The sequence below is a fragment of the Pseudochaenichthys georgianus genome, chromosome 19 (genome assembly GCF_902827115.2).
Source record: "Pseudochaenichthys georgianus chromosome 19, fPseGeo1.2, whole genome shotgun sequence".
NCBI lineage: Eukaryota > Metazoa > Chordata > Actinopteri > Perciformes > Channichthyidae > Pseudochaenichthys > Pseudochaenichthys georgianus.
In genome coordinates this window covers 690,878-809,002 of record NC_047521.1, presented here as the reverse complement: position 1 = coordinate 809,002, position 118,125 = coordinate 690,878, and the positions used below count along the sequence as shown (strand labels likewise).

The window sequence follows — 118,125 nt, the reverse complement described above, 5'->3', positions numbered from 1 at the left end:
AGAAACTACTTTGTGTTATAAGGCAAACAAATAACCAATTTGGCATGTGAGGTGATGTACATACTGTAAGAAATCACAATGTTTTTGTCATTATTTTAAATGTAATGTTGAATCTATTTCATGACAGTAATGCATACAAAATACACAGAATACTCACTGTGTTGTTGAGTAGTGATGTAATGATTGCATATCCTATAAATACTCACTCTCAAGTTATCATGCATTATATATCTGTATATATATATTTGTAACTATTTTAATTATAATGCTGGTGACGACAAATGGATATAAATATATAATATACATTTATATAAAATGAGATATTCAATATACAATTCAATATACCCTCAATATGTTGTGTTATAAATATATAATAAATGAAATATGTTGTGCATGAAGACAGATAATGTGCAGAAGTGTGCCCAGAGGGAGGGGGGTGCAGCAGAGACGTGTGCAGAACATTTACAATAATCAGGTATGAGTCATGGCATGAAGAGCGAGATGCAGAGTGTGTATCTGTGTGTGTAGCACGCAGAGCGAGATGCAGAGTGTGTATCTGTGTGTGTAGCACATAGCACGTCCTGTCGGCAGGTGCAGGCAGTAGGCCAGGTCTGCAGGCTGCTGTACGGCTTCAAAATAGGTCATGTTCACATCAGGGACGTCTGCATCATCTTTCTTACTCCTCTGCTGCTGGAGTGGTTCAGGCCAGTGGCCCGTGGCTGTGGAGGAGAGCAGGGGGTGGGGGAGGGGATGGATGGATGGAGAAGACCTCCACTTGAAGCATTATCATCGCCAGAGAGGCTGAGACACTCTTCTCTATCAGTCCCATTGTTGAAAGTAAAGTTCCTTCCTTTGTTTCCTTTAGCCACTGAGAACCATTCCAAACAAACATTTCTAACGCATTATCTTTTCCTTTATTAGTTTTACTTACAGATGTGATGACCTGCCTGCCTTCTGGTAATGTCTTGATGTTATGCGACTCATAGTTAATCAAAACAAAAAATAGTCAAACAAATTAAAACAATCAAAAGTCAAACTGAATAATCAACAAACTTGGATAATCATTCTTTCTCTTATGTTGCACGTAATATAATCTAAATAAAATAAAGTGAAATACTGTCTCGGCAGCAGCTCTGATAAAAGTGATAATAGGCCATTGATTGTAAATATACAACGTTGAATCTTTAGTCACATAATGTCATTGAGTGATTGTGAGTGGGTCAACATGAAGAACATATAAAGGCTGAACTCGTCTCATACACTGTATGTTGTACACAGATGGAGCCTGGTGATCTGTGAGAACATATTTCCCTAGGCCTTTACCCAGTTATCGCTCTACTCCTAAAGTCAGCGTTCAAGCTGTGAATAGTTTTGTTTAGAACTTAATAAATACTTGGGTTTTGGAGGAGATCTTCAGAATCGTTAAGGCAGGAGCTGTGGCACCTTGTGGCTGCAGCAAATGTCTTTGTCAATTCACCGGCCGTAACTCCCAATAATTCATACAGTGTCTGACAACAAGTTGAGCTCCCCCTTGTTCTCATTGTGTTATGAGTCCTTGCTCTAGAAGTTTCCTTTTCAGTCTAGATAACAGGGGGGGTCATCGACACAAGCTAGTGAGGAAGGCTAGCTCTGTAAGAGGTGGCAGAGCGGAGGACGAGGAGAAAGCTAGACCCTATCGTGGAGAACCCCTCCCACCCCCCATGTAGAACTTGTTCGGACAAAGACTCTTCCCTACTCAGCACCACAAAGTGCCTGGGCCAGTCCTGCACAACCTTAGCTCGACCCACATGGAAATAAAACTTAAGTAACCTGCACAAGGGCATATATGGCGAATTTCCACTGCAGCGGGTAGCCCCGTTTAAGAGTCCTTAATCGTCCTCAAGCGGCCAGGCCAGTTTTTGGTGGCCTTTCCATATAGCGTAGCACCGGCTAGCGGGTACTTTTTCCCTCTTTTTCCAGCCCCATAAAATCGTGGTTCGATCAGGCCAGGGCCAGGGCTGAACTCGTGACGTCAACACTCTCGACTGCTGATTGGTCAGAGAGAATCGCCACAAGCTCGCGCGAGATCATCCCTAGCGTCGCATATATTTCAATCAGGAGAGACGTGATGTATGAAATACATGTTTATTACCGGGACACATAATATGAAGGAATAGTGATTGACAGATAATAACAAGTGAATGAAATGATGTTTGGCGATTAGGCCCCGGTTTGCAGGATGATCATTCAGGAGGGGAAAAACCGCTCCGATGAACCCCCAAAATAAGTGAAGTATGAAGTACTGAGATGTGATGCATTTCTTACCTTACCTTACCTAGATCTTATAGATCTTATAGATCTTATACCTTATAGATCTTACCTGCGGAGATCTATGGATGAAATGAGAGATGAACACGGGAACATGATGAGAATGCTGGAATCACTGCCGGGCTTAAGTACTATTACATCGTAGGATGCAGACCCTGCGGTCGACTACCGAATCAGTGCCGGGCTTACATGAATGCCAACCATGGGTCAACGCCTGGCATTGCGGAGTTAAACATGACGCAGACCCACTGGCCGCAACCTGCACACGCAGGGTTAAACCTAACGCAGACCCGGAGGTCACAACCTGACGTGCAGGGTTAAACATGAACACGGACCCGGAGGTCACGACCTGACGTGCAGGGTTAAACATGAACACGGAGGTCACAACCTGACGTGCGGGGTTAAACACAACGCAGACCCGGAGGTCACAGCCTGACGTGCGGTTAAACAGGAACACAGTGACACGTATACATGCTGACGTGCTATGAAACCACCACCAGTTATAGGCATAATTACCATGTTTTAGTGTTTGAGAGACCTTGGATAGCCAGCACACGCTGATGTCCGGGCGAATGTGGGATATGAAGGCGGAGGAGGACCGCCGTCCGAGTTGCAGGGATGAGGGAGAAATGCCTTGAATGGCAGCACCTGTCTGAACGAAAGCCCTGATATGCTATTAAGACACCACCACCAGTTATATGCATATTTACCAGAGGTAAACTGAAGAGATCTTGGATTGGCAGCACGAGCCGATGTCCGGGCGAAGAGGGAGATGTAGACAAGTAATGCACGAGAGCTGTTAGCTGGAGTACAGTGATGCATGAATATCATAACCTGGATTAACACGAGCCAGGTGAGCATGAACCAGAGAATATGAATGAAGTGTAGGATGCACGCAGAAAAACATACACTTAGTTAAATACTGAGACATGACCCGTGATATAATCTAGCTTAATTAGCAGTTAAGTGCGCCAGGATGAGTCATAGATGCTGATAAGCTGATTGAGTGATTAAAACTGTCTTCTATCATCTGAAATGAGGATGATGGAGGGACGCTAGTGTTAGATCCAGCGAGTGTGATGATAAATGCGTAAGCAATAGTGTAAATCTGAGCGTGCCGCTATGGCGGAAGATCATGCAGATATTCCCCCTAAAACGGAGGAAGTGCAGTGCACGTCCTTAAAGTCGGGAAAAACGCGGTCGTCGTGAGGCCGGCGGATGCCACGTCCAGGAAACGGGAGATGATGGCGTGCCGAAGATTATCCACATGCGAAGTACGGTTGCCCGGTCAGGAAGAGCAACTGCCGTTGGAGATGTTTGCTGTATACGCCTTGACGTTTATGTGGATGCACGCAGTTTGGTTAGGGGAACGTTAATACCATGAGCTTGATGTTATTACATTGCATTTAGCTGACGCTTTTATCCAAAGCGACTTACAATAAGTACATTCGACCAGGAAGACACAACCTTGAAGAAAACAGAATCATATAAGTACATCAGGTTTCATAAGCTTTCTGCTGTCCTGATGTCAATGGGGAGTACATTCCACCATTTTGGAGCCAGGATAGCAAACCCACGTGTTTTTGCTGATGAGAACTTGGGTCCCCCTCGCAGCGAGGGTGCAGCGAGTCGTTTGGCTGATGCAGAGCGTAGAGCACGCGCTGGGGTGTACAGTTTAACCATGTCCTGGATGTAGGAAGGGCCAGATCCATTCGCAGCATGGTACGCAAGTACCATTGTCTTGAAGTGGATTCTAGCAGTTACCGGAAGCCAGTGGAGGGAGCGGAGGAGCGGAGTGGTGTGGGAACATTTAGGAAGGTTGAAGACCAGACGAGCCGCTGCATTCTGGATGAGCTGCAGAGGTCGGATGGCACATGCAGGTAGACCAGCCAGGAGGGAGTTGCAGTAGTCTAGGCGTGAGGTGACGAGAGCCTGGACCAGAACCTGCGTGGCTTTCTGGGTCAGCTGGGGACATATCTTCCTGATGTTGTAAAGCGTGTATCTGCAGCAGCGGGTTGTAGCAGCGATGTTTGCAGTACAGGACAGGTTGTTATCCAGGGTCACACCCAGAGTCCTTGCAGTCTGAGTCGGGGAAACAACAGAGGTGCCGATGTTGATAGTCAGGTCAAGAGTGGGACAATCTTTTCCCGGAAGGAAAAGCAGTTCAGTCTTGTCAAGGTTGAGCTTGAGGTGATGAGCGGACATCCACTGAGAGATGTCAGCTAAACAAGCAGAGATGCGTGCGACGACCTTGGTCTCTGAGCGGGGAAAGGACAGAATTAATTGGGTGTCGTCAGCGTAGCAGTGGTATGAAAAACCATGCGGGCTAATGACAGATCCGAGCGAGTTTGTGTACAGGGAGAAGAGGAGGGGACCAAGAACAGAGCCCTGAGGGACCCCTGTAGTTAATTGACAAGGGTCGGACTCGGACCCTCTCCAAGTTACCCTGTAGGTACGGTCTTTGAGGTATGAGGTGAGGAGGGAAAGTGCAGAGCCTGAAACTCCAAGTTCTTGGAGAGTGCGAAGGAGGATCTGATGGTTCACCGTGGTTCAGCAGACAGGTCCAACAGGATGATGACAGAGGAGAGGGAGGCTGCTTTAGCAGTGTGCAGTTCCTCAGTGACAGCAATGAGAGCAGTTTCTGTGGAGTGACCTGGAAGAAGTCCCCCAAGGCGCCTGGTGGACGGTAGAGAACAACAATGGTTAATTGTATATGATGGGTTACTGTGACGGCATGGAATTCAAAGGTGGAAGGAGTGAAGGTAGGTAGCTTGAAGAGGGAAAAGCTCCATTTGGGAGAGAGCAGGAGACCAGTGCCCCCTTCTCTGCCAGTGGGTCTGGGTGTATGGGAGAAGGAATATGCTGTGGAGAGAGCTGCTGGGGTGGATGTGTTGGATGGAGTAATCCAGGTCTCAGAGAGAGCAAGGAAATCCAGGGTCTGCAGGGAGGCGTAGCCAGAGATGAAGTCAGCCTTAGGAACAGCTGACTGGCAGTTCCACAGGCCGCCTGAAACTAGATGTTGGATGTCAGTGGAGCACGTGGGATAGACGAGAGCAGGCCGGTTATATCGATTACGAGATACACGGGGCCAGTGATAATTGCGAGAAGACACATGAACAGGAATGGAGAAAATACACATGATTATAGCATGAGCGGCTAGAAAGCTAAAGAAAATAAAATAAGACACCAGCGATAGTTAGCTCAATCAGAGTAGCATTTGCCTCCTCTTTGCCACCCTCGTGACTCCCGCAGGACTCCAATGTCTTTGTCAGTCTTACACCCGCAGGACTCCAATGTCTTTGTCTGTCTGACGCTGAAGCTGACGCTCCAGGAAAGAGCTACCTAAAATGGACGCCTGATTGCTGAGTTCTCACAGCTGTGGGGCCACGCTCCTCTAATTAGTTAACTCTCTGCAGCTGACGGGCGACAGCTGAGTGGCCCTGCCTATTTTAATGCAGGCTAGAATGCCTACTGAGACCAGTGTAACAGGTTCACGTGAGCGGATCTGAGATTTAAAATCTCTCAAAAGCGCCGTTTTAGCTACAATAACTACAGAACAATTATACAGGGTAGAATAAATGAAATAGAGAAGTCTAATTAAACAAGAATATTACTTACAGTGGTTGCTGCGTCAATAGGTATTGTCGTCACCCGGTCAAGATGCACACTGAGTTCTTCAGTTTTTGAATGCGCTATTTGAATGCTTTTTTAGCTGGAAGATGACTACTTCACGCTGTTGTACACTTCACGCAATCAGCTAATGTGATGTCTAGGCACTCCGGGTGTGTGACTGGGCCGATAGTTCCTCATGATTAGGGACGCTGTGCTTCTGGAGGAGTCTCTTCTTACTTCTTCTCTTTTCCCAGTTGAGCTGAGTTAGGTTAGTAATGTTGTATTTGAACACTAGATGGCGTAAAGGCAACACATCAGTGGATCTCCCTGAACAGTGGGTGATGCACTGGGGAGAGACAACTATTAATAGTATTTACCCGAATAGCCGGTGCACGCGTAGTTTCTCCTTACTTGACTCCTGCTTGAGGCTGAAAGAGCTCCGCTGAACGGATGGGAACTTTAAAGCTCGTCGTTAATATCTGCTTTGAAGAGCCACCTTGCCCTGCACACTATTAAGATCACATTATCTCCATGCGTAGAAAGGGGGAACATTGAACGTTGTCATCGAGATTGCCCTGAGCAGTACCAGTCATGCTAGTAGCTTACGCTAAAGCGAATAGAGTTGTAACGAGCAGTAGGGCTTGAACAAAGTGACTAGAACGCGACCGCACCTTGAAACACTTATACGAGTCTAAGATTCTGTTATCGTGTAGGAAACGGTTTAACCTGTTAAACCCCGAGCCTGTTTTTCAGGTTTCAGGCTCGAAAATGACATTCCCAGAACAAATGACCATATCTTCTAAAAGGGTTAAATTAATAATCTTTTTTCTCAAAGTAATGATAAACCTGTGAGTTGGATGTAGAAAAGTCAGATTCAATATAGATGTTTTTTATTTTAAAGAAAATTCAGATTGAACATGGGGGGATGTCTCTGTCATCTCCAAGGGCAGAAGCAACACGCTTCGGGTTCAATACCCCACTTTATCGTAATGACTGGAGAGAGGCGAGCTCTTCTTGGGAGGTCGTTGCATTTACTTAGCTCTTCTGTTCCGCAAGATAGATTCGCAAGATCACAGACCTATCCTTTTTCTGCTGCCTCGTTTTACTTCTAGAAAACTTACATCCCGCTCGCTCGCTTTACCATACCCTCACACACATATGCACGCGCCACACCCCTCTCTTAAAGGGGTAGCGATCTCACTCTGCATGACCCTAATGTCATGATAATAACAAACATCTCGTGAATTTGTTGCAACTGCCTCTTGCCAGCGCTACCCTGACGCCTGTTTTAGAGGTGAGGCGCAGGAAAAGAGGCGAGAGCCTGGGCTGTGCAATGAACCTGCTGCCGCCTAGACGCACTTAGTGTCCAGTAGTGACTACTGAGCCGGGAGGAGAAGTAGCTTCAATGGGATGTAGCTTAAGCCCTGCCTGCCTGGTTGAAGCCAGAAATGGGTAAAGCTTTGCATTCGATGAGGGCCCGTTCCGTGTGAAGCGCCGCATTTGAGCGGCCCTGATGCCAGTGATGCCCTCTCGAGAGACTGAAAGTGTGCGTCAATTGTTTGCGTGAAGTAGGCGATTTCCATTAAGCCGGAGGAACTTCCGTGGAGCCCGATTTCCTTGTCTTTGCCTCCCGTGTCCGGGTTTGCGGGGCGACCGGCTGGAACCGCTAGCCGACTGGGGAACGCTGCCTGTAGCTTAATCCGCAAGACTGCGGAGCTGATGAATATATGCCAGGAGCTGGGACAAAGCCTTGCATGCGCGCATGGGCGGCGCCAGGATTTTTTTGCTGCAGTAGCTTAGCAGTTGCTATATGACAGCACGGCGTTGCTAGTTAATTTTCAAAATAAACAAACAATACCAGTGGGCCAAACACGAGCCTGTTCATATTGTACTGTTCACCGCTATTCAAGATCACTCAAGCCTTCAATGTCGAAAACGTTCTCTTTATTTACAGAACCAATCAATAGTGTAACACTCATGACTTTCACGTAACACACACCGGAAAACGCACACACATACACACCAGGGTTTCCGTTAGCCGGTAATTACCGGTTTTTAGCTGGTAACATTTATTAAAAACCGGTAAATTCAAAACCTGCCGGTCAAAATGTCTGGTAATAATTAGGGAGGCTCCGATCGATCGGCCGCCGGTCATTATCGGCCGATATTCACTCTTAATAGTTTGATCGGTGCTCTCTATAAAGGCCGATCAGGAGAGCTGGATCTGATCGATATGGACATAAACGCGAGTGAAGTGTAACCGGACGCGAGAGAGAGATCAGATCAGCTGCTGAGTCTGACCGAGACACGCAGCTCTGCATAATCACCTGAAGCCCCGCCCTCTGTTTAGCGAGCTGCAGAAGCTGCATGAGAAACTGACGGGCTGTCAGGAGAGAGAGAGGGGAAAAGAGAGGATCCGTTTCTCCCGTGTTATTATTCAAATGTAATGTAAACGTTTGAATAATGTACGTTATCTACTACAAGTAGTTTGTTTGAATGTAATAATTATGTTGTTTGTTGTTTGTGGAATCATTTATTGAAAAATGAATCTGAATTTTTCGATCTGTTACAATTATAAACTGAAGCAATATAAAAATGAGCCCCGTGAACTGAGTTTTAAACTGAAGCATATCTGCTCATAGTCCGGTAATTAAATGCTAACGGAAACTCTGCTACACAACTCTTATTATTATTGAAATATGACCGGTAAATTTCAAATTAGTCCGGTAAAATAAATTCTGCTCGGACATTTGACCGGCGAGGAAAAATCCTAGCGGAAACCCTGATACACACACCTGGAAGGGGCGGTCTCTCTCTCACCAACAACATTGCCTAAATAACGCACTTTTCCTCCTCTCTGGCCTCATTCTGTGACTCTCCTCCTCCTCTTCATTCTCAGTTCTCTTCTCCTCATTCACAATTCCCCGTGTTAGATCTCACTGTCAGCACGCCTCGAACAATGCGCCATGTCGGAAAATACAACACATTCTTGATTCATTTAAAATGACCATTTGTAACTGAGAGGAGTGACTGCTCATTTCTGCAGAGATGCTCAAAGGGTGAGACGCTGTGTCTGAGAATCACTGACTAGCAGAATTTGTATATTCTGGAGTGGAGCTCTGCAGAGAGCAGGGTGGAGGAAATGAGGGCAGTGGATCAAGAGGAGCAGCGCTAGTTCCACTGCAGCTCGTGGTAGCAGCTAGCTGGTCCTGCTGCTGCGGGTGCAGCGGGTCAGTTGGCGGGGGCACCTGTTCTTCGTGGTCCCAATCCTCCCGGTTTTCATAGTGAACATCGGGATCCTTGTGGATAGCAGGGTTGTCCGTCTGGACCGGCTCCGTTGGAGAACGCGGTCGTTTACGCTGACTTGTGACTGTGAGAAATGTTTCCATTTTCGATCTACTGAGAATTAACCAAGTAACAGTTCACGCAGTAAATTACAACGACCCGCCCCTGATAGATCCCGCGAAAATGTATCATATTTATACACATTCACACGGGCTGCGAGAATGTGTATAAATATGATACATTTTCATAGCAAAACAATGGGGTTGCTAAGCCGTTGCTATGCCAATTGTTGGAGTTGCTATAGCAACTCCTAGATACCCCCTGGCGCCGCCCCTGCATGCGCGTTGACACCTGAAATGACAACTGACAGAGAGGGAAGAGCAGATTTAAAGGGGTTAGCGGGTGCGATGATAGGCTTGTGAGAGATGGTGGGAAATGATTGGCTACCTTGGGAGTAACGCCCCAGATCACTTATTGAGAGAGGAGAGAGTATTTAAATGACGTGTCACAGCCAGAGGATATTGGTCTTCCTGATTGAACTTGCGCTGAGCTGAATATCTAGAAGCAAGCTTGCAGCATTTTTATACACAGCATTTTTGTAAACGGAGGAGCTACAAAAATGGCAACGTCAAAGAAAAGCACACCGTGGTCGACCGAGGAGGTGACGACGTTCCTACATCTCATTGGGGATGATCAAATCCAGCGGGAGCTCGACGGAACAACTTGAAATATGAAAAAAAAGGCGATCGCCCCGCCTACACTGCTTTGCTACCCCAAGTCCTAAACTGTAATGAAAATGCGCCACGGCCTCGGACGGCCAGCGAGGCAGCTCGAGGCCTGAGTGAGGACGCTTAAACGGGGCTACCCCGCTGCAGTGGAAATGTGCCAATAGAGAGGTGCGGGAATGAGCAATGGTTTTATTTTACGACATAAAACACATCAGTGAATACCCCACATCAGTGAATACCCCAATCACAAATGTATGAAGCTTCTATATGTCATGAAAAAAAACAACGGTCGAGAAGTGACTAAAATGCTTTTTACTTCCGGGGATGGCATTTGCACTTTAACAACTATAAAAGTGGTCTTAATATGTGGATAATATCCTGCTGAAGTATCATAAACGGAAAAATCCCATAGGTTTTTGTGTATGCAGCCCTTGCTATGCTAACTTTACAATACTAACTTTACACTACAAACATCTTTCATTAATCCATCCATCCATCCATCTTCTCCTGCTTATCCGTGGTCGGGTCGCGGGGGTAGCAGTTCCAGCAGAGAGCCCCAAACTTTCTTTTCCCTGGCGACATCAACCAGCTCTGACAGGGGGGTCCCAAGGCGCTCCCAGGCCAGCGAAGAGATATAATCCCTCCACCTGGTCATAGGTCTACCCCTTGGTCTCTTCCCAGCTGGACGTGCCTGGAACACCTCCCTAGGGAGGCGCCCAGGTGGCATCCTAACTAGGTGCCCGAACCACCTCAACTGGCTTCTTTCGACGCGAAGGAGGAGCGGCTCAACTCCGAGTCCCTCCCTGATGGCCGAACTTCTCACCTTATCCCTAAGGGAGACACCAGCCACCCGGCGGAGGAAACCCATCTCGGCCGCTTGTATCCGCGATCTCGTTCTTTCGGTCATGACCCATCCTTCATGACCATAGGTGAGGGTAGGAACGAAAATGGCCCGGTAGACAGAGAGCTTTGCCTTCTGGCTCAGCTCCCTTTTCGTCACAACGGTGCGGTAAAGCGACTGCAGTACCGCTCCCGCTGCTCCGATTCTCCGGCCCATCTCACGCTCCATTGTTCCGTCACTCGAGAACAAGACCCCGAGATACTTGAACTCCTTCACTTGGGGTAAGGACTCATTCCCTACTTGGAGTGGACAGTCCATCGGTTTCCTGCTGAGAACCATGGCCTCAGATTTGGAGGTGCTGATCCTCATCCCAGCCGCTTCACACTCGGTTGCGAACCGATCCAGTGAGTGCTGAAGGTCGCAGACCGATGAAGCCATCAGAACCACATCATCTGCAAAAAGCAGTGGTGCAATCCTTAGTCCACCGAACTGCAGACCCCCCCCCCCCACGACTACGCCTCGAAATCCGATCCATGTATATTACAAACAGGATTGGTGACAAAGCGCAGCCCTGGCGGAGGCCAACCCTCACCGGAAATGGGTCCGACTTACTGCCGAGGACCCGGACACAGCTCTCGCTTTGGGAGTACAGAGATTGGATGGCCCTGAGTAGAGACCCCCTCACCCCATACTCTTGCAGCACCTCCCACAGTAACTCCCTGGGAACTCGGTCATACGCCTTCTCCAAGTCTACAAAACACATGTAGACCGGATAAGCGTACTCCCAAGCCCCCTCCAGGATCCTTGCGAGAGTAAAAAGCTGATCCGTCGTTCCACGACCAGGACGGAATCCGCATTGTTCGTCCTCAATCTGAGGTTCGACAATCGGCTTGACCCTCCTTTCGAGTACCTTGGAGTAAACTTTCCCGGGGAGGCTGAGTAGTGTGATGCCTCTGTAATTGGCACACACCCCCTTTTTAAAAAGGAGAACCACCACCTCGGTCTGCCACTCCTTCAGTACTGTTTCCGACTTCCACGCAACGTTGATGAGACGTGTCAACCATGACAGTCCCTCAACACCCAGAGCCTTCAGCATTTCCGGGCGGATCTCATCCACCCCCGGGGCTTTGCCACTGTGGAGTTGTTTGACGACCTCAGTGACCTCCCCCCGGGAGATTGGTGTTGATCCCCCGTCATACTCCAGCTCTGCCTCTAACATAGAGGGCGGAGTTCTCGGGTTCAGGAGTTCCTCAAAGTCGCCCTAACACTCCATCAGTAGAGGTCAACAACGTCCCATCCTTACTGTACACAGCTTGGATGGTTCCCTGCTTCCCCCTCCTGAGGTGTCGGACAGTTTTCCAGAACAACTTTGGTGCCGCCCGAAAGTCCTTCTCCATGTCTTCTCCGAACTTCTCCCACACCCGCTGCTTTGCCTCGGCCACGGATGAGGCTGCTGCCCTTCGGGCCTGTCGGTACCTTGCAACTGCCTCGGGAGTCCCCCGGGATAACAAATCCCTGAAGGCCTCCTTCTTCAGTCGGACGGCTTCCCTGACCACTCTTTCATTAATGCACCACTTTATTTTATTTATATATATTGATCATATTCATAATTTAATTATATATCTACTACCATTTTACCTAATTCTATTGTTGACATTTTAATTAATACTGTTACTTACATTTTGTATTTCTTATTATCCCTTTGTAATAATAATAATAATAATAATAATACAGGGGATTTGTAAAGCACTTTTCCTAATGCTCAAAGACGCTTCACATAAAATCAGATCAGAAACAAAACATTATATTATTATATGATATATATATTGTATATGAAAACAAATATTGTACAACATGCTGTCTGAGAATATGATGCACAGTGTGTGTCATTGGAGGAATGCAGGCCTTATGTTGAACCTAGAGCAGTCTGACTTGTTTTCACAAACCACAAACCTTGAGCTGGGGGGTTGCAGCAGGGAGACTGGTGCCCTCAACTCAACATTGGTTTCAGTTCAATTCAGGAAACAAACAAACAGACAGAAATGTTATGTCATTTTTCATCAAGAAATCAGCAACACGGCAACCATCTTGGTTTCATTCCTCCTCATCTTTCGTGATCTGCCTTTAGGCTACAGTTTTAAATTGTTCACACAGATCTAAAACATACAATAATAGAGTTCCAATGCAGTGGAGGAAGAAGCCGAGGACTTCCCAACACAGTTAAATCAAGTCTAATCAGAAACATCTTCATAAGCCTTTTGACGCTGGGCAACTGATCCATACGACCGTGACAACTACAGTATGTGACGGTGACAATTTGCGTTAATCTGATGCTCCGTGTGTGTGTGTGTGTGTGTGTGCTGTTTGAGACATGCATGGCCGGTGCTGATGACCTGGATGACTCAACTTCCTCATCTGCCACATTATGTTAATATACCACTCTTGTGTTGTGCCATAAAACCATAAAAACTTGAATCATACTTTAGTTTCTAGTTTATATAAGAATATTGTAAGATAGCTAATGAAACATGTTGTCAGTTAACATTATGCCGACATGTTTGTTAAAAAAAGAAAAACAACATAACTGAGGTGGTATAATATTCCTCCCATAATAATTGCTGTTGAAAGTCAGCAGAATGTCAATAGAACTAAAGGGAGAGAAGGCTGTCAATGTAGAACATATACATTAATGTGTCAAAAATAATGCAATTTTATGATTATATTAACTTATGAAATGTAACATTCTGGTAGAAGCTTTTCTGTATTTTAGTTATTCAATTGTACTGTTTACTATTCAATTATACAATATGTTTTGACATTTATGAAGCTGCAAAAGAAATATGACTGATGCTGGTAGCTCGGCCCTGTACAGAAAGAGAACAATAACTCACGCTGTGTAGCACAGTACATCTTTATTTCTAGTGCAGACAACACACATTGCTCCAATTGTTACTCCCTTTGTCTCACAAGGTGTCACGTTGTTTTCTTTACACTGTTGAGAAAATCCACAATAGAAGTGAGGAATAAAAAATGGCACATTAAGATTCTGTGTCTGGACAGCATCCTTCAGTGTCAGGTACTCCTGCCTCGGGCCTGGAAGATGTTAAAGCTGTCGCAACACCGGGACACAACGACACGCCACATGTACACACTCATCAATGTCAGGCGGAGGTTAAGTGTCGTTTGATGATCACAGCTAAGCCTACATCAAACTGGGATATGCTGACACATTAGTGAACATCTGTGTTTAACCTACAACAGACTGAAATGACTCATCTCTCTAAATCAACACAAGCTCCAGGATGAAGGCCTGATTATGGCCTTAAAATAGAATAAAATGCAAAAATGAGTCAAATTCAACAGCCTGCACTTTCACTCCAAATGTGCGGCTAAATACCATGAACCAGAGAGGTGTTTCATGAAGACTTAGAAAAGGATGGCTTTCTTTGAAATGCCTGGTTTCAGTGATCCTAGCTCACTGAAACCAGGATTAACCTTGACAAATAATAAACCTATCTCTCACCGGCGTTGCATTTGTGTGTCGTTTCCGAAGGCATGACAAGACATCTTAAGCACAGGAAAACATCTTTAAAAGAGAAATTATATTTGCAGAAACAACATTATCACAGATATACATTTCACTGAGCATCCAAAGATAAATGTGTATCTCTGATAATAATTACTCTAAAAAATAAATTAATGAGCTCAGTTTAAAAAATGAATTTGTTAGTGAAGGTCATAATATGGGGTTAAAAACTATAGAAAAAGTTAATAATTAAGATGATATCGTCATTATTAGTAATGACCTCACACTAACAGCATCAGGATTTATTCTTTTTTTTTATGAACATAACTTTATATCTGAAAAGCAATAAGAAGAATATCGTAACTCATGTCTGTGCCTTTAAGTGTGGAGCCGGTGGGTGATTAGCTTAGCTTAGCAAAAAGCAGGAGAGCAGGCGCTAACAGTTAGCCTTGTTCTGTCCAAAGTCCAAAAACACACCTCTAAGGTCAATACTTAACACACTTTATCTAGTTTGTCTAATTTGTATGTGTTTTAAGGGTAAGTCACATGCTACAAATGTATGCTAGGCTAAGCTAATGCTACCTAGCCCCATAAAGCTCTACACACAGCCATCATCTCACAGATTTTTCAGGCTGAGGTGGGCCTGAAAATTAGCCTTACCTGAACTAGGCTAGTCTGGAAGGCTAGATTTCCAAAGTAATTTAGGTCAGTCACTGTGTGAGAACAGAAACTGAGCCTAGCTACGCTGTTAAATGACGGGTAAAGCGCTAAAACCTCTCTGGAGGAAGCATGGAAGTTTCTGGAATAACTTATGGCTGCTGATGATCTTCTGAAACCTGAGTTCAAGTTTGTATGATGCTACAAACTGTATGACCTCTCAACACTCATTGAGAATGAGTAGTGTGTATTTTCTCATCACAGTGAAATCTGGCACATCATTTTGGCACTATAAAAAGTTTGTGCTTTGTAGCACATTGCAGTATTTTTGGAATTATTATCTCACCGGGTGAATTACTATTGTACATACTAGTGCAACATTTGTCAGATAAGAGTCTAGTTGACTCTGTTTGGCAGCATACGTAAAGTATCTCCATAGAAATCTTAGGCTTCATATATTAATCTTTATCATTATTAATTAATTTAAAATTCTTCAAGGGTGATTCCATAATAATAAATACATATAGCACAAAAACACACCACAGTTGTATGTACCTGTTCATGCACTGTTGCACACATTAAAAACACACACATGCTCACACTGACTCAAAATTATTTTCACATGTGTAACCACTCACATTTAAAATGTCTTCAAAACTATCAATACAAGTATTTAAAGGTGCAATCAGTGACATTTGACTGAATGTTTGCATAACACTGTATATTAGCGGGGGGTTGCAGATGTTTATGTTCATTATAGTTAATCCTCCTCAATGTCTGATGAAACTATTCCAAATCCGTCAGCATAGTAAGGTACAGTGGCGACTGGCCATTAGGGGCACAGCCCCACCTAGTGTCAGCAGAAAGTATTAAAATAATGATTACAACAAAATGCAAAAAATAAATTAAAATATATATAAAATATATTTTAAGATCATGTTTAATCATCTGATTCCTCTGTACATTGCTGTTTTAGTATGTGTTCTTCTAATACAGTGTGTGCCTATTGAGCTGTTTAGAGCCATGTGGGACAAAACCCGATCCTGCCCCTCCCTCTCTCTGTCTAAGTGAACGGTGACTGTAAAAACTACACTGCGCATGCTCAGAGTATTTTCCTATTTAATGTGTGTGGCAAAAAATAATGACCATAGGGGCAAAGAGCTGCCATCCCCACCATACGTCATCTCACATAATTCAGAGCTGATTGGCTGTAAGTACGTGTGCCGCGAAAAATGTGGTGTGTGAAGAGCAGGTGAAGAGGAGGCGAGAGACGCGTCCTAAGACCAGGAAGTAAGCTGCGCATGGCTTCCCTCCACAAAAAAGCAATGAGATTTCTCCATAGGATTTTAGAAAATAGCTCAAAATAAGATCTGTGGGAAACGTAGCTGTTAGATAAATGTACGTTTTGTTCAGCCGGATAATATACACATGTCTACTCTACTTTTATCATTTTCGAATCATAAATCCATCATTTAGATTTATGATAGACTTTTGAAACTACAAGAAGATAAGGAGGACTTTTACAAAAAAGTAATAGAGATTTTTGTCCAGAGGGATAGGCAAATGGACTTCATCTTCAAGTCAAGGTAAGACCACAGTTTTATTGAAAATGGGATTTTACTAAGAGAGAACAATTCAATATTTAAATGATACAATTACATTTGTTGGGTATCCTTCTGTTGAACTGTCTGTTTAAAATTAATTGAAGCATCAGACTAAAGAGGCTTTTGAAAATAATATTATATTTTGATTTAGGTCAAAATATAATATTTGTAAACCTGAAGAGTCAGCCATGAACCTCACTGCAGAAGCTGTGAGGCATCTACGTTTTTTGTGCCACACCACTTTTGTACATATAGAAACGCCACTGGTAAGGTAGTTTCTCCAAAACCGCAGTGAACACAGCAGCTTTCCGTTCTGGTTGATGAGTTTGTGAGTGTTAAGTATGTCTAAAGAATATTACTGTATTTTTTAAATCATAATAGAAAATTACAAACAAAATATTATTTATCTCTGTCACGTTTAAATTCCTTTCCTGAAGTTAAAAGGAAAGCCTTGTCAGTTGGGACAAGAAGATAGAAGCCTGAGAGTACTTTTTTATTTTTGTTCTGCCATTGTTCTGCCTACCGTGTTCTAGGAGAAAAGGCAACACTTACACTTTGTCACATGGATAAGTGCGATCAGATGCAAGAAAGTGAGCAAATTGCACAGAGCTGCAAAACTGTATGGGTGTTTTTTTTGTGAATCTGACCTGGAGACAGCTATTAAAATGATGTGCAATTCATGATGCTACCAGCAGCCTCAATTCATTCTAGGTGAATGTGTCCCTGTGTTAACAAACAAGCCGCGAGTTTACATCCAGCTATGATGTATTTTATCTCAACCCGTACTTAGTCCTTTTTAAGAGTTTAGCCAATATTTTTGCTGCATTGTGGATGTATTTTTTGACAACCTTTTATCGCTCCTTACTTGTCACTTATTTTAAATCTCAATATAGTTGAACCAACAGCACTTGTTTGTTAATGACTGCCGGTCAACATAGCATTTATGAGCAAGATCAACTTTTATATTCGTTAGGTTTAAGAGGTCAACGCAACCTTTGGGTCTACTCTGCTTGGGTCTGACTGTCCTCGAGTTGGTTCTGGATCAAGTATCTTAGTTTAGAAAATTCATTTTTGAATCCAATTTGCATTTGTGGATGTATGAGTAATGTGGATCAACTGGGGCCTTCTTGCTGTGAACTTGCTAACTACAGAGCCACTGGGTCCCAAAGCCCCAAAAAGTCCCAAAAGCAATTTTAAATGGAGCAGAATAATAATTCCAAAATTATTCCAACCTTTCTTGTGTTTATCTTATCCCTTGTAAAATTAAAGATAACTTTGTCATAAAGGTTGGTAAAATATCAGGATATGAGGCCTCACTGAGAAAAGGGGTCAGCTGAAGGCATTGAGAACCAAACACTTAAGGAGTAATTCAATTACAGGGCAGCTGGAAGAAGGTCTTGCAAGTGAGTACAGATACAAGTATAAGAAGACTATACAGTGGTTTCATTCTTCCAAGGGCCAGTCCGTATGGTGCCTGGTCCGTCCGACCCAAACAGTCCTTCTTCCTGCAGGCTCCTGTTCCTGCCGATGGTTCCTCGCCGGCCCATAGTGCCGTGCCGAGGCAGAGTGTTTCTTGGCAAACCCTGTTCCTCTACGCAGAGATTATCCTTTTCTTTATCTCCTGTCTTTGACACACTGCTGTATGTGTCGGGGTCTTGCTGATATTGTAAGGTGAAGGGATCAGGCTTCTCACAGCAGCTTGTAGTAGAAGAGTGATCCGCTGAGCTGTACATGTGCCACTGGCAGGTGTGCACCCCGTGAGAAGGCATGAGGAGGCTGTGACAGGAAGTAATGCTGTCATGCATGTTGTGTGCATGGCTGTGACAGGAAGCTATTGAGTCTTGTACGCTGTGGCAGGAGTTTTGGCGTAACAAGCTTTGGCAGGAAGCCAGCTGCTTATCCAAGAGAGGGCTGGGGCAGGGCAGCTGCAGGTCTGGGTGGGGGCTTTGGCAAATCAATGGCGATCCAGCGAGGTGGTGTGGTGCGTGAGGGCTGTCTAGGTGGGGGCTGTGCACACTCCCATCCATGCTGGTGGAAGTCAGGTGGGAGCGGTAGTCCTGAAGGCATAGACGTGGACGGTTGAAGGAGCGGGATTTTGTCCTGTCGTTAAGGCAGCTCTGAAGAGGCAGGGTGGGGCGGGGGAGCTCCCCAGAGAGCGTTTGTGGACGAGGGGAGGGCAACTGCTCAGGGAGAGGTGAGAGGGGGGCAGTAACAGGACTCATGACAGCCACGCAGCACGGACCCGTGTGATTGGTTGGGGGACTATGTGAAGGTGGTGTGTGGTAGGAACTGGGCACAATATAAGGAGAGAGTAGAGGTTGCTTGCCGGAGCATGGGGAGCTCAGGTGGCAGTGAGGCTGATGGAGCTCCTGCCTCTGGTTCTGTCTGTCCCCATTCCTGTCCTCAGACTTGGACTTAGACGGGCAACATGCCCACCAGCGGTGCCACACATCATCACGTTTAGCACAGTGCTGAATTAGAAGGAAGAGTCCCAGAGTGACACAAAAAGCCCCATACAGACAGCTGAATATCATATCCAGAAAATGTCCAAGTGATACTGCTAACGCTCCTAAAGCCCAGGTGGACAGGAACAGGAAGAGGGTGAAGGCTGTGGCCCGCAGCTGAGATTTAAACGAGTGCTCATTGGCCAACACCGACACGCCTGTTGCAAATGGTGGACAATCCCCCGCAGAGACCCCCCCAGTGTCGGTGTGGCAGTGGTGGTTTGACTCGCTGGACGATAGCTGCTGCTGCTCCTCACTCAGGAGGCGCAGCTCATACTTCTTCTCTGGGTGCCGTTTGAGCTGGATGTATGAGCACAGTAAATACACACACACCACTAAGACCAGGAAACTCACAGGGGCATAGAAACCCCCCAAGCTTGGTTCCCATGCCATCCAGCAACTGAAAAGACACAGAGACATAAACATGTATCTTATTCTCTAAAGATTGAATGTAAACTGGATTGTTCAGAAATACTGAGCACTTACTACAAAGCGTCATCCCGACTGCCATAGTTGTCCATACCAAATGCTGCAGTAACTCCAACAATTATGAGAGGGATTCCATCACTTACAAGATAACATCTGCAAATAAATGATACGTTTAATCCAACACATATGTATTTGTATTTCCATTGATATGTATGGACAGCACCTAGTAGCCAAGTATCAATGTTAACTTCTGCACGTCTGCATGACACTCAATAGTTACATGAGGGCTGGTTGGCTTAACACACTGTTTAATTGTCTTATAGAAAACACATTCTGGATCCAATGACCTGTGCATCACTGCTATAATCCTTACAACAGAGTTTAACATCTTAAAGCTGCCTCACATCACACTATCATAAGGGTTTGAAAGGAAGGATGTTGTGCTCATAAACCAGTGCGTACTAGCTTACAGCTTACCTCAGGATGGTTGGTTTGGTACGAGTCTGGGCTGACCTGGTCCTTTTGTGGGCCTGGAGCGGGTCTTTGGACACATCTTTACAGATGTTCCTAGCAGTAAATGTCAGCCACAGCATGGTGGACAAAGAAGCATAGTGGAGTACAATGCCAACCTAAGACAGATCAAATTGACAAAGAATATTAAAAGCAATATGAGATCATTCTCCAAAATAACACCCATGGTGACTGTGCACACAGATGAAGCAGCCAGTGAACGTTGGTCTTTTTTTTGTGGTCCTTTTGCCTTTGTTACTTCGTATGGCAGATGATAAACAGTCATCAACATTTAAGAAGGAAGTGCAGTCATTAGATTAAGAACAGCAGACCTTGAACATAGTACCTCCCACGTCTTTAGGCATCTTCCTACTTGCCCAGCAAGACTCTGGGTTCTGATTAGCTGTTTAACTGTTAGCATGCTAACGAGCTGTTTTGTTTACCCTGTTCAGCTAACATTATTGTTCAGAAAGGCCAGCAACAGGCCTTTTTCACAGCAAGCAATTTTAATCGTCATAGAAGGAAATATCTTACTGATAATATTACATTAATAGGCATTGTTATAACTTGTGTTTGTTCATTTAGGTTAAGTGCCTGTCACTGTCTCCCCCTGCCAAAATCCTAATACTAAACCAAGCTTAACATATCTGATGACACTTGGAATGAGGAATGAACATAGCCTGTGCTCTGACTGGACATGCTGTAGCCGCTGTCATCCATTTACTGAGCTAATTTACTCAATTGCATTATAGTTAGTTAACATAACATCAGCATGTCAACAAAGCACCAGTGTGCCTCAGTGCAACCCCACAGAGCTAAGCATGGCTCCTGTTGGAAAGTGATTAATACAAACTTCATCATATTATCCTATCATTCTAATCCAATTGATAAAAGTATAGTGCTGCCTAGGGAATACATTAATAAAGGGTGACATGCAACTTAAACTGCGATGCCAAACACATTTGTGCTATTTGCACATATACATAAGGAATATGCATACATATGGCTGAAATCCTACCTCACCAACAGACATCAGTTTATCAACATCAACAACTGCACCTCCTCCACTGCTCCTCTGTCCCAAGGCGTCCCCCAGGGTTCGGTGCTTGGCCCCCTCCTCTTCATCCTCTATATGCTCCCCCTTGGCAAAATAATTTGTCGCCACAACCTTCAATTTCACTGCGACGCCGATGACATCCAACTTTATATCTCAACAAAAACCATAACCCCCACAACACACTCCACTCTCACCAACTGTCTCTCAGAAATAAAAGCATGCATGCAAACAAACTATCTCCAACTGAACAGTGCCAAATCAGACATCATCATCGGCCCCCCATCCCGTATCAAAGACATCCAGAATTTCAACTTCACCATTGACAGCCACACTCTATCCCCCCCCCCGCTCACATCCGCAACCTCGGAGTCATCTTCGACAGTCAGCTCAAATTCAACCACCACATCAATCACATCACCAGGACCGCCTTTTTCCACCTCAAAAACATTGCCCGTCTCCGCCCATCACTCTCCTCCTCCGCTGCTGAAACCCTGATTCATGCATTCATCACTTCACGACTCGACTACTGCAATAGCATCCTCTACTACGGCATACCATCCAACCTCCTCAATAAACTCCAACATATCCAGAACTCTGCTGCCCGCCTCCTCACCCACACCCGCTCCCGAGACCACATCACTCCCGTCCTCCAGAACCTCCACTGGCTCCCCGTCCATCAAAGAATCGACTTCAAAGTCCTGATTACTCACAAAGCCCTCAACAATCAGGCCCCCCCTACCTCACAGACCTGCTGCACCACCACACCCCCCTACCTCACAGACCTGCTGTACCACCACACCCCCCTACCTCACAGACCTGCTGCACCACCACACCCCCCTACCTCACAAACCTGCTGCACCACCACACCCCCCCTACCTCACAGACCTGCTGCACCACCACACCCCCCTACCTCACAAACCTGCTGCACCACCACACCCCCCTACCTCACAAACCTGCTGCACCACCACACCCCCCTACCTCACAAACCTGCTGCACCACCACACCCCCCTACCTCACAAACCTGCTGCACCACCACACCCCCCCTACCTCACAGACCTGCTGCACCACCACACCCCCCTACCTCACAAACCTGCTGCACCACCACACCCCCCTACCTCACAAACCTGCTGCACCACCACACCCCCCTACCTCACAGACCTGCTGCACCACCACACCCCCCCCCCCTACCTCACAGACCTGCTGCACCACCACACCCCTTCCCGCTGCCTCCGCTCATCAGAAGCCAACATCCTATCCATCCCCACCCACATCAATCACCGGACCTGGGGGGACAGAGCCTTCTCCGTCGCTGCCCCCTCCCTCTGGAACTCACTCCCCCAACCCATCAGAGACTGCTCTGACCTCACCTCCTTCAAAGCACTCACAAAAACTCACCTCTTCAATCTGGCTTTTAATGTGTGATTGTTTTTGTATTATTTGACTTTAACTTTAACGATATATTTATTTGTTGTTCCTTTCTTTTCTCTTCACTATATCTGTAAAGCGTCTTTGAGCACCTGTAAAAGCGCTAACTAAATAAATCTATTATTATTATCCATTATATTGCACCTAACTGTCCCCTTTCTCTGCAAATGCAAAGTCACAAAGATCAGGGCTGATAGCCGCACACAGTCACAGTGAAAATATTAACGTCTTCAGGGAGTTGGTGGGAACTAAAGCACCATAAGAGGCTTAAAGAGGCGTTTATTTTGTGATACAGTGACAAGCTGTTTATGAAACTGTCATGAAAAATAAATGAAAATACCTTACATGGTATTTTTTTTAAAGTACAACAAAGTCAATTTAGTTTTACAAAAGATACAAAAATGATTCCTTCCTTCTCCCCGCTCTTCTCAGTCCCGGCCCGGGTGAACATTTTTACTTCTCCTTTCTCTGAATTGCCTCCGGGACATTTTGGCAACCCCCTCCTGACAAGACTCTGGCTGACTTCCCCCCTCACAACGACTCATCGGCCTCAAGCGTGTTTAGGCTTTGCTACATGGATAATTGCAATCAAACATAAGAAAAAAGGGGAATTCTAGACTTTACAGGCATATTTGCAGTGTAGATGGCAGATTTGCAAATTGCAAGTGATGCGCAATTCATGGAGATATCAGTGGATGCAACCCATTCTGTGTGAATTTGCACCCCTCAGTGTTAAATAACATATGTCAGATGTGGGCTAATACCCTTTATAATCGCTTTTCTGTATATTTGAGCCTGAACACATTTTAGACATGAGCAGCCTGAAAGGAACCCAGAAAATATTATAAAGCAAGCCTCAAAAACTCTTGCTCATGATGATTTAAAGGGGACCTATCATGCAAAATGCACTTTTGTACATCTTTTATACATGAATATGTGTCCCCGGTGTGTCAGGGAACTCACCAAGTGTCAGAAAATACAACCCTCTCTCTTTTCCTCCATACCCAAATCTCTAAAAACGGGGCTGCAACGGAGCTGATACAGACTGATCCAGATTTGAAAATAGTCTGACGTCAGTGATGAGGAGCTCCGCCTATATGGCCAACTCTCCACCTATCAGGGGAATGAGAGACCGCTCGAATGCGCTGGAGACGCTGTAGTACATATGCCAGCCCTGTAAGTGGCGCTGTAGTCTGCCACAAAAGTAGAATCAGCCCTTGCAAAAACAGGGCTGGAAAAGAGGAAATAGAGCGAAATGAGGCATGGCTAAAATGCATGATCTGTTTGGTATTTTGAAAAAGAAACTTCACAGACATGTTTTATATAGGTAGGCCCTACAATATATGTTTCAAATATAGTATGTTAGGTCCACTTTAACTTCACACTCCCATGGACACTCCCTCATAGACAAGGCAGAATTTCAGAAAATGTGCTTAATTATGCTATACAACATTTCTAGGGGTAGTAAGGGGTGCTGAATCCAAATCTGCTGTATATGAAGCTCAAACATTTCCCAGAATGCCTACAAATTGAGAAATCCAACATGGCCACTACCGCCAGGCTGAAATCTTACTTTTTGACTAAACAAGGTACAAACTTGAATTAAATGTGTTTTCACACATGGGGAATGTGTCTGCGCCACGGTGACCCGGTGGAATACAGCCAGAGTAAGGGAGGACTGGCCATCTGTGTGTTCTGGAGAATCACAGAACGGCCGGTCGTCAGCGGGCCGTTGACGGCCGGCTCGGTACGATGACGGCCGGCACCGCCCTTCATTTTTTTAAACGGCATCATGTAAGTTGCGGCGACAGAGGTCCACAGTTTCCCCGCAGCGAGGCTCCCCCCACCCTCCCGTAGACAGTTCACGAGCTCAGTCACTTCATAACACCAAAGATGGATCGCGGTAAACGCTCTAAAGTGAGGCTCCACTACACTAAAAAATAAAAAGACAAGGCACAGTTTAATAGCTTGCCACAGGCATAGCTCAGTTAAAATAAAGCACAGCTATTGTGCAATACATTTGTATTAAATGTAAATGTCAGTTAAAGTTTAAAAGAATAAAGATATTTTTGTTATCTAAATGTTTTCTTTCTTTTACAATTTTGGAATCGAAACGGGGAATCGATAAGAACCGGAATCGATAAGCAGAACCAGAATCGGAATCGATACATTTCAAACGATACCCATCCCTAGTCATCAGTGATAAATAAGTTGTCAGACTCAACCAGGGCTTGCTTAGAAAGTGCATTAATAAACATTTTATTTGGCCACCAAACCATAACGTAAACATGACACGATTAGGCCAGTGGAGCAACAGTACCGTCAACAAAGCCCTATATATGCCTTTTCAATTAAATTCCAAACCTTTATTTATCCAGGTAAAATCCCATTGAGATCAATGATCTCTTTTTCAAGGGAGACCTGCAGCAGTAGGTCCCACAAGAAGACATAAAAACATAAACAACAGAACAGCAAAACAGGGATTACAATTTACATATCTAACCACATGTACAGGTACCAACATCATCTGATTTTGTAGCATCCAACCGAGCTTTAAAAACATGTAGTGGTACTAGCTTGGTAATTGTACATTCTTTTTGCAGACTGTTCCAAGTTAGTGGAGCTGCACATCTAAAAGCTTTCTTCCATAAAACAGTCCTAGCACTTGGCACATTTAATAAAACCACAGCATGCGATCTCAGGCAATAAGTACTTTCAATTCGCCGAGAGATCAGGGAGCAGATATAAGATGGTAGTTTATCCAACATGGCTTTGTAAATGAAAAAGTATCAGTGACTGAGCCTCCGTACAGTAGGTGATGGCAGACCTGCCTTGGTATACAGGGTACAGTGATGCGTAAGTGCTTTACAATTTGTCACAAATCTCAGTGCACTGTGATACGCAGCATCTAACTTGCTCAGGTAATTGGCAGGTGCATTCATATAGACCAGATCCCCATAGTCCAGCACAGGTCAAAGGTCACAGAGCCTTTTCCTGGCCTCAAGCGAGAAACAGGACTTGTTCCTGTAGAAGAAACCTAGCCTAACCCTCAGCTTTTTAAGCAGGTTATTCACATGAAATTTAAAAGTGAGACAATCATCAAGCCAGATACCAAGGTATTTGTAACAGGTAACCACTTCAAGTTGTATTCCTTGCGTAGTTACAATATCCAAAGCAGTCTCCGGTGTATTTTTAGCTTTAGAAAAGAGCATTACCTTGGTTTTATCCACATTTAAAAGAAGCTTAAGCTCAGAGAGCTGAGCCTGAATAATGTTGAAAACAGCCTGTAATTTAACAACAGCCTCGTTAATCGAGGGACCTGCACAGTACATAACGGTATCGTCAGCATAAAAATGTAAGGTTGCTCCTTCGACATTTTCACCTAAACTATTAATATAGATAGAGAATAATAGCGGACCTAAAACTGCACCTTGTGGTACACCATTAGTAATGTTTAACTACTCAGAAGACAGCCCATCAAACTGAACACATTGGGACCTTTCAGAGAGGTAGTTCACAAACCACCCACTGCATGGCTGGATATGCCAATACTGACCAGCCTCTGCTTCAAAATGCGATGATCGACGGTATCAAACGCTTTGGATAGGTCAACAAATAGAGCTGCACAACTCTGCTTATTATCTAAAATACTCGTAATATCATTCACCACTTTCATAGTGGCAGTGATGGTGCTGTGTTGCTTTCTGAAGCCTGACTGATGTTTAGACAGGATGTCATTTGTACATAAAAACTCCTTTACTTGTTCACTCACTAGGCGTTCAAGAACCTTAGCCAGAACTGACAATTTAGAGATGGGTCTATAATTGTTTAATAAGGTGGCCTCCCCTCCTTTTAGTAGAGGCAGGACATACGCTGACTTTCATACTTTTGGGATTTTGTTCGTGCTGAGGGAGAGGTTAAAAAGAGTAGTGAGAGGTGGAGCAATAAAATCTGCAGCTATCTTTAAAAAGAAAGGTTCTAAGTTGTCCGGACCAGCCGGCTTTTTAGGATCTAGCTTGGTTAAGGCTTCACGAACAACATCAACAGTAAAAGGAGTAAAACTGAAAGGGTTTTCCAGACCACATTGTTCTGAGTCACCGACTGTGGTGTTCACAGAAGCAGAGTTAGTGACAGAATGAAACAGAGGACACAAAATGCTCATTAAAACAATTTAACATGGTAGCCCTATCCGATATAGAGCCAGATGCTGTGGTGAGGCACGGAGGTAGCTCATTACGGATATCACCGGTGGATATCGATTTTATGGCTTTCCAGAATGTTCTAGGGTTGTTCAGGTTCTTTGTGGTAACTGACAGATAATACTTAGGGTGCGTTCACACCTGCCTTGTATAGTCCGGTTGAATCGAACCCTGGTGCGTTTAGCCGCTTGGTGCGGTTCATTTGGGTCGGTGTGAACGCAGTCCGAGACCTCTTAAGTGATCTAAACAACAGGACTCTGGTCCGCTAAAATAGGTGGTCTCGGAGCGCTTGCTTGCGAACTCTGGAGCAGTTCATTGCTGGTGTGAACGCAGTCCGCACCAAAACATAGGAAGCGCAGTATTTACGTGTCACAAGAACGTGGATATCTTCAAAAATCTTTAGCGAAAGAGTCTTTCAAGACATCCGCGGTTGTTTAGTTAAAGAGTAAAGCAGAATTAAGTGTTGAACAGTGTCGTGTAAAGTAAAAATTCTCCGTCAGCTACATAAAAGTAAGAACACCTGTCCTCGGTGAAACGCCCCTCCTCTGCAGAACGTCTCTCATGGATAATGTGCAGCAGCGCGGTCATTATGGGGAAAAGAACACCGACAGACTGATCAGGAGCCCGACGCGAAGCGGAGGGATCTAGATCCTGTCGGATTCCCCATAATGACCAAGTCGCTGCCCATATTATCCCGCTTATTACATGGCCACATTCTCAACAAAGTAACGACATGACTCCCAATATTAATTTAAATGCTTTTGTGGATTTAGAAATTGATTTTATTGATTTAAAAAATAGTTGTATTGATTTAAATTGACATGCATCCGCTAAGAAAAATAGTCCGTTGTTACTGTTTGAGTAGCAATGGCAGGAACTGCTTCGATAGCGTTTTTGAGGAGCTTTTTGATTACAGATTTGAAAACATCGTTGCTTGCTTTAAAAGTAGCACAATTAATTATGTCAAACCTTGGAAAGTATCTAGATATCCCTGCCTTAATGCCAAAGTAACTGGCAACTGAATATGTGTCGCCGTCTGATGTCTATGTCTGGACCGCTGCGTAAAAAGGAGGGTTTCTGCCAGTTACTTCTCCATTGTTCTCTTGTCGCTCTTGTCTTGTCAGTTTCAGCCAAACTGTATACAGTTAAATCGAACGGACTTCTTTGTACAGATGTGAGAGTCCTTAACAACGGTCAATAAATCCTTGACAGCGGTCTGTCTGTTCTGGATTAAAAACGTGTCACGTGTTTTGAATTGACCAATCAGAATCGAGTATTCAACAATGCCATGTAATAATGTTTTTTAACGGACGTTGTCTGATTATATAATCATATGCGCAGGCTGCCAATGTCTGTTGATCTCCAGACTAACAGCAGCATGAGAATAACCTGCCGAAAGTGCCGATGCTCCATGGCGGAGGCTCCGCTAGAAATTGCCAGGATTTGCGTTTTTACCCCCTTAATGTCTGACCAATGGTTGAACAGCATTTCCGAGCACATGACTTGTGTTTAAAGTTTATAGTCCGTTTGAGTTTTGCCCGTGTGAACGCAAACCGAACCTTCTGAAAAATGAAACAATGTAACAAACTGTGGTCTGGTGCGCACCAGAGAGCGGACTATTAGGTGTGAATGCACCCTTAGATTTAGCACTTTTGACATGTGAAGTGAATCTATTTCTTAGCTGCCTAAGATGCAGCCATTCTACCTCTGAGCCTGATTTCCTAGCCTTTGCCCAGGCCTCGTTTCTCTCATGCAGGAGACTAGACAGTTCAGCAGAAAACCAAGGATTGTCTCGTCCCTTCACTCTAAATGTACGCAGGGGTGCATGTCTATCAATGATCTCCATAAAACCAAGATAAAAATAAGACCATGCAGTCTCAACATCAGCACACAAATCGATTTTTCTCCAATCAAACCCAAACAGATCATGTACAAAACCCTGCTCCACAAAATGTTTTATGTCTCTCTTGATGATAATACGTGGTTTAACCTTTTGGACTTTTGTGTCCCTAATTGTGGCTACAACACAGTGATCATTCGCAAATACTACTAGTATTTATGGGGAACATTAGTTAGAATGAGATCAATTAGGGAGGATTTATTTGGGGATTTAATATTAGGGTGAGTAGGACTGTCAACAATCTGAGTAACATTTAAAGAGATACAAAGATTTTTAAAATCCTCTGACACTGCAGTTAACCAGTCCCAGTTAAAATCTCCAAGTAGCACTATTTCCTTGTAGTCTAGTTGCGATAAAAGATTTGCTAGCGAAGATAAGGAGTCTTTGACAGCTGAGGGGGGTCTGTAACAGCCCACGACCATGACCATGACCATGACCATGACCCTTTTCCACTTCTATATTTAACACTAAAAATTCAAATTGCTTACTGATCGCTTTGGAAACTAATGTGGTTACACTGAACTTATTCTTAACATAAATGGCAACGCCACCACCTTTATTAGGCCGGTCGGTACAATACACATTAAAACCATTTAAGGCAATGTTAGAGGCCAAAATAGATTTATTTAGCCATTTTTCTGATAAAACAATGACGTCAGCGTCAGTGGAGCTCGCCCAAATATGGACAAAATCTAGTTTACCTAACAGACTGCGCACATTCAAGTGGATGAAACCCAACCCAGATCTAGCTTTAAAATCAGCAGGAGTAGCGATCTGACTACTACTACTGGGCGGACCAGGGTTAGGTTGTACATTTCCTGATAGTAATAACAACAACAAAAACAGGCATCTTTTCCTCTTAAGCGACAGACATACATTGTCATCTAATTTAGAATCACCGGAAAAGTCTGCGAGAGTGTGATTAGAGCTTAAGAAGCAGTCCTGAAGAACCATCATCGCAGGAAAACAAAAAAGACAAACATATTTTGTCGAGCAGATTGACTGTGACAAGGCAACCGGTAATTGTTTGTGTAACACATCCGAACCTTTGCAGGGGATGCCCACTGCGGGTGGCAGAACAGACCTGAATCCAGTAGACTCCTCAGAATGACTAGAGATCTTCTCATAGTCCAAAATAGTTAACAGGCACAGCAGAATCCCGATATGGGCCATTTTCCCAGACCAGCACACAGAATCCGCGACGTTCCCGGAGCAAAATCAGCACAGCAGCAAAGGACAGACGAAAGCAGCAGCGTGGTATCCCCGGGGTGAAAGCAGGCCTCTGCAACAGCAGAACCAGGACAGGTGGAAAGCAGGCCCAGATCGCAGATCGCAGGCAGCAAACAGGTGGAGCCGCTCCGTCTCTTCGCGACGAGCAGGCCTCGGTAGATCGCAGATCGCAGGCAGCAACAGGTAGAGCCGCTCCGTCTCTCCGCGACGACTCCGGGGTAAAAACCTCTCCAGTACAGCCGTATTCTACAGGTGGGAGCTGGCCTCCGTAGATCGCAGATCGCAGGCAGCAAACAGGTGGAGCCGCTCCGTCTCTTCGCGACGAGCAGGCCTCCGTAGATGGCAGATCTCAGGCAGCAACAGGTGGAGCCGCTCCGTCTCTTCGCGACGTCTCCGGAGGAAAAACACCTCAGTACAGCCGTACTCGACAGGTGGGAGTTGGCCTCCGCAGACAACTAAAACTACTACTTGTATAAGCAGGGATGGCTAAATGTTTGTGAGGAGGAGAGCTAGATGCTAACAGATGCTAACAGGCAGTGGGAGCCTGTAAACATTGCGACTGTTCTCTCTGACACGCATTGAGCAGTGACTACAAAAGACATTTCCATTTATTTGCTCCAATTGGCTAGTTGCTCCAATTGGCTAGTTGCACAAGATGGTGTATATCAACTTCCGGCAGCAGGGAGTGCGGTTGTAAACTTCCGGTCTACAGTAGAGCGGTATAGGGAAGAGCGGTAGAGGGAAGAGCGATAGATAGCGTATAGATAGCGAGAGAGATAGCGTATAGATATTATATAGGCACTATTTTACACTCGATGTCTCCAAGACCTACCGAAGGTTAACATCAGTGATGTACATCGGCTGGTACAAGCGGCAGGCTCAGCCCCGAGGAGCAAAAGAGAAAAGGGGTTCAAGATGTAGCTACATATCAAGCTACGTCGACAATTATGAAGGTAAGTGACAAACAAAGCTGTAGTTACTGGCTAACTTTCACAAATTGACAGTCTTGATACAGTGTAAAGCGTTTTAATGATGTACTATTACGTTTTTTTGGATAACATGAATGATATCCAATTCCCCACAGTTTCAAACAAAGATCTACCTTCAGGGAGAGTGAGCGTCAGGACTAGCTGTTACAGGTCCACGAGAAAGCATGAACAGCCTCACGATCTCAGAGTAGGGAGGAATATAAAAAGTGTTCCTCGGTTCAAAGCCTCAGTCAGGTTCATGTTCTGGGGTTTTGATGTGGCAAGAGTAGGTAACCTGTGATTTAGGATTCAAATAAGCCCAGCTAGCTGACGTGTTGCAACAGATTACATAGTGACAATACATTTGCTCACATCAACTGGTAGCTAGCTATGTGTGTGTAGCATGAAGGGGCTACAGATTTATTTTCATTTTGTAACCCTCTCGTGTAAAATGATAAATACATTAGCTAAACCCAAACTTAGCTTTCATCAAAGATTCTTAACAGGGTTGCCAACTCTCACACATCTGGCGTGTGACACACGCTTTCACTCTCAATCTCACGCTCTCACGCTGCCCAAACTATTCTCACGCCAAAAACAAGAATACCGAAGACAAGAAACGGTTTTGAAAACTTTTGTCACGTAGTGATCGTCTTCTCAATAGAGCATCTTTGATAATGTCTTCTGACCAATCAGAATCACGATAACGGCGTGGTGTTGTTGCAGGAAGTCCCGATGGAGAATACTTTTGCTGTAGTACATCTCTATATAGGCTACATCGATACAATAATGAAATAAGACCCCACAGTTTGATGATTGATAGGTGTGTGGGCTGTCTTTCATTTTGACACACAGAACAATGGGGGCTATCCACCCTTATCCACCATGTAAAGTAATTCACACAGCCTCTTCCCTCTTCTCTCTATGAGGAGCAGCAGGTTCAGCTTTCAGAACAAAGTAACACAAAACTAAAATGGTATTCATTTTTTTTTTTAAATATGTCGTGTAGTAATAGATGTATTTATTTTCTTCTCACGAGACTACCAGAATGTGTATTTTATGTTAGTATTTAAAAAAATCTCCTGGGGGAGAATCTCCCCAGACCCCCCTGCAGGGGTTGGGTTTTCAGCATGTCAACTATTTCACTTGTGGGGAAATTGCAGGATTGGCTCCAGGTCGCCCTTTTTATTTACTACAAGACAAATGTGCCTTTTTATTTCATACAGTTCAACTTGGATTGAGACAGGGAAATAATCTAAACCTCACGCGTGGCGTCAAGGGGAGCGTGTATGTAATTGCATTGCAAATACTGACTTGAGCCCCACCACTGTATGGGTTAGTTAGGCCTACAATAGATTACCCAACACAAATACTCTGGAGTCGCCACTGCCGACCCGTATTGCGCATGCGCAGATCTAAGATCCAGTAGAAATGATAAAAAGTAAAAGTCTGCTGCTTATTGTTCTACTAGGCCAACATAGAGTCAAAGAGTATATGAGAGTGAGAGTGTGTTAATTAATATATTTGGCAGTTTGGAGTGAGTCTGTAGATTTGTTTGTGTGTGTGTGTTTCATGCATAGGCCTCTCACGATAATTAATTTTGTTGGATACATTCTCCCAGAAATTATTGCGATAAACGATAATATTGTCGGCACCGTTGTATGACCATTTTAGACCACTGACATAATGATAATATATAATAATAATTCAAGTACATCCTTTCATACGGCTAGTCACATCCTCATGTGAATGGAAATGTATCGAGTTCATTTTTATTTATCGATCCTGCTATTGTTTAACCTCTAAGTTATTACATTCAATATATTTTAGAATTGACAGGAATTATACAGATTATAATTAATTTCAATACATACATTTAAAAAATATGTGTATTTAAATAAAATCAAATAGATGTAAATGCTTAAAAATAAACTCTACCATGATTCATTTCTGTGAGTGTACGATGATTTAATTAATTGCTTATCGCGACAGGCACACAATAAAACAGTGGAAACAAACATGTGTTTGACTTTCATTAGTGAATGAAACTGAGTGTCCTTTATAGTCTGTGTCCAATATTGTGTATTTGCATATATTGTATATATATCCTATATATACTGTATGCTAAGGTCCCACTGCTGACACGATAGCAGTCATTTCGTGCGCATATGTGTATTTAAACCCATGATATCAAAATCTCACTCCAGCCAGGTGCCCAAAGTTGGCAACCCTGTTCTTAATGAGAGGTTGAAAACCGTCTCTGCTTTCATGGAAACCCCAGAAACGGGTTATTTGTATTGGAGGTTAGGTTATTGAAGTTAGGTAAGTGCTGGTTTTGTACCCTACATCTATGTTAAGCTGTTGAACGTTCTACTAACACTATTTTATGTAGTTATAATATAAGATAATACATGGAGAGAGCTGAGGCTATACAAGCGTATCTGTTTGAATGTCCTTAAATGACAGTATTCCAAACAGCAGAACTTCTGTGTATGTGATGTGACTGACAACCTGACATGGTTTAGCCTTTTCCCACACCTACTGCTACTGATCAGCCTGCTCTCAGCTTTCTCATTTGTCTGTGTTGTGTTGAAGCAGTGTCCTAAATGTAAAACGACTGACATTTTGTTTTAAGAACTGCTCACCTGTGGAGATTGCAGTGGCAAAGTGTTCCTGTGTAGCTGGAACAGCACTCTGCAACCACAATGTTGCACAGCTGTTCCAGACCACACACTACTCCACACTCAACCTGGCTGCTGTCCCCCTGTCCTCAGCGGCACTGAAACAGAGCAGCGATGGCACAAGCCAAGAACCTTGGTAAGTACCAACCCAGTCTCACGGCATTTCGTGTTCACCAACACGATTTTTAATCTATTGATTCGTGTTCACCAACACCATTTGCCCCTTTTTTTCGTGTTGCACAGCACGATTCTAAAAGCAATGTATTTTTAATGGTAACGTGTTTCGTGCCTGCAGCACGTCTTTTTCTCCGGTCGGGTCGTGGGAGACCGGAAGCTGTGTGGTTCATAAAAACATGTTCTTACTCAATATCAAGCCACAATTATTGCTTTTATTTTAAATCGTATAATTTCGGACTTTTGTTGCCGTCTGTGAGGAAAATAAATGGGGCTCAGAGCCTCAGGATACTGAAATCTGTATTTTTAAATATTTTTTCCTTCTAATTTGTTATTCTTTTCAAAATAACACACTGTTATTTACTCACCAATAACACACAATTATCCTTGCTTTTATTTATTGGTTTAATTCCATAATCTCGGGCTTTTTTGGCGTCCGTCAGGAACTGAATTTCAAAATAAATATAACCGGAAACAGACGTAGGCCTATAAGGGACATTTCGAGCATCATTGCGATTGTCAACGTTTCTGAGTTTAGGATGGCCGAAGACACTACACTACCCATAATCCCCAGCTATCGTTTAGGACTACAGTCCCCGTAAAGCAGAGCGTCAAACAGCTGTGTGAAATGGAACGAACTACACATGCTGGCTATTGTGTTTCACAAAATGTTCTATGGGACGTCTCTACTGAACGTTTTCGTTTTTCCCACAATTAGAAGTTGCCATTATTAAACACATTGGTGTTATCAAATGTAAAACATATAATTGATAAATGGGTGAAAATCGCTTGTGTCCATAATGCGCAGCATTAATATATACCCACATGACAGCTCATTGCTACTTTGTAATTCTACTCCACGACAATTCAGAGGTTAACCTGGTATTTTTACTCCACTGCATTTATTACTTTGCGGATTCTGATTAATGATGTGAAATATAAACAACCCTTAAATCAGACTTTAGTTACACCTGAGTAAAATTCAGGGAAGGTGATTGTCAAGTGCCAACAATCAGGAGAGATATTTGATAGTTGGTGCTTGAGAAGACTAAACATGTATCTGCAATTGACATGAATGGAAACGAGTAATAAAGTTTATTCATTACTCGTTATTCTCTACTAATAGTTAATTAAAGACTGTATATTATGGCTATTTTGCACATCCCTTTCAAGATTTTCAAAGGTTTATTGACATATCATACACAACTACGGTGTAGTTATGCAATGAATGAAAAACTTGGGTCACAGGTTCCTCAACAGTGCATTACAAGACATCTATCAATATGTGTGTACCTCCACCATTAAACTCATATTCTGCACATTACTTATTCTATCTACATACATAAGAGTATAATTCATATGTATAATATCAGTTAAAATAAGTGCTTCAACATAGTTAACATTGCAGGAAAGCAATATATTAGACGTTAAGTACTTTGTCAGGCTTAATATTTATCTGTAGATAGATACCCCCAAAGCTTTTTTCTTATTTAAAAGAAGACCTTAATCTGTTATTTAATATTTAAATAAAGGTTAATTCGTTTTTCTGTTTTGCACCTCCTCCTATTAATATCTTCTTGATTTTTTATATTCTATATTTCTATCACAGACCTTCTACTTTCCCTATTTACTTATTACTATTTCCCTATCTACTTCTACTTTCCCTATGTACTCTTCATATTTTTATTAAAATATTCAAATAATATTTGATGAAAAAAATATTAAGAGTACATTATGTGTTGTATTATAACTAGGGCTGTCAAGTTAACGCGTTAATAACGCGTTAACGCAAAAAAAAATTAACGCCACTAATTATTTTAACGCGATTAACGCATGTGTATTTTTTTTCCTCGGCCGCCCCGTAGTTTCAGAGCGCATCGAGTTTAAAATACCATCTACAAGCTGATGCTGCTGACAGCCCCGCTCCTGCCGCCCGCTTGTGGCAGACCACACTTCCACGCTCACCGGCAGGCACCGACTGGCCATCGGGAGGACCGGGAGGGTGTGTGTTTGTGTGTGGCCCGAGCGAGCGAGGGAGAGACCTTACGTGCATTACCGTACCGCAGTGTGAACGCGGCTATTGTTGTTGTTGTTAGCATCTGGTGCTAGCTAGCTGCGCTAACGGATATAAGGAGCTGTTTTAATGAAAACAGAGGAGCGCCCTATCCACACAACTGCGCCGAGCACTTGACTTTATGCAGGAAGCGGGACATTGTACGAGAAGTCAGCACACTCATGATTGCAGCAACATGATTGCAGCGTCCAGGCAGCTCCAGTTCGAGCATATGCCTTGAGTTGCACATAGCTCCAACGACCACACACACACACACACACACACACACACACACACACACACACACACACACACACACACACACACACACACACACACACACACACACACACACACACACACACACACACACACACACACACACACACACACACACACACACACACACACACACACACACACACACACACACACACACCATTTGTATTGTATGAGAGAGGTTCCAGGTTGTTGTGTTTAATATTCATGAGAATAGTTGTCATTGTTCAAATGATAATAAACATTAGCATAAAGCATATGTGTCCACTCATATGTTGATAAGAGTATTAAAAACTTGAAAAATATTCCTCTAAGGTACATTTAGAACAGATAAAAAATGTGCGATTAATTTGCGATTAATCGCGATTAACTATGGACAATCATGCGATTAATCGCGATTAAATATTTTAATCGACTGACAGCCCTAATTATAACACATATAAACAATAATTCAATAACGTGCTTTAACCACTAGGCGGTGCACACAAGGTACACACAGCCATAATAACTTTGTATTATTAGTGTAGGACACGTTTTATTCATGCTTTCACATAATTTTACAGCATATTGCTATACTATTTCAGACTCAGTATTTACATTCTTACATTCAAAGAAAATCAGTAATATCTTTAAAAACTAGTCCTTTTATATCAGCTGTGCACCGTTATGGTGTAAATATAACCTATCTGTGAATTAGATCAAATGTAAAAGTCAGCCGAATTAGTGTTGATACTGCAAGGAGACGTATTGTGTGAAGAGAAATTGAAGATGTTGTTTAATTGTTATGATCCACGTCAAGTATTCAGTTTCGGCGGCATTTTCTCAGTTTTTCCAAAGGTCTTCTCATCAGGGCTCTATAAATAAAGAACAACGGCAGATCTGTAATATACAATGCAGCCGAACCGTGTATTACAATGCCGTTATGTGATGACTTTCAAAGAGAAAATCAAGAACACTCGGAATTAAGTATTATTTTATTCTTTTAAAATGTTTTCCGGATTTCATATCATATAAACACTAAATCCCAGCATGCATTGCGGCTAAAACATCCAAGAAGCGAGCTTAAAACTATAGCTGAGGATCTTGGGTAATCGCTCGAAATGCCTACGTCTGTTTCCGGTTATTTTTATTTTGAAATTCAGTTCCTGACGGACGCCAAAAAAGTCTGAGATTATGGAATTAAACCAATAAATAAAAGCAAGGATAATTGAGTGTGATTGGTGAGTAAATAACAGTGTGTTATTTTGAAAAGAATAACAAATTAGAAGGAAAAAAAGATTTAAAAAATGTCAGTATCCTGAGGCTCTGAGCCCCATTTATTTTCCTCACAGACGGCAACAAAAGTCCGAAATTATACGATTTAAAATAACAGCAATAATTAATGGAGACTTATCTCCCGATTATAACATTGTGTAACTTGCTGCTGTTAAATACCGTCAAACTATGTGCAATATATACTTTATATACATATGCCATCTTTAATAACTAATATATATACCGGGCTGCTAAATCCTAAGAACCGCTACAGGATTTGATTTGTAGATTTGATTTGTTTTTTATCTTTTTTTTAGCATATTGTTCATTATATTATAACTTAGTACTTTTTTTAAGATATTCAACACTAAGCTGTCTGTGGCTCTTTCCTGCTTCAACGCTGCAAATGTCCCCTATGTGGGACTGATAAAGGTATTCTGACACAGCAATGTAGTGCCGACTTTCTTACACGCTGGAAGGCCAATCGCTTTTCTTTACCCCGAAATCCGCTTATTCTTGCTCTCGGTGTGACATTACAAACTGTCAAGCTGTCAAAACTCTGTACTCAAACCGGAAGTACTCAGCCGCACACCCAGCCGCCGGAAGTTGATAGACGCCATCTTGTGCACAGAGCCTATACAGTAAGAACATACTGTATGGGTAGCATTTGAATGTTCAAGTCAACAACAATACAAATCATACTGAAATGGTAAAAACCTGATTCAAGTATCTCATAAAACACCACCATATATCAATGATTAAAAAAATAATAATGTAAACATATATTAAAATAACAAATAAACCCAAATGATAGCTCTCAGGCCATCCAGTGTTACGGGAAATTGCCAAAAGGCAGGCACTTTTAAGCGTCATCTTCAGTGTTCAGGCAGGTGTTGTCATGTTTCCTGCAGTTGCATGCCTCTATACATTCCATGTGACTATTTCTGAATAGAAAAGAATCAAATAGGAATATTATGACCAGTGCAAGTACAGGTACATTGGAATACACGTTACAGTTATCCTTACACTTATTGTGTTCCTTTGTTACTTTTTTTCTCAGTTATAGGTTCACAATTATCCGGTTATGGTTTCAACAATCTGTTAACAACAAACAGGCAGCAGTATGCTGTCTGGCAGGCTGATATTCTCAACCAGTCTATCATATTTTTATGATCTTGTGCACATTGATCACCATCAGCTAATCCTCTATACACATACCTGCAGCTGCAGCGTTGGCTGAGGCATCTTCTGGCATAGGTGGCAAAGACAGTAGCCGTGGCACTAGCTGACCTTCCTTATGTATCCATCCCATTTCATCCAATGGAGGAAGATCAGGATGCAGAAACTTCACTGCATCTGAGGTTGGTGGCAGAGTCTCTTGTGGACGACCTTTGCAAAACAACTTCACTCTTGCTTTGTTGCATGTAGAAAACCTCTGGCACACCATACCAATCTGTTGATGTCACAATACCTTCTTGAGATTCCCAAGGCCAGTAAGATCGGTGTGATGTTGCTCAAACACCTGCCAGGCTGTTTTCTTTCCATGACCGCTGAAATGAGACACACTATCACAGCCAGTGATGGCATGGAAGGCAAGGAGTGTGTCCACTTGATCATCAGATAGTAACTTGCAAATGTCATGTACCGGAAAATACTTTTCCGGATCTGCAATGCCACATGGACCATGTTCAGGAACAGATTTTGATCTGCATGTTTGAATGTAGGAATGACTCTATGAATATTGGCGCTGTCGTCTTTCACCATTGCTGATACTGGAATATGCCAATAACTTGGTCTTGCAAGTCATGTGATATCTTCTATGGATGGAACCAAGACAGTGCGAGGTCCATTTCGAGGCTGATCATGCAGTACAACAACGTCGTATATGCCCTCAAGACGATCAACTATTTGTTCCTTGAAGGTGTTCCTTCGGCTTTGAAATCTAGCTGGTACATCTAGTTGAGCCTCATTAGCTAATGTACAGTACTGGTATGTACAAGATCCAGAATATCCGCTTGCTTTGCTGATTGTTCAAGTTCTTGGCAGATCCACTCTAACGGCATGCCTGTGCTCCGAAGTGACATCTTTGGTCCTACGTTCGGACTTGGTCTTGCAAGTCATGTGATATCCTCCATCTGCAGCTATTGGATCATTTACATGCATCATTTAGTGCTAGTCGCACTCTTAAGAAGGAGTCATACTTTTCTGCTTGTAGTATTTTGCTGCTGACTTTCGTTACTTGGATGAGATGTAGTTTTTCTTTCCGATCTTGTTGGCAAATGATATACTGCTTCCAATCTATTGGAGGTATTTTGCTCCGTAGACTAATATTTTGCGGAGTTGTTGCAGACAAACTTTGTTTGGTATTTTGTTTTGATTCTGCCTTAAATTTTCTTTCAATTTCACATTTATTCATGTATTTTGCTCGGCAGTCCTTATGCCATAAGAATTGTTGAGGCGAGTCTCCTTGAAGTATCTCAGTAAGTCGATTGGTTGCATCTTACAAATTCCCGGTTGGGTGCTTCGTTGTTGGAGTTTACCCCAGTGGACGAGGGGCGCCTCCCTACGCCTGCGGGTTATGGGGGGGAAAACTCTGACTGTTGTATGTGCTTATGCACCAAACAGCAGTTCAGAGTACACATCCTTCTTGGAGACCCTGGAAAGAGTCCTGTATGGGGCTCCTGAAGGGGACTCTTTAATCTTGCTGGGAGACTTCAACGCACATGTGGGCAATGATGGAGACACTTGGATGGGCGTGATTGGGAGGAACGGCCCCCCTGATCTGAACCGGAGTGGTGGTTTGTTACTGGACTTCTGTACTAGTCATGGATTGGCCATAACAAACACCATGTTCGAACATAAGGATGCTCATAAGTGTACGTGGTACCAGAGCACCCTAGGCAGAAGGTCCATGATCGATTTCGTTATCGTATCATCGGACCTGAGGCCGTATGTTTTGGACACTCGGGTAAAGAGAGGGGCGGAGTTGTCAACTGATCACCATCTGGTGGTGAGTTGGGTCGAGTGGCGGGGGAAGCCTCTGGATAGACCTGGTAAGCCCAAACGTGTAGTTCGGGTGAACTGGGAACGTCTGGAGGAGGCCCAAGTTCAGGAGGCCTTCAACTCACACCTCCGGCGGAGCTTTTCGGGCATTCCTGTGGAGGTTGGGGACATTGAACCAGAGTGGTCGGTGTTCAAAGCCTCTATTGCAGAAGCCGCGGCAGGGAGCTTTGGTCTCAAGGTCTTAGGTGCCTCAAGGGGCGGTAACCCTCGAACCTCCTGGTGGACACCAGTGGTCAGGGAAGCCGTCCGACTGAAGAAGGAGGCCTTCAGGGATTTGTTATCCAGGGGTGGATGAGATCCGCGCAGAAATGCTGAAGGCTCTGGGTGTTGAGGGACTGTCATTGTTGACACGTCTCATTAACGTTGCGTGGAAGTCGGAAACAGTACCGAAGGAGTGGCAGACCGGGGTGGTGGTTCCCCTTTTCAAAAAGGGGGATCAGAGGGTGTGTGCCAATTACAGAGGCATCACACTACTCAGCCTCCCCGGGAAAGTTTACTCTAAGGTACTCGAAAGGAGGGTTAGGCCGATTGTCGAACCTCAGATTGAGGAGGAACAATGCGGATTCCGTCCTGGTCGTGGAACACCGGATCAGCTTTTTACTCTCGCAAGGATCCTGGAGGGGGCCTGGGCGTACGCTTATCCGGTCTACATGTGTTTTGTAGACTTGGAGAAGGCGTATGACCGAGTTCCCAGGGAGTTACTGTGGGAGGTGCTGCGGGAGTATGGGGTGAGGGGGTCTCTACTCAGGGCCATCCAATCTCTGTACTCCCAAAGCGAGAGCTGTGTCCGGGTCCTCGGCAGTAAGTCGGACCCATTTCCGGTGAGGGTTGGCCTCCGCCAGGGCTGCACTTTGTCACCAATCCTGTTTGTAATATACATGGATCGGATTTCGAGGTGTAGTCGTGGGGGAGGGGGTCTGCAGTTCGGTGGACTAAGGATTGCACCACTGCTTTTTGCAGATGATGTGGTTCTGATGGCTTCATCGGTCTGCGACCTCCAGCACTCACTGGATTGGTTCGCAACCGAGTGTGAAGCGGCTGGGATGAGGATCAGCACCTCCAAATCTGAGGCCATGGTTCTCAGCAGGAAACCGATGGACTGTCCACTCCAAGTAGGGAATGAGTCCTTACCCCAAGTGAAGGAGTTCACATATCTCGGGGTCTTGTTCTCGAGTGAGGGAACAATGGAGCGTGAGATGGGCCGGAGAATCGGAGCAGCGGGAGCGGTACGGCAGTCGCTTTACCGCACCGTTGTGACGATAAGGGAGCTGAGCCAGAAGGCAAAGCTCTCTGTCTACCGGGCCATTTTTGTTCCTACCCTCACCTATGGTCATGAAGGATGGGTCATGACCGAAAGAACAAGATCGCGGATACAAGCGGCCGAGATGGGTTTTCTCCGCCGGGTGGCTGGTATCTCCCTTAGGGATAAGGTGAGAAGTTCGGTCATCCGGGAGGGACTCGGAGTTGAACCGCTCCTCCTTCGCGTCGAAAGAAGCCAGTTGAGGTGGTTCGTGCACCTAGTTAGGATTCCACCTGGGCGCCTCCCTAGGGAGGTGTTCCAGGCACGTCCAGCTGAGAAGAGACCAAGGGGTAGACCTAGGACCAGGCGGAGGGATTATATCTCTTCGCTGGCCTGGGAGCGCCTTGGGATCCCCCAGTCAGAGCTGGTTGATGTGGCCAGGGAAAAGAAAGTTTGGGGCTCTCTGCTGGAACTGCTACCCCCGCGACCCGACCACGGATAAGCGAGAGAAGATGGATGGATGGGTATGGTCTATTGCTTCAGCCATGGTTTCGGTCGCCAATTGACTAATTCAGACCTACAAGAAAGTGCCAGAATTAGTGGCATTATGAAATAAAAGTGCCATTATGTTAAGTCACATTATAAAATAAATGTGCAATTCGGGAAAGTAGCATTATGAAATAATATTTCATAATAATTGTAGAGTGTTTATTTAATTGATTCCGGCACCTTTGGTATTCCATAAACTCTAAGACATCGATATGTATTCATTTAGCTAGCTCATTGAGCCAGAAACTAGCTGGCTAACGTTAGCTAATTAGGCTTCTTTTAGTGATCAAAAACGTTAAATTATATAGAATGCAATAATTTGAAGTACATAAAACATGTCACATCATCACAATATACACTGGGCATGACTTTACCTGTTAGCTGCTTCATGTTTCCGATCAGCCGTTTCTGAGAAGTGTGATAATGGCTAACGTTACGCTTCTTTCATAGTCCAAATATGTTAAAATATATAAGCTGCAATTATTTACACATCACACATTACAATTATTTAAACAACATAACACATGTCACATTATCACATTAAACACATTACTTTACCTCTTATCTGTCATGTTGCAGATCAGTCATTCTGAAGTTTGAAAATGCGAATGGCGAAGAGTGCTTGTGCGGGGGTTGGAGGGTTTTGTGGGTGGGGGGTGCAACAGTGGGGAAGGCAAAGGTTCGATCACAGCACATTTGAAACATTTAACCTCAAAACAATATACAAAGTAAGTAAAAGTAGCCTGATAATAATGTGGGAATCTGAAGTCATTGTCACCTGACGGTGTCACCTGATGTGGTCACATGACCGGTGACCGGGTAAACAGGAAGCCATAAAAAGTTTGCCGTCAGTTCAAGAAAGTCTCTCTTGGCTGCCTGTCACTGGTCTTCTCCCTCTCACAAAGGTAGGACTAACAGTTTTAAGGTGGTTTTATGGTCTTTTAAATTAACTTATGCAAGTGGCTCATTTAGTTTGGTTTTATTAGGGCGAGTGCAAGACGAGATTTTACCATTGACGGAGGGAAACTCTCCCGACAGGCACAAGACCGGGTCTGTTATGAGTAATTTGCTTTTAAATGGCGTTTTTAAACCGACGTTTTTAATTGTGTTTTAAGCAACTTATGTATGTGTTTTACAGAGCTTAAAGGTGGGGTAGGTAAGTTTGAGAAACCGGCTCGAGATCGCTAGAATTTGAAAATACACAACCGGAGAAAATCTGCCACTTCCTTATAGAGCCCCTTCTCCAACACACACGAACGCGCACATGACCAATGAGGTTACGAGATAAGTTTGTGCCCCCGATGGAAGGCTGACAGGCAGGTAGTACAACGTAATACTGTAAAAAGTACAACCAATCCGTTTAGCCGGCCCGGCTAAACGGATTGGTTGTACTTTTTACAGTATTACGGCTTCAACAGATGACTTTTTTTTATGGATTTTTTGTCAAAGCACTTCAGATATTCATTGCTATCGGGATGTTAAGAGCATTCCATGGAATATAACAAAAAGTGTATCTCGAGCCGGTTTCTGAAACGTACCTACCCCACCTTTAATGTACACAACCGGCCCAGCTACCCGGGATATTAAGTGACCATTTCCACGGCAGGATTAAGCTGAGTTGGAAATCTACTCTGTGGAAGTATGCCTTGTTTTTAACTCTTTCATTTTATATTGAGTTGTTGAATGAGGCTGGCAACTAACATGTTATGTTGTTTCCTTTTCAAAAGGACCAGGCCAGCCACTGTCCTATAGTGTTTATTTTGTATTTTCTTGTTCATTTTCTTCATGTGCAGTGTATGGCAGTATAATCATTTTATTGTTTGTGTCGTAGGTTGCGCTCCTCTGCGGCGTAGGCCTGGGCCCGGGTGGAACGCTGCCTGCCTTCAGTGTAGGGACTGCACGGTGTGACACTTTCTTTTCTGTATGCTAAATATCTCACTGTTATTATTTTATAGAGATTGTGGTTTGAATATTGCATGCTTTTGGTGTGTGGCTTTTCTTGTTTTTGTCCCTCGCTATTAGCAGGCACTGCAACCCGGCGGACCGGGCCTGCCCAGCGGAGGAGGGTAACTTATATAGGTGTTGAATTGTATTTGCCATTTTTACACTTTACATGAATTGATATTTTAAACTATTTCCAACACTTGTTAATTAAAGCTGCGTATATTTTTGGAATTCATGCCTCTGTCATAATTGAACCTATTAAAGGGATAGTGGAAATCCGTGAATTTTGGGTTTAACTTATGTATTTTTATTAAAAATAAGCATAATAAACCATTTTTTTTAATTTCATGCGCCTAGTTTCATTTTATTTTCAATTTTACTACTGCTCCCGACCACGCCCTCTCAATGAAACGAAATTCTTCGGGTGATGACGAAAACAAAGGAAGACGGGCACACACATTGGACGAGGCACGAGTATTTTATTATGTTTTCTGGCTGATTTAATGCATCATTAGCCTGTACCATTGTGTACAACGCCATTTATTGCCTGTCGATTAGGCGACCGGAGGCCTCGTCATCCGATAATCCGGTACACAGTGTCGAATGTGTACACTCCAGTCATCATATAGACATGATAGACTAACAGTACTGTGAGTACAGCCTACACTTGACAGGCAGCCTGGCTAGCCTAGGATTAGGACCATACTACGTCAAAAGACTGATTGGCTCTAGCTGTATATCATGCTAGTATACAATTCATTTACATTTATTCATGTAATTAATGCCCATAAGGCTGTTACATATACAATAATAAATGTGACAAGATAATTTATGTGAACCTGACCCTGGTATGTTATGAAATGTACCCTACATGCAGTCATCCTCGCGCATAGCCATAGGCCTACAGTGCATGCATGCCAACTTTTGCAATATATAATATAGCGCCTAGCGTGAGCTATGCTTAGGGACCTACCAGTCAAGATTATTTGTGCGTAGGGGTGCATCATCTGGCGCCTGGTCCTGGTCATCCTCGCCATTGCCCATGCCATGAACTAACTCCATCACCTCGGGCTCGAACAAATAAGGACGTAATGGTCCATCGTCTGGCTCAATATTCTCACCATCGTCGCTTACTGAACCGGATTCAGATTCAGTTCCTAAAACTACATTTTCGCAGGAAAGCCGAGAGGATGTTTCTAACTCGCTATCATCACTGGATACCTAGTACAATCCTTCTTCTTTGTCTGGTATATTTGCCCTTCCACGTTCATTCTGCATAGACGCCATGGTTTGTTATTGTTTCGTCTTCCTGAGTTTTCCTCACTTCCGGTTTGGCTGAATCGATCATTTCGTTTCTAAAAAAGTTCGGGGAAGCTGCAATAAAGTGCTTCTAACATGCGTAAGGCAATTATTATATTTTTTTAATCAGGTGTGATTGTTTTGGTACGTAATTATGCTTGTATATAAGTTAAAACGAAACTATTTGGGGTTCAATTTCCACTATCCCTTTAAGGGAAGCTTTAAAATCGGTCCACGACTTACATTTAGGGTCCACGGGTTCCTCCTGCCCCTTAGCAGGAGGTGGCGTTGTCAGTGACTAGCTTTACATATGGTAACCTCAGTCACGGTTACCACAATAATAATAATAATAATAATAATAATAGCTGAGCAGAGGTTGCGCTAGAATTTTTCGCTGCCCGTCATTTTGACGGACAGGATCGTAACATTTCCCTCAAAATCCATTATTACCCGTCGGTCTGTACACAACTGACGGGGGGGGCGGAAGAGCACGCTCGTGAACAGTCAACGGGGGGGGGGGATTAGCGCCGGTGTTATGCGCCGTTGTTATGCAGTGTTGTGCATGCCCACTGCACCTCGCGGGAGCGCGCCACAGCGTAAAGCATAAACTCCCAGACATTTCAATGATTTGTACGGCATAGTTAGGCCTGGAAACGACATAAGGGCATAACACCGAAGCCCTGCTGCGGGGAAACTTTGGCTCTGTTCTGAGTTTGTTCTAATCCGTCAAAATGACGGACTGCTTTCAGATTTTTCCGTCATTGTCAAAAGAATTCCGTCATAGACGGAATATATTCAGTTAACGCGACCTCTGTAGCTGAGTAATTATTCATAGTTAAAAACTACTGTTTTTGCAATATATATGAGATCTAAGCAGTTTATTCACATTACATGTCAAATCTGAATATGGCATCAGTTTGCCCATGTAGGAGAACTTACAAAAGTACATTTAATTCAAGTTCGTACTTTGTTTAGTCAAAAATATATACTTCAAATAAATTTCAGGCTGGCGGTATATTTTGTTGGATTTCTCAATTTTGAGGCATTTTGACATTTTTGAGCCTCATATACAGCAGATTGGATTCTGATTTTATGAAAATTTACCCTGTCTATCAGTGACGCCTGTAGCCCCACAGAGAGCTCAAACTGCAGCTACTGTGCTGGGAAATAACACTATGCTGAGAAAGTAGAGAAACAACAACTTACGATTTGACACACAAAAGGTAAGTTGATCTGATTGATGCCCCCGGCAAAAACTCCAAATGTCAGCCCCGTATGAAAGAGGAAGTTGAGGAGTGTGTGCCAGCCATTCCTGCTGATGCGGATCACGCTGCAAACACAGAGCTCACAGTTAAAAGGATGGACTGCATGGGATGCAGTAATAAAATCAGTAATGTTGTTAACAAGAAAGCATAATTTAGCTGTGATTAAAATATAACATAGAATAGAATACAGCTAAAAAAGAGCAAACTTATTACTAATATTCTGAATCACAAAAACAAAACGTATGTGAATGTACGTAGGCCTATGTATGTATGGGTTTGGGTTGGAGAAAGCCCCCATGAAGTGCACCAGACTCTGAGGAAAATATTCGATGTGGCCAAACGGCGGTACTACACTTCCGTATCAGTCGCTGGGAACCAGAAAGACTTTTCCCCATCGACTAACATTGGGAAAGAGACGTCTGTAAATCGTTGGATTTTTTTTTTTTTACCAAATTAACTACCCAGTATGAACACTTGTATAGCCCTTATTAAAAACATTCGGTCCTCAAGTTGTAAAATGTGCTAACAATGTTATTCTGAGAGTTATTTTCCTCTGCATTATGAACGCGGATATAACCCACGGGACCGCGCCGCCCGGCACGTTCATGTGACGTGTTCAGTACTACATGAGTTTTACCTTTACCCATGGATGCACAATAAGAACGGATTATATGATTATATGAATACTTTCGTGACGTTTCGCTCTCTCAAAAGTTGGGCCATTTTGTCTTCATGCGCCAATGAGCAACTCTCATAGGAATGAACGAGGCCCCGCCTCCCACGCTGTATCCAGTTCCTATTAGACATCCATGGATTGAGTTATATGAAGGGCTAATATCAGACATTTAAGTAAAAATGTCATATAAAATCAAACTTATTTAAGAAACAAAATAAAAATCTAGAAAAACCTTAACACTAAGAACATTTAAAATGTTCATCTGTAACAGCCTATTATCAACCTGAACTTAAATAGGAAGGATATGCTCTTCTCAGATCAACCCAAATGCATCGCCTCAATGCCATATGTACTGAAGATTAATGGCTGGCTGTAATTGTTCTTCCTGTCTGCCCCTGCGAGACCCCTCCCTTATTTGACTTCACTGTAGGAGATGGAGATCACAATCCACTGTCCTGGTTCCATGCTTCTGTGCTTCACATGCACAGTCCAGCTGAAGCTAATGTGACATTTGAGCAGTCTTAGACACTGAGAGTGCAACACTGTGTCAAACTATTCATTGGGCTGTGTTGCTTCTTCTGTGCTGCTGAAATTATGAAATTACATTACATTACATTGCATTTAGCTGAGGCTTTTATCCAAAGTGCATTCGACCAACAAAATACAAACTTGAAGAAAACATATATATATAATCATATAAGTACATCAGGTTTCATAGAGCTAAAACATTTCAAGTGCTACTCAACTGGCTTTAGATAAGCCAGTCCTTTGTTAGTATATAAGTGCTTTGTTAGTAATTCTATCGCTCGAAGTGGTGTCGAAAGAGATGAGTTTTCAGTCTCCCCCGGAAGGTGTGTAAGCTTTCTGCTGTCCTGATGTCAATGGGAGCTCATTCCACCATCTTGGAGCCAGGATAGCAAACCCACGTGTTTTTGCTGATGAGAACTTGGGTCCCCCTCGCAGCGAGGGTGCATCGAGTCGTTTGGCTGATGCAGAGCGGAGTGCACACGCTGGGGTGTACGGTTTAACCATGTCCTGGATGTAGGAAGGGCCAGATCCATTCGCAGCATGGTACCAGTGTGCGAAAAAGTACACGTCCCACCGTCCGGGACGTGTTATTTACAATATCGGACAAGTAGATCTTTCAATTGACTTGTCCGGCGGACAAGTGACGTTTTTCGACCTGATTTATTGACAAATTATTGATAAATTCAGTTTACAAAAGGCAGAACTCATTCGCAAATTGTCCGTGTCCGCCATTGTTCGTTTAGAAATGTTAGTTTCGGTTCTGCTTGTCGATTCCTAAGGAAATGCATCTCGCCGCTTTCTGTACAGTTAGACGGGGGCGGGGCAGAGCGGGGCGGGAAGTGTAGCACAGTGGCAGGTTGGGAAGCAAAACTCGGTTCCGAGTAGGAACAAATAACAATTGTCCGGTCCCGGGATTAATAAGAGTTGTGAGGACAGGAGGCGAGGCCGAGCCCCGCGGACTGCAGCTCTCTCTATGCTCCGTATCAGCTGATCGCTGCATGGTGCAGCTCAGCGTCTCTCTCTCTCTACACACAGCGGATCCGCTGCCCGTTTAACAGCCTCATCTTTGTCAAACTTTCTTATGTTCTTTCTCTAACACGTAATGAAGGTTATTAAGCGTTTTAGCTCCTGTGTTGTTAATATTGATGCCATTTCCTTTATGAAGTGAAGCAGCCTCCCTGTCTGTGTCCTCGCGCTGTCCTCACATCCCCGGACCCCCAGACTCGGAGTAGCACAGGGATGTCAGTATTGTTTATGAAGCAGGGTATAGAAAGTACATTATTGAAATGCTATTTATACTATTTATTAACTTTTACAAACAGTGAGCAGCTGGGCAGCTGCAGCAGGTGTATTGCAGGACATGTGTAAGTGTGCAAGTGTCTTTGAGTTGTAGAAAAGCGCTAGGATAGGCTATAAATATAATAATAATAATAATAATAATAATAATAACTTTATTTGTATAGCACCTTTCATACAGGGGATTGCAGTTCAAAGTGCTTTACATCAGTAAAAAATAAGACATAAAATCAGTGTAAAACAAGCAGCAAGAGCAAAGCATAAAGTGGGATAAAATAATTAAAAATAAAACATGGAGAATAAAACATAGAGAAATAGTGCAATGTCAATCACAGAGAATAGTGCAGTATAATAGTGTAAAATCAGTAAAATGCTTTGGTAAAGAGATTAAGCCTTTTAAAAATGCCTAATGTATTGGCTTCCCTAATATTGTTGGGTAACATGTTCCACAGTTTTGGGGCGTAGTTTACAAAGGCTGCATCACCGATCTTCTTAGGACTCTTTCTGGTGACCTCTAATGGACCTGCATCTGATGATCGCAGTGTTCTGGCAGGTGTGTAGTTCATTAGAGAGTCAGCAATGTAGCTGGGTCCTTGTCCATTTAGAGCTTTGTATGTGAGGAGAAGAACCTTCAAATCAATTCTAAAAGTTACAGGAAGCCAGTGTAGAGTAGCTAAGACAGGACTAACGTGTTCCCTCCTTTTGGTATTCATCAGTAGTCTAGCTGCAGAGTTTTTAATGAGCTGGAGTCTTTGTACCTTCTCAAACTGCACCACTTAGAACTAACTAAACAATGCAGAGATTATTTTTATATAATTGTATTCAATAACCGTAAGAAATTAAACAGTATGAAGTGATTTGTAAATAGGAATACAGATTTGACTTAATGTTTTCATAAATATATTTTTCTCCCAGTTTGTCACGGGACTTATTTTTACCCTCTCAAAGAACCGGAATCGAGAACCAAAAATAACCGGAAATCGAAATCGAAAAGCAGAACCGGAATCGTTAAAATACAAACGATACCCAACCCTATGTGTGATGCCTATGTCAAATCTTACCGCTCACTTACGTTAGCGGTGTTGTAAAAAACGTGGGAAAATGTAAAAAATACGATGACGAAAAAGAAGATTCCAGTGGCCCCAACTTTTGTCAATTCTGGACAAGTGAAAAATGTATTCGGACAAGTACATTGCCAAACTCACTTGTCCATGGACAAGTACTCTCTAAAAACTTTTTCTCACACTGGGTACACAACTACCATTGTCTTGAAGTGGATTCTAGCAGTTATCGGAAGTGAAGGGAGCGGAGGAGCGGCGTGGTGTGGGAACATGTAGGAAGGTTGAAGACCAGACGAGCCGCTGCATTCTGGATGAGCTGCAGAGGTCGGATGTCACATGCAGGTAGACCAGCCAGGAGGGAGTTGCAGTAGTCTAGGCGTGAGATGACGTGAGCCTGGACCAGAACCTGCGTGGCTTTCTGGATCAGGAGGGGACGTATCTTCCTAATGTTGTATATAATCCAAACACGGCCCGTCATGCTTCATGTCTGATATCCTGCTACATCTCCTTACTTTCTTCTCAGGGTCCTGTGTTTTTACTCAGGAGTCTTTGTTTTGAACCACCGGCCGGCCACCCTGGGACCTTTGTGTAATGTAATGTAATGTGTTTATTTTCTCCTATGAATGATGAGTCAGCCTGTATTTCTGCAGTATGTTGAAGAGGAGGTCATGTGACTCAGATCTGTTGGGCAACGTTTAAATTGCTCAATATACCCCTATTATATATATATTATTCATATATGTTGGTCTATTCCTTAAACAGCATTTTTCATAATTTAGGAATATTTGGAGTTTTTCTGTGGGTCTCAGAACTGAGGTTGTTGAATGCTGTTCAGATTGTAGAGCACCTTAAGGCAAACCTGGAATTTTGTATATTAAAGTGGACCTATCATGCTATATTTGAATAATATATTGTAGGGCCACACCTATATAAAACATGTCTGTGAAGTTTTTTTTTTCAAAATACCAAACAGATCATGCATTTTAGCCATGCCTCATTTCGCTCTATTTGCTCTTTTTTAGCCCTGTTTTTGCAAGGGCTGAATCTGTGAGAAGTCTTCTTCGCTGCTTTTGTGGCAGACTACAGCGCCACCTATAGGCCTGGCATATGTACTACAGCGTCTCCAGTGCTTTTGAACAGCAATGACCTATCCTGATAGGTGGAGAGTTGCCCATATAGGCAGAGCTCCTCGTTCCTGACGTCAGAGATATTTCAAATCTGTATCAGTCTGTATCAGATCCGTTGCAGCCCCGTTTTTAGGAGATTTGGGTATGGAGGAAAAGAGAGAGGGTTGTGTTTTCTGACACTTGGTGAGTTCCCTGACACACCGGGGACACATATTCATGTATAAAAGACGTACAAAAGTGCATTTTGCATGATAGGTCCCCTTTAAGCTATATAAAGAAACATACTTGATTTAAAAGTCCAGTTTGAGTATTAGAACCATGTGTTTTATGGCTTTTTAAACAACATAACTATAACGGCCCGTCCACACCACAGCGTCGACAGCTTCAATCTGCCCATTCACTTTGAATGGGGTGACGTCACGTTGCCTTGCTTTTTCGCCGAACTGAATTAGCTGAAGTAGCCAGCGCCAGCCAATCAAATCCCGTTTCGGAAAATCTGACAGCTAAAGCCGTAGCCATCTGTGAGAGATATCCCGCCGTTCATTTCTATATTTCAAAAAAAGTTGGAGGAGAAACTAACTATCGCCGTAGCAAATCACCCGGTTTTGTATGACCAGACCCTCTTCACCTACCGGGATACAAACCGGAGGAACCAGGCATGGAGGGAGGTGGCAGAGGCAGTGGGTGAAACTGGTAGGTTTTCGCCTGTTTGGGGAGTTTATATATATATACATATATTGCTCCCATAATAATTTTTGCTTTGTATGTCGGGGGCGGGAGATTCATGTGATTGGTTGTTGGTCGCATTGCTTGAATAAAATCCCCAAGCTTCAGACACGCCCAGCTCCAAGCTTTTTTTGAAGCTGTAGTGTGGACGCTCCGTTAGACTGAAAATAAATATATCACAAATATGTTCTTGAACATACAGTATTGCTTTGGCAGTCAGTTTCAGGATGGTGTCATTGTGTTAAAATATTTTAATTTTAAAAAGACTTACTTTGGTCCCTTTTATCTAACATTGAAGTCATGATAAGAGGGGATCACTGCAGGGTCAGTATGGACATGATGAGACCGAAGTATGTCTCAAACTATGTGACTGAGCATGTCTAAAGGTACAGAGTTCAGAGTGCACAACAGACAATTCCCTCCTTAAATGCAGTCATGGCCTTGTGCTTGGTTGTTTGCAAATTGTGTGAAAATTGAAAAAACCGAGCTTTTAATAAATGTTCTTCTCACCTGTGGTGGACGATATAGGTCATGATGGAGACCAGCAGGCAGAGCAGCATGACTGCAGTGCAGGCGTACACCACCGGGTGCAGGTAGTCCCCGGGGTACGGGGGGAAGGACAGCACCCTCTTCAAATCCTGCAGCGGGACACAGGTCAACGGACACAACAGATGAATAGGATATACAGAGAGATACACGCCCTCGCTTAATAAAAACAACAATGACTGTGGCCAAAAGTTATTACCAAACAGCCCAGATGGTGTTGAGTTAAGCCAGGCACGACTTGGTCAGGAGGACGGTCATGCCTTTGTCTGCCTACGTTATTCGGTGCAAGGAAATAGTTTAACAATTTTGGAAAACAAATACACTACTTTTTCCAATGGATGGATTTATAGTTTGATTTCAAGCGCATATTTTAAGTGTCAAACTAATATCGGAATTAGTTAGCCTAGCTTAGCATTAAGACTAGAAGCAGGAGGGAAGGGGCTTGCATTTTCTGTTCAAATAAAAAATAAATACACCTACAAACTCCTCTGAAGCTCACCGATCCACATGCTGTGTCTGGTGTGGTTATTCTGTACACATTTTAAGGTGTTTACATGTATAGGTGTTTACATGTGTACAGAATACACAATGTTTGGTTTGTGTATTCTGTGTCTGGTTAGACCTAAAACTCACAGTATATGTTTTGTAATTTTGCTATTTGATTCCACTATTACTCAATGAAAAGGGTTACACAATTCTTCCTCATATCACTCTATTGGCAATGAAAGGGAGCATATTAGGAAAGAAAAAAAAGTTAAATGAACGTGTATTTTAGCCTCAGAAAACAATTTAAAAAAATGGTATAGGCCTGCATGTGTTATTAGAGGAATGTTATATAGTGAATGTCATGTGTTTCGATTAAAGTTAACAGCCATGCTGTTGTTTTGAGTTGTGACCGACTGTTTTGCTTAGCAAAATGCTTTTTTGCATTTTCACTGTTTAATACGTTTATCACCCAGGTAACGGCCCCTACACACGGCGGAGTGCGTTGCAGCTTCAACGCTTCTGCCCATTCACTTTGAATGGGGTAACGTCACGATTTGCCGAACTGCATTGTGGGAGCAAAGCGTAGCTTCTCTCGCGGTGCTCGATGGAGGCGTCAGCCAATCGAATCATATGCCAGTACATGCTCTAGCCAATCAAACCGCGTGCTTGTGTGTCTAGGGCGGGAGATTCATGTGATTGGTTGTTGGTCGAGTTTCAGCCCCCCCCCCCGCCGGCAAGCGACAACACACGCCGCCGTGTGTAGGGGCCGTAAAGGTGGACAGTGGAGTGCACATTCACATAGACAGTATTAACATTTGTGGGTGAAAATGTTTTCAGCGGGTATAATAACAAGTGCATCGCCCTTGTTTGTGTGCTCAAAACAAAATGTGTGTGCGTCCATCACTGTGACAATGGTATTGCAAAATCAATGTTGGTGACGATTACGGGATACCGCCCATACAAAAATGTAAAGGCCTGAAATCAAACAAGCATGATCACATAAAATCTGTCTCGAATGAACACTAAAGATGATTGATATAGAAAAACTATTTACAAACATAAATCTTTGTATCTTTACCATCCATTATACATGATATGAAAGCAACACAAGAAGATGCATGTGGTTACTTTAACAAGCTGTTGTTTACCAAGAGAGTGTTAGAGCACCTAACTGTTTTAGCATTTCTGCTGTACATGAAGCCATGTGTTCATCAGAGGTGTTAGGTGTATTTTTACCAGACTGTTTCACCCTTTGTGCTAAGCTAGGCTAACAAGGTCCCGATTATAGCTGGAGTTTAGCACACACACATGAATACATAGCAGTATAGCTGATAATGCTGATGCCAACATGCTGTTATATGCAAAGTGAAGCAAAGAATGCTTGTGAAATAAGCATGATTCCTTTATGCAAATGCTACCCTCCTTGCTAACAGCCAGCTCAGTGGTGCTCGTCAGAATGACTCTGGAGCCTGCAGACTTGCTGCTGGAGGTCGGGCTGAGCTGCATGTTTCCAAAGCGTTGCACAATCATTCATGCTCGTTCAGTATGAGTGCATTAATAAAGTGTCCTGACGTACCAGGATCTAGCAACATGTCACATCATTAAACATGTAAACCATGGTGAGAGGGATTACAGTGTCTCCTGAAACATGAAATTAAATTAACAAAAGGCAAATATCAGACCTTGTTCGGGAAGCTGTATTTGTTTTTATTGGATCAGCTTTTGTAGGAAAACCAAACCGCATAATGAATTAAGTTGAGACATTATAAAAGCCAGTCCTCTCATAATATAGTACTGCAACAAAGGACTACTTTCAATATTTATCACAAACAGATTATTTATTGTTAGACTCCCAATCCCGAGACAATGTAATTTCTCCAATAGTTTCTTTAAGTCCAATGATATGTCAAACAGAACACCAAGAAAACACACATTAACTCTTGAAAAATGTGTTCTGGGAATGATTGGCTTTAACATGGATTGAAAGGATTTCCTATAACACTGGATACACAGTATGTTAAGCTGCCTATCTGGCGCTGTATTCAACCTACCACGCTATAAAATAACAATGACATATTATTGTGACCAAACTTTAAAGAGTCCTCTCCTGCTCATGTTCAGGTTCATATCAGTATTTAGTGCCTCTACTGTGACATGTCTTCATGCTGTTCAAAAAGCTCTTTATTTCTCTCATTGCTCAAGTCTGAAACCAGAGCCCAGTCTGCTCTGACCGCTCAGAGACATCCCACCCCTTAGCCTATCACGTACTGTGTTGGAGCGCAAGCCAATAGAGTGTTACCTAGTGATGTCACTATGTTAGGGAAGTAAACAAAGGAGACTCCCTCTAGAGGGAAAATAGGGATTGAAGCCTTTGCAAATCATATTTACATGCACTAAAACCTAAAGCCCCAAAAAGCATCAAACGTCCTCTTTAAAGTTGGGTGCTCAGTTTTCTTTACCACTCTAGCCCACTATCACTTGCAAACAGCAATATGTTCTTCAGGGTTACTGCAACAATGTCCACCCCCTTCCTACTGTGAGTGGTGAACAAATGCCCTGAAGGGCCAAACACTGAAACTGGGCTTCTCCAAACCAAGCAGGCATGATGATGTACAGTAGCTCAGTCTGACCTGTCATAGAACTCAACTGTCATCCATTAACTAATATAAACATATAACGGAAACACTACTGTGTGTGTGAAACATCTCTTTAATCCCAGCGAGTGCAGCTTATAAACTGTTTACGATGGAGACTCTTCTGTATGTCCGTGACCTTCCCATCCACCAATGAAAATCATCCAACTGTCTATTTGCAGTACAGTGTACACCTTTGACACCTTTCTTCCATCAACAGTTTGTATGGGACACACATGATGTGTGATCAACTGCAGAGACTCCGAATAAAGATACACTATGTTCCTGGTTTTCTATAACCCACAACAATTTGCAAAAAGCCTACTTTGCAACATTTTAATTTATGTATAATCCTATGCCAATATGTGTCTTTAGTATATTTCTATATATTTCTGTAGCTTGATTAGATTGTATATTATAAAGTATTCAATTTCTTCAATATTTGTACATTGTGTATTATTTATCTAACGGTACGTCCACACAGCAGGTTTTCAAAAATCTTGAAAATCTTGGAGCTGGGCGTGTCTGACAGCTTGGGGATTTTTTGCGAGCAATGCGACCAACAACCAATCACATGAATCTCCCTCCCCCGACATACAAAGCAAAAAACCCCGGGGATTTTATGCGAGCAATATATATATATATATATATATTCACCCACTGTCTCTGCCACCTCTCTCCATGCCTGGTTCCTCCGGTTTGTATCCCGTTAATAGTTCTGGTCGTAAAGAACCGGGTGATTTTCTACCGTAATTTCTCGTTTGGAATATGAGGAAATGAACTGCGGTCTGGTTCTCCCTGCTTACACGCGGTTTGACTGGCTAGCGCTTCTACTGTCAGATTTGCATAAACGTGTTTGATTGGCTGATGCTTCCAGCTCAGTTTCAAAAGTTGAACATTGCTCAACTTTAGAATCCTGGATATCCTGGACATCCTGGAAATCTTCGCTTCGCTTCCCCACAGTGCAGTTCGGCGAAAAGCAAGGCAAAGTGACGTCATCCCCATTCAAAGTCAATGGGCAGAGAAGCGGTGGAAGATTCTCCTGAAGCTGCTGTGTGGACGTACCGTAAGTGATATATGTATGTATGTCCTTTCTATTGTGCATTTTTATTTTTATTATTTATACTTGCTAATGTTAATTGTGTTGTATTTATTATATTTGTATCTTACTGTATCTTTTAAATATGTTTAACTTTTGTAATGCTTGACAACACTGCTGCTGTGACAAAATAATAAAACAGAATTTAACCAATATTTTCAATTGAAAACTTGTATTGTAACTGTGCTTGGTTACTATTATGCGACAGAGTGACATGAACACAAAGCCACTGTCCCAAGCAAAAGTTTTCAACTGTGCTACAAATGTGGTGAAATCTTTGGTTGTCAATGTATATTGGGGGGACATAACATGAGGCTGATATTAATTTACAAATGTCTCTCTCTATGTACACTTTATGTCAAAAGAACCATTAAGTCAATAAACAAATCCATGAGAGTCTCAGTAAACACATCGGCTGAAACGTGAATCAGTGCGCTGCCTTGCTATCATTTATCCGATGACTTGTCTGTGGAGGCAGCAGTGTGTGGGAGGTTTAGAGAAAGTGATTCATGTACAGTAAGTGATGTGCTTCTCCTGGACAGCTCTAGCTTTCCCTCTGTGTTAAAAGGCAAAACGTGCCTTCAAACAACAGTTAGGCCTTCTTCCTCTCCCACTGAAGCACAGCCCTGCATGTGCATAATTCAAGCTGAACATTACTGTGGAGGAAGGAATAAAGAGCTAACTTGGCTTTAAGACAACGTCAACTCGCTTTTCCTTTGTGTTCCGAGGCCTTGTATTTTAGAGACACTGTCATGTCTTCCCCCTCTCATCTCTCTCTCTCTGGGACAGCATGCTCTCTCATCACGCTCCACTGAACAACCCATCTATTAGACAGAGCATGACTGATTAAATCCTTTGCAGATCCCATAAAATGAAAAAATACAGGCATGCACATGCAGCAGCAGAGATCTACGCTCCACTTCCTTCAGATGACCGACCTCGAGCTGTGTCACGAGCTAAGATTTAGTATTTAGGCTTCTTTTGTTCTGCCCTCCTAACATGCTCATAGTGACAATGTGAACAGCAGGTACAATGTTTACCTAATTGACCATCTTAGTTAAGCATGTTAGCAAACTAGCATTGCTACAGCAGAGGCTGACAGATATGTCAGTATTAGTTTTGGATGTATTTGGTCCACAGTCCACACTACTAAAATAATTGGATCTGTGATGGCGCTAGTGGAAAAATCTGAGGATCACTTAAGTTATAACAATTAATGGTAAAAGTACCATGAACGTCTATATGAACTTGTTTTACAATCCATACAGTGATTGTCAAATCATTAAAGTGACAGCAGTAAACGCTGAAATATCCTGACTTCCAGTTCATAGGCTTGGTTGAGCATTACATTACATTACATTGCATTTAGCTGACGCTTTTATCCAAAGCGACTTACAATAAGTACATTCGACCAGGAAGACACAACCTTGAAGAAAACAGAATCATATAAGTACATCAGGTTTCATAGAGCCAAGCATTTCAAGTGCTACTCAACTGGTTGTAGATAAGCCAGTCCTTTATTAGTATATAAGTGCTCTGTTAGCAGTTCTTTGTTAGTCATTCTATCGCTCGAAGTGGAGTCGAAAGAGATGAGTTTTCAGTCCGGAAGGTGTGTAAGCTTTCTGCTGTCCTGATGTCAATGGGGAGCTTATTCCACGATTTTGGAGCCAGGATAGCAAACCCACGTGTTTTTGCTGATGGGAACTTGGGTCCCCCTCGCAGCGAGGTGCAGAGTTTGGTTGATGCAGAGCGTAGTGCACGCGCTAGGGTGTACGGTTTAACCATGTCCTGGATGTAGGAAGGGCCAGATCCATTCGCAGCATGGTACGCAAGTACCAGTGTCTTGACGTGGATTCTAGTAGTTACTGGAAGCCAGTGGAGGGAGCGGAGGAGCGGCGTGGTGTGGCAACATTTAGGAAGGTTGAAGACCAGACGAGCCGCTGCATTCTGGATGAGCTGCAGAGGTCGGATGGCACATGTAGGTAGACCAGCCAGGAGGGAGTTGCAGTAGTCTAGGCGTGAGGTGACGAGAGCCTGGACCAGAACCTGCGTGGCTTTCTGGGTCAGCTGGGGACGTATCTTCCTGATGTTGTAAAGCGTGTATCTGCAGCAGCGGGTTGTAGCAGCGATGTTTGCAGTGAAGGACAGGTTGTTATCTAGGGTCACACCCAGATTCCTTGCAGTCTGAGTCGGGGAAACAACAGAGGTGCCGATGTTGATTGTCAGGTCAAGAGTGGGACAATCTTTTTCCGGAAGGAAAAGCAGTTCAGTCTTGTCAAAGTTGAGCTTGAGGTGATGATCAGACATCCACTGAGAGATGTCAGCTAGACAAGCAGAGATGCGTGCGACGACCTGGGTCTCTGAGCGGAGAAAGGACAGAATTAATTGGGTGTCTGTGTACAGGGAGAAGAGGAGGGGACCAAGAACAGAGCCCTGAGGGACCCCTGTAGTTAATTGACAAGGGTCGGTCTCGGACCCTCTCCAAGTTACCCTGTAGGTGCGGTCTTTGAGGTATGAGGTGAGGAGGGAAAGTACAGAGCCTGAAACTCCAAGTTCTTGGAGAGTGCGAAGGAGGATCTGATGGTTCACCGTGTCGAATGCAGCAGACAGGTCCAACAGGATGATGACAGAGGAGAGGGAGGCTGCTTTAGCAGTGTGCAGTTCCTCAGTGACAGCAATGAGAGCAGTTTCTGTGGAGTGACCTGCCTTGAAACCAGACTGGTGCGGATCCAGAAGGTTGTTCTGATGGAGATAACAGGAGAGTTGTTTAAAGACAGCGCGTTCAAGTGTTTTAGACAGGAACGGGAGGAGAGAGACAGGCCTGTAGTTTATAACATCAGACGGGTTGGGAGTGGGTTTCTTTAGGAAAGGGTTTACTCTTGCCTCCTTGAGACTGTTTGGAAAGTGACCAGAAGTTAGAGAAGTGTTGATGAAATGGGTGAGAAACGGTAGAATATCAGGAGCGATAGTCTGAAGGAGGTTTGAGGGGATAGGGTCCAGAGGACAGGTGGTAGGGCGGGCAGAGGTAATGAGGGTAAGAACCTCACTTGGAGAGAGAGGGGAAAAGGAGGTCAGTGTGCGGGTGGAAGGAGGGTCTGGTGACCCAGCGGTGAGTAGAGGTGAGTCAGAAAAAGAAGAGCGAATATCATCAACCTTTTTTTCAAAGTGGTTAACTTTAATCTGAGATTTAAAATCTCTCAAACGCGCTGTTTTAGCTACAATAACTACAGAACAATTATACAGAGTAGAATAAATGAATTGAGTCCTTACCCCAAGTGAAGGAGTTCAAGTATCTCGGGGTCTTGAGTGAGGGAACAATAGAGCGTGAGATGGGCCGGAGAATCGGAGCAGCGGGAGCGGTACTGCAGTCGCTTTACCGCACCGTTGTGATGAAAAGGGAGCTGAGCCAGAAGGCAAAGCTCTCTGTCTACCGGGCCATTTTCGTTCCTACCCTCACCTATGGTCATGAAGGATGGGTCATGACCGAAAGAACGAGATCGCGGATACAAGCGGCCGAGATGGGTTTCCTCCGCCGGGTGGCTGGTGTCTCCCTTAGAGATAAGGTGAGAAGTTCGGTCATCAGGGAGGGACTCGGAGTTGAGCCGCTCCTCCTTCGCGTCGAAAGAAGCCAGTTGAGGTGGTTCGGGCACCTAGTTAGGATGCCACCTGGGCGCCTCCCTAGGGAGGTGTTCCAGGCACGTCCAGCTGGGAAGAGACCAAGGGGTAGACCTAGGACCAGGTGGAGGGATTATATCTCTTCGCTGGCCTGGGAGCGCCTTGGGATCCCCCAGTCAGAGCTGGTTGATGTCGCCAGGGAAAAGAAAGTTTGGGGCTCTCTGCTGGAACTGCTACCCCCGCGACCCGACCACGGATAAGCGGGAGAAGATGGATGGATGGATGGAGAATAAATGAAACAGAGAAGTCTAATTAAACAAGAATATAACTTACAGTGGTTGCTGCATCAATAGGTAGTGTCGTCACCCGGTCTAGATGCACACTGAGTTCTTCAGATTTTAAATGCGGTATTTGAGCGCTTTTTAGCTGAAAGATGGCTAAGTCACGCTGTTGTACTTCACGCAATCAGCAGAGTGTCCCTGCCTATATTGTAATGCAGGGTTGAGTGACCCACTGAGACCTGTGTAACAGGTTCACGTGAGCAGATCTGAGATTTAAAATCTCTCAAAAGCGCCGTTTTAGCTACAATAACTACAGAACAATTATACAGAGTAGAATAAATGAAACAGAGAAGTCTAATTAAACAAGAATATAACTTACAGTTGTTGCTGCGTCAATAGGTAGTGTCGTCACCCGGTCTAGATGCACACTGAGCACCAAAACATTTCATTCTATACTTCTCATGATGCAACTCCAAAGTCTTTCAATAGACCCACCCTTCCTGCCATGAGTCAAAACATCTGTAATGCACGCTTTCCAATCAAAATGTCAAACTGTAATAAAAACATGTAAGTCTACAGGAGACACCATAGAAGGGTTTTGATTGATGAACACTTCTTTCGATTTCATTTCATTTCATTTCAAACCTTTATTTATATAGATAAAATCCCATTGAGATCATTGATCTCTTTTCCAAGGGAGACCTGTTCAAGTAGTTCCACATGAAACATAAAAACATAAATAGAACAACAAAAGGACATCATACAGCATCCTTTACATAATTATCCACATAAACAGGTACCAATAGCTTCCGATTGAGTAGCATCCAACCGAGCTTTAAAAACATTTAGTGGCACCAGATTGTTCAGTTTCCATTTAATTTGCAGACTATTCCAAGACAGAGGAGCTGCGCATCTAAAAGCTGTCTTCCCTAAGACAGTCCTAGCAGTTGGCACATTTAATAAAACCACTGCATTCGATCTCAGGCAGTAGCCACTTACAATTCTCTGTGAGATCAGGGAGCAGATATAGGATGGAAGTTTCCCTAACATGGCTTTGTATATAAAAATGTACCAGTGACTGAGCCTCCGTACAGTTAGCGAAGGCAAACCAGCCCTTGCATACAGGGTACAGTGATGGGTTAATGCTTTACAGTTTGTCACAAATCTCAGTGCGCTGTGAAACGCAGCATCTAACTTGATCAGGCAATGGGCAGGTGCATTCATATACACCAGATCCCCATAGTCCAGCACAGGTCAAAAGGTCACAGAGCCTTTTCCTGGCCTCAAGTGAGAAACAGGACTTGTTTCTGAAAAAGAACCCTAGCCTAACCCTCGATTTTTTTAGCAGGTTATTGACATGAAGTTTAAAAGAGAGACAATCATCAAGCCAGATACCAAGGTATTTGTAACAGGCAACAACTTCAAGTTTTGTTCCTTGCGTAGTTACAATATCTAAAACAGGTTCTGGTGTCTTTTTTGCTTTTGAAAAGAGCATTACCTTGGTTTTATCCACATTTAAAAGAAGCTTTAATTCAGATACGATACTTTATCTTGAGGCCGTGTGTTGTGTGTGGAGCCTGTTATATGCTATTTATTATAACACGTTTATAGTTACAATATACTAAACAGCAAAGACAGGGGCGTCAGTGTAGGCCCTTAGCTAATTTTTGCCTCTGGGCCCCCTTCTGGGTTAATCTAGTCCTCCTTAAAGACCTCTAATATGAAGCTGTGTAACACTTTGCCACTGAGCTAACATCATGCAACAGTTTCAAATAATATCCTTACGCTGCGTCCACGCGGCGGCGTACGTTGATGCTTGCATGCGTGTCTGAAACTCGACCAACAACCAATCACATGAATCTCCCACCCCGGACACAAGGGCACGCGGTTTGATTGGCTAGAGCTTGTAGGTACTGGCATATGATTTGATTGCCTGACGCTTCCGTCGAAGCTTCAAAAGTTTAACTTTTCTCAACTTTTGCAGCGAGCAACGCGAGCAATGCGTAGCGACGCTCCCACAATGCAGTTCTGCGAAGCGTGACGTCACCCCATTCAAAGTGAATGGGCAGAAGCGTTGAAGCTTCAACGCATGCCGGCGTGTGGACGGGCCGTCACTGACAAAGTGTTAGTGAGCCGAGCCGTCATTTCAACTCCAGTTTTGCCAAAAATAAAGAGTGCCGTTACCTTTTTTTTTTTTTTAATATTATTTAACTAATCTAGCAGCAGTTTGAGAATCAAGTGTCCCCATAGCTTGTGCCTTTAACCTCTTAAGCCCGAGGGTCCCCCGAGTGGACCCCTCCCACCGTTTTTTTTTACGAGACTATGTCTCAGGGCTTCTTAACATTTATGAAACTATTAATGTTCCATACCCTTTTAACGGTAAGAAACTCAGCTAACTGACAATGTGAACCATTTTTAGCTAAAATAAACACAAGAGTAATACCAAGCCTTTGAATTAGCATGGAGCGAAAAAATGCTAACTAATGCTAACGGACTTTTGCACAGCACTCACGGTAGAAATGCCCTTATTACTTATCGTAACTGCACAAACAAGATATCCGATTAAAGCTGAGACTCCACAGATTCCACACATGTAATGTCATCACTGTACGACCCTGAATTCCTGGAGCTATCAGCCAGAAAAGAGAAAGTAAACAACATCCGGTTTCAAAAATATTACAATAATTACATCTTACCTTTTTTGATTTGATCAAAAGTTGTGTTGAACGGAATAAAAACGGCGCTCGAGGTTAATCCAATGTCTTTGTGTCACGTAGAAATGTTTACTGATAATCCATCATCATATTTATGGCAATATACTGGGTATAAAGTTTTGCCGTCCAGGCTTGTACTTTCAGATATGCTTCGTTTGCTTCTCTATTACGTCCGCAATGGTAATGTTTACGTGGATTTGGGAACTGCCCATCGATTCTATTGGATGTAATGGTTAAGAAAAAGGTGTAAATCACCCAAATCGACCAATGGGTTACAGAGATATGGTCCTGCGTAAAGTATAAAAAATGCCAGCCAGTGTAAGTACATTACGTAGCAGACTTTACTTATTGTTTACTACGGAAGGAAGCAGGAATTGCAGGACCCAGAGCGTACGGAGCACAGAGCGGACAGCAGATAACGGAATTGCAGTTTTATTGCTTATAGATTATCAGAACATTTCAAAGGGGACACAGCCCCATTGGATATTAACCTATGGATTAACTACATCATCGTTTTTATCGTTTTAATGCCATTGAAGACCAGTTTAGACCAGACAAAGAGGAAGGTAAGTCATTGTTAGCCTAGCGCATGTTAGTACCTAGCGCCACTTGTTTTGATGTACGTTTTTGTTGATAACCTCGCGAGTTTGTATCTTTCAGTGTTGAGGTGGGCACCGTTAGATTCTGTGTCTTTACGATCATAAACAATGTGTTGGATGTGCAGCTAGGATAAGTAATAAGGGAGCTAGGAGTGATTTTCGGTGCAATAATAGGTTAGCATTTTTCGCTCTGGGCTAATTCAGAGGCTCACTGTTAGCATTGTGTGTTTTTTTTGAAAAAATAAATGAAAAAGATCAGTTAAATGAGTTTTTTCCCGTTATATGGATATAAAATATTCATAGTTTATTAAATATTAAGGTTCCTTAGACGTTGTTTCCTGCAAATGACGCGATTTCGAGTCCGTGGGGCCTAACGGCCCGTCTACACTACAGGCATTGAAAAATGCTTTCAATGCTTCGCCCATTCACTTGAATGGGGTGACGTAGTTGATTTTGAATCTTCGCCGAACTGCTTTATGGGGAGCGGAGCAGAGCGTGGCTTTGCAAGTATCGCGAGCATCAAAAGTTGAGCAATGTTCAACTTTTGAGGCTCGATGCTTGGCATCAGCCAATCAAATCATGCGTATGCAAATCTGACAGTACAAGCGCTAGCCAATCAAACCGCGTGTATGCTAGGAGAGAGTACGCAGGTCATTTCCTCATATTAAAAAAAATGGAGCGGTAGTGAATCACCCGGTGCTGTATGATCAGTCTCTGTTCATCTACCGGGATACAAACCGGAGGAGCGAGGCATGGAGGGAGGTGGCAGAGACAGTGGATGAAACTGGTAGGTTTTCGCCTGTTTGGGGATTTTATATCCAGTTTATTTCGTTTTAACATTGCTATTGCTTTGTATGCCGGGGGCGGGCGGGAGATTCCTGATTGGTTGTTGGTCGCCTTGGGCGCGAGAAATCGCCAAGCCTCAGACACGCTCAGCTTCAAGATTTGTTGATGCCTGTAGTGTAGACGGGCCGTAAGAGGATAAGTATGTTTTATTTTGTTTTATTTTATTATTTTTTTCACAACAGTTGTATTTGGATGGAATGAATACCTATAGTGATAATTCAAAGTAATAAAATGATTTTTACAGTGAAAAAGTTCAAATGGAACTGATGGTTCCCAAATTACCCAGAGGTGAGTCCGCCTGGACTTTATTTTTCTAAACCTCTCTAAAAAAGGTCAAATTTCACTTGTTTTGCATCAATCTTGATACAGGGTACTTATTATATGTTATAGTTTGGATTCCTAAAGCTTTTAGTCTACTAACCCATCATTCAAGGGTGGTTTTAACTATAAGTAATGGTTTTTTTTTAGGCGGACATTAGAATGTTTTTACTATGTTCCATCTGAATTTACTTTAAAATAAAAACATCTATATTGATTCTGACACTTCTACATCTAACTCACAGATGTAACCTTGCTTTGAGAGCAAAGATTATTAATTTACCCCTTTTAGAAGTGAAGATATAGTCTTTGTTGTGTTAGTGGCATTTTCGAGCCTGAAACCTGAAAAACAGGCTCAGGGCTTAATAACCTGTATATCTGTCCTAATCAGGGTTCCTGCAGCAACTCAACTAAAATGTAAGACTTTTAACACTAGAACCGCCAGAGGTCGCTGTATACCTATATCCGCCAACGGGTAAAGTTTACCCGCTATTGATTTCCAAGGTACAATGTACCATACAGAACGGTAAGTTTTGATCGCACAGGGATGACATGTATACCAATATAATCTGTGGACTCTCAGTTTTTCATATTATATGTGACCCGCTCTATCGAAATCAGTCGGAAGTCGCAACGGCTCATTTCAGAATAAACGTGGATTTACGTAAAAAACTATTTTCTCAGGGTTCGGGTGTTTTGTTTGATTTTAAACAAACAAAGTCTTGGCTTTCAGAATATGAAACTTTTATTTCCAAAATCACACGATAAATACATGTTTGAAGCTTGTAAAGGGACGAAGACAAGCACCTCTCACTCGCAATCTGCTCTTCCAGCAGCGCCGCCCCCCCTCCCTCCGGCTGAAATTATGAACGTAAGAGTATAGTAATCATAGATAACACGGCAGGGTCCGTTACACTTTGTTTTCATCTGATTTAAATTAAACAAAGTCTTGGCTTTCAGAATATTAAACTTGTTTCGGCAAATTCAGATGATAAATATAACTTTGAAGCTTGTAACGGCATAATTACAAGCGGAGAACGGAGTAATTTAACATCACAGCAGGCATAACAACAGCCGGTGTTTCTCGTGAGGGTTTTCTCTGGGAAACAAACACAATACACACAAACATACACAAACACACACACACACTTGCGAGCTTCCCCTCCAAACGAAAATATCTTCCCTCCGTAGTATTTTGATCATTTTGATCACGAAATCAATAGCACGAGGAGCGCTGCATTTCTATGAGGTAAATATTACCCGCTGGCGGAAATAGGTATAAATATCAATTTTTTTGGCGATTTTTTCAATCTGACTTCATATTGACAATTTTTAACAACACAGGGTGTTACATAACACACTTTCAGGAAAAGTCACGGACTGGGAGACGTTAATATTTTATTGAAAAAAAGTTACATACAATAAGAAAACAGCTGCGGGTAAAATTTACCCGTTGGCGGTTCTAGTGTTAAAGACCTTTTTAAGACCACTTTGAATAGAATTTAAGAAATATTTCACGGCAAGAAAGTATGAAGGAAAATTGCTATGAAAGAAGAAATCCGTACATGAAATGTATTCATGTTCAACATAAGAACGATGACTGAACTTAACAGCATAACAGTACACAGAACTGTGTTAGCGTGTTAGACAAAAAGTGTGTGTGTGTCTCCATGGCCGTCCCTGGCCCCAAGCGACATTGTGAGATGAGGCCCCCCTCAACCGACAGGAGTGAACATCTTTTTCGAAGTACTTTGCAAATATAATTCCTGTTTATTATTATTATTATCAACACAATTACTTTTTTACACAGTGAGGTAAATGGTAAATGTGCATGCATGTCGTTCAGTATGCGTTTACAGGTGAATATGTCTGCATTTCCTGCCAAATACTAGCCTCAAAAAGATTAAAATATAATTAATGCAAATAAACTACTTCTACTAATAATAATAATCATAATCAAAATCAATTCAATAATATAAATACTATATTATTTTATTATAATATAGTTGTAATATAGTCAAGACAAAACATGCTTATGACATGATCGTGCCTTATCTTTCTTACAGTGCAGACGCTTTTCTGCTTGCTCCTGCCTCTGCTTACTTTTTATGCTGATTTTCCTACTCTTATTCTCTGAAAACTTCGAGCAGCGGCTCCTGGACATTAACTTATCACTGGGACAGTTCATCTTCGTAAATAGACGGAGGGTTTCAGTCATATTTAAACATTTTTACTACGACCTCAGTCCTACAGTAGCGTGGCCTAGCAACAGCTAAAGCCTGATAGGCTACTGCATGCTATTTAGCTTAAGCTAGTTGGTAGCAAAATGCCTCCGTTCTTTACAGATGACTTCCACAAACTTATACAGAAGATAGCTGTGTTGGAAATGAAAATGCAACGGTTGGAAGTTAACATGGAAGTGAATGGACTATGTCTTGGGAATGACACCACTTTACCAGTGTTGCAAAATAATGGAGAAGGGTATGCTAACTCACAGCTAGTTAGCAGCTACAAGGATTACAAGGAACAGGAGGGCTGTGTACTGGGTAATAAATCTACAAGTGGTAGTCCTCCCTGGAACTCTCTGGGTGCAAGGCCGAAGAGTAAATCATTTCCATGGGATTTGGGAGGACGGATAACAGGCAGAGCCCAGCGCTCTGAAATCTGTGATGCGACCGGCTGGCCTGCATTGTTATCACTAGGGATGCACGATAATTATCGGCCCGATAATTATCGGCCCGATATTAGGAATTATGACGTCATCCCGATAAACCCGATACAAGTATTAATAGCCCCGATAATATACAATATATTTTTTGGGTAAAAAAAAGAAAAAAATACTGCGGTGTGGGTGGATTGGGATGAGGGGCGCTTGTTTTTCACTTGGCTCCTCCCGTTTTGCCAGTACTGTGGTATTAGTGGTTTAGGAAGAGGGGAGTTCTTCACAAATCCAGCGCTCCCTAATACTTCGAACCTGATCAGTCACCTGAAACATCGCCATCGCTACGATGGTGTGTTAAAAGCGTACGAAGACAATAAATACAATACAAAGTGTGTGTGTGTGTGTGTCTGCGTGCGTTGGAGCTATGTGCAACTCAAGGCATATGCTCGAACCGGAGCTGCCTGGACGCTGCAATCATGTTGCTGAGTGTGCTGACTTTTCGTACAATGTCCCACTGTCTGGCTTCCTGCATAAAGTCAAGTGCTCGGCGCAGTTGTGGCGAAATGTCGCTCCTCTGTTTTCATTTAAACAGCTCCTTATATCCGTTAGCGCAGCTAGCTAGCACCAGATGCTAACAACAACAATGCACGTAAGGTCTCTCTCTCGCTCGATCGGGCCACACATACACACACCCTCCCGGTCCTCCAGATGGCCAGTCGGTGCCTGCCGGTGAGCGTGGAAGTGTGGTCTGCTGCAAGCGGGCGCCAGGAGCGGGGCTGTCAGCATCAGCTTGTAGATGGTATTTTAAACTCGATGCGCTCTGAAACTACGGGGCGGCCAAGGTAAAACAAATACACATGCGTTAATCGCGTTAAAATAATTAGTGGCGTAATAATTTTTTTTATTATCGGTATCGGTCTTGAGAAGCAGGAAGTTATCGGTATCGGTATCGGTTTCAAAAAACCAATATCGTGCATCCCTAGTTATCACCCAGGAAGAGCGCCTCTTCAACCCCTATTCATACTTGGAAACAGCCGTGGACAGCTGCTAAAGAGAGAATTACAAACAATCCTCCTAAACCACCAAGTGTGCCAATCCAGAACAGATACGCTCCGCTGACCGAGAACCGGAGATCCCTTTCTGATGACCTGGATAACCTGTCCTCTTCACACAGCAGGGTAAGGACCAATAGCTACTCCAAAAGTAAAAGGCTAGAGGGAAAGCTAACGACTGGGCCTGAAACTCTGATTGTGGGTGACTCTGCTGTAAGAGATGTAAAAGGTATGTGTAATAAGAACAACACCAAAGTACTCTGTTTTCCCAAGGATGTGGTCTCTGACTTGGCTGAGAAGATCCTGCATATTGGGGCTGAACATCCAACTGTGAAGAATGTGGGACTGCACATTGGAACAAATGATGTTGTGAAACAAGAGTCAGCAGTGCTGAAAGAAGCCTTTAAATGTCTGTTGGAAACTGCCAGTTCTCTAAATGCAGAGGTGTTCATCAGTGGCCCTCTACCGCTAGTCAGAAGAGGAGTGGAGAGATTCAGCAGACTGTTTGCACTGAACACCTGGCTTTCAACTGCCTGTACTGACCATTCTGTCCATTTTATTGACAACTTTAACTTTTTCTGGGATCGCAGAGATCTTTTCAAGGCAAATGGAGTTTGCCTGAACAAGTCAGGAGTGAAATTGTTTATCTCTAACATATTCAACTGCCTGCGTCATCAATCTGTTCCCTCTGCCAAGGACAAGCGGCAAGAGGAATCAAAACAGGAGAAAGACACAACACATCGCGCAGAAAACCCTGAAGATTTATCACTGCACCCACCTGAGGAATGTTCTGATTATGGGAGACCTATGAGACACATGGAGGAGTCTCCACCGCCCGTCACCCCCCCCCCCCTGTCAACGCCTTTGAGGATACTCCGTTCACCCTTTCACCCTCGCCCACCATCCTGGAGATCGTTGAACGCATGAAGGAGATACAGAGGGTTGGCACCGATTCCTTCCTGGATTTCAAAGACCAAACTAAGGCGATACGCAGGGCTGGCAGCATGTCCTTTACCCCCGCTCCTCAACAACGCCCACCAAAATCACCAAAGCAGAGACGCGCACCATCTCCCCCGTCTTCATCACCGCGCCTATGTCAAGCACCTCCCCCCCCTGGCAGCATATCCTTTACCCCCGCACCATCTCCCCCGTCTCCTGATAAGGATATGTGTGTAGAAAACGCAACAAACTCTTTCTGATATGTGATGGGTCCAGGCTCAAGAGCGGTGAATCATTTTAGAAACAGGAAGCGCTCAAACGTTTGTGTGAGTTTATCTAATTTAGCATTGATTCCATGTCAGCCACAGCTTGTTACAAAAAATATGACTGATAGTGTGTTTAACAAACTTAAACTAGCTTTATTAAATGTCAGGTCTTTGGCAGGAAAAACATTTTTAATCAATTATTTGATCACTGAGCACAATCTCGATTTTATGTTTTTAACAGAAACTTGGATTGAACAAAATAACAGTGCAGCTGTTCTTATCGAATCAACCCCTCCCAACTTTAGTTGTATGAGTCAGGAAAGAATGCATAAGAAAGGAGGTGGAGTTGCTATTCTGTTCAGTGATTCCCTTCAATGCAGGAAGACATCGTATGGAAACTTTGATTATTTTGAATATGTGGCCCTTCAGCTGAAATGCTCCTCTCGAGCTCTGTTCCTAAATATCTATAGACCACCCAAATACTGTGCAAGCTTTTCTGATGACTTTACTGAACTGCTGTCTATAGTGTGTATTGACTTTGACCGTCTAGTCATTGTTGGTGATTTTAACATCCATGTTGACAACCTCCAGGACAGAGGGGCTAAAGAACTGTTTTGTGTTCTTGATAGCTATGGACTGACTCAGCATGTGACGGAGCCCACGCACAATAAGGGGCACACTCTGGACTTAATTATCGCAAAGGGTCTGAATATCTCTGAGGTTGTGGTGACTGATGTTGCACTCTCTGACCATTCCTGTGTTTTCTTTGAGAGCTCTATTTCTGTTCACAAAAATGTTCAAAAAGAGGTAACCACAAAGCGATGTTTAACTGAAAATACTAGGGAAATATTTACTCAGAATTTTTCTTCCACACTTGCCCCTGCTAACATCTCTGTAAATGAGCTAGTAGATCATTTTAATTCAAAAATTAAAAATGTTATAGATGCCATTGCTCCAACTAAGGTAAAGGAAGTGACTGGGAAGAAAATATCTCCATGGAGAAAGGCCATGACCGTGAAAACAGAAAAAAGAGAATGTCGAAAAGCTGAACGCAGGTGGCGAAAAACAAATCTCCAGGTTCACTTTGAAATCTATACAGAGAGACTTGGCCTTTATAATTTGGAATTGAAAAACGCACGACAATCGTTCTTCTCTGACATCATTACCAAAAACAAAAACAACGCACGTGCCTTGTTTGCTACCGTCGACAGACTAACTAACCCCCCAGTGTCAGTAGCCTCTGAATTTTTATCCACCAGGGCGTGCAATGATTTTGCCTCCTTTTTCACTGACAACAATAAGAAAATCAGACAAGCAGTCAGTGCCTCTGCATCAGGAACAGCAAATGTGTTGTCTCTGTGTCCACTTAACATCAATTCAGACATCATGCCACAATTCCATTAGATTAATGATAAAAACCTAGAGGACATTATTCAACTTCTGAAGTCCTCCTCCTGCTGCCTTGATATTATTCCAACAGGATTTTTCAAAGATGTTTTGCCCTGCATGGCCTCAGATCTACTTCATATAGTAAACAAGTCTCTTCATTCAGGTATTTTTCCACAGGCCCTGAAAACTGCAGTCATTAAACCGCTCTTAAAAATGAATAATCTAGATGCTTCAGTAATGAACAATTACAGGCCCATATCAAACCTGCCATTTCTAGGTAAAATCATTGAAAAAGTTGTTTTTCAACAGTTGAGTAATTTCTTGCATTTAAATAACTGTTTCGATGTGTTCCAGTCAGGCTTTCGTCCAAACTACAGCACTGAGACTGCTCTTGTAAAGGTCTTTAATGACATCCACTTAAACACAGACAGTTGCAGAACTTCAGTGTTAGTATTATTAGATCTCAGTGCTGCGTTTGACACTGTTGACCACAACATATTACTAGACCGACTGGAAAACTGGGTGGGACTTTCGGAAACAGTTCTAAATTGGTTTGAATCCTACTTAAAGGACAGAAACAACTTTGTTGAAAGAATATATCTAGGATTAAAAGACTAATGTCACAGCAGGATTTGGAAAAACTTGTCCATGCTTTTATCTTCAGTAGACTCGACTACTGTAATGGTGTCTTCACAGGTCTCACTAAAAAATCTATTAGGAAGCTGCAGCTGATTCAGAACGCCGCTGCTCGAGTCCTCACTAACTCTAAGAAAGTGGATCACATCACTCCTGCTCTGAAGTCTTTACACTGGCTTCCTGTGTGTCAAAGAATAGATTTCAAAATACTGCTGCTGGTTTATAAAGCACTGAATGGTTTAGGCCCAAAATACATTTCTGACCTCCTGCTAAATGATGAACCATCCAGATCTCTCAGGTCTTCAGGGACTGGTCAGCTTTCTGTCCCCAGAGTCAGAACTAAACATGGAGAAGCAGCGTTCAGTTATTATGCTCCAAACATCTGGAACAAACTCCCAGAAACCTGCAGGTCCGCTGCAACTCTGACTACTTTTAAATCCAGGCTGAAGACTTTTCTCTTTGTCGCTGCTTTTAATTGAACTATTCATATCTTAGACTGCATTGTAACTTTTATCCATGTATTTTTTCTTTAAATGTTTTAAATTTAAACGTAATTAATTTCTCCATGACATTTATGAGAGGGACTGCTCGAAAGTAGGATATTTGGGATATCCGTCGTAGCCAGGGTTTACGATCAGTTTTTAGGTGAGTTGTACTGAGGAACAAGTATCACAGCACCGACGGGTGAAAAATAGTGTTTTGGTAACACGGGGTGTTCAGGTAACACTTAAAGACTTTGTTATGGAACGCAAAGCAGAGTAGGGGGCTAGTACACCCTCCTGAGGGTCAGATTGTGGATGTCATGCGAGCATAACATGGTGAAAACAATCAGTTAACAATTGGGACGGAAATGTTCGGATTTCCAAAGGGAGGTTCTGTGAATAAATAAAAAATCAAGAACCGAAATAATTGAACTATTCATATCTTAGACTGCACTGTAACTTTTATCTTTTAATGTTTATTTTATTAGCTTTTCTTTTTAATGACTGATTTTAAATGCCTTTGTCTGAATGTCTTTCATTTTTGTAAAGCACCTTGAATTGCCAGGTGCTGAAAGGTGCTATATAAATAAACTTGCCTTGCCTTGCCTTGCTCAAAAACTGATATTTCTTAAATCTGTATTCTAATGTAGTTCCCTCTGTCAGCAATGCATCAACAACTACACACATTTCTATCAGTATTTCTCTGTGTTGTGGTTGTCATGATGATGACTGTTAGGAGTTAAGGGGAGAGGCTGAGCATCACCATGACGATGACTGTTAGGAGTTAAGGGGAGAGGCTGAGCATCACCATGATGACTGTTAGGAGTTAAGGGGAGAGGCTGAGCGTCACCATGATGATGACTGTTAGGAGTTAAGGGGAGAGGCTGAGCGTCACCATGACGATGACTGTTAGGAGTTAAGGGGAGAGGCTGAGCGTCACCATGATGACTGTTAGGAGTTAAGGGGAGAGGCTGAGCGTCACCATGACGATGACTGTTAGGAGTTAAGGGGAGAGGCTGAGCATCACCATGACGACTGTTAGGAGTTAAGGGGAGAGGCTGAGCGTCACCATGATGACTGTTAGGAGTTAAGGGGAGAGGCTGAGCGTCACCATGATGACTGTTAGGAGTTAAGGGGAGAGGCTGAGCGTCACCATGAAATGTGCAAATTGACATAAAAATGAATAAAAGGGGAAAAAATGCTCCATGTTTTTTAGGCTGTAAACTTTAACCGTTATGTAAGCCAACTAGACAGACAGTGTATCCTCTTCCTCCTGTACATCAGCAGATCAAAGGCATCACATACTTGAAGGAATGGTAAAGAATGCTGGAAATAACGGCATCTCCTTTAGCCTGTAGCCTATGCTCTGCAGAGACTGCCTTCTTCATGTCGTGAATTGCAGCTGATGTTTTAATATGGACATTTGACAATACAACATTTGCAAGTTGTACATTTGACTCATACAATAACCCACCTTCGAGTGATGCTCTAGTTTCTTCATGTTTGTTTTTTGCGCCGGACTGAAACTGTCTTTTCACCAACATCTCTTCACCTGCACTAGTGGCCGTATCAAAGCCGTGATTGGTCAGATGTCGATTCATTGCAATTGCGCGGAGAACTGCGCTGAGAACTGCGCACAAGCCGAACCCTGCTTTTCCATCTCCTGATTTATATAAACAGAGATTATGTTTACAGACAGAATGTAATCTTCTTTCTGCTAGACAGACTGAACATATGATTTTAAAATCAAAGGGATTGGTTTATGAGCAGGGCGAAAGAGCATCCAAAATTCTTGCTCACCAATTGCGGCACTCAGAGAGCGCACGACTAATAGCTCAAATCAGAAATGAATCTGGCCACCTGACCCTTGATTCTGGTGAAATCAACAAAACATTTAAGAACTTCTATAGTAGACTTTACGAATCTGAATCCTGTAGGAACGAAAAACTGCTGGATACATTTTTTGAAGGCATTTCTTTTCCCACTTTAGGCGATGATGCTAGGAAGCAGCTTGATGAACAAATTACTGCATCTGAAATTGAAGAGGCTATAAAAACAATGCAAGCGGGCAAATCTCCTGGGCCAGATGCTTCCCGGTTGAATTTTATAGAACCTTTAGCAAAAATCTTACTTCTGTTTTAAAAGAAATGTGAAATTGTGTTTATTTTGCTAATTTGTATTTTAAATATTAAATGTAAAGGAATGGAATACATATATATATATATATATATCTTTAACTATATATTTATTTGGTGTTCCTTTCTTTTCTTTTCACTATATCTGTAAAGCGTCTTTGAGCACCTGTAAAAGCGCTAACAAAATAAATCTATTATTATTATTAGCTCTTAACTTGACATGCTCGACGTTCGGTTAGCATATACTCGGTTTCCCTTGAAAGAGCCAAGGAAACGTATAAATGTGGACCCGAGTATGACTGGAGGTACGCTGGAAACATGAGGAGAATGCTAATACAATTTCCATTAAAGTGTACAACCCCTGATGCATGTGAATTTATAATATTACAAATATGACTTCTTTATACCATCTTGTCTTATCAGTGAGATGGAACTTTGTTCTCATGACCTCACCAAGAACATGAGTGAGGAAGGGCACCAAAGGCTGAAGGACTTCAGTGAAAGATTCCGAGGAGTTTTTAAATAGGCTTTAAACTCCTGCAGGTCAATATTTTTTTAACTTGACCAGCTCTGAATTTCCACATGATGTTCTGTTCAATAAATGTTCATTGAGGAAAACGGTATCAGTGTCTTATTTTATATACATCACAGTGAATGCTGAACTTGCCGGACCATATACTGTAGTTGAAAGTACACGATGAAACACTGTCTTGCTTGTATCAAATCAATACAATTCCCACATGCCCTACCTCGGAACCTGCGGTCTTCAGACTCTGGCCCCCCGCACCAACCTGCGATCCTTCGGGGACAGAGCCTTCAGTATGGCAGCCCCCACTCTCTGGAACGCTCTCCCTGCGGAGATCTGCAACATCCCCACGCCTGACGCCTTCAAAAGGGCCCTCAAGTCCCATCTGTCTGCCAAGGCCTTTGGCCCCAAATCTATTTGTTGTTTTGTCTGACTGCCTTTTGTTATGTTTGTTTCTACTCCTGTTCTTCTTTTTAAAGCGACCTTGGGTCTCATGAAAGGCGCTATATAAATCCAAGTTATTAATACATACATCCCATACATCATTGGAACGGTAAGAATCTCAGCTACAACACTGACTAAAGCCTTTCCATCTCCAGTATGCCTACATGACAAGCATTTTTATAATATACAGTAAACATATCTTTGACTTATTGCAAAATTATAAAATGAAATTCACCCCTGCTGTCATTCTGGCTTTGACTGTTCAAATGAGATGTCAACCATCAAAATGGGATAAGGGGTTCCAGAAATATCACACTGGCCAATTTAAACCAAAAATAGTATGGGAAGGGGGTATGACCGAGCGCAAGAGAAGGGTTACCTTGTGTGTTGAAAACCATTTTTAGGTCTTTGCAAATAGGACTTGTTATACAGAAGATGTTATAGGAATTATTTTATAAGATACAAATATTCTCCTTTAGCAAACATACTATAATTGTTAGTCTTATATTCATATTTCTAACATCAGATGTCATTTAATTTCAAACCTTTATTTAACCAGGTGAATCCCATTGAGATCATCGATCTATTTGTCAAGGGAGACCTGCAGCAAGTCGGTTGCACATGAAAACAGAAAACAAAAAGGCCATCATACAACATATTTACAGGGCTACATGTACATACCTTTCGACAATGACAGGTACCAACAGTATCAAATTGCATAGCATCTATCAGAGCTTTAAAATCATGCAGTGGAACCAAATTGCTCAGTTTCAAGTCCTTGCACTTGGCACATGTAACAAAAACACATGAGATCTCAGGCAATAGCTACTTGCATCTCTCCGTGTGATCAGAGAGCAGATATAAGACCCAACATGGCTTTGTAGATGAACATGTACCAGTGACTGAGCCTCCGTACAGTTAGAGAAGGCAGACCTGCCCTGGCATACAGGGTACAGTGATGAGTGAGTGCTTTACAGCTAGTAACACATCTCAGCGCACTGTGATGGGCAGTGGCGGCGCCAGAGTATTTGTGTTGGGTAATCTATTGTAGGCCTAACTAACCCATACAGTGGGGGGGCTCAAGTCAGTATTTGTAATGTAATTACATACACGCTCCCCTTGACAGTGAAACGCCACGCGTGAGGTTTAGATTATTCCCCTGTCTCAATCCAAATTGAACTGTATGAAATAAAAAGGCACATTTGTAGTAAATAAAAAGGGCGACCTGGAGCCAATCCTGCAACTTCCCCATAAGTGAAAGAGTTGACATGCTGAAAACCCAACCCCTGCATGGGGTGAGGGGATTCTCCTCCAGGAGATTTTTTGAAATACTAACATAAAATACACATTCTGGTACTCTCGTGAGAAGAAAAATAAATACATCTATTACTACACGACATATTTAAAAAAATGAATGCCATTTTAGTTTTGTGTTACTTTGTTCTGAAAGCTGAACCTGCTGCTCCTCACAGAGAGAAGAGGGAAGAGGCTGTGAATGACTTTACATTGTGGATAAGGGAGGATAGCCCCCATTGTTCTGTGTGTCAAAATGAAAGACAGCCCACACACCTATCAATCATCAAACCGTGGGCTCTTATTTCATTACGTGTTGATTTCTATCAACACGTAATGTTGTATCGATGTATATAGAGATGTACTACAGCAAAAGTATTCTCCGTCGGGACTTCCTGCAACAACACCACGCCGTTATCTTGATTCTGATTGGCCAGAAGACATTATCAAAGATGTTCTATTGAGAAGATGATCACTACCTGACAAAAGTTTTCAAAACCGTTTCTGTATTTCCAAATAAGTGGCTACTGAAATCAATCTTACTAACTGCCGTCTGTGCAATTTACTCCGCGCGAGTTGGCGGACTTTATTTTGCTTACTTTAACATCATTTTTCATGGTGGGGCTAAGGTGGGGCTAAGCCATTTCTTGGTATGGCTGTAGCCTACCCCAGCCATACCCTGGCGCCGCCACTGGTGATAGGCGGCATCTAACTTGTTCAGGTAATTGGCAGGTGCATTCATATAGATCAGATCCCCATAGTCCAGCACAGGTCAAAATGTCACAGAGCCTTTTCCTGGCCTCAAGCGAGAAACAGGACCTATTTCTGAAAAAGAAACCTAGCCTAACCCTCAGCTTTCTAAGCAGATTATTGACCTGAGGTTTAAAAGAGAGACAATCAACAAGCCATGATACCAAGGTATTTACAACAGGCAACCACTTCAAGTACTTTTCCTTTATGTTATTGTCATTTGGTTTTTATTAGTGCTTTTGTCGTTTTGAAGGACATTAAAATACTGTATTGAGTTGGTTTCTTCTGTTTTGGAAGCCTTGTATATCTTTTATATTTTTTATCTAATAGACCCCTAGTACTCTTAATTTATAAAGTAATAATAATACATGTGAATGATTGAGCTCATTAGTGGCCTGACTGGCCCTCCTAATTTGGTCCTCAGTGTGAGAAAACGTTTTTAGAGAGTACTTGTCCATGGACAAGTGAGTTTGGAAATGTACTTGTCCGAATACATTTTTCACTTGTCCAGAATGGACAAAAATTGTGGCCACTGGAATCTTCTTCTTCGTCATCGTATTTTACATTTTCCCACGGTTTTTATGACACCGCTAACGTAAGTGAGAAGTGAGATTTTACTGCATCACACATAGGGTTGGGTATCGTTTGGATTTTAACGATTCCGGTTCTGCTTTTCGATTCCGGTTATTTTCGGTTCCGGTTCTTTGAGAGGGTAAAAATAAGTCCCATGACAAACTGGGAGAAAAATATATTTATGAAAACATTAAGTCAAATCTGTATTCCTATTTACAAATCACATACTGTTTAATTTCTTACGGTTATTGAATACAATTATATAAAAATAATCTCTGCATTGTTTAGTTAGTTCTAAGTGGTGCAGTTTGAGAATGTACAATTGGCCCAGTCTCCTCTGATGTTACACTGCCTGTGAGACAGAGTCCAACCACACATGTCCAACACATAGGACATAACCTAATAATAATAATAATAATAATAATACATTATATTTATAGCCTATAGGCCTAGCGCTTTTCTACAACGCAAAGACGCTTGCACGCTTACACACGTCCTGCAATACACATGCTGCAGCTGCTCACTGTTTGTAAAAGTAAAGAAATAGTATTTTCATTTCCATAATGTACTTTCTATACCCTGCTTCATAAACAATACTGACATCCTGCTCCTCCGAGTCTGGGGGTCCGGGGATGTGAGGACAGCGCGAGGACAGACAGGGAGGCTGCTTCACTTCATAAAGGAAATGGTGGTTAATATTAACAACACAGGAGTTAAAACGCTTAATAACCTTCATTACGTGTTAGAGAAAGAACATAAGAAAGTTTGACAAAGATGAGGCTGTTAAACGGGCAGCGGATCCGCTGTGTGTAGAAAGAGAGAGAGAGAGAGAGAGAGAGAGAGAGAGAGAGAGAGAGAGAGAGAGAGAGAGAGACGCTGAGCCGCACCGAGCAGCGATCAGCTGATACGGAGCATAGAGAGAGCTGCAGTCCGCGGGGCTCGGCCTCGCCTCCTGTCCTCACAACTCTTATTAATCCCGGTACCGGTACCGGAACAATTGTTATTTGTTCCTACTCGGAACCGAGTGTTGCTTCCCAAGCCTGCCACTGTGCTTCACTTCCCGCCACGCTCCGCCCTGAAACTGTACAGAATGCGGCGAGATGCATTTCCTTAGGAATCGACAAGCAGAACCGAAACTAACACTTCTAAACGAACAATGGCGGACACGTACAATTTGCGAATGAGTTCTGCCTTTTGTAAACTGAATGTATCAATAATTTGTCAATAAATCAGGTTGAAAAACGTCACTTGTCCGCCGGACAAGTCAATTGAAAGATCTACTTGTCCGATATTGTAAATAACACGTCCCGGACGGTGGGACGTGTACTTTTTCGCACACTGCGGTCCTTAATGACCCCATGATGTGATAATGTATATCTTAAAACCTTTAACAACTATATTTAGATGTTCACAAATATCTACATTTATGTATAAATTAGGGCTGTCAGTCGATTAAAATATTTAATTGCGATTAATCGCATGATTGTCCATAGTTAATCGCGATTAATCGCAAATTAATCGCACATTTTGTATCTGTTCTAAATGTACCTTAGAGGAATATTTTTTAGTTTTTAATACTCTTATCAACATATGAGTGGACAAATATGCTTTATGCTAATGTTTGTTATCATTTGACAAATATTCTCATGAATATTAAACACAACAACCTGGAACCTCTCTCATACAATAATACAATACAAATTGTGTGTGTGTGTGTGTGTGTGTGTGTGTGTGTGTGTGTGTGTGTGTGTGTGTGTGTGTGTGTGTGTGTGTGTGTGTGTGTGTGTGTGTGTGTGTGTGTGTGTGTGTGTGTGTGTGTGTGTGTTCGAACGGGAGCTGCCAGGACGCTGCAATCATGTTGCGCACTATGTTGCCGAGTGTGCAATGTCCCGCTGTCTGCTTCCTGCATAAAGTCAAGTGCTCGGCGCAGTTGTGGCGAAATCTCGCTCCTCTGTTTTCATTTAAACAGCTCCTTATATCCGTTAGCGCAGCTAGCTAGCACCAGATGCTAACAACAACAATGCACGGAAGGTCTCTCTCGCTCGCTCGGGCACACATACACACACCCTCCCGGTCCTCCAGATGGCCAGTCGGTGCCTGCCGGTGAGCGTGGAAGTGTGGTCTGCCACAAGCGGGTGGCAGGAGCGGGGCTGTCAGCATCAGCTTGTAGATGGTATTTTAAACTCGATGCGCTCTGAAACTCGATGCGCTCTGAAACTACGGGGCGGCCGAGGAAAAAAAATACACATGCGTTAATCGCGTTAAAATAATTAGTGGCGTTATTTTTTTTTTGCGTTAACGCGTTATTAACGCGTTAACTTGACAGCCCTAGTATAAATACATGTGTAGCAGTTAGACAAACATAATTAATAGATTATCTCATTAATACCTATTTTATATTAAAAAAAAAGTTGACTAAACCACCGTTTTGTTGCCAAAATGATTTGGGTTGAAAGTTAAACTGTTGTGTCTCAAACGGATAGACTAGGTTATTAATTGATTTGCCTAATAGTCGCTTAACATGCTACAATAACATTTCTAATCGTTTTTAATCTGCCATGTACCATGGTCTCTCATCCACCGTAGTGTCGTGTCAGGTGTGCGTGTCGTGTCGTGTAGTGCCCAGTGTTGCCAACTTGCCGACTTTGTCGTTAAATTTGGCGGCTTTCCAAACCCTCCGGCTACTTATTTTTGTCAAAAGCGACTAACGACTAATCTAACGACTTGTAATGCTGTTATTAGGGACTTTTCTGGTGTTTGGAGACTCACGTATTGTTCAGCAGTTAACAAGCCGTGGGTGCTGCCGTGAGCCCCTCTGCCCCTGCTCTGCCCTCCCATAATACTCACAGGCGCTAGTTGCCTCCCGCAGCAGCTCAGCTGCAGTCAGAGCAGAGAGGAGACAGCCACACCCTCCCGCGTCGAGACTGTAAATGATTTGCGCATGCGCCAAGCCGTCCTGGTTTTGAGCGGGATTTAAATGTAAAATGTAAATGTTTCTTCACTGTCACACTATAATAAATAACTGCCTTTGCTTTGCTTTGACTCACACAGCCTCAGTCACTTAATCACCTCGTCCACTGTGTGTGTGCCTCTCTGTGACAAGCTAAACATTCACGTAGGTCATCATGTCACAGTCTAATCTGTAATCACAAAAGTAGAGAAAGGAGTGGGAATCAAACCCTGAGTTTAAAGGATGGCTGAAGCCATTTATTGGAGATGACACACGGGCATACTATACTGCCTTTATTGTAAGGGAGATTTCTACTAAAAACTATTAAAACTATTTCTACTTTCTACTTTGTCTAATAGAGACATTTCTGATCTACTGTCGTCTGGATTTACTCTGGTGGTTTTAAGTTTTGATCCTTGAAGGGGGTGGAACGTTTTTTTTACCGCCATTACATGATATGCAAATTAGGCGATGACGTCATTTAGGGACTTCTGGTGACTTTTCGGACAGCCAATAGCTACTTTCCTTACTATGGAGTTGGCAACACTGGTTGTGCCGCGACCGCAGCTAGACCATATTGGATCTAGCCGCTGCTGCACTAGCTAACGCTACATTAGCAAAACAAACGCTATTTCTTTTTGCAAAAGGTGCAGCGGGCTTCAAACACATTCCCCTCAACTGGTTTCAACCAAGAACTAAATTTGGCTACAAATCAATATATGATTGGTTCATCAAACTGTCAGTCCAAACGTACGCTCTCATTCAGTGCAACGGCCAGGGCATTCGATCAAGGATGTAGAATACCTTGGTTGAAGGATATTCTACCCAGAGACCCAGAACAAGATCTGATTGGTTGCTTTCTTCTCTAACACAAAACCACTGAAATGCGTAGTGCATGGTCCGAGAAGGACAGACAAATCAACGTAACACTGTAATATTACAGATCAACAACACAGATACGATTCTCATTTATTAATTTTATATACATTTTATTTATATAATTAAATCGAATTTTGGTTTGTTTTATCTGAGTATTCCAGGGTATTCTCTGAATACCTTGAAGGCCCTGACTGTTCGCCACTGATTATTATAGGTCAAAGGTGGGGTAGGTAATTTTGGAGAAACCAGCTCGAGTGCACTAGAATTTGAAAATACACAACCGGAAAAAATATGCCACTTTCTTACAGAGCCCCTCCTCCAATTTGCAAATGTATTTGTGAGTTTGCAAATCTTTTAAATGCATTTGTGGATGTTTTACATTTACAAATCACATATTTACACAGAAATCATTTTTATGTTCACACAAATATGTATGAGACAAATCTAAGCCCATACTTATTTCAAATATATGGTGCTTCATTGGGCCATTCTGCATAACGAGTACTTTACATTTTGATAAATAACAGTGATGCTAATATTTCTTTCATTTTACTGATGTACAATATGAATGCAGCAGAGTGTTTTTACACTGCAGTGTTGTTACTTTTGCTTAAGTAAAATACCCGAGTAGGCTACTTCTTCCACCTCTGCAAACAATATAAAGTAGTAAAAGCATCTTACCATTGCTCTAATGGAGTTACACTTGATGTGAAGCTCTGGTCCTTCTGGAGGTCCCCGCTGCCCCCCTACCCTCCATATGGAGGCTGAGGATTATTTAATAAAGTTGGTGTTTTTGCTCCAACACTCCCGGTGCAGCAGAGGATGCAGTCCCGGAGCTGCAGGCGGAGGATTGGGGGTCACAGGCCGGTGCTCTGCCTCCAACTCGGCTCCGGCAGCAGGGAGCCTTCTTCTGGTCCCGGCTCCATCTGATCGGGGAGGATCATCTGCCGCTGCGCTATCAGCTACACTCCCGTCTGACAGGGGAGGTGGGCGGGGGGTAAGCGACAGATCATGTACAGGATACATAGAGACAGTTCCGAAATGATGATGTTATTTTAAAGTGACGACATGTGGGAGAGGACAGTGTCATGGATGGTCACGGTTAATCCGGTATGCCTAACGCTTATCTCCGAGTATATGGAGCCTACTGTGCAATGTGCACTATGCTTGTGTCAAGAGAGTGGACAATAATACAGTTATGTCCCCATTATTGCACCATTAATGTTATAAAGATGGGGATATAAGGATTCAGACTCACCTGACTCACCAGACTCACAGCGGAATCTCAGCCTCCTCAATCCGGCAGCGGAGACGGTGCGCTCGGTTCGCCTGTAACGCGTTACGTAGTATGGAACGCCCTTTGCGCCACAATACGCGCGTTTATTCGCGCGTAGTTTCGCGCGGATTAACGGGGAGGTCCGTTTATTCGCGCGAAACTACGCGGGAATAAACGGGGAGGTCCGTTTAAGTTCAAAGTCTCAGTAACCAATCAGTGAAGAGCAAAACCAGACCAAAGCAATCTGTAGATGAAAAGTTCCTGACATTGTGAGGCTGTAAATTGTACGTTATTCCAGATTCAGGGGACTATGTATTAATTTGGCTTTCAATATAATAAATATATCAATCAATATAACCTGCCTTCATTGTCTTTTAAAATAAAATCGCCTTACCTTATCTTACTGAAGTGAAGGATATTTATGTCTCCTTAAATCACCTTTTAAAAGTACTTCTTATAACATGACACGGTGTAACATATCAAAATGTTCCGTCTCTGGTCTTGCTAGAAATGCAATGTCAATCACCTTAGAGCACTGTCTTATGAGATACTTATCTTAGAAATCAGATTTTTGGAAAACTTAAAAACTCTTGTGAAAACACAGATGTACTTTTGGTGTTTCAGATTTGGTTTACCAACGTTTTTGGTTCACAAAAGTAGTGAAATATATGAATTATACTATAGGCCTATATAAATGTGTTGTTCATGTCTAAAATGAAAATGTGTAAGTTAGAATTTGGAGTAAAATAGTTCTATCACTCTACTTTCACCACAGAAAAGTTACATCAGGACTGATTCATGACTTCATATTCCATACTGAGGTTCATGTGATGTGTACAAATACAAATTGAGCATTACAACTTTTTTTCAACCAACTATTTATGTTAACATAAGAAACTGTAAAATCTCAATATTTACAATACAGGGTTCATACACTTTTTCACCAATGATTTTAAATGACTTTACCATGACCAAAACAATTACTCTTTCATGTGGCTAGCATGCGCTGCCTCGCCCATATTCTAAATATTGAATATGTTACAACACAGTTTGCATTTAGCACGTGTTGGGTCAATGTCTTTTGATAACCACAATTGGTACTTATTCTTTAGAAGCCATACATTGTTGAAACTGCACTTCCCTGGCATATTTATATCAAATAGTAGCTCCTGTAGACAAGAGGGCATGATTGTAAACATCTCTCACCAGCGAAATACTGCCACAGTTGCCATTTTACGTTTCAATATATGATACAGTATTTATTATCATTATAGTATTACTATTTCGGCGATTAGATAACATAAATTATATTTGATGCAACTTTATTTATATTTCCCAGCCTGTCCTCCTACAAAAAACGACCATATAGGTCGATTGTTCAGCAGCTAAATACGACCCAGAGACACGTTTTAAAGTGTAGCCCCTCTAGTGGTCGTGTAAGAAACAACATGCTCCTGTCGATTGCAAACGCTCCGGAGGGTCGTTTATTCACAAATAACCCTCTCTGGAAAATCCTAAATTGTGGAATAGTTTGGCCATTAAAATGCTTTTTTATTAGATTTCTAGCGAGAAGTGTATATTGTACTTTTATAATCCACGTCCAGTGGATGTGTAGGATCTACAGTTTGATAGATATATGAAGATGATTTGAGGTCTCGCCAGGAGAACGTGTACTGTATATGGGGCAACTTCCATGTAAAGTTAGCGTGGGTGAAAACAGTATTTCCGGTCTCGAAGTTTTCATAATAAAACCGGAAGTATTCCCCACACTGTCAAATGATTACGCAGTGATATCTCCATTACTCATCCACTAAAAAACATCAGTTTATCCTTGTTAATTACACAATATTGATTCGTTTAAATTGTGTACAATGCTTTTGTGTTTTTAACCTTCGATTCGGAGAAACAAATTGTTTTTTCGGAGTTTAGACACTACAGAGTTTCCAAAGACACTACACTACCCAGAATCCCCAGCTATCGTTTGGGACTACAACATCCGCCTTGCTTTACAAACCCCGTGATTAGCCCTCAAGCTCTGTGATTGGATATTGGAGTGGCAGTGCGACAAGGTTACGCCGAGCATCAAAGCTCTTTGAAATGGAATGGAACCACGCCAGACTATCCAAAACTGGACTTGGACGGGTCCAGCCCGGCCTTCCCCCCCAGAATTACACTTGCTGGCTATTGTGTGTTTCGCAACATGTTCTATGGCACGTCTCTACTGGGAAATGTAGTTTTAAAAGACGTTTTCGTATTTCCCACAATTAGAAGTTGCCAGTATTAAACTGTATACATCCCTGGAGGTTTAGGGGACACGAAACACATTGGTGTTATCAAATTTAAAACATATAATTAATACATGGGTGAAAATTGCTTGTGTCCATAATGGGCAGCATTAATACCACATGACAGCTAAGGTCAGAAGAGCTTTATTTAACAGCTGGTCTTATGTCTGTGACCCGTCCTGTTGTTAATTGATAAGCCTGAAACATGCACTTGTCAAGGTTCAGATGCACATTTAGCAAATATGGCAGTAGCCATCGATCATCTTAAGATAAGATACTTTATTGATCCCAAGTTGGGAAATGTTTTTGTTACAGCAGCATGTACTACTTTGTTCTACTCCACTACAATTCAGAGGTTAACCTGGTATGTTTACTCTACTACATTTATTTTTGTTACTTTGCAGATTCTGATTAATGATGTGAAATATAAACAACCCTTAAATCAGACTTTAGTTACACCTGATTAAAATTCAGCCTTATCAGTTTGTCTGTTTTGCACATCCTCCTGTTAATATCTTTGGACATCCTGCACTAAACTGTTTTATTGTAGAGATCACTACAGTATCTTCTAGATATTTTCCATTCTATATTTCTATCATTGACCCCTATTTTGTATGTAGGCTACTCTTAATATTTAAATGTTTTCATCAATAACTAAATAAATATAACTTATTCAACAACTACATTCAATAACGTGCTTTAACCACTAGGAGGTGCGGTTTAGACCAGTGGTCTAGTTAATAAAACATAATAATATCGTACATAATATGACTATTCACTTTATTGTGAGTTTAAAACAGAACGGTAAAGGAAAATACAGTTTCAGTCTCTCGATGTGAAGCTTATGCATTGTACCATGAACCTGTATAGACCTGTAACAGTCAACTGCATGAGGAGTTGGAAAGGTAGTTCAGAAAATCAGTAATATCTTTAAAAACTACAAAAAAGTCCCTTTCTATCAGCTGTGCACCGTTATGGTGTAAATACAGACTATCTACTAATTGGATCAAATATAAAACTCAGCCGAATTAGTGTTGATACTGCAAGGAGACGTATTGTGTGAAAAGAAATGGAAGATGTTGTTTAATTGTTGATATATTTATGGTCCACGTCACGTATTCAGTTTTGGCGGCATCTCTTCCAGTTTGTCAAAAGGTCTTCTGATCAGGGCTCTATAAATACATATCTAGGGCAGATATGTAATATTTAATGCAGCCGAACCGTGTATTACAATGCCGTTATGTGATGACTTTCAAAGAGAAAAGCAAGAACACTCGGAATAAAGTATTATTATTTTTTTTTTTAATGTTTTCCGATTTCATATCACATAAACACCATATCCCGACGTGCATTGCGGCGTGATTTTAGCCTATCAAAACCTCTGAAAACAGAAATGTGTCTCTCAGAATCGAAAGAGAAAAACCTATGGGAAAAACACAAAAGCATTGTACACAATTTAAACCAATTAATGTCGTATAATTAACTAGGATAAACTGATGTTTTTTTAGTGGATGAGTAGTGCAGATATCACTGCGTAATCATTTGACAGTGTGGGGAATACTTCCGGTTTTATTATGAAAACTTCGAGACCGGAAATACTGTTTTCACCCACGCTAACTTTACATGGCTTAAACAATCGACCCATTTGGTCGTATGAGTTGGAGGACTTGTTGATATTTCCATGACTTTTCCAAAACTTTGGGAAAAATATTGCATTCCATGACTTTTCCAGGTTTTTAATGACTGTACGAACCCTGACAATATCAGAACTTTCTCAACCAACTATTCATTATAAATGTAAAGACAGGGGGAGCAGTGCCATGGTCTTTGTCTGTCTTCCAAGACAGTGGGTCTGGCTGCTGTGTAGGTGATGGTGCATGGGCTGCTGGTGGCTGTGTCGGAGGGAGGGAGGTGTGCTAGGCGAGACTTCTTTGCTGGCTGGGTTGATCGTGATGGCTGTGGTGGAGGCCTTTGTACCGAGGTGTATCTTAATCTTGTGGCAGGCACAGATGGAGGTGGAGGCTCTTGTAGTGATGCTTGTCCTCTGGTCCTTGGTGGTGATGGCTCTGGTGAAGGCCCTTGAGCCACGGTAGATCTTGACCTGGGTGCAGGCACAGATGGAGGTTCTTGCTGCTAGGCTCAGGCAGCTGTGAAATCGGAAAGAAATATAGGACAATAATTACTACTAAGTTCATTAAAATATAAAGTTCAAGTGGAATGTTTCTCCCCTCTCTCTCTCTCTCTCTCTCTCTCTCTCTCTCTCTCTCTATCTCTCTCTCTCTCTCTCTCTCTCTCTCTCAGTCTCTGAATGAGTGTGTGAGGAACGGTCGGAGGAGCGTGGTGTGAGTGAGTTACTAACTTTTTCACACGTTTTCTACTAACATATTTCTTGTTTAATGTTGTAAGTTGTGTGTATTGTGTATATGGTTTAAACGTTTGATTGTTGGTGTTTTCTCGTGGTTTGGGTGTGTGTGGTGTGTGTTTGTGGGTGTCTGTGTGTGTGACGCGGCTGCAGCATGGACTATGCCCGGCTGAGTCGTAAACATGGTTTTAAAATTTCTCCGATGACACCGTGCTCGGTGGAGGAGTGCAGCCTGGCTGTGGGGGCCTTAGTGGGGCACGACAGTAGGGCTGTGCATCTTCACTGGTCTCACGATTCGATTCGATTACGATTATCCTGTCAACGATTCGATTCGGTTCGATATCCCGGTGCATCACGGTGCATCACGATTCATACCAATGCGTTGCATCCTCAATTTTCTATATTACTGCACATGGCTTATTTTTCATCAATGCATACATGCAGTAAATACATATGAACTCTCTTTTTATTATTTAGAAAGTGCTTCAGAAATCAATAACATAAATGTCTTGACATTAATTTATAAACCAAAATAAATGAATTGTATAGGTCTAGCCTCCGTGTGTGAAGATGTTCCATCCTCAAAAACAAAAAGCTAATGCTTCTGCAGTCTAGCTGCAGCTTCTAGCCACAGCCTTCTGTTAAAGAAAGGACACTGAAGGTCCTGAATGAGGCCTCATACACAGGACTTGAGTCTGAACACAGCAGACAACAGGAGTATTTACAACAGCATATACAAACAAAAATAGTGCATGTGGGTGCACACTTACATTCTCTGTCTTACTGTTACATAAATCCCATGAATGTATGAGATTAAATTAGCTTCATTATATCTCAGTGATTAAAGGGGAAAGGAAACACCAATTACAGTTATAATATTCCGGTAGTTTATTCATTTTACAATGGATATTGATCGTAATATTTATTGTATATGATATTACTCGCCAAAAGAAAATTAATTATCCGCCGGCCGGGTGGGGAATTCCGGGACCAGGCCGCCGCCATTAGGGGAGTCCCAAATGGTGACGTCACTGGCTGTGTTTTCGCTCCACCTGAAGTCAACACAACGTAGCAGATATGGCAGCGATGGAGGAATTTTGCAATGAGATCGACGTTTTGAACGATGAATTTGACTATTCGTCGGGAGATGACATTGATGTGGAAGCATCTACAGTTACCAGGCATCCCATGGCCTATGCTTATGAACCGATTCGGTCGAATAGAGTGGCCACATACGATCCGGAATAAAAAAAATAAAAAAACACAATGCTAACAGTGAGCCTCTGAATTAGCCCCGAGCGAAAATGCTAACCTATTACTGCACCGAAAATCACTCCTAGCTCCCTTATTACTTATCCTAGCCGCACATCCAACACATCGTTTATGATCGCAAGGAGACACAGAATCTAACGGTGCCCACCTCAACACTGAAAGATACAAACTCGTGAGGTTATCCACAAAAACGTACATCAAAACAAGTGGCGCTAGGTACTAACATACGCCAGGCTAACGGCTTACCTTCCTCATTGTCTGGTCTAAACTGGTCTTCAATGGCATTACAACGATAAAAACGATGATGTAGTTAATCCATAGGTTAATATCCAATGGGGCTGTGTCCCCTTTGAAATGTTCTGATAATCTATAAGCAATACAACTGCAATTCCGTTATCTGCTGTCCGCTCTGTGCTCCGTGCGCTCTGGGTCCTGCAATACCATCCATCAATAGCAATACTAGCCTTTTTAGGGCTGTTTTCGACAGATGAGTGTGTGTATGCCAGTTTAATTAGTTGAGCTATAGAACACCCCCAATTCTCTATTGTGCGTCATAATAATAGCTACCATTTAGTTTGGACGCGATTGCGTTAATTAATAAGGTCACACTGTGTCAGTAAATACATGTGTGATCTGGTAGTGCTGCAATATGTACCTCTCTCTCGGCAGCTGAAGCAACTCGTTTGGTGGCTCGAACTTCACGTTTGTTGACACTGTCATTGTCTTGCGCGGCCGACGTGCTGGGACGGTCGGTGTTCCCGACTGCATACGTTGAGAAATCGAATATTGTGGGAACAGATCCTGGCTTCAAATCCAATGTTTTGTATTGAACCAGGCATCCAGACTGGACTTTGAGCAGCTTCTCATCCTTTAGTGGCAGCCTATGGAAATGTACTTCTTCCTTCTTTGTATAAAATCCATTTGTGCAGCCTGGGGCAATACAATAAACTCCTGACGACGACCATTTTCTTGTAATGTAAACTACTGGTGCATTGCACGCCATGTTGTTTGTTATTGAGCTTTGGCCCAGGAAGCCGTACCCAATCAGTGACGTCACTGGAAAAGTCCCGGAGCAATGGAAGCGCCCATGGTCATTAGGCACGTATTTCAAAAAGTAAATTCGCGTATCTCGATCGTTTACATTGGAAATAGACTAGATAAATACATTTCCTAATGGTAATATTGTCGCATGGAAAGCAGTTTGAAAAGTGTTTCCATTTCCCTTTAAGTGAATAACAAAGTTTCTATCGGGTCGCTATCAGCATGTCACTCATTATTTTCAGGGAGGGGGCGGGGCTTGGAGGAACGGAGAGGAGACGGTGATCGCGGAAGCTTTTTTCCTCCTGCCTTCACGTATATATCGTCTGAAAATTGCTAGAGGACATTCATACTTTGCAATCCAAGACTTAATTAAATCCACCAAGCACCTGACATGATTGTAACGCGATTATTTTTGAAAAACATAAATCCCAGGGACCCTGTGTCTCTGAGCCGCAGCGACACAGAGTGATTGAGAGCGGGTCCTTCTGCTGTCGGTTCTGGACTGGTGTTCTTGTGTTGGTGGATAAAGCAGACTGCTCCGTGTTGCTGTGCCGCTGTCACGTCTGTTCCCTGATCTCTGCGTCACCGACCGATTTGATATTAAAGTGACAGAAAAAACGTTATAGTAAAGCCGCGGCCGGAAAATCAGGAAGCAACGTTGCTACTCTATAACCGATTATCTTCCGTCACTGCATCGAGACCGAATCGTCCACGTCCGCATCGCAATGCATCGTAGAAACGATTATTTTCAACACCCCTACACGGCAGCATCAGGTCTGCGGCTCGGATGAACGGCGGGGTGGTGATATTTGTGGACACGGAGGGGAAAGCGAACAAGGTGGTAGAGACCGGGATCGTTGTGAATGAAACTTTCATTTCCGTGTCTCCACTAACCACCCCTGCTACAAGGGTGATGATCTCGAATATCCCGCCGTTCATACGGGATGACTTCCTGGTGAGAGAGCTGTCTAAATACGGCAAGATAGTGTCCTCCATCAGGAGGCTGTCCTCGGGCTGCAGGTCTCCACTGCTAAAGCACGTGGTGTCTCACAGGAGAAGTGTCCTCATGATTCTCAATAAGAGAGACGAGGAACTTAATCTGGTGTTAAGTCTAAAGTTGGATGATTTTAATTATGTAATGTTTGTAAACTCGGGGCCTGTCAAGTGCTTCGAATGCGGGGAGGAGGGGCACTTGGCCAGAGCGTGTCCGGGGAAAGAAAAGAAGCAGGGGGAGGAGGGGAAAAAAAATAAAAACCAGGAGGAGGAGGACAAAAATAGAAACCAGGACACAAATAAAAACCAAGAGGAGGGGGGGGGAAATAAAAAACAGGACACAAAACCAAAGGAGACTCCTGCTGAAACAGAAGCAGCAGGAAACCCCACTGAGGGGCCCCCGAAGCAGGGTGAGAGTCCCTCAAAGCAAGATGAGAGTCCTTCAAAGCCTCCAAAGAAGGCTGGGGTTTCAGAGCTCCCTAAGCAGGACAAGGAAAACTCTGGAGAAAAAAAGAGTGATGAGAAAAATAATGGAAAAAGTGACATTGTGGTTGATGTGGGGGAAAAGGTTGTCCCGAAAGAAGCAGTGGTGACGGTGGAAGTCTCTGCATCCGCTGCAAGCGAAGAGAACATTGAAGCTCAAGCTTGTACAAAGAAAAGAAAACAGAAAGAGGAAGTCTCTCAGGCCAAGAGGGTGGCAGTGAGTGAGGAGGGAGAGAGAGAGGAGGAAATGGTGGAGGAGGTGAAGGAGGCAGAAAAGGAAGAAAGTGAGGAAGAATTGATGGAGGAGGATGAGGAAGTTGAAGATGAGGAGGAAGAGGACACTGCTGAGGACAGTCAGCCTCTCACCGTCTCACAACTTAAAAGTCCGTTTTTTAAAGTGCAGCAAATCAAAGCTTTTCTTAAAAAAACAAAAAACAAAAGATCAGTAAAAGTAGAAGAGTTTTTTACTTACAAGAGCTTGTTGCTACAGTCAGTGAATGCTCAGATGCATCTCTTCACTGAGCAGGAGTCTTATCGCTTGAAGGTCCTGAAAGGGAAAGCAGGAGTCTTATCGCTTGAAGGTCCTGAAAGGGAAGTTAAAGCGAGAGATTTTAAATGAAGAAGAAAAGGATATGTACAGCAGTTAGGATGCTGGTTTTAACATACTTGTTGTTCTTAAGTGGTGTGTCTCTCCTCACATCCTTTTTAATGAGTGATTTTAAAGTGTGCACTATAAATGTCAATGGAGCTAGGGATGTGGGGAAGAGGGCTTGTATTTATGAGCTTTTAAAACAAAAAAAAGTAAATGTAGCAATGCTACAAGAAACACACAGTGACACTTTAAACGGGACGGACTGGAGGAGGGAGTGGGAGGGGGAGGTGGTCTTAAGTGCTCTCAGCAGCACTAGTGCAGGAGTGGCAGTCCTGTTTGCTAAAGGCTTTATCCCCAAGTCCCACACAGTGGAAGAAAGAGTAAAGGGCAGAATGCTGGTGGTGAGAGCCAACTACGAACTTCTTCATCTGGTTTTTATCAACGTGTACGCTCCTGACTCAGGTCCTGCCAGAGTTCAGTTTTAAACGAGCTCAGCGCTGTTTTAAGTGAGTGTGAACCAGAAGAGGTTTTATTTTTAGGGGGAGATTTTAACTGCACACAGGATGACGAGCTCGATAGGAACCATAGGGAACCTCATGCTGCATCCAAAAGAGCCATGACACAGTTCATAGCAACACATAGTCTATCAGACGTCTGGAGAGAGCATCACACACTTCACAGACAGCACACATGGGTCCACACGAGGGAGAGCCTTTTATCAACGGCCCGGCTGGACAGGTTCTATTGTTTTAAGCACCATTTGAATGTTGTTAGAAAGTGTGCTATGTTGCCTGTTGGGTTCTCTGACCACTCCATTGTGTTGTGTGATGTTTTTATTGCCAACATAAAAAGCAAATCTGCGTATTGGCATTTTAACACTGCTCTGCTTTTAGACACACATTTTAGAGAGGTTCTTATTTATTTTTGGAAAGGTTTTAGAGAAAGGAAGGGGGAACTCTTTGAAGCAGTGGTGGGATTGTGAGAAAGCCGACATCAAGCTTTGTCTTCAGTACACTCTCAATGTTTCTCGTGATATCACCAAGTCTATGAGAGATCTGGAGATGGAAATAGTGGAACTGCAGAGCTTTGCAGAGTCCACAGGAAATCCAGGTTGTATTGAAGACCTCAAATCTAAAAAAGCCATTTTGGCAGACCTGCACAGGGGGCGCTGGCCCGGTCCCGATTCCAGAGCGCTTCCATGATGGATTCGCCCACAAAGTACTTCTTCAGTCTGGAGAAGAAGAACGAGCAGGGCAGGCTGATCCACACTCTGAGGTCAGCAGGAGGACAGCAGCTGACGGAGAACAGCCAGATCCGGCAGAGAGCGGTGGACTTCTACTGCGACCTCTTCACCACTGAGGACAGTGAAGACGATGGAGGGTTTAATCTGTTCTGCAGGGGCCAGCTACCAACAGTGTCTGAGGAGACGAACAAAGAGCTGGACGGGCCCCTGACTGAGGAGGAACTGTGTGCAGCACTCAAGAGCATGCAGGGGGGGAAGGCCCCTGGAATAGATGGCCTCCCCCCAGAGTTCTACAAGACATGTTGGGACTTTCTAAAAGAGGATCTAATGGAGCTTTTTAATGAAAGTTGTAATGACTCTTTCCGCCCTCTGAGCTGCAGAAGAGCCGTTTTAAAGAACTGGAGGCCCGTCTCTCTGCTGTGCACCGACTACAAGCTGCTGTCCAGGGCCCTGTCCTCCAGGCTGAGGAAGGTGATGGACCAGGTGGTAGACCGGACCCAGACATACTGTGTGCCCGGCAGGTCAATTGTTGACAATGTCTCACTAATTCGTGATATTTTGGAAGTCTCTGGTTCTTTGGGTTTCGACACTGGTCTGGTTTCATTAGACCAGGAAAAGGCTTTCGACCGGGTTGAGCACCGTTACCTGTGGAAGGTGCTGGAGAGGTTCGGCCTCAGCCCGGGCTTTATCGCCAAGATAAAGGTGATGTGAACATTGAGAGTGTGCTTAAGATAAATGGCGGTCTGTCTAGACCCTTTAATGTGACCAGGGGGATCAGACAAGGCTGCTCGATGTCAGGCATGTTGTACACACTGGCAATAGAACCCATGCTACATAATATCCGCTCTTTTAATGAGGGTCTGGTTTTACCTGGTTTTAATACACGTTTTATTTTATCGGCTTATGCAGACGACATCATTGTTTTTATAAAAAATCAACAGGATGTTTTAAAGCTAGGGCAGGTGGTGGATACTTTCCAAAAGATCTCCTCTGCAAAGGTCAACTGGGCTAAGAGTGAGGCCCTAGCAGTGGGGGAGTGGACTGGTGGCCTCCCTCAACTCCCAGGTGGGTTGGCATGGAAGAGGGGGGGTCTAAAGTATCTGGGGGTCCATCTTGGAGATGAGGTCACACTGGAAAAAAACTGGGAAGGGGTTTTAGAAAAGGTGGAGGGGAAGCTCAACAAGTGGCGCTGGTTGCTTCCCCACATGTCCTACAGAGGCAGCGTGCTAGTCATCAACAACCTGGTAGCATCCAGCCTCTGGCATAAGCTAAAGTGTGTGGAGCCCCCTGCTGGTCTTTTAAAAAAGCTGCAAGGCATTATTTTAAATGTCTTTTGGGATAAGTTGCACTGGGTTCCTCCGTGCACGCTGCACTGGGTTCCTCAGTGCACGCTGTACTGGGTTCCTCAGTGCACGCTGCACTGGGTTCCTCCGTGCACGCTGTACTGGGTTCCTCCGTGCACGCTGTACTGGGTTCCTCCGTGCACGCTGTACTGGGTTCCTCAGTGCACGCTGCACTGGGTTCCTCCGTGCACGCTGTACTGGGTTCCTCCGTGCACGCTGTACTGGGTTCCTCAGTGCACGCTGTACTGGGTTCCTCCGTGCACGCTGCACTGGGTTCCTCAGTGCACGCTGTACCTGCCAAAGGATGAAGGGGGAAGGGCTGGTGCACCTGGAGAGTCGAGCAGCTGCTTTTAAACTCCAGTCTTTACAAAGATACCTGACAGGAAACGATGATGTCGTCTGGGGGCCGGTAGCCAGCACCATTTTAAGGGGGGTAGCAGGCCTGGGTTTGGATGCGTCATTGTTTTTAACAAACTGTGATTTTACTCGTGTGTGTGTTTTGCCTCCGTTTTACAAAGGACCTTTTAAAGTATGGACACTTTTTAAATGGGCCAGAGTGGGTCCCGCAGCATCTCTGTTCTGGCTCCTGGAAGAGCCTCTGGTGTGGGGGGCCCGGCTGGACGTCCAGGACAGCAGCAGACCTGCACTCACTGAGAGGCTTCAGTCCGTTGGGGTCGTGAAGCTGAGGAACATCGTGGATGCTGCAGGTCCGTGGCCTCTCTGCTCGGCCTGAAGTCGGCCCGCCACACCAGAACCATCCTGAACGAGTGGGTTCAAAGGCTATCTGATGATGAGATGGAGATGCTGCTGGAGTATTCCAACAGGAAGGAAACCCCTGACGAAGGGGACCCTTTTCCGGACATTGGGATTTTAGCAGACCAGGATGGACTCAAACACAGACTCCAGACTTCCACATGCTGAATGGAGCAGACCAGGATGGACTCAAACACAGACTCCAGACTTCCACATGCTGAATGGAGCAGACCAGGATGGACTCAAACACAGACTCCATGCAGACTTCCACATGCTGAATGGAGCAGACCAGGATGGACTCAAACACAGACTCCATGCAGACTTCCACATGCTGAATGGAGCAGACCAGGATGGACTCAAACACAGACTCCAGACTTCCACATGCTGAATGGAAAGGTTTTTATAGACTCTGCACTCTGGCCCTGAACAAACAGAAGCTAAGCGAGAGGAGAGACACGGTGTGGAAACAGAGGCTTAACGGCCCGGGGGCCTGTGAACCAGTGTGGAGGCTCTTCTACAAACCTCCACTGAACAAGCGATCAGGAGACCTGCAGTGGAGGATCCTCCACGGGGCCCTGGGCGTTAACGCCTTTGTGTCGAAGATAAACCCCACCGTGTCCTCCGAGTGTCCGTTCTGCACTCACAGAGAGACGACCACTCGCTGCTACCTGGACTGCCACCGGCTGAAGCCTCTTTTTAATGTTTTAAAAACTGTGTTTTCAGACTGTGGGGAGGTTTCTACAGAGACTGCTTTTATCTGTGGTGCTGGCTTCAAGAAGCAGAATGCAGGGAAGTGGGAACTGTTGAATTTTATTGTGGGGCAGGCAAAAATATCGATCTACAAAAGCAGGAAAAACTAAATAAACAGTACAGCCGGTCAGCAGCTAAATCACATGTTTTTATCTTTGGTAAAGGCACGAGTGAGCGTAGATTTTAGGTTTCACTGTCTGATGAGAAGCATGGAAGAGGTCTTAACCTGGTGGTGTTTCACTACAGCTGTGTGCTCTGTGGTGGGGGAGGAGCTCACTTTTAATTCTGTCTTTGTGTAGGGGAAAAAATGGAATTTCTCTCTCAATGTAAACAAGCGAACATTTTAGTTTGTTTGTTGAAGTTCTAAATAAAAGTGTTTTCAAAAATCTAAAAAATCTCTCTCTCTCTCTCTCTCTCTCTCTCTCTCTATTTAACTATGTTACACCCGCACAATGAAAGTACACTATTACTGTAATATTTACCTATCTTCAAATGGATCCTTGTTGTTGTTGCTGTATTCTCCAGGTTCTGATGCTCCATCTCCACTGCTGCTAGTGCTACAAGTCCGCTGTGCAGAGCTGCATATTGCATTCCATGACTTTTCCAGGTTTTTAATGACCGTACGAATCCTGACAATATCAGAACTTTCTCAACCAACTATTCATTATAAATGTAAAGACAGGGGGAGCAGTGCCATGGTCTTTGTCTGTCTTCCCAGACAGTGGGTCTGGCTGCTGTGTAGGTGATGGTGCATGGCAGGGCTCGAGCATAAGAACGTCCCGTCGTTGAAAAAAAGTGTCTGGGAGGATAAAAAATAATTTTGGGACGAGTTAAAATAAAAATACCCTGCTAACTCTACTACAAACGGCGATGAAAATGAAACCGACTGCACGTTTTGTGTAGCACACAGTTATTAAACCTCCTTGTCAACATAAACACCATGATAAACACACACGCACAAAACATTTAGAAACCCTCGAAATACACACACATGTAGCTACAGCTGTGCCGCTGGCTGTCAGTGCCACATCTTAGTTCGAAATATGACATAATCTGGGTACACACTACTAACCTGTTGAACAGGAGAAATGAATGAAGCAGAGGGAAAGTTGCTGCCATGTGTCTTCTTCTTCTTCTTCTTCTTCTTCTTCTTCTTCTTCTTCTTCTTCTTCTTCTTCTTCTTCTTCTTCTTCTTCTTCTTCTTCTTCTTCTTCTTCTTCTTCTTCTTCTTCTTCTTCTTCTCTCGGACCATACAGTTTCTCTAACGCTAAACCGGAAGTGAGGTCGTGACTTGTGTGAAGTGTAACATTAAACAATATATTAACATATGAAATACAACATTTATGACACCACTTGTTCCACTCAGTAACCAGAGGCATCAATCTGCATGTACTTTCTGAGCCGGATCCCCACATTTTGCAAGTGTGTTCCACACAAGTTAAGCAACACACTCTCAAAGTCTCGGAGCGCCAAGCACCTTTTTTCAATTTTTTTCATTTGCTACCCCTCTCCCACCACAAACCTGTCAGACCCTTAGCTTATGAGAGGATTTTGTGATAAAGTTTGACATTTAATTGAATAAACATTTCTGGGTGGGTTAGGGTTCCCATATTTCAGATTCCTGATCTGGGCCCTATTTAGAAGACCCTGAAGAAAAAATTAGGACCCCATATTCCGTTGACGGACACCCCCCCCCCCTCATAAGTATAAGTACACAGCAAGTGAATACTTGTGTTACTGTGTAATATGTAAAAGTGGGACCCCATGCAGTATAAGTACACACTAATGAGAAGAGCGCCATCTATGGTCCAATGCATACACACACACTCATATGCTGTTTGTTTACTCATTTAGACTGCCAAGTGACGGTGGAGGACAAGGAGATGCTCAGGAGGAGCCAGAGAGAGAGGGTAGAGCTGATGCAGGAGAGGATGCTCAGGAGGACATGGAGCAACTCACCGCAGGTTGATCCTCTTGCTGGTCATAGAGGAGATCCTGGACGTCATCCAAAATATACTGTCATTCATGGCAACATTGAATGTTGTCTGATTTTGTCACGGACACATATCTCCCAGCGGCTCCTCGCAGGCTGTTCTTTGCCCTTTGAACTCACACGAATTGCCTTTTTTAAAACTATTACTAGTGTAATTACTAGTGTAACTATTACTATTACATTAGTTATAATTTGTTTGCAGTTCAACAAGTCACCACTAGGAGTGCTAATGGTATTGTTATCTTTAAGTTCGCCGTTTTTAGCCTAACTTCCGGTTTAGCGTTAAAGAAACCGCATGGTCTCTTTTGAAGAAGACTACAGACACATGGCAGCAACTTTCCCTCTGCTTCATTCATTTCTCCTGTTCAACAGGTTAGTAGTGTGTACACAGATTATGTCATATTTCGATCAAAGAAGTGTCTGAGAACTGAAAGGTTTTTCTGTCGCAATATTATCGTTGAGCAAACTTAACTACCAAACTAGCATCACTATCTGCTAACGTTAGCTTTAGCCTTAGTTTTCTATTAGTTTTTTTCATAGGCTATAAACGGAGGTGGTATAAGTATATATCTTGTACTTGAGTAACAGTAGAAGTGCCCAGGTCTTGTACTTGAGTTAAAGTAGAAGTACCAGAATGTAGGAACAATCCTGCAATCAAAATGTTTCTCAAATAAAAGTACAAAAGTATTATCATCAAAATATAGTTAAAGTAGCGACAGTAAAAGTAGATGTACTCAGGTCTTGTACTTGAAGCACCAGAGTGTAGGAATACTACAGTAAAAGTACTGCATTCCTCAAGTAAAAGTATTAAAGTAGCGACAGTAAAAGTAGTCATTGTGCAGATTTGTCCATTTCAGAATAATATATATGATATGTTTTATAATGATTGATCATGAAAGTGTTCTCAAAGCTGGTGAAGGTGCAGCTAGTTTGAAGTACTTTGTAGACTGCAGGGTAGCTTGTGGATTTACTCCAGGTGGAACTAAAGTCTAATTTAACACATATTTCACATCATTCATCCACATCTGTGAAGTAACTAAAGGAATTAATACATGTAGTGCAGTAAAAGTACTAATATTGAATCCAATCAAGTCCCATCCAATTAACAAAAAAATGCAACACTGTGTCCTGAAGACAGAACCCAGAGTAACCACGAACCAGGATGACTGTCTGTAACACAGTCAGGAGACCTTTACAAACGGCCCCGCCCCCTCGCACACAGACGGGAGAGAGAGATCTCGTCTGGATTGGAAAGCTCGAAAATACATCATAGACGCATGTTGTAGTCTTAATGTGAAACTAAAACTGCGATATAATGTGTATGTAGCAATAATACATATGACATATATTTTTTAAATGTCTCCAGTACCGATAAAAAGTCCGATAACGCCGGAGCTTAACGTTACCACTGTCTTTAATAATTCCGGCCCGGGGCTCGGTACCCATCCCTCCCTGGGGAGAGGCAGCATATTGCTAAGGACTAAATACGATGGAGGGTTCTCTTCTCAGCCTTATTACCCATAGGGGATGAAGAGGAGTAAGTAAATAAAGAGGCCGGCGCTCCAGGGTCTGGTTCTGCTGTGCGTTTTTGTGATGTAACGGTAAAACATTTCAGAATTCCTCCACGGGATGCCATTGTACATCACTCAACCCGCAAAATACACACACTCAGTACTAGTGATGCACGATTCTTGCTCAAATGTGAATCAGGATTTTCCTCCATAAGAATTGAGATCACGATTCTCATTGTTTCAATGAAAATATTTATTGCACTCTTACTCTTAGACGTCACGTGAGTACAATGCATTTAAACAGGCAACATTTGTCTCTCTTGTAACAAAAACATAACTTTGTCTTTAGTCTGTAGTTGCTGAATACTGAACAAACATTACTACATTCAAAATGTGGAACCTGGAGCCAACTAATAGCCGCGTTCACACTGCGGTACTTTTCCCACAAAGGTTCATGCGAACTTAGTTCATGCGAACTCTTTAGTTCGCATGAACTAAGTACAGATCGCGTTCACACCAGAAAAAGTCCCTGGGGGTGGATTAGGCAAATGAAGCCGCTGACGTCACTTCTTCTTCTTCTGCTTTGGGTTTACTGGCAGGCCGCAAACCACTTCACGGCATATACTGCCGCCCAAAGTCCCCGGCCGGAAGTCCCCGGAGTTGGGGACTGGCTTCAGTAGAAGCTGCTGGGAGTCACAGCAGCTTCTACTGAAGCCTTCCGAGTAAATCGCCAGAACGCTGACACCGCCTCATCTACACCGCTCCCATGTTTTATTTTGTGTTGCCATAAGTTAGTCTCTCTGCGTTTCTGCGCTGGGCTAATGCTAATGCTAATAATGCTAATGCGAGGATAATAAAATGGCGGCTTCACAACACTTTTTGGGAGTTTTACGGGGCGTGGTTTGCAATCCGCCCAGCCAATCAGAAATGTAGCTCTTTTCTCACAAAAGAGCCGCTCGAAAGTCCCTGCTCTCTAGCAGGGACTTTCGAGGGGGTAAAAAGGTTCGCATGAACTACTTTTAGTACCGGCTCTTTTTGGTGTGAACGCGATCATGAACTAAGTTCGCATGAACCTTTGTGGGAAAAGTACCGCAGTGTGAACGCGGCTATTGTGGCTTCAAACAGACACCATCAACATCAAAGTGCTGGACTTAAATCCAAGTCTCAGTTTCTTGTAGCAAAAACATAGAGGAACTCAAATGAATTTGACAGCCAACTACTGTGGCTTTAAACAAATTGCTTGACTTAAACTCAAGTCTCTCTGGTAACAAAACATACAGTAACTAAAATAGAGATATTGCTGCTGCCTGAGTGCTGAACATAAAAAATAGAATTGTTGCAGCTTTATAATAACAAAATGTAAACTTTGCAGTAGCACCTGTCCACAGTGACAGGACACCCAACTACTGTACAACAACACCAACCTGTTGTTATAGGGAGGAATGCACTTAAGTTACTCAAAATACCTCACCACAGTGCTGAATATAAAAACAAAACAGTCACAGCTTTAGAATAATAATATTTAAAAAAAAAAAACATAAACTTAAATAAAGTGCTAGACTCCACTCAGTAGTAATGTCACTGAATCAAAAGGATTAACTTAAATACTGCAGTCAGTACTGAATATAAAAACGGAACAGAACATAAAGTTACAGCTTCAGAATAAATGTAAATAAAGCCTAGCTGCCTAGCTACTAGCACAGTCCATCTACTTTTTTCGGCACAAGCACAACTTCCCTCTCACTCTCGCCAGAGTCGCCACCAGGATTTTCATCGGTGTTGTTGTCATTGTCCTCGACCTCCTCGTCACTCATTTCTGTGTCACTCATTTCTGTTTTTCTTCTACTACTAGTCGCTCTCGTCACTCTTTGCTAATCAGTGCTAATGCTAACGCTTCTGTAAACATACTGCCAGCTCCTGCCCTCACGTGCTGCAGTCAGTGAGTGTTGCCAGGTATACTTATTATAAGCCACATTGGGCTTATCTTTCTGTGAAGTTGCTTGGTAGTAAGCAGTGGCGGCGCCAGAGTATTTTTGTTGGGTAATCTATGGTAGGGCTAACCCATACAGTGGTGGGGCTCAAATCAGTATTTGTAATGTAATTACATACACGCTATATCGCACCCATTGACAGTGAAACGCCACGCATGAGGCTTTTATTAGCTTTTATTAGTCACCTTTTATCAGCTAAATTACATCGAGAGCAACAGGTGTGAGTTAAACAATACAATAGCCTATTCTGCTAATTCCACGTTGTTACAACATGCTACGCACAGAGAGAGAGAGAGAGAGAGAGAGAGAGAGAGAGAGAGAGAGAGAGAGAGAGAGAGAGAGAGAGACAGAGAGAGACAGAGACAGAGAGAGACAGACAGACAGACAGACGTAAACAGAGAGACAGACGTAAACAGAGAGACAGACGCAGCACACAACAGGTGGCCTGTGTCTCTATTGTCATACAAAACACTTTTTCAAATGATCCATTATTACAAAATATATTCAAAACTCACTATTCACTCTTCAGGTGGGTCGTGTAACTCTGGCACCTGTTCGACTTGTACCTCAATGCGAGCGCGTTTAAGAACAAATCTATCCATCCGAAATATACAATTAATCCTAAAAGTTCTGCTGTCTGCTGCAATTTACTCGGCGCGAGTTTGGGGACTTTTCATTGTGAACGTGACGTATCAGTAATGCATAATGCAGTAATGCACCCAACGTTTCGTTGCTCTGATTGGCTGTAGGTCTGTTCAAATTGCATTCGGAGGCATTTTGATCTGACCGCGGCCGCGCTGATATTATAACGCGAGAGAATTTCCACACCTTTAGTGTATAAAACTCCCCCACTACTTAGACTATTCCTTGCACCCCTCTAGCATAAGCCAGAATGGTCTCAACCATATTGCGTCAGTAACGTACACTTGTTGTTACAGCAGCAGGATCAGTTTGTGTGTTGTGGACACGACCGGTAGATTTTCGCAATCCGTGTTCTCAACATGCTTACTTTTTATAATAGCCCGACCATTTTTCATGGTCGGGCCCTACCTTAGTAGGGCTAAGCCATTTCTTGGTATGGCTGTAGCCTACCCCAGCCATACCCTGGCGCCGCCACTGGTAGTAAGTAATAATGGTTGTTGCGGTTGTGAGCTTGTAGACCCGACATATATAGGTTTAAAGTGCTCATGTTCTTTTGCGCTTGTTTTCATAGACCTGGTTGCTTATTCCTTCCGCAAAAACTGGCAACACTAGTGGCTGCAGCGTTAACACTGCATGAGAGGAGGAGAGACAGACAGAACACTACCATTTGGATGCGATCATGGTACTTTAATGTTAAATGTATAGAGTATATTTGCTTTACATCGTTTAAGTATGATTGACATTGCAAGTTGGTATTATTCAGAAGCAAAATAATTTTAAAATTTAAAAAAAAAAAAAAAAAAATCAGCTTGACGTCATAGGATCGCCGTAATTTAGAAATGAGATCGCATAGGTGTCTGAATCGAGATCACGATCTTTTTTCGATTAATCGTGCAGCACTACTCAGTACATAGCTAGACCCGCGAATTTGCGGGCCAGGAATTTGCGGGCACAGCTGTAGCTACATGTGTGTGTATTTCGAGGGTTTCTAAATGTTTTGTGCGTGTGTGTTTATCATGGTGTTTATGTTGACAAGGAGGTTTAATAACTGTGTGCTACACAAAACTGGCAGTCGGTTTCATTTTCATCGCCGTTTGTAGTAGAGTTAGCAGGGTATTTTTATTTTAACTCGTCCCAAAATTATTTTTTATCCTCCCAGACACTTTTTTTCTACGACGGGATGTCCTTATGCTCGAGCCCTGCCATGCACCATCACCTACACAGCAGCCAGACCCACTGTCTTGGAAGACAGACAAAGACCATGGCACTGCTCCCCCTGTCTTTACATTTATAATGAATAGTTGGTTGAGAAAGTTCTGATATTGTCAGGGTTCGTACGGTCATTAAAAACCTGGAAAAGTTATGGAATGCAATATTTTTCCCAACGTTTTGGAAAAGTCATGGAAATATAAATAAAGTTGCATCAGATATAATTTATATGTTATCTAATCGCCGAAATAGTAATACTATAATGATAATAAATACTGTATCATATAATGAAACGTAAAATGGCAACTGTGGCAGTATTTCGCTGGTGAGAGATGTTTACAATCACGCCCTCTTGTCTACAGGAGCTACTATTTGATATAAAGATGCCAGGGAAGTGCAGTTTCAACAATGTATGGCTTCTAAAGAATAAGTACAAATTGTGGTTATCAAAAGACATTGACCCAACACGTGCTAAATGCAAACTGTGTTGTAACATATTCAATATTTCGAATATGGGCGAGGCAGCGCATGCTAGCCACATGAAAGAGTCATTTAAAATCATTGGTGAAAAAGTGTATGAGCCCTGTATTGTAAATATTGAGATTTTACAGTTTCTTATGTTAACATAAATAGTTGGTTGAAAAAAAAAGTTGTAATGCTCAATTTGTATTTGTACACATCACATGAACCTCCGTATGGAATATGAAGTCATGAATCAGTCCTGATGCAACTTTTCTGTGGTGAAAGTAGAGTGATAGAACTATTTTACTCCAAATTCTAATTTACACACTTTCATTTTAGACATGAACAACACATTTATATAGGCCTATACTGTAACCAAAAACGTTGGTAAACCAAATCTGAAACACCAACAAAAATGGATGACATGAGTACATCTGTGTTTTCACAAGAGTTTTTAAGTTTTCCAAAAATCTGATTTCTAAGATAAGTATCTCATAAGACAGTGCTCTAAGGTGAGTGACATTGCATTTCTAGCAAGACCAGTGACTGAACAATTTGATATGTTACACTATGCCATGTTATAAGAAGTACATTTAAAAGGTGATTTAAGGAGACATAAATACCCTTCACTTCAGTAAGATAAGGTAAGGCGATTTTATTTTAAAAGACAATGAAGGCAGGTTATATTGATTGATATATTTATTATATTGAAAGCCAAATGAATACATAGTCCCCTGAATCTGGAATAACGTACAATTTACAGCCTCACAATGTCAGGAACTTTTCATCTACAGATTGCTTTGGTCTGGTTTTGCTCTTCACTGATTGGTTACTGAGACTTTGAATTTAAACTGACCTGCCCGTTTATAAAACGGACCTCCCAGTTAATCCGCGCAAAACTACGCGCGAATAAACGCGCGAATTGTGGCGCAAAGGGCGTTCCATACCTGGTAAACGGGGGCGGGGAGACCCGGTTAAATAAAGTGCAAGCGGCATGTGAGGCGGAGGAGGGGTGACGTCACTGTCAAACAGCTGCAGGTGGCAACCAGTCACCGTTATAGATGTAGGAAGCATGGTGGGATGTATTCAGGTGCATTTACTCAAGTATGATTTGGGGGTACTTGTACTTTACTGTAATTTGTATTTTAAGCTACATTATAGTCTTCACTACATTTATTAGCCAATAATTTACTTTTTACTCTACTCAGAGGCGGTTCTAGGGGGGGGGGCGACAACAGGGTGTTGTGCGTAGACGGCTCTGCTGAGATTGTTCCCTAGTTTAGGTTTCATGTTATGTGTTTAGATAGGTTCCTGTTTTATTTTGATAGTCTTGTCTACCCTCATGTGTCTAAAGTACGTTTCCTGCCTTGTCTGTTTTCCCACGGTTGTGATTGTCTAATTGTCTTCACCTGGTGTTGTCTGTCTATTATATATAGTTATCGTCTTCCCCTGTCTCGTTGCCAGATTGTCTTGTGTGTTCCAAGCCTTCCAGCGTAAGATCCTTTTGTCATTGTCCATAGAGTTATCGTCCATAGAGTTAGATTAGTGTATTAGTAGTTTTTGTTTTGTTTCTTTATGTATTCAGTGTGTTATGACCTGTCTACATTAAAACACTTTATTTTGATACTTTGTTTGTCTCTGCATCGTGCATTTGGTTCCACGCCCTTGTACAGCCCCAACACAGGGGCCAGTGCCCCCTTAACACTGACCAGGGACCCCTGTCAGTGGCCCCACCTACAAAAAAAAAGGTTACAATATTACGATTTATTGGAACTAAATCAAATCAGAGACCGGGATGTACAGTGGAGATTAAACTGTTCATTACCTTATATATAAGCAAATACTGTTTATATTTTGTAATTCAATTGTCACTTAAAGTTACTAAAACAGATACTCTAAATGAAAAAAACTACTGAAACAAAGGACTGTAACTAAAATGTACTAAAACAAATACCTTTACAAAAACAAATACCAATTACTATATTTTATGTTCATTTTACACAACTACTTTATACTGTCTTTGTCTTTTTAACCACTTTTATTGTGCTCCTCTCATGAAATAACTGGCCCCAGCCTGGCCCCCCCAGTAAAATTGGTCTAGAACCGCCACTGACTCTACTACATTTATCTGACAAAATGAGTTACTAGTAACTTTACCGATTCAGATTATTCACTAATAAAATATATTTAAATAAACTATGATATATAATTAATTATAGGTTAAGATTCAGCAGGAGTATATAAAGTAAAGCTCCACATTTACCAGCTGTGATGAACACATTAATCCAGTGGTTCTGAAACTTTTTCTGTCAGGCCCCCACTGTAAAAAATGGCTGTAAAATTCACAGTTATTTACAGTGTTTGTGCACAGTAAATTACTGTATACCATTTTAGAGTATAATACCGTGTTTCCAACCAAAAATTACAGCAACTCTGGAGTTACTGTAGAAATAGCAGTAGTAATGTCCCAAATGTATAAAATCACAGTAACCAACAATGTACTGTATACAATCACAGTAACCAACAATGTACTGTAGAAGATCAGTAACCAATAATGTACTGTAGATAATCACAGTAACCAACAATGTACTGTAGATAATCACAGTAACCAACAATGTACTGTAGATATTCACAGTAACCAACAATGTACTGTAGATAATCACAGTAACCATCAATGTACTGCAGATAATCACAGTAACCAACAATGTACTGTAGATATTCACAGTAACCAAAAATGTACTGTAGATAATCACAGTAACCAACAATGTACTGTAGATAATAACAGTAACCATCAAAGTACTGTAGATATTCACAGTATCCAACAATGTACTGTAGATAATTACAGTATCCAACAATGTACTTACTGTAGATATTCACAGTAACCAACAATATACTATAGATAATCACAGTAACCAACAATGTACTGTAGATATTCACAGTAACCAACAATGTACTGTAGAAGATCACAGTATCCAACAAAGTACTGTAGATAATTACAGTATCCAACAATGTACTTACTGTAGATATTCACAGTAACCATCAATGTACTGCAGATAATCACAGTATCCAACAATGTACTGTAGATAATTACAGTATCCAACAATGTACTTACTATAGATATTCACAGTAACCAACAACGTACTGCAGATAATCACAGTAACCAACAATGTTCTGTAGAAGATCACAGTAACTAAAAAAGAAAGAACCAACCGAAAAACGCCATTTCTAGAATATCTAGAAATATCTCAAATATCTTAAATAAACCAACATCTTTTTCTTAAACCTTTAACTGCCGGACCAAGAAAAAAGCTATGGAAAAATAATTGTTTTGCATTTTCTTATCAAATGGGCCACAAATAAGCACAAACAATTTAATTTTTTTGACTGACCACACAGTTTTGTTTTTATGAGCCTCTAACAACTGGTCGAGCTGGCCTTCTATGGTAAAAGTACATTTTCAACAATCATCATATACAAATACATTTGTTTCTTTTATGGAAAATTAGCAATATATACAACCAGATATATTCATAAAGAATAATAAATTATAATTGTAAAAAAAAAAAATGGAAAAAAGTAATGTAATGTGTTTTTCATGATAAAAAAAATACTTGCTGTATATGCTGAATTGGCCTAACAGGAAACCACTGGCCTAACAGCAAATGTCTATATCCTGTGTTGGCCTAACTTGTTCATCTGTGTGCAACTTTGGGCTGAATGCCATGCATGAAAGGTGCTATATAAATTAGTATCACTCTTTCACTTTGAGACTCATAAGGCAGTACTAGATTTAGTAATATTACCATGAATATAGCCATTTATTTACCATATTGTATTGGAAAACATCTCTGAAACTCTGAAAAAGTCATTTTCTAGCTTACCATAAAAGGCCAATTCGACCGATTGGTTGAGCATATTTTCCAAAAAATAATTACACCCTTGTTAACATTTTTGTTGTGCATCAAGTTATCTAATTATGTTCAGTCAGTGCCCTGTCACTAAAATATATCATAAGGGAATATGGTTACCTAACAAAAGTTGACCAAAAAGAGTGATTTCTTCAGCAGTGATTTTTAGCATTGCCAACTCTCTCAGTTGAAGCTAGCTGAAGGGCTTTCTGTTCAAACCACAGTGACATCTAGAGGTTGTTTTGTGCATAACATGTCAACCAAAGGGTAGAGCTGGCTGAATCAGATGGAGTTTTTTCTCAACAAGATATCAAGACACAAAATGTGCTCTACCTAGATATTATATATACTAAGTAGATATATATTTTTAAGACCCTGGGTGTTTCTTAATTGTGAGTAAAGCTGCTGCAGAGCCACTATTTCAAGCATACTACGTCATCGAGTGCCGCCGAAGTACTGTTCCAATCTCCAGCATACATGGAAATCTACCGAGCCTGGCGTACTTCGTTAGGAGAAATTTCGAGGCTGCAAATGTGTAGACTCCGCGGTCTTAAAATCCCCATAATGCTTTACGCACGGACCAATTTCCCCAAATCTGTGGTGGAAAATGTAAGGCGGGGCCTCTCATATGACGCACACCTGCACACTTGCTAGCCTGTTCCACTCTTTGTTTTCCGAATGCTAGGAAGTATTCTTGCCTCGCTTCTGAAGCAAGATGCTCGGCAGACATGTGCTACCAAGCAAGCGTACTCGCGATTGAGAAACACCCTCAATGTCTTTGCAAACCGGAAGAACAATAGTTAGCCGTAACGACCCAAGTTCCCATCAGCAAAAACACGTGGGTTTTCTATCCTGGCTCCAAAATGGTGGAATGAGCTCCCCATTGACATCAGGACAGCAGAAAGCCTGCACATCTTCCGGCGCAGACTGAAAACTCATCTCTTTCGACTCCACCTCGAGCGATAGAATTACTAACAAAGAACTGCTAACAGAGTACTTATATACTAATAAAGGACTGGCTTATCTATAGCCAGTTGAGTAGCACTTGAAATGCTTGGCTCTATGAAACCTGATGTACTTATATGATTCTGTTTTCTTCAAGGTTGTGTCTTCCTGGTCGAATGTACTTATTGTAAGTCGCTTTGGATAAAAGCGTCAGCTAAATGCAATGTAATGTAAAGTTACGGCTGTAACTACGGTTCTATGGGTCCCGGATGACTGCCAGAGGCGGTGCTTTAGCACTGGCTATATCCATCGCACGCATGCGCAGTTCGAGTACCTAATAACAACAAAGTCACCTGTGACCCACGTGACGACGGCGTCATTAGCAGATCGGCTCCCAGAATCTTCTCGCGAGCACACAATAATTCTGAGTGACAGGAAACTCTGGCGGTCATCCGGGACTCATAGAACCGTAGTTACAGCCGTAACTATCGTTCTATTTCGTTCCTACTGACCGGTGCTTTAGCACTGGATGACTTATACCAGGGGTATTCTACTAAAATTCTACGAGGTCCAGTTAGAGAAAAATCTCCCCATGCAAAGGTCCGGAACATCAAAATGTCTAACTTGCTTTATGAATTAGTGTGATATATATTGAAGTAGCTTCATCAACGTTTGCATGTAATCAACAACTGACTGCCAATCAAATAAAGAAAGTACAACAATATGTATTGTCAATTAACATAGAATTATACAGATATACAGTAAATACTGTGGATATGTGTAATGTTCCTCTCTGGCTGCATTTAAAAATAAAATAGAGAAAATAAATCAAATAGCTTTTGAAAATGTGCGCATCTTAAAAGTGCTTAATTTTAGATAAATAAAATAAAGTGTAGCAGCAGCAGCAGCAGCTTGAGTTTCCCTTTTTCTTTGTTAACCGTTTCACATCATGACGTAACAGTTTCAGATGATTATAGAACAATATCAGTCTTTACACATCATAACAATTGAACAGTTATAAAGTTTCTCTTTCTTTCCCTCTTATATTGCAGTCCCTCACTCACTTTTTTTTGATTCAGTGCGAGAATTGAGCTTGTCCTGCCAGGAGCTTGTAAATCTGGGCTGAAATGGTGTCAGGGCCATTCCCACACACACATGCAGGTGCTCATTGGTTAGCCTCGGTTAGCCTGCCCTGGAACAATATTTAGTTTTAATTTTGATCTTGGTGGACTGATCATATTGGGCTCTGAGACTGCTTATTTTTTGTGACCTCAGTTCTGACTTGAGAGGGAATGTTTGGTCAAACACTTTGTGTTTTGCCTCATAGTGGCGTTTTGTCTCTTTTAATGAGCGCCACGGTCTCTGAACAAATGAGACACACTGGCTCTGTGCTCCCAGTGGGCAGGATGAACATGAATGAGTCCACTCAGGGTTAAAAGCTCTGTTCTCACTGTCCACGTTCCTCTTCTTGGAGAGCGCCATGTGTAATTATTTGTCTCTCCCTGTCTGCCGCTAACACGCCTGTTCACTCTCCTCTCCGCTTCTCTCCCTGTATCGCTAATTATCCTCTTCACTCACTTTCCTCTCCGCTTCTATCTGCCGCTCTCTCGTCTCTTCTTCTGTGTTTCTCTCCCTGTATCGCTCACTCGTCTCTTTCGCCCCCTGTCGGCGGCGGTTAAAATATAATCGCCCCGTCAAAATTGAAATTAGCTATTAATGTATTGATTATAGGTCCGGATCCGGGCCGCGGTCCACCTGTTGCCAACCCCTGACTTATACCAACCATGTCATAAAGAATCCAAGCCCTTGCTCACTACTGGAAGCAGCGGAGCTCGGCAAAAGGACCACGGCCAAAGAATGGGGAGTGGCGACATTAACCCAATAACAACTGGAGAATGTGCCAGAACACGGTCACGACGCAGCGCCGCAGATGGTCTCCAGGCACATCACTCTCAGGGCAGCCCAAGATGTTGAGATGCTCCTTGTAGAGTGGCATCTCAGCTCTGATGGCAGGGGGCGGCCACTGGCCGTGAGATGGTATCGACAACCCAGTGGGGCAGCCACTGGTTAGAGGGCACAACCTCCTTTAGTGCCGCCATGGCAAGATCAAGAGTTGCTCCGACTGCCGTATACAGGCAGTAGCCTTGATATACGCCCTTTGGACACCCACAGGGCACAGCAACTTCGACATGCCATTCTCCTGAATGTCAAAGCGTGCCAGCTGGGCAGGCTGATTGAAGTGGGTTTATGGAAGGACCCTGGGCAGGAATGCCACATTTGCCCAAAGGGCAACACCTGAGAGTCCCACCTTGGGCATGTATTGTTTATGGAGAGGACATGCAACTCCCCGACTCGCTTCCCTGAGGCTATGGCAAGCAGAATGCTGCCTTTGTGGGCAGCCACCTAAGCCCCACCTGGGCCAGGGGCTCGAAGGGAGGAGATGATAGGGCATCCGGCAGCAGGGGCAGGTCCCAAGCCGGAGCCCTCGGGGTGCTAGGAGGACGCTGCCGTAAAGCCCCTCTCATAAAGAGGGACACCGACCTGTGGCACCCCGCCGTGGCGCCGTCGACCCGAACATGTCGGGCAGAAATAGCAGCCACATAAACTCAGAGTGGAGTGAGAACGTCCACTATCTAGAAGGGACTGTTGTCTGAGCAACAACGTACATGGTGTCCCAAGGAACACGCACATGCTTTCCCCCCAGTTGGGGTAGAAAGTGTGTGAGTGCAAGCTGCACAGCTCTAGCACGTTGACATGGCGTGCACCCTGGGCCGGAGGAACTGAATATAAGGCACCATCTTGCCCGGCCCACGTGGAAGTAGGCATCCCTCAAGTCCACAGTTGAGAACTACTCCACCTGTGCATGTGCTGTGGTCAGCATATAGAATGGCAGCACCTTCAGGAATCTGTTGATTCCTCTGAGGTCCAAGATCAGGCAAAATCCGCCGACTTTCTTGCTCATGAGAAAGTACGCCGAGTAGAACCCCCTGGGCTAAGCAGAGGGCCTATAAAGACCCGAGAGCTGCTGCCTGGTCTGCCTAGCTTGGGCAGCACGCTCCAGTGCCTACAGGGCAGCTGCTCCAAACAGCTCCCCTGGCTCGACTGGCACACTACGGAGGACATGTCTCCGACAGTGGTGACTGAGTAGGCCAAACCTGGCAATGAGTCTGCACCAATAAGGACATAACTCGTTCCAATTCCGTAGACATTAGGGCAAAGGCCTACAGCAGACCTATTCAAATGGCGGCCCGCGGGCCAGATGCGGCCCAGAACCAACTCCCGAGTGGCCCAGCCTCCCGTAGCCAAAAAAAAAAAACCTGAATATTTGACTTCTAAAGCAAACAAATGTAATGCTACAACGGTGCACTTTTTTCAGATTCTGTTCAATTAATGCTAATTTGTTGTGTTTTTATGCACTTTTTGACATACCTTTGTTTTTCATCGCAGTAATATGTGTCGGTTTAAAATTTGTCATTACCCGCTTTTTACAGGCCGCTGCATGTCTGGCCCAGCTGAATGTGTAATTGAATAGCCCTGGCTTACAGTGATACATCACTGAGGCCCAGCAAAGAAGGCTCAGCCGGAGCCTGCTGCAGAGAGGTAGAGACAGCCAGCATCAGATGGGAGAGGGAGTTTCCGTGCCGCTGTTTCGTAGGCCCTACAGAGCAGCTCGTTTGTGACCCTGCACTGAGGCGGAGGGCACCTGGCATCAGGAGCCAGAATCGGGGAGGCGATGGCAGGCTCAATGGATGGCAAGCGACCCAGCCCCACCCTCGTCGGATCCTGCATGGCAGCAGAGTGGGAGAGGGCCCTGGTGTCTCTCCAGCATGCATGGAGCTCCGTCAGGTACTACTCTGAAGGAGGAACAGTGGGAGTGAAAAGGGGCAGGGTTATGCCTGAAGAAGGCTAGCCTGAGCCGTGTCGGCCTGCGGAACCTGAAGCTGTAAGCGTACCAGGGCCGCACGAATAATGGCCGCCATGGAGGCGCCCTCCATGCCCTGCAGAGAGCTCTGAGCAGAGGAGTGGGAAGCCTCCTCGGGGGTGAGCGGGGCCCGTCCCCCTCCTTCATAGAAGAGGTTTAGCCGGAGCCGCTAGCGACATGGCATCCTCAAGCAGAGGTGTGGCAACCGAAGGAGGGCCAGGCGGCAAGCTAGTAGCCCCCACACCGGCCCCTGGCTGAAGTGCCAACAGGAGCAACTTCGTCTGCTCCATGACGGCAGCTAACCGATCCACTTTAGAGGACAGCCTGTTTCTAGCCCTCCACCTGGGCGGTGAACCCATAGCCATCACTCCATCAAGTCGCCGGGAACGGACAGACTGAGCTGGAGGAAGTTGTGACGAGGAGAGGTGCCACCTCTGCGACTCTAGCCACTCTGAGCGCCCGAGGCATGAAGGCGTGAGACCCTCCCTCAAATGCTCGAGGCCAAAGCAGAGGGGGGCAGCGGTCATGGCTGTCCTCAGGTTCAAGAGAAGCCATACAGGCGATACATGAATGAGCCAGTCTGTAGGTAGCCAGATGCAGCGTAGCCGGGAGCGGGTGCGAGAACACAGCCTTCCCCAGCTACCTGCTGAACGGAAAGAGTAGAGCAATGCTCCTACTCGCCGAACACAGAGAGGGATGTGAATGACCTACACCCACGTTACTAGCAGAGGGAGCGGGAGCCAGAGCACTGCCTTCACCTAGCTGGATTAAATAAAGAAGCTTAAAGGGAAATGGAAACACTTTTCAAACTGCTTTCCATGCGACAATATTACCATTAGGAAATGTATTTATCTAGTCTATTTCCAATGTAAACGATCGAGATACGCGAATTTACTTTTTGAAATACGTGCCTAATGACCATGGGCGCTTCCATTGCTCCGGGACTTTTCCAGTGACGTCACTGGCTGGCTTCCTGGGCCAAAGCTCAATAACAAACAACATGGCGTGCAATGCACCAGTAGTTTACATTACAAGAAAACGGTCGTCGTCAGGAGTTTATTGTATTGCCCCAGGCTGCACAAATGGATTTTATACAAAGAAGGAAGAAGTACATAGGCTGCCACTAAAGGATGAGAAGCTGCTCAAAGTCCAGTCTGGATGCCTGGTTCAATACAAAACATTGGATTTGAAGCCAGGATCTGTTCCCACAATATTCGATTTCTCAACGTATGCAGTCGGGAACATGGACCGTCCCAGCACGTCGGCCGCGCAAGACAATGACAGTGTCAACAAACGTGAAGTTCGAGCCACCAAACGAGTTGCTTCAGCTGCCGAGAGAGAGGTAAATATTGCAGCACTACCAGATTACTAGCTCACACATGTATTTACTGACACAGTGTGACCTTATTAATTAACGCAATCGCGTCCAAACTAAATGGTAGCTATTATTATAACGCACAATAGAGAATTGGGGGTGTTCTATAGCTCAACTAATTAAACTGGCATACACACGCTCATCTGTCGAAAAAGAGCCCTAAAAGGGCTAGTATTGCTATTGATGGATGGTATTGCAGGACCCAGAGCGCACGGAGCACAGAGCGGACAGCAGATAACGGAATTGCAGTTGTATTGCTTATAGATTATCAGAACATTTCAAAGGGGACACAGCCCCATTGGATATTAACCTATGGATTAACTACATCATCGTTTTTATCGTTGTAATGCCATTGAAGACCAGTTTAGACCAGACAATGAGGAAGGTAAGCCGTTAGCCTGGCGTATGTCAGTACCTAGCGCCACTTGTTTTGATGTACGTTTTTGTGGATAACCTCACGAGTTTGTATCTTCCAGTGTTGAGGTGGGCACCGTTAGATTCTGTGTCTCCTTGCGATCATAAACGATGTGTTGGATGTGCGGCTAGGATAAGTAATAAGGGAGCTATCGGTGCAGTAATAGGTTAGCATTTTCGCTCGGGGCTAATTCAGAGGCTCACTGTTAGCATTGTGTTTTTTTAATTTTTTTATTCCGGATCGTATGCCACTCTATTCGACCGAATCGGTTCATAAGCATAGGCCATGGGATGCCTGGTAACTGTAGATGCTTCCACATCAATGTCATCTCCCGACGAATAGTCAAATTCATCGTTCAAAACGTCGATCTCATTGCAAAATTCCTCCATCGCTGCCATATCTGCTACGTTGTGTTGACTTTCGGTGGAGCGAAAACACAGCCAGTGACGTCACCATTTGGGACTCCCCTAATGGCGGCGGCCTGGTCCCGGAATTCCCCACCCGGCCGGCGGATAATTAATTTTCTTTTGGCGAGTAATATCATATACAATAAATATTACGATCAATATCCATTGTAAAATGAATAAACTACCGGAATATTATAACTGTAATTGGTGTTTCCTTTCCCCTTTAACGGGGCAGCTTAGCCAAGCGGCTGTTGCTAACAATCAAGGGAGATCAAGTCAAATAACACAAATGTTTAAGACCAGATAACTAGCTTCTAAAGAAGAGAACAGCACAGAACCATAGTTACAGTAGTAACTATGGCCAATATTAATGTCTTTGTAACTTATGTAAAGCACTACCTCACTCATTTCTTTCATTCATCACGGTTCAGTAAACTAAGTGATACATGAACCAGTTTAATCATTATAATAACGTAGGATTGCAACTCTTTGAAACTGTAGGTGGCTCTTAAAAGAGCCGTTGTGTTTGGGTGTGCTGGTCTCGGGTCAGTCTAAGCCCTCTCTCCACGGATGCGGCGGGCCAGCTGGATGTCCTTGGGCATGATGGTGACCCTCTTTGCTTGGTTCATCTTACTGGGGGGCAGCTACATGGATGTCGGTGCAGTCCACAGTCATTGTGCAGTTGAAGGCAGAATGAATGTATTATTGACTCCGAATGAAGCACAACTTCATGTCATACAATACATTGACTTTATTTGTAATTGTGTAAAAAAATAAAGCATTGATTAGCAAGAAGGACCTGCAGGAACAGAGCACGGTGATGGATGGAGCTGGGAAGAGAGAAGAATAAAGAAAACAGATCAACTTTATTATCGGATATTAAAAATTCAATTTCAAAACAAGTTGCCGCTCCTACAGTTTTCTAGTGTGTAAAGATGATTTCACTTGACCTATGCACAATATCACACTCAATACATGTGTGTCTCTGGGGGGTGCATTGTGCCTTTGATGTATATAAATAATATACCATAACCAAATACTATTACGTACAGTGGAAATCAGGTTGCCAGGTCAGTGTGCATGTTCCTCAGGGTCTCAGCAGTTACAGGTGAGGGAAAGGAAATAAAAGAGAAAAAGGTCAGTAACAACACTTTAAAGTAACAACACTTTGAATAATTATCTCTTCTAATAATTTTCTCTCAGTAATCACTCAACTACTGTCTTTCCAACAAACAGATTGACTCACCCTTACTGTCATCACAATGAAACACGTCCAGAAGAATGTCATGCAAAGCTCCCTGCCTGCCTTCGACTCTCCCTGACTGCTTCCTTAGCATCCGGTGGATGGCGCAGTAGGCTACTCTTCAAATATTTCACGAAATACTTACCATCATGACTACTCTCACTGTTTAAAATAATAACTTCATGGTAAGGCTACTAAAAGTGACAAGGCTAAGTAATGTAATGCTAACTAACGTGCTCGCTAGGGTTGGGTACCGAGAACCGGTTCCGGTTCGGAACCGGTTCCAACATTACGATTCCAACGGCATCATTTAGAAATGTGAATTTCGGTTCCGCTTTTCGATTCCTGAGGAAATGTTTCTCGCCGCTCTCCGTAGCCTACTGCATGACTGCAGCGGGGCGGAAAATGTAGCGTTGGATCTACATTTCCTACAGTGTAACCTGAGACCAGGGCCGGCCCGTCGCACTGGCATTATAAATGTTCGCCTAGGGCGCCAGATCTGTGGAGGCACTGCGCTGACAGCTCTGGGAGAAAAAATAAATGTTTTGACCGTTGGTGCTCATCCTAATTTTCGGCCTTGATGTAACAACATTCATAATTAAGTAAATGTAATACCCTTTTCATCCCGGTTACACTTTTCATTTGCCCTGTACGATGGGCGCTGCAAGTGATGAAAATGGGGGATGTTGGCTTATCTGGCAACCGCAGCTCACAGCCAAAGTGCGCGTGAGCGAGGGAGAAAGGGAGGGTGCACTGGAACCGGCGCTGTTGTTATTAGCATCTGGTGCTAGCTGCTCTGACGGAAGAAGAAGATGTGTCTACAATGATGTGGAGGAGAGTCCCCTCCAGTCAGACTGAGAGGCTGATAACTACAGCTCAGTGAGGTAAAGGACTCTGAGTGTTTAAATAGTTCACTTTAGTCTAAGTTATCTCAGTGGGTCTCAAACGTTTTGTTCACAATTTATGTAAACACATATTTCCAAGGCACTCTTTTATAATTATTGGGATAAAACAGGTTTGAAATCATTCCAATGTATACTATAGGACAGTAAACCAGACATATCGTTTTAAACTGGAGAGATACAAAAATATGCATAAATAAAATAGTAAAATAAGATATGTTATTTAATTATTCAAATGTAAACCGATCTTTTTCATATGGGTGTTTAGAGTTGTACCCCCTAGATCTAGTCTCTAGTAATTCTGTGTGTGCACCAGATTGAAGCATTTTACTTCAAAATGTTCAAACATTTCTTCCCGGTATGTCTGAGAGGCAGATATGCTTGTTTTTCTCAACAAGAACTGTTTTTAAAAGTTGGACTGTTGCACTGCTGTAGCTTCAGTGGTTCTCAGGTTAAAGTTACATAGCAGTGAATATAAACAGACTGATTAATGTGAATATTACTTTAAACTAACCTGTGTAAAAGTTTCTCGAATAAATGTAATTTTTTTGGTGGAAGAAGCATGTATCATTTTTTTTACCCTGCCCCTCAAAGAATCGGAATCGAGAACCGTTAAGAACCGGAATCGAAAAGTAGAATCGGAATCGGAATCGAAATCGTGGAAATTCAAACGATACCCAACCCTAGTGCTCGCTAC

The 118,125-nt window shown here is 43.0% G+C and overlaps 1 protein-coding gene across 2 annotated transcripts; it reads right to left on the bottom strand.

Moving 5' to 3' along the window:
- Positions 1-15,905: 15,905 nt before the first annotated feature.
- adgra1a (adhesion G protein-coupled receptor A1a) lies at positions 15,906-83,438 on the bottom strand. 2 transcript variants are annotated; one of them, XM_034106850.2, is made up of 7 exons: positions 83,369-83,438; positions 82,792-83,084; positions 52,508-52,635; positions 46,525-46,648; positions 19,971-20,122; positions 19,551-19,646; positions 15,906-19,464 (listed from the first exon to the last, which is right to left on the bottom strand). In XM_034106850.2, exons 2-7 carry the CDS (start codon positions 82,792-82,794, stop codon positions 17,991-17,993), a joined length of 1,977 nt encoding a protein of 658 aa, XP_033962741.1. In that variant the 5' UTR covers positions 82,795-83,084; positions 83,369-83,438; the 3' UTR covers positions 15,906-17,990. The 2 variants fall into 2 exon arrangements, with proteins under 2 accessions (XP_033962741.1, XP_033962742.1); XM_034106851.2 differs by lacking the exons at positions 46,525-46,648; positions 52,508-52,635; positions 82,792-83,084; positions 83,369-83,438 and adding an exon at positions 38,442-38,529.
- Between the last annotated feature and the right edge of the window lie 34,687 nt (positions 83,439-118,125).

Coding starts and splice junctions, on each gene's coding strand:
- adgra1a (XM_034106850.2), bottom strand. Junction 46,649..52,507: donor ACCTATATCGTCCACCACAG/GTGAGAAGAACA, acceptor CTGTGTTTGCAG/CGTGATCCGCATCAGCAGGA. Junction 19,647..19,970: donor ACCAAACCAACCATCCTGAG/GTAAGCTGTAAG, acceptor ATTTATTTGCAG/ATGTTATCTTGTAAGTGATG.